Source organism: Elephas maximus, chromosome 8, assembly GCF_024166365.1.
Source record: "Elephas maximus indicus isolate mEleMax1 chromosome 8, mEleMax1 primary haplotype, whole genome shotgun sequence".
Lineage (NCBI taxonomy): Eukaryota > Metazoa > Chordata > Mammalia > Proboscidea > Elephantidae > Elephas > Elephas maximus.
The window spans coordinates 34,784,574-34,928,752 of NC_064826.1; the positions used below are offsets into that span (position 1 = coordinate 34,784,574).

At 39.0% G+C, this 144,179-nt stretch overlaps 1 protein-coding gene and 1 pseudogene across 4 annotated transcripts; one reads left to right on the top strand and one right to left on the bottom strand.

Moving 5' to 3' along the window:
- Window positions 1–5,304: 5,304 nt before the first annotated feature.
- Window positions 5,305–119,897, bottom strand: MDFIC (MyoD family inhibitor domain containing). 4 transcript variants are annotated; one of them, XM_049893225.1, is made up of 5 exons: window positions 119,882–119,897; window positions 118,717–118,893; window positions 88,881–89,003; window positions 37,370–37,645; window positions 5,305–8,716 (listed from the first exon to the last, which is right to left on the bottom strand). In XM_049893225.1, the coding sequence occupies exons 2-5, from the start codon at window positions 118,808–118,810 to the stop codon at window positions 8,469–8,471; spliced, it is 741 nt and encodes a 246-aa protein (XP_049749182.1). In that variant the 5' UTR covers window positions 118,811–118,893; window positions 119,882–119,897; the 3' UTR covers window positions 5,305–8,468. The 4 variants fall into 4 exon arrangements, with proteins under 4 accessions (XP_049749182.1, XP_049749185.1, XP_049749184.1 ...); XM_049893228.1 differs by lacking the exon at window positions 119,882–119,897 and adding an exon at window positions 119,468–119,733; XM_049893227.1 differs by lacking the exon at window positions 119,882–119,897 and adding an exon at window positions 119,166–119,733 and having other exon boundaries at window positions 118,717–118,890.
- Window positions 25,458–25,783, top strand: LOC126082080 (E3 ubiquitin-protein ligase RBX1-like; annotated as a pseudogene).
- Window positions 119,898–144,179: the final 24,282 nt, after the last annotated feature.

Below are 144,179 nucleotides of genomic sequence, written 5' to 3' on the forward strand. Positions count from 1 at the left end.
TGGTCCCTGGGAGTATGCTTGCCAATCATCAAATCCCCTTTTTTCGGCTATCTTTCCTCAACACATGGAGCACTTCACTCAACTCCGACTTAAACATCACATACAAAGGAAAGATAAGCAGTAAGAAAATCCAAATAAGTTGGCAATACCAATGCATGTTAAAAAGAAAGAACTAGAAGCACGTTGAACTCCGTTTTCTTGGAGCATAACTCCCCTTTCCATAGGTCCTATTAACTTCAAAGGGAGCTCCATGCATGTAAATGATTATATTTATTGGATGCGCCAATTCCTTCTTATCCTCCAGGCACAATTAGAAATATCATAGAAAAAAATGTATGTCAGAGACTTGGATCCATATTTGATATTCTGTGGGAAAACTCCCATAGTCACAGATGTTAAAAATTCGGCCCGATGGTCCAGTTACGAATTTTTTCCTCTTCTGTCATCCTTGGACTTCTGTTTTTCTCTGATTTATGAATACCCTTTTTAAATTCAAGGAAAACTATTCTCTGTAACTCCAGATAAACTAGTGACAAAATCCTGGCTAGTTGTACAAGTTGGTGTAGTAATAAAAATTTAGACTGCGTAGCCCATCTGTTTCAAAGAACTGTTAGCGCTTCCCTGAGATGATCTCATTAATACTTATAGCAACCCTGTTCCTACTTCAAGTTCACTCTGGGAGCTGCTGGTAGTGTCAGTGTTTAGGAACTAAAGTTCTAAATGGCCACTTTAATATTGCACCTACTGAACCACACTGTAACTTCAGTGTCCATAGCAAATTCAGGCCATTATCAATATTCTTGTTAGGTACCTATAAACTCAAGTTTCTCCAGTTGAAGTTGCCACAGTCAATGAAAACAGATTATAGGTATATAGAGAGATGCACTTTTCACACTGATTTGTTTTTTCACATTAGATTTGCTAGTCTCATGACTCACGCGTCAGGGTAGAAATGTCTTTAGAACTGACTCTCCAACAAACCAGTTAATATTTCCACTCCTTCTTCTCAGAGAATATAAGGACCTTGCACAAGTGTTACAGGCATGGCTCCTCAAAATACTGTATATATTATACAGCCACTAGAAGCCCTGGTGCCATAGCAGCTAAGCACTCGGCTGCTAACCTAAAGGTTGGTGGTTTGAACCCAGCATCCACTCAGTGGGAAGAAGACGTGGCAATCTGCTTCTATAAAGATTTATAGCCTTGGAAACGCTATGGGGCAGTTCTACTCTGTCCTATAGGGTCACTGAGTTGGAATCCATTTGATGGCAAGGGGTTTGTTTGGTTTTGGTCTTATACATTCCAATAAGGCAGATTAACTTTTTAGCTGTACATTTTTTAAAGGAAAGAACAGGAGGAAAAAAAAAAAAAGAAGAAACCTCTCAAATAATTAAAATTATTGTGAGAGAGAAAATGTACATGGTAAAAAACTTTACTGAAAAGGTACCCCTACTTGATGGGTGGTTTGAAAGATACAAAGATTCTTTTTAATATTTTGATAAGCAATGCCACTTTACAAAAGATTCATTTGAGCTAAGCTTTAAGACATACAAAGAAAACTATATCAAAGTAATTTGGATGCTTTTTGAATTATTTGCAAGAACTAAGAAAGCAAGGATTGTCTAATTTTAGTAAATGTTTACAGAGCAAAACAATCCAAACTATATACAACAATCAAATTTTTAGTGAAAATGTGTGTAAGTAGGTTTATTTTGAAAGGAAAAGTCCTACTCCCAGTGTCATAACCAATTAAATTCTCCAGGTAATGACCCCATTTGCATAGTGAGCGGAACCCACAAGTGGGAATTTTAATGGGCACACCACCTGAGTACAGTAATTGAGAGTGACACAACTTGAACTAGTTTTGTGCTTACCCCACTGAAAATTCTACTCAGATTATTTTTAATGTCAAGCTACAAGTCAAATTTCAAGATGATGGATTTGTTCTTTTTTAAGCACCGAGTTTGAATAAAAGAAATGCTTTCATTCTGCTATGCATTGCCTATCTTTCTTTAACCAATCTGTAGTTCTGATTCTCACCATTGCTTCATTTTCTTCAGTGATTGGAATTTAATTTTATTAATTAATTTGTGAATAATTAGATGAAAAAATAACACTCTCCACAGCTAAATTGCTTTTGAATTCCGATTTGATATACTTTTACCAGAATATATATTATAGTTGAGCCGGCATAATAGTTTACTAAAACGTGATTCTGTAAATATACCCAATTATTCTTTCTGATGATCTAACAAAATCTAATATCCTATGTGTTTCTGACTGTTTCCCTCCTCCTTCACCTCAACACCAATAAAATGAGGTACCTGCAGAGCTGATCACAGGTGCCTTGTCATCTGAAGGTGTTACCTTTAAAAGATATTCTCCTTATCTCTCAGACACTATTCACGTCCTTGAAAGTATTGTGCATTCTGATTTAGGGATCATATGACATCCACATTAAATTATATAATAAAGGTGATTTCAAGACTCTAGGAGTCAGGCACCCATGATGAACTGTGCTTTCTAGGTTTTGAGATGCCATTTTAGAACTTTTGTTTCACCCTAAGATTGCTTTCGATACTGTTTGGAGGTGTTTGACACCACTGTGCCACATCTGTAATTGGCATAGCATCCAGCAGACAGGCTCTGTACATCTTTACACAGCAACCTACCAAGTTAAGAAATGTATTGGTTCAATATAAAACAGCAGGCTGTTTTTAGACATAGTTACTAGTGCACAAGCTTTAATATGGCTTGGCTTCATCCTATAATGAGATCTTTTGGTTCCCTGCTCAACAGGCTTTTATTCCTTTGCAAAAGGCTATGAACTCTGTCAAGTGGATCAGCTGCTTTTGTACACCCTCTTTCTTGGCTTTGGAACATAATTCCTTTGCTTCTACCCCTTTATGCATCAGACAGAACTTAAGAACCTTTCGATTTTTCAAGCTAAACTTAGAATTTGTTTGAATTTGCTTTTCACCATTTTCCTAATAATTATATTCTCAACTAAACCTCACACAAAGACCTGCCTGGAAGTGAACACCTAATTGCAGAGCTATATTTTGTCTTTTCAACACATTTATCTACAACCGGTATTGGTAATGTTTCAAAGAGTGGCTAGCTAAAATGATTTCTTCGCTCTCACCTCACAACTAAATTATGATTTTCTTTTAGCCAGCACTAAGGTGAGGGATTGAGGGTATGAATAACAGACAAACAATGGAACTAGAACAACTATTCACAGCTCACTCAGTCAGGTGGCAGAAAACTTTTGTTGATATGAGCTGCTTAGGAGCTACAGTTGTGGCCCCAGTGGAGAATATGCATTTGGCCCGGCTTGAAGAGTGGATGATGCAGATTTCTGCTTGCCTAGACATCTCGCAGAGCCCTGGTGGTGCAGTGGTTCAGAGCTCGGCTGCTAACCAAAAGGTCTGCAGTTAGAATCCACCAGCTGCTCCTTGGAAATCCTATGGGGCAGTTCTGCTCTCTCCTATAGGGTTGCTATGAGTTGGAATCGACTCGATGGCAACGGGTTTTGAAAGACCCTGCTTTCCATATGGGGCTTGGCTATAGCTTTGTACTAACGGCCACTATCCTTTTTGCCTCCAGATTGCCTATTGATTTCATAGAAATTTGATTACATATACAATATTTTGATTCACAAACCTTAAAAGTAGAGGTAGGAGTCATTGGTCATTGGGAATTTTGCAACGTGAAATATACCTGGTGGATTTAGATACCAATGATAGTTTATGCAAAAACTACCCTTCACATTAGGGCTGCATTGCAATGTGATCCACTCTCCACAACCCCTTCCATTTTATCCAAAACCTCTAAAACCAAAAAAAGCAAACCTGTTGCCATTGAGTTGATTCCGACTCACAGTGACCCTATAGGACAGAGCAGAACTGCCCCATAGGGTTTCCAAGGAGCGACTGGTGGATTCAAACTGCTGACCTTTTGGTTAGCATCCATAGCTCTTAACCACTGTACCACAAGGGCTCCAAAGCCTCTAAAAGTAATGTTAAATCACTGTTGGAACTAACAGCTTTCTCGTGGAGGTTGACAAACTTTTTCCCTGGCTTTAAATTTCTGAGGGTTATGTGAATGCCTTGAGGTGCCTAGTAACAATCTAAGCACAGGGAAGACACTCGGTATTAAATGTATTGGTTACAGGGGACCATGGAAATGAAGGGTTAAAAGGACTCACCTGGAATATACAATCCTCGACTAAAAGATATAAATAATAAGTGTGGAATAAATCCTATCAATATATTAACCACTGTTTAAAGGAAAAACAGTATGCTCTGCCACATCTGTGTGGAAGGAAGAAAAAAATGGGTATTATAATATTTTATGAAATTTCATCTTGCCTGTCAGATTAGATGTAACAATCCAACAGGCTTACAAATCACAAGTAATTGGAAGGCACATAAAGGTCTTGAATAATTTGAAAAATAATCTTATTAATAAATAAACATTCATTAGGCAGTTGGGTAAAATCAAGTATTTAAACTAGAATTCAAGAAGGCAAGCCACTGAGTCTCTTGACTCAAGTCTTATTCATGTTAGGCAGTGACGTTTGACATTTATAACATTAGAATCTAGGGCACTGATAGAGAGGGTATGGATAAAGAATGGGAAGTTATTACATAAGGTTGCCTTGGTTACTCCTTGAACTACTCGGATAACACTGACTACTGCAGGTTAGGAGAATGAAAACAGTCGATATGCTGTAAGAATAGAAAAATAAAATTGTTATTTTACAAAACAGAAAGACTTCTAAAATAAAATCATACTACATTGTTCCAGTTAAACACTAACTGTAAAACATTTCTTACTACTTAAAAATTGTGACCAAAAATCCTGGATGGAAATACTGCTAGTCTTTTACTGTTGTGTGAAATTCATTAAATCTAACACACAATCTCATAGATATTTGAACATTTCTAACACCTTGTTTAATCTCAGTATATATAAAAAACTACCTGAGAGATGATTTCAAAGTAAATGATGAAAACAATTTACTAAAAAAATGCACAAAAATTGTATTTTCACCCACTGTGAATTTTTTCAAGAGCGCACTATGTTCTGAGATCATACATCAACTATGATTTGTAGCCTGAATTGATCTGTATTGTTCATAGTTCATTTCTGAGCATGAATCACGTGATTTCCATAAGACTAGGAGATCTTCAAAAGGGGATGTAACACGATTAAAAAATCTGTAGTTTTATATTACAGCTGAATTCATTCAAATACAAATGAGTTTCTATTTCAATTAGATATGAAAGTATGCGAAGGCACAATAAAGAAGTCTTTTTTATTATTTAAAAATAGTGTATTCAGAATAATACAGGCCCAGTTTAAAAAATGTTTAAGACTGAGTTTCCACATTTAAAAAGAGGCCAAATCTAAAACTGTAAACTACAGCACTTAGTCAAGACAGCCATATAATTCAACAAAACATTGTACAAACAGAAATTCTAAAATACATTGAAACTATTTTCACATTTGCCTACTTTTATTTTTTGCATTAAAAAAAAATCACACAAGGTGCTTTATGGAATGATTGCCTAGATTAGACAAAAGAAGGAAAGTACTGCGAATATAAATATGAAAACAAAATTCTGCTATTCGCTACTGTTCTCTATTATGGAGAAACATTACTTCAAAAGTGTTAATATTTTCATCACAGATAGTAGCAGACTCTATTTAAATATTAGACAAACCACTTGCTTGAAAAATTCTGCAGGTTAGAAAGTAAAATATTCTAGCAATTCCAGGTCATTAGAAAGCTTTATATGCCTGAAAACAGATGGTAACTTACATCCTAATGCATAAGCATAAGTTAGATTTGGGTATAAGTAAATATTCAGATTCTGGCTACTATGAAATAGTACAAAGCCTTCCTTATATCTGATGTAACAAATGAAAGACACTTTAGAAGAGGAAGAAAAAGACAGTTGTTTAATAGAATTCTATTTAAACTCAACAATTTAAAGTTTTTTCTTTTCCTTGTGTAAATAGCACTAAAAAGGGGATTCAACAGTTTCGCCAACCTTTTTTTCCTTTTTTAAGCCCCTTAAATAATGATGTAAGTAGAAACTCGGTTTCATCTCATAGCAAAAACCACAGGTGGCATTCCCATGCTTTAGGTATAAAACCTCTTGTAAAAGCCTAGGTTTGCTAAAGGCTTCCTAAAAGTATGCTTTTCTTTCTAGCTATCAATTTTGATATTCATCAGGAGAACTGAAGATAAATAAATATTAATCTGAAAGTGCACTTTCAAAATTTCTACAAGGAAATATTTTCAGTGACACCAAGCTGCAATTTTGGAGAGATCAAACTCAGCAGGAGAGTGCACAGAATGAAAATTTACTCTCCCATTTGAACCACAGAAAGCCTCTGTAGCTCAAGAACGACATAATTAGTCATGTAATTGACTTATTTCTTTCCACTTAAAATTTTTTATAACTTGCCATACTGGTTTAATTTAACATAACATTGCAATGTTGAAATTTGGTTATAGCAGTAGATATCTAGATTTCTACTGCACTGGAAGGAATGGTTTGAATGTAAATTTAACTGCGTTTAAAAGTATAACATTGGTCAAGAAACAAATCAAAGTGGACAGACAACCAAAAAAAGGGGGAGAAGAGAGGAGAACTGAAAACTCTCCAAAAAAAATAAAAAAGCCTCTGAATAAATCAAAACCAGAATACTGAAATTTTAAAATAAAAAAACAACCTAATTTAAATGCAATTATTGAAAGTACTGCACATTCTTTATAAAATGTAGATACTTTAATAAGGTGTCATGTTTTCAACAAAAACTTTACCATAAACTTAAGATATCTGTAAGAAAATGCATATTTCTAGTTAACCTAAATTTTATAGTTAAAAAAAAAAAGACTGCATTCTTTCAACTAAAAAAAAAAAAAAGTATATTTAGGCATGTTTCTTTTAACCAGTTAATAACAGGCACAGACAGTTCAGGCTGCCTGCCTCAAACTTTGTCCTAAACCTAAATAACTCATTTAAGTAGCAGATGAACTGCCCATCCCACTGTTGTTGCTGTGGAGAAGTTTATGACTCCTAGTGACCCTATAGCTATCCTAATAAAAAAAACAAAAACCAAACAAAACACGTTGTCATCGAGTCGATTCTGACTCATAGCGACCCTATAGGACAGAGTAGAACTGCCCCATAGGGTTTCCAAGGCTGTAAATCTTTATGGAAGCAGACTGTCCCATCGTTCTCCCGTGGTGCAGCTTGTGGGTTCAAATGGCCGACCTTTCAGTTAGCAGCCAAGCGTTTTTAACTAAACACGGTGCCACCAGTGATCCTACTAACCAAACCGGAAAGCCAAACCCAGTGCCGTTGAGTTGATTCCGACTCATAGCGACCCTATAGGACACAGTAGAACTGCCCCATAGAGTTTCCAAGGAGCGCCTGGTGGATTTGAACTGCCAAACCTTTGGTTAGCAGCCGTAGCATTTAACCACTATGCTAACACCCAGAAAACCTCCTCAAATGCCATATCCTTCCTGAAGCTTTCCTGAATGTTCCAGGAGGAATTAACTGCTCTTTATGTTTGTTCCTGTAGCATTTTGAGTTTCTCTTATAATCCTCAATCCATTATGCCTTGTGTCCTCATTCTTTATGGGTTTCTTCCCTCTGCTAGAGAGTCCCTGGGTGGTACAAACGGTTAAAATGCTTGGCTGCTAACCAAAATGTGGGCAGTTGGAACCCACTCGGCAGTGCCACAGAATAAAGACCTGGTGATCTGCTTCCGTAAAGTTTACAGCCAATAAAACCCTATGGAGCTCATTTCTACTCTGTAACACGTGGTTGCCATGAGTCAGAATCGATTTAACAGCAATGGGTTAGGTTATTATTTTTTTTTGGAAACACCATATTTCTGCCTATGGGAGCTGAATGTTTTCCATCTCTGCGTCTCCACAATGGGTTATACACAGCAGGCACTCTGTTGAACAAGTGGGGGAAATGGGTAAATCGCATGGAGATCAACACTGGGTTTGTTTCCAAAGTTTACTCGAAAGCAAAGAATGCTTATTTTTAACTATTAATATATAAACATCAAAAATAAAATATCCTGGCTTAAATATCCAGTGAGAAATAATGTATTTGGAGCAAAGGGCTCCCCAAAATAGTTAGAAGAAATAGAAATATTGATTTAAAAAAAAAAAAAGGAGGAGACATTTAACTTTGTTTTTGGGTAGGGGTCAAAATGTCCCTCAGTCGTTATAACCCATTTAGAAGTTAAAAAGTAGTTAACACTTCACATATGAAACTGGGCAGATTTGGTTAGAGATTATTTAAAATAATGAGTAAACAGTGCAAATACTGGGTTGCTTCATGAGATTCTTACCACATACTTTTTTTTTCTTTAAAGAAAAATTTTAAAATAGTCTCCAGTTTTAACACAAAACAAACGATAAATATTTATGAAGGAAAACAAATTCCACAGCATTCCATACAGATTTCCAAACAGTCTGATGATTCACAACAGGCATCCATGATGCCACAATCCATGTCACAAGGGCAGTTACAGTCATCCCCCATCTCGTCTCCGCAGCAACAGCAGCAGGCCTCCGAAGAGCAGATGCCACATGAAGCCTGGCCCAGCACAATGTTGCAGAGGGTCAGAAATTCACAGAACAAGCATGCCAGGATACAGTGGACACAGCAATCTTTGTTTCCAGTTGTGAGGAGATCACATTGTGAGAAACAGAAGGAACAAAAAAATATAAATATATATATTAGTCATCAATAAACCGAATAATAAAAATTGACTGAAACATTTAAATAATCTACAACCCATATAATATGCAGCCCTAGAGATATTTTGCAAGCTGGAGGCTCAAAAAAAAAAACTTAAATTCTAGGTGAGTGATCTCTAGAAGTTGATCATCCATTCAAAAAAAAAAAAAAATTGTAGGTATATGTACGTGTGTGTACGGGTGTGTTATTATTCTTACATACTATAAAATGGCCCTGGGTCCTAGGTATCTTTTCCCTATGCCTATTATCTGTCATTCAGACGCCTTACTGCTTTCTATAACGTAAATGACTAAAATGATTGCACTGGACTAAAATATTTATTAAAGTCCTTCTAAAATAGAAATTTCTTTCAACTTCTCCACCTACCTGCTCAAAAATTGGAAAGAAAAAAAATTTAAGTGAGCTATGTAGTTGTTAGGTGCCCCTGATTCAACTCTGACTCATAGAGATCTTACGTATGACAGAACAAAACATTGCCTAGTCCTGGGCCACTCCTCATTGTTGCAGCCACTCTGTCAGTCCAGCTCGTTGAGGGTCTCTCTCTTTTCCTCATTCGCTCTTCTTTACCAAGCATGAAGTCCTTCTCCAGCGATTAATCCCTCCTGATGATGTGTCCAGAGTAAGTGAGACAAAGTCTTGCCATCCTCACTTCTAAAGAACGTCTGGCTGTTCATTCTTCTGGCAGTCCATGGTATATTCAATATTCTTTGCCAAAAACACAATTGGAATGTGTCAATTCTTCTTTGGTCTTTTTTGCTGTCCAGCTTTTGCATGCGTATGAGGCAACTGAAAATACCATGGCTTGGGTCAGGCACACCTTAGTCATCAAAGTGACATCTTTGATTTTAAGAATCTAAAGAAGCTTTTGCTGCAGATTTGTGCAATGCGATACGTCGTTTGATTTCGTGACTGTTGTTTCCACTGACGTTGATTGTTGATGCAAGTAAAATGAAATCTTGACAACTTCAATTTCTTCACTATGTATCATGATGTTAGTTGTGGGCCCAGTTGTGAAGATTTTCATTTTCTACACATTCAGGTATAATTCATTCTGAAGGCTTTAACCTTCGTCAGTAAGTGCTTCAAGTCATCTTCATTTTTGGCAAGCAAGGTTGTGTCATCTGCGTACTACAAGTTGTTAATGAGTCTTTCTCCAATCCTGATGCTGTGCTCTTCATATAGTCTAGCTTCTTGTATTATTTGTTCAGCATATAGAGTGAGTAAGTAAGGTGAAAGGATACAACCCTGCTGAACACCTTTTCCAATTTTAAACCACGCAGTAATCCCTTGTTCTCTTTGATCTATGTACAGGTTCAATATGAGCACAATTAAGTATTCTGGAATTCCCATTCTTCACAATGTTATACACAGTTTGTTATAATCCACACTTACTAACTGCCTTTGTGTGGTCAATAAAACACAGGTAAGCATCTTGTGGTATTCACATTGAACTACTAATTCAATAATTAAACTGGGATCCATTACACTGGGGTTAATACAATTTACTTTCTGATAAAAGTGATTGATTTTCATGGTTTCAAATGTTTATTTCACAAGAATTAAATAAAAATTGTGAGACTCTCCGGGTGGGTGCTGACATCATTTTTGGAACAGTTCTGCTTATTTCTAACAAATGGTATCTGTACATTAGCCTATGTGAATAATGACAGAGTAATACTGCTTTTCCACTTCCTTCCGTACCAAAGAGCTTTACTTCGTGAGACACCTCTAATGATATCTCTCTAAACCACATTTTGTTTACTAAACTTTATTAACTATATTAAAAGATGGAAAAATCAAATAGCCTACAATATAGTAAATTCAATATACCATAATATTCTAAAGCTCTTTACCATCATTGAGATCTTAGAAAGAGCTAGGTTTATTACTAATAATAACAAGAAGGAAATAGTGTTTAACTGGCAGCTAGCCAGTTGTATTCAATGTGTCTTCAAAGAAATACCTGTATTAGCTAATTTCAACACCACTTCATCGAGACATTACCTTTCTATTCCACTGTGGAACACTTAGATTTCAAGACTGAGAGAAGGATCCTACAAAAACTCACTCGATGTTGAAGAACCGTTAACTGACTATTCTTATAACCCCAGGAATTGTTACTAAGCACTTAGATTCTTTATGTATTATTCATAAAATCCATCATCATAAAAATATATGTAATGAATCTATCTAGTTTAAAGCGGAAAGAATGGATTATCTTAGCGGGGGAGATGTTTCCATTACTGTTTCATTTTTTTATTTAAGAAATTTATTTTGTATCAAATTCTGTTTTAAGCTCCCCCCAAAACTAATTCATTTAATCCTAATAATAATCACATGAAGTATTACTAGTATTACTCCCATTTAACCAATGAGGACATTAACTTACAGAAAAGTTAGGACATTTGCTCAAGGTAACAGAGGCAGTAGGTAGCAGAGCCAGGACCAGAAAGCAGGCAATTCACCTCAGCAGTCCGTGCTCTAACCCAACAGGGTATGGTATTGCTACAGGAGTGGGTCACTTCTAACACTTGATCTTCCTGGGAGGAGGATCAGTAGTAAATCTAAAACATTCTGCTGATTGTTCACCTATCTGTTTTTAGCCCTCACTCATGTTGTTTCTCCTTTCTAAAGATCATTGCGAATTTCAGTTTTAATGAACTGTTGATAATGTTAACCTTCAACAAATAAGAGCAAAGTCATCACTGAGTTAGAGAACTGATAAATTGTCAATCACACTGTTGAAACAGACATAAGAGGGTCAGCAGCTTAGAGAGAGAGGACATCTCACTCAGAAGAAACAAATCTATAACTCTAAAACGTAAAAAGTAAGGTCCATCGTTAGAGCAACCAGAGCAACGACCGTTGCGATTACATAGGAACTTGAGTGGTAAAACATGGTAATGACAGAAGCCTCCAAAGATTAAGCTCTTTTGATAAACACAAATTAGCAAAAAAAAAAAAAAAAAAGTCACCCTTTTAAAACGTAAGTCCTACATAATTTAATACGAATTAAGTTTGGACTACTCTGAAAAAACAAGCTTATTAAAGGGCACCAAAAAAAGCTACAATCCGAAAAATCATTTTAGCGATCCCAGCTATACTAAACAAGATACATCTACAGAAACACATTCGCTGTGCTTTATAAGAGAAATACACAGAAATAACAACAACGAACAAATTTAAAAAAGGATCCTTAAATTCTTTCAAATCAATTAAAAAATCTGATTTTTTTTTTTCTTTGCCAAATAAAACCTCTTTCCAGCTGTGTTATATAAAGAGGGGTTTCACTGGGACTTGGGGTAATGGGAAGGTTAAAATAAACTACAAAGAAATAGCTGTTAGAGTTTCCAGGCCTCTCCATCCTCCCCAGGAGAATCAAGAATCATAAAAGGCATTGAGATGGTGGTTTTATTTAAAGCGAAAAGAAGATAAGAATTATCACACCCAAGGAGACTTAAATAGAGAAACAAACTTTAAAAAAAGATGAGTCGTCTGCATCCATGTGGTTCACTGTCAGAAAGAATTTTTTTTCCCCCGTTCCCAAGGTTTTCAGTTTTTATGGTTTTATTAGGTCATGTTTACAGTTTTTGCCAAAAGTGTTTAACCTCTGCGAAGCCAACTAGGTTCTGGGAAGAGTGCCTGCCTTAAAGTGGGCCAAGCAAAAATTGCACAATTCAGTGTACTAGGAAGAGAACTCAGCACAAGACTGACAAAAGCTACTGTAAATTTAGACAAACAAAGGAACATTCCAGCAACAAAGGGGCTCAAAAGAAAGCGTAAAAGGAAATCTTTAACACAACATTTGCTCCCAAAACTGTTAGGATTCCTGCAGACATAACCCAAAACAAAATCCTTTGGTCCTATGAAAGGTCCTTAATGTTAAGCCCATGCAGTTGGGAGAGCTGGAGAGCCACTAACTTCCCAACACTAGTAAGGTAACAGCAAAATTCTACTTAAATAGCATCTTAGCTGACTGGTGAAAATACGTGAAGGATCCAAAGAACTTTGTTTTTACTGAAATGAGACCGAAGATTAGTTTTTGTAAAAACAAATTAGTTTAATGAAATTATCCCAAACTGATTTACCAATTAGTATGTGGCCAAAAAAATCTTCAATGAGGGAAATATGAAGAAGGCCCTTTTGTTAAGGGCCGTCAAAAATCTTCGTGTACAATAAACTCTGCTCGACTCTAAATAAGTCTCTTATCTGTCTTAGTTTCCTTCTTTTAAGATGTGGCATGCCAGGTGCTCTGAATTTCTTGGAACAAACACCAAACAGCTGTAAGTGGAGTACAAGGAAGAAGAGAGCGGTGAATTCTGAGAATAACCCACAACCCACTTTTGAGTGAATGCAGATTTGTATGCATCTTATCTTGAGTTAATAATCTCTAATACAGTTTCCTATGACTGAAACGTTTGAAAGTTCTGTCTTCATTTGGTCCCCATGATATAAACTATACACTGAGAAACAAAGGTCCATTAGCACTTAATGGGCCAACAATATGCCAGACAGAGTTGTAGATTAGAACATGGGCAGTCAAAGTTGTGTGTCATTAGTAATTTAGGAGATTGCATCCAGATCAAAGCTGTCTCTACAGCATGACAATCAAAGCACAGGTGTTCCAGATTCCCTGGCTGCTAAAGTCTATACCCGCCCAGTGGTGGTGTGATGTGACTTACTGCACACCGTGAGCCTGACTGGGTTGAGGCGTTTCTCTTCCCAGATATTGCTTTACTGCGACTATTATTTCTCAACACTAAATCAAATAGCAGGCTAGAAGTGGGTTTTGGTTCTCCTGAATCACAGCCGAGATGGCAACGTTATTTAATGAAAATCCAGCTGTGAGGGACAAGACACAGACATCTCCAGGGAGTTCTGCTCTTCAAGTGTGTCCATCGGGGGGGTAGTGGGAAATATCTACTAACACAGCACAGGAGCTCCGCTTTAAGTGGCTCAGTGTCTACACGCCAGAGGACGCAAAGCATTTCTGGCCTACAGCCCTAGACTGACCCGCTGCCTGAATAAATTGGCCTGACGGGCGCCTCCTACACAGAACCCTCTGGAGCAGTGGCGTCCCAAGAGGTCATGCGTCTTAGCCAGAACACAGTCAATATTTTCCTAGTGGGGAAGAAAGCGAGATAGGTCAGGAGGTAAAAAGAAAGTTAGAGAAGAGCTACATTTTCCACTGCAGCACAAGAAGACCACGATTAGGGAAACCGAACAACTTCACTATTATCCTTCCTCTCAAAGTCAAAGGAATCTTGGAAAAAAACAGCAGTTCCCCACCCCCCCGGACTCCTCCATAACTTTCCTAATTTCCAAACTCTGGAATCCATCCTCCTCCTATGGGAGGTGAATTCATATTTTAAATACAGCCAAGTCTTGATGTGATGACACAGGTATTTTTGCTTCTCTTATTTCTTTATGCTGCTGCCTTCTCTGTGGTTGGTTCATTAAATATTCCAAACTCTCAGAGAGCCAGTAATTGTTGATCAAGACTTATCTGTAGCACTGGTTAAAGTAGTCCTTTCTAAAGAATTGTATTTCATCAAGGCCAGGAAAATAACATATATATCAAGAGGCCTTTTGTTTTCCAGGGACTTTACACAGAAATCTGAAGAGGAGTAAAAACCAGTTCAAAGCAGTGTTTGTTTGGAACATTTTACATGTGAAGTTAGGATTTGGGCAGAGAGAAGGGAAAGAAAGGCTATAAAGAAATAAGTAAAAGAAGTGGAGTAACTAACATTTACATCAGTACATTTCCGGGAGCAGTGGTAGTTCCGTGGTAGAATTCTTGCCTTCCCTGCAGGAGACCTGGGTTCAATTCCTGACCAGTGCGTCTCATGCGCAAGCACCAGTTGTCTGTCAGTGGAGGCTTGCACGCTGGTATCTGCTGAATAGGTTTCAGTGGCGCTCCCAGACTAAGACGAACTAGGAAGAAAGGCCGGTGGTCTACTTCCAAAAATCAGCCAATGACAACTCTATGAATCATAACGACCTGATCTGCAACCAATCACTGGGATGGCTCATGACCAGTAACATTTCCTTCTGTTGTGAGTGGGGTTGCCTGGAGTTGGGGAACAAAGTGATGGCAGCTAACAACAACAACTGAATCTCTACAACCTTTTAAGGTCAGAAGTTTTAAAAGCTGGATAATAACAATACTGTCCCCATGGGGTTATGGTGAGGATTGTAAGAGATAATGTACAGAAAGTGCTCAATAAAAGATTTAACATGTAAGTGTTCACTAAATATGATTACAGTTATTCTAGGAAGGCCATACCCCTTTACCTACCTATGCTCCATTTCATCACCCCGATTACTACACCAAAACAGGGCCATTCTGTTTTAACCCCAGGAGGTTTTTAAAAGGCTCTGCTCATAGCTCAAACACCTGAAAAAAAAGAACTAAGAGGGCAACTCTGAGAACAGAATCTGCAGCAGATTAGAGCAGAAATCTGCCTGGGAAGAGTTAGTAATTGTGTTTGGCTACATTACAAGATTTCAAAATAATAATCTATTTTTTTCCGTATTTCCATGATTATCCATTTATTTTCTCATGGAAGAAGCTAAAAGGCAAAAACAGAGTAAGACCATACTTTAACTGAAACTATTAAATGCAGACTTTATTAAGTTGGTCAGTTAAAATATCTCTAATGCAAAGAATTTAATTAATAATAAGGTAAAGTATAATATATGAATAATATCATCTATTTTAAGTTTTAAAAGCATGTTCCTAGACAGATTCAACATTCAATAGTCTGCTAAAGTTGGTAACCATATCGTTTATGGCTGGGACAAAATATATGAAAGCAAATCCTCCAGTTTTAAGGAAAATATGTTGGCATAAAAACAAAACATAAATCCCAAATTTCTCAATTTTATTTTCCTGTGTTTATTTCACAAATTCACATTTTGGCTTCACCCCTTGTTATTTGTCTTTGGAGTAAACACTGTGTAAGGTTTATTATGAAAAGAAACCAGTTGCCTTTTTTTGAAACCATACTGTACCCACTGGGGTGACTCCTTAAAAGGGTACGAGGATGATAATGAAAGCCATGTCTGATGCTTTCAGCCACTGGTCTTAGCCTATCACAAACAGGCTCTAGGGGCTGGTCAGGTCATCTAAGATGCGAGGTCTTCACGGTGGCATCAGAATAAATAAACACACTGAGAAGAGACTGACCTGGTCAGCACTCAAGCTGAAATATTCACAGGTCTTAGAACGTGCACAGCAATTCTCTAGACACTTGACCGCTACACAGCAAGAGTCCAAAGGGCACCTTTGCAATGCAAGCGGCTGAGAGGGCCTTGGGGGCTTGTTTCTGCAGGTCCTGGGAGGCAGGGGCAGCACCCCTGGCAGGAGGTACAGGCCTCACACAAGCAGGAGGAGCCTTGCCTGAAAAAGGCCCATAAAGCTCTCCCCAGCCCCAACAGGAGACAGACCCCAGCCAAAGAGACCCAGCAGTCTAACAGCCTCACCAGGTGAGATGAAGAGGAGCAAGCAGAGGCAAACTTTAAACAGAAACCAGGCACCAAAGCCTGTTTCAAAGCGGCACACGGGGGGTAAATCCTGTTATTTATGGAATTAATTTGCAAATCACTGATGGCATTTTGTTACTCTTTCCACATCCCTCCCGCTCCACTTCTCCACCCATGTTGTCTTTTAATACCATTTTTTTTTTAGACACTATCACAAACCTCAGATGAAAAGGACAGCATGACACTGAAATTATAAGGTATAAATATCTCCACCTTAATTTAGTGCACAATTTCAGAGCCAAGAAAATCTATGAACGTGTTGTTTGCAAGAACTGTAAAATAAACAAAAGTGGCTAAACCTGGTTTTCTCACATAATAACAATTTTGTAGCTGTCTATATTACTTTAAATGGTGGAAAAGAAGATAAAAATAAAAACCCTCTTACTGAGCTACCTCTCACTCCTCTGTACTCCATCCACATTCCCACCACCACCACCATTACATACACCCTAACTGAGTTGTTTCCAGGGTCCCATCTCATTGGCTACTATTACCATTAAAAAAAAAAAAAAGGGTAGTCAAATGCCAGAACTACCAGAAGAAATGCCCTAAGTGTCTGTGGTTCTTGTTGCTGTTTGTATGTTTGGTTTAAGTTAGGCTTAATAACATATTTGGGGGCACAAAACCAAAACTGGTTCAATGCACGATCACACCGCATCTTTATGAGTGGCACCAACAGCCAGGTATTACCCTCTTCATGAGGATTATGATACTGGAGAATTAAGACCTGCTTTCTGGCCCTGGCTGTCACAGCTGACTGAGTGACCTTGCGCAAGTTATTTTACCCTGTGTCCATATACATTCAAAACAAACAAACAAAAAACCCAAAAAACAAACCGATTGCCAACTTATAGCAACCCTATATGACAGAGTAGAACTGCCCCGTAGAATTTCCAAGGAGTACCTGGTGGATTTGAACTGCCAGCCCTTTGGTTAGCAGCTGTAGCACTTAACTACTATGCAACCAGGGTTTATGTACATACATATGTACAAGGAAAGGGAAATGATCTCAAAGTCCTTTTTAAGTACTATGGTTCTATGATGATATATATAATCGACTATTACCTATAACCAGTAGATTTCTAAGTCTAGCTCAGAGGCTTCTCTTGGCCTGGAGTAGAACCATTGCTTGGCTTATTACAATATTCAAAGTATAAGAAAATGAATGCTGACTAGAAGAAGTTGGCTAAGCCCAAGGACAGATAGGCCATGCTGTGCAAGGACTGTGAAGGCACAGGCTCTATTATGGGTTGAATTCTGTACCTCAAATGATAATGCTGAAGTCCTAACCCCCATACCTGTGAATAAGAGCTTGTCTGTAAATAAGAGTATTGGAATATGTAATTAGGTATCAGTTAAGAGATCATATGGGATTTGGATGGTCCGGTATTCTTATGAAAAGAGAAGAGACACAGAGAAATACACAGAAGAAGGACAGCCATGTGGAGAGGGAGGCAGAGACTGAAGTGATGCATCTACAAGCCAAGAAATGCCAAGGATTTCCAGGTACCACCAGACTTCAGGTAGAGACAAGGGAGGATCTTCCCTAAGAGGCTTCGGACAGCATGGCTCTGCCAATACCTTGATTTCAGACTTCTAGCCTCCAGAACTATAAGACAATACATTTCTGTTATTTTAAGCCAGACCTAGTTGTGGTACTTTGTTATGATAGCCCTAGAAAACAAACATGGGCCCTGAGTGCCTTGTTGCAGAGGCTGAATGTGGCCCATAAAGTAGGCTTCATATGAACAAAGGGAAATGGTCAAAGCATAAACTGCACTTGGGTCCAGAGAAGAGCTGGAGTCACATGGCATTAGCCACAGAAGTGGTAATTTTATAGAAGGTGGAAAAAAGTTGAATGAGTAAATATAGCCCTCATTCCTGATCAGCACAGAAACCCAGATAGAGACCTTGGTGGTTAAGAATTCTTTCAACAAACATTCACTGAGCACTCATTACATACCAGATACCTTACTTACAGAGACAAATCTGAAGAAACACAATGTCTAGTTAAACACAGTTACAGTTCACTGTGGTAACTATTGCAATGGAGATGAACCCATAGTATAGGGAGCAAATGATGAGCAGAAAAGCTAACATGGTAAATGACTCAGAGGCATTATCTCTTCATCAGGGATAATCCTTTAAGGTGGGCATTGGGCCATTTTCTACATGAGAAACCAGAGATTCAAAAAGTTTAAATAACAGGCCTGAGGTGCATAACTACTAAGAGGAAATTTCAAGATTCAAATCTTGGTGTGTGTGACTCCAAAGCCTATCTCCTCATTACCAAGATATATTGCCTCCATGTTTTATTATTATTTTATTTAACAACCTGTTACGCAGAGCTTTCTATGTTCCAGGTATTGCTCTAAGCAGTTTGCAGATATTTATTCATTTAATTATCATAACAATTTTATAAGGCAGGTACTGTTATTGGCTCCCTTTTACAGATGAGGTAACTGAGGTACAAATGGAAGGAATATGCAATATTCAGTGCAGACTTTAAGATGGAACTCTGAGGGGTTGGGAAGAGGGTGTGCGAGGTGAAGCAAGGTGTCAGGATGATTTCTGAGTTATGTTTTAAAGATGAAGCATAAGTCACATGAAGAGAAAGCGTAGATGGTTCCAGGCAACGGGAAGGCTAATACAAAAATACAGAGGCAAGGATATGGTAGCTTTAAAGATGGAAGTGGTTCAATACTGTTGGGGTGGGAGAACGAGGCAGAAAGCCTTCAATTTTCCATTTAAGAAATAAGGAGACAGGGGCACCATGCAGTGATAATAATATAGTGTCAGTGGGATCAGGCAGGATGACTTTCAGGAATATAAAGGAGGTAGAAGGAGCACAAGCTGATAAGACACTGGATGAACAGTTATGAAAAGGCAAGAGTCAAGTGTGACTCCCTTATTTCAGGAGTCACTTGCCAAGGGAAGAAATAATAGGAAGATAAAGAGTTTGGTTTTAAAACATATTGAATGTGAGACATGTTAAGTCTGAGGATACTCAGAAAGCGATGTCCAAGAGGCAACTGGAAATACTGGTCTAGAGCTTGGGAGTTACTTAGATCTGGGCTACAGAGTCAGGCAGTAGTTGAAGCTCTAATAATGAGTAAAACTACTAAATTGCCTGAAGAGAATATACAGAGTGAAAAGAGAAGGATCACAAAGGAACACTAATATTTTAGGACTGAGGAAGAGGAGTAGGCACAGGAGACTAATGGGAGTAGAAACTCCAGGAGAAGGGGATGTCGGGGAAGCTAGAGGAAATAGTATTTCAAGGAGAGGCTGTCAGATGCTCAGTTTAGTCAGAGAAATTTCAGTGATGTGATTAGAATGGAAATGATTGGCAGTGGGCTGAGTGATTGCAAAGTGAGGAAGTAAAGACCACAAATGCAGGTATCCTCTCAAGAAATTTATCTGTGAGGGTGTCATGGATTGAATTATGTCCCCCTGAAAATGTGTGTATTAACTTGGTTAGGCCATGGTTCCCAGTATTCTGTGGTTGTCCTCCATTTTGTGGTTGTAATTTTATGTTAAAGAGGATTAGGGTGGGATTGTACCAGGTCACATCCCTGATCCAATGTAAAGCGAGTTTCCCTGGGGTGTGGCCTGTACCACCTTTTATCTCTCAAGAGATAAAAGGGAAACAAGCAGAGAGTTAGGCACTTCACACCACTGAGAAAGAAGCACTAGGAGTAGGGCCCGTCCTTTGGACCCAGGGTTCCTGTACAGAGAAGCTCCTAGTCCTGGGGAAGATTGATGAGAAGGACTTTCCTCCAAAGCTGACAGAGAGAGAAAGCCTTTCCCTGGAGCTGACGCCCTGAATTTGGACTTCTAGCCTTCCAGACTGTGAGAAAATAAATTTCTCTTTGTTAAAGCCATCCACTTGCGGTATTTCCGCTATAGCGGCACCAGATGACTAAGACAGAAGGGAAGAGAAAACCTGAGAGAAAACTCCAAAGGGATACAGAGTCAAAGAGGACATATACACACAGACACACACATACGCAACACATACATTTTTAGAAAGACTTGCATATGTTTATTCATCTTAGGAAAGGGCTAAAACGCAGATGGAAAGGGATATTCCATGGAGTAAATGGATTGCAGGATCCATGTAACAGAGAGAGCTCTTCCTTTGAAAAGGGCAGTAAAAATGGATTGAAGTTTAGGTAAATTTGTGGGTGGGGCTAGGGGTGGATAGACCCTCAGGAGATGCTGGATGGCCTCTGTTCCTGTGGACTGTGAGGGAAAGTTGTGGTGTGCTTCCTTTAAAGAGTAATAACCATATGAAATAGCCCTGTGGAAAATGGGAGAGGGCAGGTCTGTTCATCTGCATTGTCCACTGCTGTATCCCAGTAACAAGAGTGCCTACCACACAGGAAGTGCTCAATAATCATTTGTTGAATGAATCAGGGACATAGGGAAGATTTGCTAAGGGATTTTGACAATCCATTTGAGGCCAGAGAGCACACACGTGTAGTGGCATCAATTTTTATGGTCTTCCTTCCAGTTTTCCTGAGTAGTGTTCAGGTCCTTGGAATAGACAAAAGTTAAAAAGATGAGCTAGGTTTTTGGTTCTGAAAGGAAAGTGTACCAGGATGACAGGGTAACAAGCAAGTTAGGGGTTTCAAGAGACCCAAATCTGGATAAGGAAGAAAATGTATTCCGGAATGGGGCAATATATAATATATGTACTGTTGTTGTTGTTAGTTGCTGTCAAGTCAGCTCTGACTCATAGTGACATTATATATAAAAGAATGAAACATTTTCCTGTCTTGCACCATCTTCATGATAGATGGTGTGTTTGTGTCCATTGCTTCAGTCACTGAGTCAATCCATCTCACCAAGGGCCTCCTTCCCCTTTGCTAATTCTTCACTTTACCAATCATGATGTCCTTTTCTAGCAACTGGTCTTTCCTGATGACATATCCAAAGTAAGCAAGTCAAAGTCTCACCATCCTCACTTCTAAGGAGAATTCTGGCTGTATTTCTACTAAGAATATCTGTGTGTGTTTGTATACTTTTTTTTTGTGGCATGGTCCATCAGGGTTCAGGAGCCAATAGAGATTCATACTTATTTCTGACTTGACTACAAAACAGAAGGAAACTCCCCTACAGAACCTAGCACACAGGGCTGGACACACAGGAGACCCTTAATAAATATCTGTACACTCGATGCAATTCATTTGTATGGTCTGAGGTAAAGATTACTTTTGGTTTTACTCTAACTTTTCCTGTCACTCCACAGAACACATTCTCTAGGAGATATCTACTACAGATGTTGAAATGTTCTCTCTAAAATAACTACTTTTCTGTCATTCCAAAATGAATTTCTGCATCCCTCACTGAGCATAATTATTAGGAGAAAAATAAACTTCAACTTTCAGTGTCAACTTTAAATTATGTTACTTTATAGGGATATTATTCCCCAAGAGGTCCAGTTCCTCCAGTTTGATTTCCCAAGAGCAGTCAGAGTAGAAATTTAAGCAAGTTTAATATGTCTTTGGAAAACTAGTATATTAATCCATTTTGCTCTTTTCTTTCAATAATATTTACATTCTGTACAAGTCCCTGGATTTCTCAATTTTCTAAGAGACAACTACTATTTATTTGTATGAATATTTTTTCTCCTTCAAAATGAAAAACATGGTTAACTTCCCTGAGCAAATTGTTCAGTTCTATTCTTCTAATTGCCTTCTACATTTACTTGAGAGAATGTCCACCACTTTCCATCTTCCCTCTGGTCAAGTATACAAGAAGTAAGGAAGCCGGTACAAATTACCAGTGTCCTGTGCTTGGAAAGGTGGCCTGAGACCACGCTATGATGAATATCAATTAAGATTCTATTGAAAAATTTGCTTGAGAGCCCTGAAAAATATCCTTCACTATGTTGTTAACTTCAAGGCATTTCCTGTTTTCTCCAGTACTTATTTTTAGAGATTTAGATTAAGATACCCCAAATTCTGGCATGTAGAAAACATGAAGTAAATTTTCTTCATTCTCCTGGATCCTGATATTGCTGATTGTATATTGGTAAAAGTATGTCTTTAAAATATCAATATCAAAACAAGAGTTACTTAGGAATATGATTAAAAAAAAAAAAACTCATTGCTATCGAGTTGATTCCGACTCATACCAACCCTACAGGACAGAGTAGGACTGCCCCATAAAGTTTCCAAGGAGCGCCTGGTGGCTTCAAACTGATGACCTTTTGGTTAGCTGCCATAGCTTTTAACTACTATGCCACCAGGGTTTCCAGGAATATGATAGGCTAATAACTTTTAAGGTAGAAATTTCAATACCTACTTTATTCTTATCAGATCAATATGTGTTGTTGGGTTGACTGATTCCAACTCATAGGGAGCCATGTGACAGAACAGAACTGCCCCATAGGTTCTTCTTGGCTGTTCTCTTTTTCCTTCAAAGATTACTTAGGCTACAAAGGGAGCTAGAGGGACTCAGCTTTTACGTGTCATGAACACAAAACAATATTTTTAAATAAATAAAATACATAGGATTTCAAAGCACATGAATTACACTGAAATAGTTATAATATTAAAAATTGAGGTACAATACATATATGTTTCTTAATTAACACATTAATAATAAGATCTAGTGGTAATCTGGTAACTATTGTAATTTTAAAGCAGCGATTAACGTAACAACTTTTCAAGATCTTTGCAATAATCATAATATGGAAATATCAAAGTCACAGGGACTACTAATGCCACGGAAGTCTGCTGCCTACGTTTATAATTGAGCTTAAGCCTAAATTTCATGTAGAGTTTAGAGGTTAGTAAAATTAAAGCTGTATCTTTTTTTTTCCTCATCCAAGTCAGGAACCCTCAAAGCTAAAGCTGGAGGACCAGAGGTGAATCTTTCAAATAGTTTCCTACTGAATTCAACTTAAATCTTAAGTTGAATTTAAGAATATCTCACTTTGTAAGAGTTGTTCATAAATTTAACAAGTGTATAGCATGGACTCCCCTCTATCCTATTTCATATTGTTTTAGCTGAGAGTTATAAATATTAATTATAAAGGTTCTCAAAACTATAATATTTTAATGCTACATGCAGGTATTAAAGTTATTGAAAATACTTCTGAGAGAAACTACTATTTCTATATTACTTCAATTTCATTTGGGAGTCAGGCAGGGTCACTGGGAATGTATTTAACAATAACAACAATAAATAGCTAAGTATATATTCTGAAAAAAATCAATTCAAATATGAGACTCTTATTCAATCTAGGGGAAAAAATCATTGTTGAAAAAGTCTTGGGTCCTATATGGAGATGTTGGAGCTCTTTTTTTCAAAGCTGTGTAGCCACACTCACAGACTTAACAGACTAAGACTAAAACTACCTGAAAAGAGGATAAAACGTTATTGAAAATGTCATGAATCATCACCATCTTTCCTTCCTCTAAATTACAATCTAACTGAAAGATTAGAAGTCATTCTAACTGAAAGAGGGTAAAGAGGGGGGTGGGGAAGAAAGTAAGAAAAAAACCAAAGAAGAGGAGGAAAGAATGAGAAATGAGGGAGAGAGGTGGGAAGAGAAAAAGAGAGAGGGAGACTGACAGACAGAAGGATGTACTATGAAATAACAACCAAGAGGAGACACCAAAACTCTGGACTTGCAGGACAGATCTTTAAAGATGGAAGCGCCTTTGATTAATGAAAAACAGACATAGCCCTAGGCTAGGCGACATCCTTTGGTTCCTGTTCCTACAGAATCTTCTCTTCTTTTTTAAAAAGTCCATGTTCAAGGTTAATTTTCCCAAAATTAAATTTTGGCAACTTATGCCTCAAAAGAATGTAGTAATGAAACACTAAAACCAGTTACTGTCTAGTCGATTCCGACTCATAGCAACCCCATGAGTGTCAGAGTAGAACTGTGCTCTACAGGATTTTATGGCTGATTTCTCAGAAATAGATCACCGGGCCTTTCTTTCGAGGTGCCTCTGATGGACCTGGACTGCCAACCTTTGCAGCTGAGTGCATTAACCGTTTGCCCTACCCAGGGACTCCAACAGTTGCCGTCTAGCCGGTTTAGACCCATGGCAACCCCATGTAGGGAAAAAACAAAACAAAAAAACAATCAGGATATTTAAGATGAAGGCACGAAAGACAACAATAAAAAATAAGAGAACACAGCATCATAAAGTTTTAGTTAAAAATAAACATGAATATAATCCAGCCTGCCTAGGCTTAACATTATACTTTCCCCTTCCTCCAGATTGCCAATAAGCAGACCACACAGCATCCAGATATGAATTAAAGGTATGTAACCAAAAAACGCAAAGCCATTGCTGTCGAGTTAATTCTGACTCACAGTGATCCTATAGGACAGAGTAGAAGTGCCCCATAGAGTTTCGAAGGAGGGCGCCTAGTAGATTTGAGCTGCTGACCTTTTAGTTAGCAGCTGTAGCACTTAACCACTACACCACCAGGGTATGTATCACATCAGTATATTTCTTTAGTTCAACAGCTGATTTAAATACGTTTACTCCACTATCCTCTAAAATGGAACTTAATTCCTAAGGGTGAAATACTTTAGCTAAGGTGGTAAAATTTAGGCTAAAGTGAAATACAAAACATAATGTTTTTATTTGTTGTAAGTATCTAAGATCAACTTTTACTGTATGTGGTTCACTCAAATATTTTAAGATAAAAATTATATTCAATGAAAAACATTCTCATACTATTTTTCTCTCTGTATACTCTTTATAAACTTCAAGAGACTCATGAGTCATGAGCCAGTTTTTGTCAGAAGATTCAAAACATCCTGCCTATTCTGTATCTTTTCCCAAAAACTTCCTCCTTTGAATTGTAGTATTATGCAGTGTCTGTGCTATTATTGTAACTATGAAATAATTTTTTGAAATCCTTTCAAAATGAATGGAAACTTTTAGCACATTTAACATCATTCCAAATGATAAAATATTTTCTTAGATGGAAGGTTTCCAAAGCTATAAATTTACTGTGTCAAATCCTTTAGGTCACTTAAACAATTTCTGCTGAAATAAATAGAAAGTGCCTTTGATGTCTAAGGTACCATACTGAAGCAGACACTGTAAAAGATAATGTTCTCAAAAAATGGTGGCTGCGATAGATATGGATACCCTGAGCTGCACCAACAGCAGTGCAGGCGAGGAGCACTTTGAAGTGAAAAAGTGGAATGCGGTAGCCCTCTGTGCCTGGATGTTGTGGTTGATAACTGTGCCATCTGCAGAGACCACATTATGGATCACTGCATAGAAGGTCAAGCTAACCAGGCATCTGCTACTTCAGAAGAGTGTACCATTGCCTGGGGAGTCAGTAACCATGCTTTTCATTCCCACTGCATCTCTTGCTGGCTCAAAACACGGCAGGTGTGTCCACTGGACAACAGAGAGTGAGAATTTCAAAAGTATGGACAGTAGAAAAAGTGAATTCTTCTACCAAGCTTAACTGTTCTGTTATTCATTTAATGACTTGCCCTTCTGTTACTTAATTATAAATAAGATAGAACCATGTCTTTTCTGCTTTGTATTTTTAGTTTGCTGTTCATGCAGCCATATTGTATTCTATGCCAAATAAAGTCTGGTTGAAGTCTAAAAAAGAGATAATGTTCTCAAAGCATGACCCCTTTCTTGTAATGATCCAAAATCCAGGAGGGAGGTTAAGATGTATATAAATAAGCACATCAAGACAGTTTACAATGGATCCCCTCCCCTCTTGCCCACTTCAGAAAAACTCCTTCAACAGAGTAGCCTAGACTTTCAATCTTCAATTTCTCTCTTCCTATTTTTTTTTATTCTCTCTAGAACCCACTTCAATCAGACTTTTATCCACAGCACCAAAATTAGAAGATTACCAGTGACTTCCACATGACAATTTCAGCAATCACTTTTCACTGATCTTACTTGACTCTCAGTTGTACTTGACACATGATTACTCCTTCTATCTTGAAACACTTCTTTCACTTGGTGAAACACTTTCTTAACAAGCTGCTCCTCTTTACTGGCTCCTTCTCCATCAGCTGCTACTCATCCTCACTGTTCTCATGGTTCCTTTTCATTTTCTGACCTCTACATATTGGGGTGGTCCAAAGCTCAGTTTTTGGAGTACTCCACTCTATCTCCCTCCTGGGTAGTAGATCTTAACCCTGGAAGCCTATCAGGATCACATGGGGAACGTCTAAAGAATGCTGATGCCTTGACCCCACTCAATTCCAAATGATTGAGAATTTCGGGGGGTAAGGCCCAGAATAGTATTTACTTCTTATTTCTTTTGCCCAGAGGTTTTACTCCAAATATCCAGATGCCAGATTGAAGGCCTCTGCCCTAGATGATTGCATTCACTGTACCTTCTGTGTCTCAGACTGCAGATGTTTCCTCTGAACTCCAGGATCCCATATCTAACCACCAGTCTCACAGCACCATTTGGATATATGGGCATCTCAAACCCAACAGGTTCAAAGCCAAACTCTTAATCTTCATCCATAAACCCATTCTTCCCACAATCTCCCCATTTCAGTTACTGGCAACTGCATACTTTCAACTGCTTAGGCCAAAAAAACTTGGAACTGTCCTTAACCCCTATCTTTCTCTCGCACTGCAATCCCACCCATCCATTAGTAAATCCTGCTACTCTACCTTCAAAATACACCCATCTGGAACAACATTTCACTTTCTCCACCTTGACCCAAACCCATCACCTCCCATCTGAATTACTGCAATAGCCACACAGCAGGACTCCCTTCTTTGGCCCTTGCATACCTGTAGTCTACTCTCAGCACAAAAGGCAGGATGATAATTAAACAGGCCAAGTCAGATTGTGTCAGCCACCTGTTCAAAACCTGTCACTGGCTTCCCAGATCACTTGGTGCAAAATCAAAAGCCTTGCAATGCCTCATTAGGCCCTGCATTACTTGCATTACATTCACTGTCCAGTTCATAGAGATGCTGGGTTTCAGAATGAGATGTCTGAAGGAATTCAATACCTTTGGCTACCTCTAGGAATAACACAAGTGCTAACAGGATTCCCTTCCTACTTATCTTAAAAACTTACCTGCCAAGTTCAGGAATAGAGTTCTTGGGCGAAGAGAAACTATAATTTTTGTCAGATTCTCAAAGAAGTCCCTGACACCAAAATGATCAGAATTACTGTGTATGGTACCATCACAATTATCAACCCCCCAGTTTATTATAGGTGAGGTCTTAATTTTCAAGCCTTTTGCTGTGATAGTCATTCAGTGAAGAATAGACCACATTCAAATATAAGTTTGCTTTAAATACACCTTAAAATTAACCTACTTTTTGCCATTTTTCTGGATTATGCAGCAGTTTCCTTTCTCATCTTTCCTACACTCTTTTTCTAATTCTTTAACTGTTTACTTATCTGTGTTTTTCCTTTTTTTATATGAAATACTATGTTTAAAAGGTCCGTAGTTTGAATCTCCAAGCCCCTCTGTGAGAGAAAGATGTGGCAAACTGCTTCAGTAGAGACTACATCCTGGAAAACCCTATGGGGCAGTTCTACTCTGCAACGTAGGGTCGCTATGAATCAGAGTTGACTCTGAAGCGATGAGTTATCAATCTAAAGTATAAGAAGCTATCAACTTGTGGTTCAAAACACAAGTCAGAAATTTGAAACTCAGAACCGTACGTGCCTGCACTGCCAATGCCTTCCGGTCAAAGTGAATGCAATTAGTGCACATGGAATGAGGAGGGAGTGAGAACTTGAGAGAGGCTTTTTAATCACCAAAGAGCACATTTCCTCATACCCAGTTATCCCATAGAGGCTACTCAACAAGCTTGTAGGATTAATCTGTTGACACACACATACAGAGTGGAGTGATCTAGGATAACAATTCAGTAAATGTGTCTCTGGTGGCTCAATTCTCTAGCTTTGATAATGGATGTGCATTCACATGGCTCAGTGTATTGAACTCTAAATTTAAGCTTTAAAGAAACTATATGCTGGCTGGTCAAGAAGGTATCATTATCCCCCTATAGCTTCAAACTTTCCCTCCCTCCTGAATCTTTTCCATCCAAATATAAACATACTCCAGTCTTTCCCATCTCGAAACAAACAAAACCAGATCCCCACATCTACCCTGAACTCTGGCCTTTCCAAGAATGTTACCATCAGTTGTGTTTCATCATATTCCACAACCCACATCTGACTCTTCCAGTCCCTGGGACATCACCTTCTTCAGTTTGTTTCTCCTCTCATTTCTCTTACTGATTTCCTCAGCCAGATAATCTTCCTCTTCCTTCCCTTTGCACTCTGACCTCTTCCCCAGGCTACCGTATCAGTGTCATGGCCTTACTCCAACAATCTGTCTATCTGACACCACCTCTGGAGGGAAGTCTGAACTTTTCCATGGGATTGTCTCCCAAGCACTCAAGCTGAACTCACACACTACTCCATTAAACTGGCCAGCATCCCGTGATCCCTGAGTCACTCAGTTCTCAGCCATCTGACTTGCCTCTTAAATCTCAACTTATGAAAACTTATCCAGATTCATAGTTAAATATTCCTTGTAAGAGAACAAATATAAATGAGTATATCTGGCTTTAACTCCTTCTCCCAAGCTCCAGTTTTATAACTCCAAATGCATTTTGGAACTCTACTTGGATTGTGTTCTCATCATTTGAAACTCGTGATCAGCCCTGTACTACATTCAGCTATTCCTCCTGATCTCCTAATTGTTCATTTTCCCAACTAACTGAATGAGAAAATTAATGACAGTCTTGCCTAGGTTGTATATCTAACTGTGGTCCCAGGTATACCCAGCTTTAGCCCTGTGCCATGGTCCCTTACTCAATCCTGAACCCCTGAAGAAATCCAGATATTCCACAGCCCGCACTTTACACAGCTCTTGGATTGAAAACAAACTTCTATCCTAGAGAGGGCTGGTTACTGTATCTGCTTATTGCCATCTGACCTAATACAAACACTACTTAAATGTTTCATCACTCTATAAAAAAATTAACAACGTGGTAGGGTTATAACATTTATTCAATTCTTCCCATTTAGCTTATTATTTTGAAACGTTTCTAAATAGTCTCACCTCACAACTCCACACCCTAAAGCTTCCTGGCCAATCTATCCATATCTCTATTGTTTCATTTCCTCCCCACCCAACTCCTGAGTGAATGCTAAACTAATTTAAATCGGAAGAGCAGGGCAAGAGATAGCTTGTCTACAAAACCAAAGCAGAGAGGGGGTCCATACAGAGCTGACAGCTTCTATCTACTCAGACAACTTGCAAAAACTTCAGCTATTATCAGAACAGACCTCTGAGATCTGAGGCACATTTTGAGGCATCTCTACCTTTTAAAGGTTAAATTATGTACATATTACAGACCCTTGTAAAATCTCTTCATTGCTTCTCTATCAAATGGATGGGTATGAAAATAATTACTATAGATCACAAATAACAGAGTTAATCTATTCTCTCACTCTCTAAAGAAGTATTTAAATGTCTACTTTTAGTCCTAGAGTAGAGAAGTATCTTCCCTTTACGAGTACTTCTGATAGGCAAATGTCTCCAGTTTTTAACAGCAGCTGATTAAATATTTCAAGTGAACAAAAAGCAATGATTTATATGTGCAAAATGAGTTATTCTTGAACATAGTCATCTCTCATGTTTGCCCTTCTCATTCACTCACACACACATACACACACACGCACACACACATCTCCCTTGTTGTTGCATTTAGTGTGCTGGCTGAGCAGTTAAATTTATTAAAATCCTCTTTTCCAATGGACTGGCAACTATTGCTTTGGAAAGCAGAATTCTAAACCTTTCTCCCACACCATTATTCGGACACGGAACAAGGCTCTGTGCCTGAGAAAACAGAACAGAACAAAACAAAACAAAATATCATCCAAGCAAATTAAGTATTTTGAGGAATGCAGTGAGATATTCTGCCAAACTCACAGGCTCTGATTTGTTTCTGGAAGCTCTGATTATAACACTATAGTTACATCATAAAGTCCTATTATCATTCTTCCACTAAAATACCAGTACTTCTATAATTATAGGCAAAACTAGTTAAGATTTTATGGGAAAAAAATGAATATAAGATTTTATACTACTGAAACTGAGAGTTTCAATTACATCTCTCTAGTTTTTTTTTTTTTTTTTCTGGTTTTAGGATTTTGGAATGTGTATGTCCCGGGGTGGCACAAGAGTTTGCAATCAACTGCTAAACTAAAGGTTGGCAGTTCAAACCCACCCAGAGGCTCTGCAGAAGAAAAGCCCTGGTGAACTACTTCTATAAAAATTACAGCCAAGAAAAAAACCCTATGGAGGAGTTCTATTCTGTAACACATGGGGTTGCCATGAGTCAGAATCGACTTGATGGCAATGGGCATGGTTTTTTGGTTTTAGCTGTCTGAAAACCATATGGAAAAACGAGAAAACTTGAGGTTGGGAGGCAAGAGCTCTGGGTTCCAGTCCTGCTGGGTCTCTTTCAATTTTTCTTAGGCCCCCCCAAAAACAAAAAACCAAACCTGTTGCCATTAAGTCAATTCCAACTCATAGCAACCCTATAGGACAGAGTAGAACTGCCCCATAGTGTTTCCAAGGAGTGGCTGGTAGATTTGAACTGCTGGCCTTTTGGTTAGCAGCCAGACTCTTAACCACTGTGCCACCAGGGCTCCTCTTTTAGCCCAAACATGAGTATTTCCTGAGTTTTAACCATTTGAAATCCTTTTTATCTCTCCATAGTCTCTCCCTTGAGGCTTTTAACCATTCTTGAGGTTTCTACCACAATGTTTATGGAATATTAAAGAACAAGTACCCATGTCCCCCAGTTTATACTCCGTACTCACTTCAACATTTACTGAACTCATATTATAAGCCAGCACTGGGCTGGCTACTGGAAATAAAAAGACAAGTAGACAAGTAAGACAGTCTTTGTCTTTAACAAGATTACATTAGAATGCCAGAAGACAGATGGTAAAACAGATAAACTTCAACATAACTTTGTATGTGGGGGATGCTGTGGGGACCCATAGGAGGAGGAGTAGTTAGCCCAAATTGGAGCATCAGGAAATGAAACTTGATATGAGTGCTGGGAAAATGTGTAGAGGTCAAGAAAGTAAAGAAAGCTATGAGAACATTGGAAGCTGTGGGGAGAAAACATGCAAAGGTATTTAGATGTATTGCATAACCATGTGTGTAGGGACCTCTAAGAATGTAGTAAAACCACAACTTCCAGTGAAAGGAGTTGGGTTAGGCTTTGTAGGTAATGAAGAGGGAGGTGAAGGGGAGGTAACGAGGTCAAGTAAAAATACTTTCACCATTTTACCAGGGTTCTCAAGAAAAAGAGAGGGCAGGGCGTATCTGAATCACCAGTAGGCTTTTCAAACCATCCTTCTCATCCCCTTGAAGGCTGTGCCCCACTTAGACTGTTTCCCAGAGAAGCATAGCTGTGTTCTTCATATTGGTGAGAGTTATGTCCTACTCTCCTGATACGCTGTTGTAAGAGACTGCTATGCTATGAATGCAAGAAAAAACCCACCATGATAGGGAGGAAGGAGGGATCTAAATGGGAGACGGAGAAAGTTCCCAGAGGTAAAAGAATAGTTGAAAGAAGGGGAAGTGGAGAGGACCAGTAAAATAAGTACTTGGCTTAAGTCCATCGACAGGTTCAAATGCCTCTCAGTGAGAGTGTTAGTATCCCAAGCTCAACAAGTCTGAAACCAGTTCATCACTTTATTTTTGATAATAGTTTGTTACTCAGGAGCTGTGGTGGTTCAACAGTTAAGTGCTTGGCTGCTAACTGAAAGGTTGGAGGTTCAAACCCACCCAGTGGCTTCGAGGGAGAAGAGACTTAGCAATCTGCTTCCATAAAGCTTATGGCCAAGAAAATCCTAGGGGGCAGTTCTACTCTGTCTGCTATGAGTCAGAATTGACTCAAAGGCACCAAACAACAACAAAATGCAAGTGTGTAAAGACAATCAGAGCCAGGTGCTTAATATTGCCAGTATTCACGGCAGGTGAGAGGGCACCTGGTTTTATATAACTTTAACTATGATATTTTTCCATTATGGGGAGAAGAGAACATATAATTGTCAAAGTAGTATATACTGTATATAAGATGATGCCCATCAGAGAAACAATATAATCTGGGCCATACCCCAGAAGTGCAGGGCATCCAAGGTGGTCTCTGGATTGGTCCTTTCCTATTCTTCCATTCTCATCTTTCATAATTCAGCTTCTCAGCAAACTGTTAATGGCTCTCTGAACAAAACACATCAATTCACTTGACCCCTTCAGCCTAAAATGCCTCCCTTTACTCTCAACCCCCTAACCTAACTAACTGTTCCTTATCTTTGGGATATCCATCAGGCATTGCCTTCTCCGGGAAGCTAGCATTCCTCACTCTTCAGTGCTCCTTAGTAATGATGATGATAACAGCAGCTAAGATGTAGAGAACACTTCATCTGTGCCAGGCTATGTTATAAGCAGTATGCAGTATCAACTCAACTCATCTTCACAATAATCCTACCAAGTAGGTGCTAATAATATCCCCATTTCACAGATGAAACACTGAGGCACGAAGAGATTAAGTAACTTTCCCAAGGACACAACACTGTTCAGCCAACATTTGTAAAAATGATAAAGCCAGTATTTGAACCCAAGCAGTCTGGCACCAGGGTCTGTGCCCTAATCACTAGTCTATACTGTTTTTATGTGATTAAAAATGAGACTGATTCTTGCTACTGCAAGGTATACAACACTCTTGACTGTCTTGTTAGGCATTTATGCTCAAGGAGATGCTAGGATTGGAAGTGCATTTCTCTATAAATACTAAATCCATAATATCAAATACTTCTGAAAAGTATAAAATATCTTTCAAAAATATCTTGGTTGAAACTTAATTTTTTCAAAAATATGTAACTATAACTGGCACACCTAAAATACATTAGGATTTTTTTTTTTATGATAAGAAAAACGTACTAGAGTTTCATGAAAACCCTTGGCAATTTGAATATTATATGATACTAAATTACACTATAATTATTTCAAAGGTCAAGAATCTTAAACATTTAGTCTTAAAATTCTCTACCTGGGTGATGCGATCAGAAAACTAAAGTATGTATGAAAATATTTAATTATACAAAACAAGTAGAAATCTACTAATTTAATAACCTTTAAATCAAATGTACAACATTTTCCCACATGGGCATTTTCTTCCCTCTATTGCATAAAAGGAACTTTTGGAAAGAGCACTTTTTAATGAATCTGAGCACACTTTTCTTTTCCCACGCTAGTTTCAAGGAAGAAGAGGATAAAGTGGTTTGGAATACAACACGATCATTTATTAACTCACTGGAAATTCTACAAAGCTATTGTGCTGGGAGCCACTGGACATTTAAAAAAAAAAAAAAAAACAAAAAGACGGTGACTCAGACCCTCTAGTCTTTTAAGGAATTTATAGTCTAGCGTGGTAGGATCACTGACACAGAGCACAGGTGTAAAAACTCTTCTTGAAATTTTAGTAGGAAGGGCTTCAAGAAGGGAAATGTATATCGATAGGAAGGTTTCCTGTCTACCTACAGTTGTAACACCATCAGCATCCACTGTGACATCAGACTGGCCAGTAAATTACTGTTTTTCTCAGAGAACTTTAATAAGGCAAAATAGTACAGTGGTTAAGAACATGGATTCTGGAGCCAGACTGTCTGGGCTTGAATCTCAATTGTGACATGTACCAACTGACTTCAGTTGGTTCACTTAACTCTTTGTGCCTCAGTTTCCTCACCTAAAATTAGGTAATTACATAGAGTTAAGAGTTAGGTTTAAGAGAATTACAGTGTTGTTGGGAGGACTGAACGAGTTCACGTGAGTGAGGAGGTAGAACAGTGCCTGGTGCACTGAAGACACTCTCCACGTGCATCAATGTAGCTTCAAAAGAGACTGTGATGATGGTATGACGATTTGCACTCAGGTTTAGACAACCCACAGTGAAACACATGCTAAAACATCTGTCATCCTGCAAACTCAGTCATGTGGCTTGTTCAATCCTTACTTCTACTTAAGCAATGGCCCACGTCTTAGTAGTGTTTCCCAAGCTTGGGCAGCAGAAAGGCCCTTAGCACTCTTAATGGAACAGTATGAAATATTTAAATATTTAATCCCATCATCTGAACCAGAAAAATATCTGTCTAACTTGTCAATATTACTGATGTGCAATATAAAAATCACAAACACAAGCACTGTGTACCCAGAAAAACTATACATCATTCAGCCAGGCAGAGTGAGTTGTTTTTGAGGTTTTTCAGTTAATATTATTTTGTTGTTTGCTCAGTTTGCTGCCAGAAGTCCAGGAATAAATGATGTAGACTTAAGAAAAATATGAAAGAAAAAGAAAAAACTGAGAAGTTAGCCATCAAATCCTCCTATTATTATTGCTTAAAAAAAAAAAAAAGTAACTCCTATCTGTTTTTATTTGTGTAACAAATCATTCTTGTCCAAGACCTACTATTCTCATATATCAACCACGTGCTGTCCAGTGGATTCTGACTCATGGCAACCCTGTGTGTGTCAGAGTACAAATGTACTCCATGGGATTTTCAATGGCTGATTTTTTAGAAGTAGATCGACAGGCCTTCCGAGGTGCCTCTGGGTGGATTTGAAACGCCAGCCTTTCAGTTAGTAGCCGAGCACTTAACCACTGGCGTCACCCAGATGCTATCCTTGTTCACCAAAACCATTTCTAATGTTGACCTGTTCTGCTCAGCAAATTTTAGACTTCTCCTCAACCAGGGATCACATGTTCTGTACAGCGAGAGACCTTTCCTGATAGTGAAGCAGTTTTGCTGTAAAAAGGGAATTGCAGAATCTCGGAGCCAAACCAAACTTTGAAGTTCATCTAATATAAACCCTTCATTTTGCAGAAAGATCAGGCCCAGAGAAACTCAAATCCCCCAGTTAGCTGTCTACCAGCTTAGTGTTTTTTGCTCATTACAGACCGCTGCCAGAAAGTAAACTTCAAAACTAAAAGTCAGAAGAAACAACAAAATTTTATGGCACGACCTTAAATAGCAGCAAAAAAACATGACGCAGTATAATTTTGATAAAATTCTGAGGAAATATGAAATAGGACAACAGAATTTTAAGCAGTAAAAGAAACCTCCATTGGCGAAATTCTATAGCCTAGTAGCAGCACTGTGGATAGGACGTACTTCCCATGTCCCCAGCTGAATTGGGGCAGTTTTTGTGATAGGAGTAGGGCTATGTGGGACTTCCCTCATCAGATCTATGGTCTGTCACAAGTGCAAGTGTATGTGTGTGATTAGAGGGACATGGGGAGGGAGAGAGAATGGGGGGAGAGAAAGAGGAAGAGCGGAGAACTGTATCTCACTGGTGTACTCTTAATTTTTGTCCTCTTTCATGTTATTTATAAAGCTGCACTCAGACATAGCATTAAAGTAAGAAAATAATGGAAATTTTTATAAAGATTCCATAAACTACTTCAAGTTGGATTCATATGCAAATGCTACCATTCTCTAACATTAAAACGAGTAAACATGCAATGGAAAACAAGAGGTTAGGGGTGTAATAAGTAAATTCAAATGTATAAAACAAGTAGATTTCACTTGCATTATTTCACCCAGTCACCTAGAAGCCAAGAGCCTCTAAAGAAAATTGCATTGCCTTCCCAACTCCTTGGAGAGACCGTTTAGTTAAGAGCCTACCTACGCTCCTGAGATGACCATACAGCTTACATGTCAAACTCATTTTAAAGTGTCAATCATGTCCTTTTCAATCTAATTAGTTTGGAAAGTAGTGTCACTGACCTAGAACTATGCAGACTATTTATTAACATATCATTTGATCCAACCTAACGCTTTTACCTCAGTTGAGTTTGAGACACCTGTAGCCGAAATGTAATATCCTTTCCTCTATTCATTACCGGTAACTCTCCACACAATTTCCTATTTACAGCTCAATTTATCTCTATGAATAAGCACGGCCAGCTTCACAGAGGCATCTCACAGAATTTCCCTTATTTAAGACTTCAGGGCAATTAAAATAAGAAGGTAAAGGGATTCAGGAAAAAATTATCTATCTATCTACAGGTATATAGTAGATTTGAGTTTTTAAATACTCAGAATTGTTAAAGGGCAGGGAGAGATAGAGGAGAGGAATATGAATACACTAGTGAAAATCTGGGACCTTAAATATGAGAGGAGGCTTTTAATACAGACAACGAACCATATAAAAGGAAGCTGCAGACTAACTGTCATCACATGGGTATGTTTTATAATAAAGAAGAACTTCGTCAGGTTCATAGCATTTAATCTGGCATCAGCCAGGCCAAGGACAGGATTAGGTTGAACTGGATGAAGTAATAACTAGCTTCCGTGAGCTCAGAGATCACAGCCAAGTGTGTCTAAGGGAGGCGCTAATGGACAGACCATGGAGAGCTTGGAATCTAGAATCCAGCCGTGGACAGGGCTGACGGGGGAGTGGGGGTGGCGGCATAGTGGCTGCAAGATGCTGGTCGGTCAAGCAACAGAGATCACCTGGCCTACTCTCTGGCAAGAGCATGAAAATTTCCAAGTCTTTTTCCAGTTTTAGCTTTGTGTATTTAAGAACCGATTTGCAAGACAAAAATACAAGCCAGTAGTCTTCACTTTGAACCATAGAATAGCATACTGCATCAGGGAAGGAAAAATACTCTCACACAATCATATACGCCAACAAAATGTTGGATTCATATTTTTAAATATGGCATTAAAAAAAGAAGTTACTAGCAGTTATATTTAAAGTAATGACAATTCACTCTAGAAGATGATATCTAAAAGCCGGATGTCAGCAGCCAGCGCTCTTTTCTATCCTATGCTTTCCTTTGGGGAAGGTGAGTTGCATTTTATCAAAATTCCTGTTCATGTAAATATAAGCAAGATTCTTCAATGATGTTTACTTCATCAAATAATTACTAGTAAATATGATTTTACATCAGCTTCAAGAAAATATGCACATATAGCAAACTTACCTTCAGGCGAAGAGCCTGTCTTTTGGGAAAAGACGGCATTTACTTTACTCTTCTTACTGATATCACTGTTCACAGACAAGCTGGACTGAATTTTTCTATGCATTTTTTCAGAAACGGGTGCGGAAAGCTTGTGATTGTCTGCAGATACATGTTTGACCCCATGGTGAATTCCATTCCCATTGCTCAGACTTGTGTGGCCGTTTTTTATCTTGCTTATTTCCTCCTCACTCGACTCCTGTGCTGAAGTTTGAAGCAGGGGCAAGCGCTGAGGTTGGGCTAAATTGAAAAACAGGAAAAATGTATTCAGTTAAATACATTCAGTAAAAGTTTTTTTTTTTTTTTTTTGGATTTTAACCATGATAGTAAAAATGAAGAAGAGAAAAAGAAAATACAGTAAAACCTGTGAAAACCGGAACTTGTGTGTCATGAATTGAATTATATCCCCCCAAAAATGTATGTATCAACTTGGTTAGGCCATGATTCCCAGTGTTGTGTGGTTGTCCTCCATTTTGTGATTGTAATTTTATGTTAAAGAGGATTAGGGTGGGATTGTAACACCCTTACCAGGTCACATTCCTGACCCAATGTAAAGGGAGTTTTTCCTGTGCCACCTTTTACCTCTCAAGAGATAAAAAGGAAAGGGAAGCTAGCAGAGGGACAGGAGACCTCATACCACCAAGAAAGCAGTGCCATGAACAGAGCGCATCCGTGTGCAGAGAAGAAGCTCCTAGTCTGGGAGGGGTCAGAGGGGGGGCTAAGATTGATAAGAAGGCCAACAGAAACAGAAAGCCTGGAGCTGACGCCCTGAATTTGGATTTTTAGCCTACTTTTTTTTACTGTAAAGAAATAAACTTCTCTTTGTCAAAGCCATCCATTTGTGGTATTTCTGTTATGCAGCACTAGATGACTAAGACTGTATAAGGTAGAAACCTGTCAGAGAAGGAAAACGAAAACATTTTCCACTAAAATGAATGCTAGAAAAGTGGTCAGACTACACTCTGTCAAAGGCAGACAACTTGAGAGACCCAGAAAAAGAAGGCAGTCCTGTCAAGTTCCAGGTCTCAAAATGTCACTGTATTACTAGGTGGGTTTTTTCTAACAAATATGGACACTGCTGTTGTTAGGTGCTGTGGAATTGATTTCAATTCATAACAACCCTATAGGAAAGAGCAGAACTGTCCCATAGGGTTTTGTAGGCTGTAATCTTTATGGGAGCAGATCGCCAGTTCTTTCTCCCCAGAAGTCTCCGGGTAGGTTCAAAACACCGACTTTTTAGTTAGCAGCCAAGCACTTAACTGCTGTGCTGCTAGGGCTCCTTAGTATGGACATCAAACCTAGTACGGACATAGAGAAAGCATAATTAATAATTACAAAAGGAAAAAATTGAAGCTGGATTGTCAAAGGTAACTTTGAGTGAGGGATATAACAACAGCAGAGGAATGCTTTTTTTAAAAGAAAATTTAAATTGGAAACCTGAAAAAGTAATTCAACACTCATCCAGCAAGCATTGATGGTTTTCTTTGTGCCAGGCCCCTCTTCTGGGTGCTATAAACACAACAATATTACCTAAATACCCCTGGCAATGAAAAATTACTCAGTTTTTGAAATCTTTCGAGATAAAAAGAAAGGAGCAATGAATTCAGGTATTTGAAGCTCAACAGCATATAGAAGAACACACTTTCAAAAATAATTCCATTTTAAATCCTGGAAAAGAAAATCTTTTCTATGTTTATTCTTTAATACGATTTAAAAATAATCCAATCGTGAAAAGTTGGGACTAGAAGGGAACTTCTTTATGTGGGCATTCTAGTGGCGCAGTGGTTAAGAGCTGCAGCTAGTAACCAAAAGTTCAGCAGTTCAAATCTACCAGGCACTCCTTGGAAACCCTTTAGGGCAGTTCTACTCTGCCATACAGGGTCACTATGAGTCAGGATTGACTCAAAAGCAATGGGTTGATTTTGGTTTCCTTAGTTGGATTAAAAAAAAAAAAAAAGTATCTACCAAAATTAAACATTAATATTTCAGAAGTACCCCGATTTTGGTCAGGACCAAGAAATGAATGCCCACCTTCACCCTTCTTATGCAATGCTACACTATAGGTCCTGGGGAAAACAGTAAACAAGAAAAAGAACAGGTCAGAGTCCTGGAAAGGAAGAGAAAAATTTTTTGAGATGTGCCCATGATTTCAATGGTCTGGAGAAAAATCTAAGAGATTATAATTCTGAAAAACTGTATTAATTCAGCAAGATCAATATACCAGGAAGGTGATCTTCTTAACATGGGCAGTGGAGAAGGCGTTTGCTGGTCTTGGTAGTGGGGTGAAGCTTCCGGTGTCTGCTCCCAAGCAGTGGTGTAGTAGAGGGGCTATCATTAGAGAAGTCCCACTAATGGGGACAATCCTTGGCTGTTGAGATCTGGGGGATTCTATGTGTTGCTAATAAATTTATTTTCTATTTAAATTAGCCAGGAAGGATTCTGGTTTTTTGCAGCTAAGAACCCTGCCCTGCCCCCCTCCCCAAAATTAATCTGTTTACATTGGTTAAGTGATGAGATTATTACTAAAAATCACCCTCTACCTTGCATGTATAGATAAGTAAAGCTATTAATCATACCATCTCAGCAAAAGCAAGAAAAATTTATGATACAAATTTTACTCTATAATTTCTTAGAATTTTTAAATCTAAAACTGCTGTTTCAGTTAGTCTTCCTTTCCGTTTATGGTTTTAAAATATAAATTGAATCTGAATACCAAGAACTCTTCTAACTAAAAAAATATTGCATGCAAAGCTGTCATAGTCATTGATGTATGTCTAAAAGGACTGAATACCTGTGGTCTGGGAACTGGCTAAAACTTGGTTCAGATTTTTGACACAGACAGTTTGCATGTGAGTAAATCTTTGGCACACCGCTGTTTAGTTTTTGTTCACATAAACTATGTATCTTGGGGGAAAAACATTTTAATATATCAAAACATTCTATTCATGAATGTGCATATCATAAGAAAAAGAACAGATGCTTTTTTTTTTTACTTAATAAGCAAAAACATGCTTTCATATTAAAAAAATTCATATTAGGTCTATTAAAATTAATACCTGATTTATAAAACTAATATATGAAATCCTCTCACAATTTTTCAGTTCCACAGTGATAAACAAAGGGGGAACAAGTGCCTAAAAAGTAAGTATTTGGGAATACTATAAAGTAACACTAGTAAAATTTATCAAAATATTTTTATCTTTTCTCCTAATTTCTTACTTAAAAAAAAGGAAAAAAGAAGAAAAGGTTACTTGTCTGTTTAGCAGCTGTGTATGCCCTTCTCATAACTAAAATATGCAATCAAGGCATCTGTAAAAGGAGATCTATTTCTTAAGAATGTGCAACTGTTTGATTTAGAGATTAATTTGCTGTTCCTGTAACCTCTTGTATCAACTAGAATGACATCATAATGACTGCTATTGAGCATAAACCTAGTGATGCATATGTATTTAAAGGGATGCCAAAGAAGCCAGTTAAGCCTAACTTGGTGTTCCTTCCAGGGTGCTTTCCAGTAATCTCACCAAATAAATGAAATGTTCTAGGGCCACTTCTTCTCTGAATAATTCACGCAATCTGAGAGCCTGGTGAAGTCGAAATGTCATTGACCAATGCTCGGAAGATGACTTATCAACTCAAAAATGTCCTGTTGTATAAATTCTGAATTACTACATAACAGTTAAGTATGCTCAATAACTAAAAATAAGGGTGGAAAAAGACAACTGTGTCTTGCCACCAAATTCTAAAATTGACAGATTTGACCTTTCTCTGCTATCAAAATTGACTATTTGCAAATTACTGTATATGGTGGGAGTGATATTCTACCACATCCTTAACAATTTATCTACATTTCAATCTTCAAAATGATATCTATTTCTGGTGGCAGTTAAATGATAGTACATTCATTCTTGTTTCCCTGTTATCTAATTATTTTTACCAACATTTGTATTATGGTCAGGTAACCAAGTATTATCTTTTCACGTCAGTTTTGAACACTAAAACACAACTTCTTAGTTGAATGATTTTGCTAGATGATTTTGCTAGATGTACACAGTACATAAGTCTAATAAAAACTGGATAAACCCTAAATATACTTGTTATCTGAACTGATACTTACATTAACTTTAGGGCTAATTTTTCAAAAGGAAGAGTTGAATCTTACAGTAAAATTACCATTGCAACCACGCAAGAAACATACGATTTTATTCCTGAGTAAGAACAAAAACGTCCAACCAATTAAGCCACAACTACATAGCTTAAAACAGAATTTTTTTCCTTATTGTGTAAAAGTTGTGTATGGCTTTAAAAAAAAAAAAAAAGCACGCTAATAAGAGAGCGACACAATGCTTCTTAAAACACAAGTGACGCCTAGGGACTCTCGCTCTCCCTTTAATGATCCACTGCTCTCATTCAGCTGTCTTTCTTTTTTCAAATCTTTACATATGTGACAGCTCTCCAAAGTAGACCATAGACCATCTGGCATTTTCAGAGGTGTAACTTGTGCAAATTCAGCTCTATTGGGAGCACACTGCTATCTTCCGCCTGCGTTATAAAGGGACAATAGAATGTAGAACTTATGAGTTGTTTTGAATTATTCATTTTTTTGCCTGTATATTCAAGAAATTTTACAAACTCTGCATTTTGTACTACATAATCACATGCGTTAAAGGTACAAAGAAACTTTTTGACACCTCTTTTCTACAGAAAGCTGCCATTTTGTTTGATATGTGAACATTCAGCGTCTGTTATATCATTCTAAACAGGATGGGTGCTGTTACAAAAGACCCCATTTTAAACTTCCTCTATGTGAGCAAAAAAAAAAAAAAGTATTCTTGATATTCAGTAACGAATGCAATACACATCAAAATTTCAAATACCAGTTATATGAACATTCAGCATCCTCCAACCTGGATCACATTGGTCACCGCTTACCATATGTGTAAAGATTTTTTTTTTTAAACCACTGCTCACACAATGCAGCATGATTGTAATTTTAATATCCATGATGAGTAGTTACAAAGGTCTTAAGAAATGCTGTGCTCTCTAGGTTCAAATGTTTTCAATCAGAAAGAAAACCCATAGAATTAGGTCTAGTGATTTTCAATAAGAATAATAAATAAGGGAGTAATGAGTCAATAGCATGAACTTCTTTTGATAAGAAAAAATTTTTTAAACTAGGTGATATTGTAGCCAGTAATTTTTTTTTTTAATAACTATACTCAAAACTGCAGCTGCTGCAGTAGCAATATAAAGCAATATTTTTCTGTGGCATATAATCTATTAGTATGTGCAAATTATCTTCAGTCACTGGTCTCTTTTGCACAAGTAAGATTTAATAAAATTACAAAAGAATTCTCATGCCTTTTACTCAGTTTAAATGCTTGTTGTATACATACTCAGAATCAAATTTAAATGCTTATGATTTTAAATTGCCACTAACAAAATGATCAAAATAGAATATGAAGGGGGTAAAGACTTGGTGTGAATGTGAACTGCTCCTTCCGTAGTTACAATGGGCTCAAACACTGCAGCGTGAGGATGGGCAGGATCGGGCAGTTTTTTGTTCTGTTGTACATAACCAACTCGACGGCACCAAACAAAAACATAGTTATTCCTTCCATAGTTACTGAGTTTTTACCGGGTACCCAGATGGGACACAAATGTGTGTATAGATATATATTTGTATGTATATACATCTACATGGAAACCCTGGTGGCGTAGCAGTTAAGTGCAACGGCTGCTAACCAAAGGGTCAGCAGTTCGAATCTGCCAGGCGCTCCTTGGAAACTCTATGTGGCAGCTCTACTCTGTCCTATAGGGTTGCTATGAGTCGGAATCGACTCAACGGCACTGGGTTGGGTTTGGTTTGATACATCTATACATACACACATGTGAAATAGTTTTTATATGTATATAACATGTATATATTATGCACATGTATATAATAAAGGCTTTAAAAAGGAGGTGAAAGTTTACTTCAAAGCTATATTAGATTATTTATTGCTATACAATTTGAATTTAGGCTAAAATAAACTACGACAAACCTAACAATTGTCCAGCTCTTTTTATCACTTGATTCAAGCCTTTCTCCGTGTGCAGACCCTGGATTGACCTTGCTTCCCAACACTTCTAAAAGTCTGGAAGCTCCTGCCAGTCTCCGCATCTGTTTCCTTAGTTTCCTTCCGAGGACCTTCTGAAGTTTTCTATTTACCTCTTGGGCTTCTACGCTCCCTCATTACACATCTGATTTCCCACCTTCATTTTATTTAATGTACATATTTAACATGTTGAAATGTACTTTGGAATTCTGATATTTTTTGGAATGTTGATAATTTGAGAATCCCAAGCAAATTCTATGATTACATGCCTGGGAACCAAGGTGGAGAGCCCTGTCTTATGATTGTATTATACCTTATAGCATTTTTAACAGTAATTTAGTTTTAATTCTTGCAAAATAAATCATGAGCATGACAGAGGCGGGAGGTATTTTTACCCAAAAGGGTAAATATCTTTAGAAGTTGTTTTTCATTTCATAAGGACAATATGGAAAGTATTTAAACACATTTAAGTAAATTACTGAGGTGGAAACTTCTAGCCTTTCCCCAAATCCATTTTCCCCATTGCCCTGGGCACATGCCTACGGCCCATTCTTCAGCCTTTCCTTACAGGGGAAGGCAAGCGTTCCCTCTCTATACTTTCTTTTCTCATCTTGTGGACTGGGACATGGCAGCAACCCAGCTTTAACCACAGATGAAGAAAACGTCTTAAGGGATGTTGGAGAAACCAGACAGAGGGAATCCGCATGGCAGCAGGGGGCAGAGCCTATCACTGATCTGGAATGCTCTCTGATACTGTTACATGAGGAATAAACTTTTATCCTATTTAAGCTACTAGATTAATGCTGGGTCTCTTGGTTTTAAACCATTAATAGCGTCTATCAATGCCTACTAACAACATCTACATATATAATATACATAAACTGCTCAGTGAGTCTAAAGGTACCAGATTCCATCAGAAAGAAACAGGAATATGTGAGCTGCAGTAGAAAGGCCACTGCCAAATTCACAGCCTCTGACGTGTGTAAGAAAGTAAATAAACTTTACAACATACGATCTGATTGTTACTGACATATAATAAAGGCACCGTGTAGTTTTGGAGGAAAAGTCTATCAGTCTTACTCTGCTATTTGAAGAGAATTACATAATTCATCGAATGTCCATCTTTACCATTGCTGGGGGATATCAAGTAGAATGACTAACCATCCCATTTTGCTCAGGACTGAGGATGTTTCTGGAACGCTGAACTTTTAGTTTTAAACCCCGGAGACTCCCAAGCAAACCGGGACCAGTTGGTCACCTTTTGTATCAGGAGCAATGTGTGCTCAACTGCTATAGCTGTCCTCAACCAAGATACTGACACCAAAAAATAGCGTGAAGCACACACACTCTTGGAGTAAGTCAAACTAGGATTTGATTTAGAAAGTCTTTATTTTCTGGTTCTGTGATCCTGAGAAAGTTCCTTCACCTCCCTGGGTGTAGCGACTTTCGTTTGCAAAATAAGGGCCAATGAAGACCCTCATGGGATTACTGGGAGGCTTAACTCTCAGCCCATACCATTTGTTTTCCTTCCTTCACTCTCTCCTACATAATTTCCCCCATTCTTTTTTTTTTTTTTTAAATCTTGCTTTGTTTGTTTGCATTTCCCTGTCTGGGTTGACTTCTGGTTGTTCTGCCCAGTGTTCTAGTCTTGGGTTGATATCTGATATTATTGATTTTCTAACCAAAGAACTCCCTTTAGTATTTCTTGTAGTTTTCGTTTGGTTTTTATGAATTCCCTCAACTTGTGTTTATCTGGAAATGTCTTAATTTCACCTTCATATTTAAGAGACATAGTTTTGATGGATATATGATTCTTGGCAGGCAATTTTTTTCCTTCAGTTTTTTAAATATGTCATCCCATTGCCTACTTGCCTGCATGGTTTCTGCCGAGTAGTCTGAGCTTATTCTTATTGGATCTCCTTTGTAGGTGACTTTTTGTTTATCCCTCACTGCTCTTACAATTGTCTCTTTATCTTTGGTTTTGGCAAGTTTGATTATAGTATGTCTTGGTGACTTTCTTTTAAGATCTACCTTATGTGGAGTTCAATGAGCATCTAGGATAGATATCTTCTCATCTTTCACAATACCAGGGAAGTTTTCTGCCAACAAATTTTCAATAATTTTCTCTGTATTTTCTGTTATCCCTCCCTGTTCTGGTACTACAATCACTCGTAGGTTATTTCTCTTGATTGAGTCCCACATGATTCTTAAGTTTTCTTCATTCCTTTAAAATTCTTTTAACTGATTTTTCTTCATATATATTAGTGCCAAGTGATTTATCTTTGAGTTCAGAAATTCTAGCTTCTATTTGCTCAATTCTGCTCCTCTGACTTTCTATTGAGTTACCTAACTCTGTAATTTTATTGTTAATCTTCTGAATTTCTGATTGCTGCCTGTCTATGGATTTTTCCAGCTTATTAAACTTTTCATTATGTTCCTAAATAATCTTTCTATTCTCTTCAGTTGCTTTATCTGTGTGTTCTTTGGCTTGTTCTGTGTATTGCCTCATTTCCTTCCTGATGTCTTGAAGGGTTCTGTATATTAAACTTTTGTATTCTGCCTTTGGTAACTCCAGGAATGCACTTTCATCTAGAAGATCCCTGGATTCTTTGTTCTGAGAGCCTGTTGAGGTGATCATGGTCTGCTTCTTTATGTGACTTGATATTGACTATTGTCTCCGAGCCATCTAAGTTATTGTATTAGTTTATGCTTGCTTACTGTGTTGTAGCTGCTTGCTTTGTTTTGTTTTGGTATACCCATATGGGTTACTTGAGTGAGCTATATTGATTATTTTCGCCTTTGGAGCTGTGGTGTCCTGTCCCCAGCTGGCTAGAGCTGTTATCAGATATATCAGTCTAGGAGTCCATTCAGTTTTCTTGTATGAATTCAGCTCAGGTTTCCAGACAGCTGATATCAAGTCTGTGGTATAGATTCTGTCCTACAGTCTTAGAGGTGCAGGGGTGATTGGCGTATATACCCGTTTCTGATTGCAGCAGGGGGTCACGCTCTGAACAAGGTAGGGGGCTGTGAACCAACCCCCAACTGTCTCTGAAGAAAATGTGTCTCTGTCCCCTAGAGTGTGCTGGTGGGTGGGTTCTGCAGAGGGACCGTGGGCACCCAAAGTTTTTGGTTGTAAGGGCTGGGAGGTACCAGTCATCTTTGGAGCCGTCATGGGTGGCTGGGTGACCTGAGTGGAGCTACCAGTCCTTAGGTCCCTGTTGTGGGTAGGTGAGGACCTTGTTTAATAGGCAAAACAATGTCAAACGTCAACACCCACCTCTCCACCTCACAGCTGAAATGGTTGAAGTTTGCCAACAAGGGCCTACTCTCCCGAAATAGGCCCACACAAGTCCATGCAGAAGGGAAAGGTGCTCAAGGTCCACGGACGGTTTATGCCTGGACAGAAGCCACTTCTGTCCTGAGCTCCCCTGGTTAATGGAGCTAGCAAATTATCTTTTCCCCCAGTTGCAAATTTTTTCCTTCCCCAAGGCCGGGAGGATGGCTCTAGGTGCTCACCATGGTCTAACTCAGGCCCAGGGATTCAGCTGCTGAAGCCAGCTTGGGGGTGAGGGGCGGGACGCAGTAAAATATACGCAAGTACTTAGCTTTTGCCAAGAGCGCCATTCTCCTCAGGTTCCGGAGGTGTTAGTGGGCTGTGTGGCTGGCTGCTTCTCCCTGAGGAAACTACGGCTGAACGCTAGTACCAGCCTGTCGCTGCCACTCCGAGAATGGTGCCTGAGGGCTCCCCGCGATTCAGGTTTGGTAACTCCTCTCCACTTCTGAATGGCCTCTTCCTCCCCCGCCCCTCAGTTCGTTGTCTAAGCTTGCCTTTGATGCACAGGGCTCCCAGGTTGTCACAAATACACTTGTTTCACTTGTTTTTTCGGGTCCTGAGTTGTAAAGAGGGCTCGACGGAAGTGTCTGTCTATTCTGCCATCTTGGCTCCGCCTCTCCCCCATTCCTTTTTGATTTACTATTTAGCTTTTATTTTTTTTCTGTGTTATTAAGATGTCTTTTTTCTTATAAACCAATTCAACTTTTTTTTTAAAGTAGATAGGTTTCATGTAAATACATGAACATTATCTTTCGTTTTCAGCAAAATTATGACTTGATAGAAAAATTAATTTAAAAAATAAGGATTTTTAAGAGAATCAATCGGCATTTTCTTTTAAATTTGTACGTATTACTGAAAAGACCCTAGACAGTAAACCAATGAACAGCAAAGGTCTCCTATTAAGTTCTCTCCAGGTATAGCATTTCTTTAATGTTTATTTTTACCCTCAAATGAATGGCAAATTTGGCCTTACTTTATGCCAGCTGTTTTATAATATAGTTTTAAGTCAACCTATCTGGATAACATGAGCCCATTACTTACTCATTTGAGAATAGGAAAATCGCCATTGAGGTTAGCAGGTTTTGCTGTAAATTGCCTCTTGCAAGCATTACTGATACATGAAAAGATGATGCTATCTTCTCATATAATTCCGTAGCATAGGTGGTATTTATATTTGCTCCTTTTGCTCCCTGTCTCTGTATTTCCTTCGCTTGAGTCAACTGCTATTGTAACCTCTGCCTATAATTATTTGTAATGGCATAAAAAATACAGGATCCCTGGTGGCGCAGTGGTTAAGCACTCAGCTGCTAAATGAAAGGTCAGTGGTTTGAACCCAACAGCCGCTCTATGGAAGAAAGATGTGGCACTCTGCTTCCATAAAGACTACAGCCTTGGAAACCCTGTGGGGCAGTTCTACTCTGTCCTATAAGTTCCCTATGAGTCGGAATGGACTCAATGGCAATGGGTTTGGTTTTTTTGGTCACAATAAACACATATAAATAAATAATTCTATAATTTGTATTTAAATATCTTACAGAAAATAAACGACTTAAACTGCATGTTCTATAGGGCAAAAAAAATGTTAATTCAATGAAAAGATAATATGAAGGCATGATCTTTTTAAAATCTATTTTACATACTAAAATTTTTATAATATAGGGTTTCCTTATAAGGAATAATGTCTTCATTTTTTTTTAAAGAATCACCCCTGAAACTTCTAAGAGATAATAATGGGCATATTTTGAACAGATACATTTGTTATTATTATTTTTTTTTAATATTAAAGTCATTCCTTTTGGTTTTAAAATAACCAGTTAATGGGAAAGCAGAAATTGGCAAAGTCCTACTGTTACTATACATGGTCCAACATATAAGCTTTCCACAGAATGCCCAAAACAATAGCATGGCAAAAATTATGGGGTGACTACTACTCATATTTCAATCTCCAGACCATCAATTAAACATATCTTCAACCTTACTGGTGTCCCACCATAAGGTTTATAGGAAAAGAAAAAATACGTATTAGTAGTATTTATTTTTATAAGTAATTATTTCAACAGCAGTTGACAGTCTATCACAGCATAATAGGACATATTCAAATATTTTGTTTTTCAGTAAAATTTCAGAAATATTTCACTTAACCAAGTTCAACACCTTAAAACACTGAGCAACTTACATATACTTTAGGAAAAATTAGGGTAGATAAATAGCAAAGGAAAGCCTACAAAGAAATCTAAGGATTTGAAATACCAGAAGTCACCTAGAGGCTCTACAGTTTGATTACAGCATTCATGGATGGTAAGAAGGTTAAGAGGAAGACCCCCCATGAAGAAGCATGCCCTTCTCGTAGATTTCAACTTAATAAACATGTGACACACTTGCACAGACACAGAGCCGCTTTCTGATATAGGTCCTAGATGAAGTCCTGCCTTTGGGTCCCTTCAGCTCTCCTCTATGTGATATAGGCTTTCTGGTAAGGCGAGCGTACAAGTTCAAAACTTGAAACTGAGGCATATCATCTAATATAAGAACGTGTATCAGGAGTAGGCTGTTGAACCGTGAAACTAGCTGAGTAAAGACCAGAATGGGACAATGAGGATCACTCCATCCTACACAGGGAATCAGCAGTCAGCGTTAATCAACAGCAAAGTAGTGAAAATAAACTGCCATCAATTCTTCGGACTCACATCATGCGTACACTATGGCTGGTGCTTTAGGGTATTTTGGGAAAACTGTTCATATATTAATATATTGGAATTCTTGTGGTCTTCACTAGATGCTATATTAAAAGTATAAACATTTTAACTGGCCAAGGCGAAAGCCAACTAGAAAAAGCTGGTAGCTTTATTAAGGGAGGAGCCCCGGTGGTGCAGTGGCTAAATGGTGGGCTGCTAGCCAAAAGGTTGGCAGTTTGAATTTACCAGCCGCTCCTGGGAAACCTTGTGAGGCAGATCTACTCTGTCCTATAGGGTTGCTATGAGTCGGAACTGACTTGACGGCAACGGGTTTGGTTTTTTTTTTTTGGCTTTATTAAGGAAGTTCTTTTCAGCTGCAGGAAACACAACCACAGTCAGCAATGAGCAAATAAATTTGTTCTTGTGTAAACCCATAAAGGTCTGGATAGACAAATTTCAAAATTTTGTCTGGGTGCAAGAATTGGGAGTACAGGAAGGGCTGGATTTCAGCCCCCTCTTGCCTTTGTAAAGTTCACATTACACAACTAAAAGCAGCAGTCCTGGTAGCCAGTGATCTGGGACTACAGAAGTTCAGATAATCACACACTAGCCGTGTGATTTCAGCAGCCAAATTATTTGTTAGTCTAAATTTAGCCTGCTGATGGGAAAATGTGAAGTGTTAGAAAACAGGATGGAAGATACTAGGAAGGAGCAAGAAGATCTGTGGAAGACCGAAACCCCAGGTTCTCTCAAGTGCCTCCCCCACTCACTGCCCATCAGTAATTCATATAGTTCATTCACAAGGGACATAGCCTGGGAAGGAGCAGCAACCCAGGGCAAGCCTCACCACTCACAGAAGCAGAGCTAGTGACAGGGAGGCCTTAAATCGAGATAAAAGAAGATGGCTAAACAAACGTGGCAAATAACCAGAGTCAAAGATCATTATTTAATACAACTTTTGGTGCAGGTTACCAGAAAATGAAGTCCCCCACCACTGGGGTACTGATAAGCAACCAATGTTAAACAAATTGTATTGCTAGCAAAATACCCAGCCTAGTAAATAAAGGCCTGTGACTATTCCACACTACGACATTCACCGAATCTAAATCCTTGTTACCAACAAGAACTGCTAAGGCCCCTACAAGAGACTCCTCCCCAAAGCCTTTCTCAGGTATGGCCATGAAGAACACCCAACAAGGGAAATCGTAGCAGATAAACCGGGGGTAAGCACATCCACTGGCCACAGAACTCAGGCCAAGGTCAGGGAAGGGACAACAAGATGCTTATGAGAGTCCCTGGCCATAGCATTTTTTGTACCGTTCCTAACCAGGGCAATATGGCATATTCCCTGGATCAGTACTGTACCTCAGAGTCTACACTGTGGCTGTTCTGTACTTCCTTCACCATTACATATAATCAAATATGTTTAAGGCATAAGTTACGGGGTCAAGAGTGGCTACATCCTAATTTCATCTAGATTAGATTTCTCAACCAGATCAGACGAGGAATAAACATCACCCAGAGGCCTGTGGACTAATGAACACAGGACACTGGCTCTAGATGCATCACCTGGATGTGACTTTGATTTGTCTTTCCTTGGGAACACAGAGCCCCAGTGGTACAATGGTTAAAAAGTTTGGCAGCTCAAATCTACCACCCGCTCCATGGAAGAAAACTCGTGGCAATCTGCTCCCATAAAGATTACAGCCTAGAGAACCCCATGGGGCAGTTCTACTCTGTCCTACAGGGTCACTGTGAATCTGAATTGACTTGACAGTGAGCAACAACAACCAGGCAGAGGCAAAGTGCATATATATACGTTTCTGTGAAGAACAAATCGATCTCATTTGATAAGAACATTTTAAACTTATATGTATGAGATCAAAAAATACCTATGTGTATACACCTAAATTGGGTGCTGATCAACCAAGGATTGAACCATAGTGGACGCCATCCTCTTCCTTCTGGTAGCAGCAAAGATATAAATGAAAATGGGACCTTGATTTGCTGACATGAACCTTTCACAAAAATAAAGTATTTTTAGTTGCATACTTTTTGTACAGTGAACTTGACAACACTGGATATTTTCTGACTTGCCTTGTTTACAATAACGAGTTCCTTAAGGACAAGATCCCCATCTTTTTAAGAGTTCCGTCAACCTTATCAGGCACATGCATGCTGACAAAGAGTCTTGTGCAGTGTTCAGCACCCAGTGGACACCCAGTGAAAATTAACGGATGATGATGAATTATATTAGCTTTTAAGCTGTCACTTGATCCCAGTACATAACAACCTTCCTGAACAAATCAAGCAACAGTTTGGTATTCAATACCATTAGAAACTTCATCCTTCACCTTCATGAGTCTAGGGAATTGCTGTAAAAGCAAAATATGAGGATGGGGGAGGTGTAGCAAAGATTCAAGAAATTCTCTCAATTATAACAAGGGAATTAAAGATTCAGTTACAGATATCATGCCATGTGTCGGGAAATGTATCAAACGTATCAAAAATACTAGCTAAAAGTTGATGCCAAATTATATATTTAAAAGGTTTTTTCCCCCTTACCCTGTAATAAAAGTAAACCCGTACTCTATGTACAAGTAAAACCGCAAGGTATCTCCTTGAGTTTTGAGCAATAGAAATGCAAATGAAGTTCCATTTAGGAGGTGTGGAATTAAGAAGAGGAATCTATGGGTTGCTACCTAGATATTTAAAAAAGTAAATTTATTTCTGGTATCTTATCCAAAGAAACTCACAAGAAAAGCAAAATTCCATTATTATGAATTCCCCAGAGCCTTAATAGAACTCATATTCTTCAAAGTTCATTCGTGAGAACTTGTTATTAGTATGACTCTTTACTCTTTAATCAATTCCCTTAAGATATGGCATGAGACAAGGACCTTTGCGTTTTAGTTCCAATAACAGCTCTCATTAGAGATGATGCTCTCTTAGACATCATTTGGACTCTGAACAAAATTCTAAGAACTGACTCAAACACTTGGATTGTCCTAATTATCCTGTCCAATCTTTATATGAAATCCTGGTGAGTTTCTTCCATGAAGAATTAATAAACATGCTCCTTATCCCACATTATAGAGCAATAATATTCAGAAAAAATTGTGCAATATAATTTTCCAAACCTAGAGAGGTAGGTTCACACATAAGGATTTTGAATTCTTCTTTACCTCTGAACAATAGGTTATAATCTAAAAATAACGGAAAGTTCTCAATATGAAAATGAATAAGTAAAAATCACACTATTTTCTCATTATTCTTATCCTGAGACTAAAATCTTTTCCCTTTACAGGGCTGCTTTAAACTACTGGAGTCTTGGTTTGGGAAATGTGAATCAGAGTATGGGGAAAAATTTAACCTCTATGGGATTAAAATGTTACCCAAAATATAAGCACCAGCAAATGTGTAAACACAGGGGGAAAAAAAAAACTCATTAACCACATTTAAAGATTAACTTGATTGATACCATGTTACACAAACATTTCTTCCTCTAATTTTGCCATGAAAACCTACTGAATCCATTCAGGTTATCTTTGGCTGCAAAATAACTTAAGTAATTCATTATAAAATATTCGTTGAACACATACTGTGGTGCCAGGCACTGTTCTAGACATGAAGGCAAATGAACAAAATTTACAAAGCCCCTGATCTCACAGAACTTACACAGCTCATTTCAGGTTAACAAGAGATGTAGAGATAGGAAGGTTCTAGTACTAATTTTGCAGCTTAATATTGTTAATATTGTTAAAGATACAGGTTCTATCTTTTCACTGCTATCCTCAGCATGTCAGCTTTCTCATATTTTTCCCTCAGAGTCATAAGACTGACTGACACAGCTGCGGACACCACATTCAGAGATGACACCAACCCGTGAAAAAAAGAGGACATTCTTTCTTATTCTTTTTAAGACTATAAAACCCTTTCCCAGAATCCCTCCAGCAGGCCTCCCCTTGAGTCTTATTGGCCAGTAATGATCCAGAAACCAATCACTTGGAAGGAGAATAAGGTTACCATGATTGGCTGAGATTAATTAGAATTTGGCCCTGATGTTTTGATAACTGAACAAAATCAGTGCTCTCTTAAGAAAGATGGGGAGTGTTCAGTAGGCAACAGTTTCGACTGCACCCATGCTCTTTTTTTTTTTAAATTAACACAGAAAAGTATTGAGAATAATATATTATGCCTAGATATCTACCAGAAAAAAAAAATTAAAATTTTAGATATTTGCCTCAAGTAGACGAGTGTAATAATTTAAAAAATAAACAACAGATCCTACCCATTTTCTTAAATGGTTGAACACTAGTACCTTCTACCCTCAACTTCACTAACAAGTTAAATTTTGCCCCCTTAACAATCTCCTAGGCCAGTTTATCTTCCAAATTTTCATAACTATTGCTACTGACCCTGCTTCCCAGATATAACTTCTGCATATACTTACATGGCTCTACCCCTACCTTCCAAATCCATTGCCATCAAGTCGATTTCAACTCGTGCAATCTTAAAGGACAGAGCAGAACTACCTCAAAGGGTTTCCAAAGCTGTAATATTTATGGAAGCCAACTGCCACATCTTTTTGCCACAGAGTGGCTCGTGGATTCGAACCACCAACCTTTAGGTTAGCAACGGAGTGCTTAACCACTGGCCACCAGGGCTCCTTCTTGAATCAAAGCTTACCTGGGTAGATTCAAGGATCAGTACCCAAAGAAGTATTTCCAGGTGATCCTGATAGTCAACCAGATGTTAAACCACTGCTCCAAAGCAAGCTGTTACACGATAAACATTCTCTTTTACTGATTTATTACAGTGTTTAGCAACATCAACAATGTGCTATTTTTTTACATGTTGTTTCGTTGGGAACTGGAGTCATATAAATCTGAATTTTAAAATTCCACGTTGATAACTTCATCTAGGGCCCATCAGCCTCACATGCAGCTTGGTACTGCAAAAATATTATCTTGGAGGTTTAGTCCTGGAGATAGGCAAATCAGCCATACTCAAATGACATCACCCAGTTTTGTTTTGTTTTTTTCCAGTAAGAAATCAGAGCGAGGGCAGTGAGAGCTAGTTCTCCCAATCACATAGGCAAAAGTCACTACACTCTTAAAATTTCAACACAACCAAGCCCAAATCATTCCTTAACTTTGGGAATCTCCTTCAGAAACAGAGAACACTGTCATGGATTGAATTGTGTCCCCCCAAAATATCTGTGTCAACTTGGCTAGGCCATGATTCCCAGTATTGTGTAATTGTCCACCGTTTTATTAACTGATGTGATTTTCCTCTGTGTTGTAAATCCTAAGCCTATGATGTTAATGAGGTGGGAGAGGTGGCAGTTGTGTTCATGAGGCAGGACTCAATCTACAAGATTGGATTGTGCCTTCAGCCAATCTCTTTTGAGATATACAATCTTTTGAGAGAAGTGAGCAGAGATAGGGGGACCTCATACTACCAAGAAAGCAGTGCTGGGAGCAGAGCACGTCCTTTGGACCTGGGGTTCCTACCTGGAGAAGCTCCTACTCCCCGGGAAGGCTGATGAAAAGGATCTTCCTCCAGAGCCGACAGAGACAGAAAGCCTTCCCCCGGAGCTGACACTATGAATTTGGACTTCTAGCCTACTAGACTGTGAGAAAATAAATTTCTCTTAGTTAAAGCCATTCACTTGTAGTATTTCTGGTATAGCAGCACTAGGTGACTAAGATAAATACTAACTTTTATCTTTGACATTTTGAAGAGCTAATTTTGTTGTAACAAATGAATAATATTTCCTACTAAAACTGAATTTATTTTCCAAATTTCCTCAAAAGATTGCTTTCCTCTACTAAAATTTTGAAATTTATGTAATCCTTATTTTCAATTACTTCAGAATATCTAGCTAAAATGTGAAACACTACAGAAACTTCAAATAAATCTAAAGACTTTAGTTAAAAAATTTTCTTTAGAAACATCCTTTCAGAGTGTGTATGTAGAACAATTATAAGCTGAAGCATCATTTTATGGAGATGTTTTATTCATTTTTGCATGTTTAGACAGCTTACAAACTATTCTTCTAAAAATAATATTAAGAAAAAATGTCAGAAAACAAGGATAAAATGAAAGAAGAAAAATGAAACAAAGTAGAGAAGAAAATAACTGAGGAAAAAAAAAAAGATGACTCATCCTCATGCAATAAACTTTTATTGAGCACCTAAGAGCAGACAGCAGACTGTGTGTTAGGTGCTAGAGGTCAGAGAGAGATGGAATACATCTGGAAGATAGTCTCAGATTACAAACTCACCCTTCTCTGTTCATCCCCCGCCGCCTGTCACATACTGAGTTATTAGGACCTTTAGTTGTGTGCCTTCCACAGAAATACCTCTCAAACTCATCCTCTACTCTCTATCTTCCTTGTCAGCATCACTGTAAGTCCTTGTCATCTCTTATCTGATTATCTTGGCCTCCTAACCAGAGTTCCCTGCCTCCAGATTTTCCTCTTCTAACCCATCTTCCACATTTCTACTGGAAATACTCTAAAAAAAAGAAAACAAAACCTGTTTATATTAATACTCAAGATAATATTTCACGAGGTCCTTATTATCTGCAGAATAAAAACTCAGTATGATTTACCAAGCCCCTGATAATATTGCCCAACCTCATATCCCATCAATTTCTCTTATTTTTCCATGTTCTAGCTATACTGAATTTCTCATAATTCTCAAACATGTCCTTTTCCTGGAATTCTCTCCACTATCTAGCTTTTTATTTTTTTCCTCAAAACCTAGGTCAAATGTTACCCCCACACGCCTGTTAAATGGTTCCCCTGGGAAGTTTGTAGCTCCCTCCTCTCTGTCCCCAAAGCAAAATTATTTGTTTAAAGTCTGTCCTCTGTTAAGCCGTTAAGCTCCTCCAGAGCAAAGAACACATCATTCATTCACATAATCATTCCACAAGCGTTGACCCATACTGTGCTATTCTTCTGAATATCTGCTCCCTCACGTAGAACAGAGCTCACATAGAAAAATGACACAAAGGAAGGAAGAAAAACAATTTTCACTCTATACCTTCCAATTTCAGTTGTTTAAATAATAAGTACATATTGCTTACCTAGAAAATTAAACAATGAAAACATAAACACAATCAATTTCTCTTGCGCCTCCCTGAGATAATCTGATTTCTTCTATTTAACCCAGATAATATTTAGGACCTACAGCAACTATCTTCTCCCTCTAAACCTTCACAGTCATCCCAGACAGTCTGTAATTTACAAAGTCAATTATTATTTGTAATTCAAATAAATTGGAAAAATGAAAATGGCAAATTTACTCATCACCATATATCTCATATTAATTTCATCAATATTTAGAAGAATCTTGCTCCATTTTCTAACCTATATACTCACTGCCATTGAGTTGATTCTGACTCATGGTGACCTATAGGGCAGAGTAGAACTGTCCCATAGAGTTTTCAAGGAGCACCAACAGGGCTCCCCTGTTTTCCAAAGGCAGGCAAAAACTTATAAATAACAACTGGAGCTAATAAAAAAAAAGATGAAGCTATAAAAAGACCTTAGCTCTTAAAGATGAAGAGTGGGTACAAGACCCATTACATATAAAATTATGTTTCCCTTACATATCACACATTCCATTTATTGAACATCTACTACGTAGCAGACACAGTGCTAAGGCTAGTTAAGTAGATGCAAACAAAAGAGACATGGCCACTGCCCTCATAGACTTAAACCGTAGTTGGAATAATAAATAAATAGTAAGAGAACATACTATTTTAAATTACGATAAATGCTATAAAGCAATAATACTATTATCAAAGAGGATAGTAAGGGAAACTATGATGTGCTAGGAATGGCATTTCAACAGAGATCTGAAGGGGAAAGAGTCTGGTAAAGAGGAGGGGAAAGCAGGTTTCAGGCTGAGATAACAACAAGCACAAAGCTCTGAAGAAGAACAGGGTTTGGCACATTTGCTGAACTGATGGAAGACCACTGTGGCTAGGGAATACACACAGTCCTTTGGACCATATTTATTGCCTAATTCAAATTATAAACACTAACAAAAATGTTAAAAAATCACAGAATGTACTTCCAAAAGTCTTCCTGGCAGTTATCTTCCAGACATTGCACTTCTTCACCATGTAAGCCATTATCATAATAAATTATTCACTTACGAGACCACTCTCAGTAAAAGCGACCAGAAGTTTGCTTAAATACTTACTGAGAATCCAGATACTCCCAGGAAGAGGGTTCTTAGGAACTTACATAAAGGGGCCATCAACAGTATATAAATGTAAAATACAACCACAATTTGGAATATTAGGAAACATTTATAGTAATCGTATCCTTTACTTTTCAAGGAAGAAACACATACATCTATTTCTCTGAAATGTACAAACCTATTTATACTGAAATTGAATGAAAATCATTCTTGAACTAGAGAGAATAATGTGATTTGATATTCTTTAATAGTGAAATGAATCATTGTGAGGAAACAGTACTACTGTTCTTACGAAGCAACATGAATTTTAGATATGAAACTATTTTGATTTGAATTTATCTTCAAAGTTTATCCCAATTTCCTAAATCAGATTTTTGTTTTGTTCTGTTTTTTACTCAATTAAAGCACATAATTTTCTAGCAGTAGTTCTCAATCTCTTGCCAACTCCTCAGGGTTTACGTAAATAACACAAAACCTTTAGTAATATCTTGGGTAATTTGAAAAAACATACTCCTCCAGGGATTCTCACGTGCCCTGCCTTGTCATTCTACCAGAGAATCATAATTCTAATATTCTAACTACCATTTAGTAGAATGCTGGCCAAAGGTGATTTTCAGCTGAAGGTAAACTCTTAAACCCAAAACCCACTTCCATCAAGTCAATTCCAACTCAGTGACCCTATAGGACAGAGTAGAACTGCCCCATAGGGTTTCCAAGGAGTGGCTGGTGAATTTGAACTGCCGACCTCTTGGTTTGCGGTCGAGTTCTTAACCACTGTGCCACTAGGGCACCAAGGTAAGCTCTTAGGGAAGAACAAAATGGGCAACTGGACAGTGAAATAAATAAGCTTATCATTTGGGGCCTTAAAAAATTCTATTAATTTCTTATAATTATTTTCTAATAATAAAGATTTTCAAATCTCTCATTGTGGTTTGCAAATTACAAGTGATTATGACATACTGTCATTGATAATCAGTGACCATTTTCTGGTCCCTAATTCTGCCACTAACTACTAGATATCCCTGAACAAGCTGCTTACTGCTTTGGGCTCAATTTGTCAACTGAGAAACAGAGAGGTTGAACTCCCTGGTCTTTAAGGCACTTTCCCTATGTCTAATATTATAATATGATAGGTTGATTTACATGCATGTAAAAAAACAACAGATATATGACATAATATCTAGAAAACAATCTGGAAAGAATCACTGTTAGGACCTTGTAACCTAGAATCTAAGCCATCTCCATAATATCTATTATAATTATTTACTAACTTTTTTTTATTTTTTCAGTTGAGGGGAGTTGTAAAGTGTGACACTCCTGTCAAAAATGGGCTGGCTGATAAGTAAGCAAGCTGTTAGCTATAATTTCATTTTCACTTTTCCTCCAGATGCTTTATTTATTGTTTATTTTCTTTTTAGAATATGGGAGTCAAGCTAATCAGCTTGCCACATATGTAACCAACCACCAGTGGCTGTCGAGTTGACTCCGATTTATGGCGAATCCATGTATGTCAGAGTAGAACTGCACTTCATAGGGTTTTCAATGACTGATTTTTTAGAAGTAGGTCGCCAGGTCTTTCTCCTGAGGTACCTCTGGGTGAACTTCAACCCCCAACCTTTCCGTTAGCTGCACAGCATGTTGACCCTTTGCACTACTCACCATTTTGTCATCTGATGTGATTTTCCTATGTGTTGTAAATCCTACATTTATGATGTTAATGAGGCAGGATTAGAGGCAGTTATGTTAATGAGCCAGAGCACAATCCACAGGGTGAGGTTGTATTTTGAGTCAATCTCCTTTGAGATATAAAAGAGAGAACTGAGCAGAGACAAGAAACAAGAGCCAGGAGAACAGCGCATTCTGGGGTCCCTGCGCTGAGAAGCTCCTAGACCAGCAAAGACTGAGAACAAGGACCTTCCCCCAGAATCAACAGAGACAGAGAAAGCCTTCCCCAGGAGCTAGCATCCTGAATTCGCACTTCCAGCCTCCTAGACTGGGAGGGAATAAATTTCTCTTTGTTAAAGGGAATACCACTTGTGGTATTTCTGTTATAGCAGTACTAGATGACTAAGACACCATCCACAAGTATTTTCCCATTTGTACTAACAAGCAAAGAAGTAAAAATAATACTGTACTTGCAATTAACAGGGAAAAGAATAAAGCCATCCCCAAATGATTTAACATTATCTTTTGTCTCCACTGCCAAGAAACGCTATTGTAGGGCTATAAACAACCCTTTTCAATTTACTGTAATTTTTTTAGTGTTTCACACACTAAAATTTGTCATTATTACTGACCAGGCTGAGACCACACCTATTCACCCACATGGAGCTCTCAATTCTGACTTTTCGAGCTTAGCTACCCAGTTTTGTTTTTTAGGTCGAAGAAGTAGTGGGTGGGCTTTTGTTTATTTATTTTTAGTAAAAAATTTTAATGCAGAAAACAAACACTCCCACACTCCTGCACTTTTTGCACATTAAGTGTGCACTCTGTGAACTGTACCATTGAAATATTTTTACTTTAACAACTGTCAATATGAACAGAAAAGCAAACTAAATTAGAGAGTTCACTTCCAGTAAGCACCATTATTATATTATAACCAACCCATCATTTTCTTTAAGCTTAATGAGGATAAGGAACAGATCGTGAACTCAGTGTTTATCAAAAGAAGCAAACCTGAGAAAAGATGATAACTTAAGAGCGACGGACCCTTGGCTAAGTAATGGGCTCCATTTTTCAAGAAGCAAAGTTTTGAATGTAATTTAAGAGAACGATGATAAACTGCCCCAGTTTCAGAGTACAGACTTGAAAGAGTTGTGCCAAAGACGAGGAGGTAGAGAATTTTGTTTGTGTGTCTCAAAAAATCAGGAGTAGTTGGTAAACCGTGCTTGGTCTTATACCTGGTGTCCTGTGCATATTGTAGCCTCATTAGTTGCCACGATAAAATGGAAACCTTTCAGAGAACTTCCTCAAGGTGCTAATGATTAGATGTTCTGCTATGCAAGAACAGTATATAGCTTAGAATGTTTCTTCCTGATAGCAACGCAGTTCCTTCCACAGAGGCAGTTTCTTCACTTTTACTTAATAAAAGCAACTTATTCCAAACTCTGTTCCTCCTTGCCTCTCTGAGAATATATTTATTTCACAATTCTAAGTCTTCCTACTCTATGAGTAGTTCTGGAAGAGGACCATTACTCAGTGTTTCGTAAAAGAGTAACCCTTAATAACTAAATGACCAAGACTATGTCCAGCTCTTTTAAATGTTTAAGTATTGTGATATGGATTATTCTTATATAAGCAAATGATTACTATTGGTTTATTGGCTACAAACAATGGTGCCAGAAGTCATACAGAACTAATGTTTTCCCAGCAGGCTTATAAGTATTTGTTATTATCCTTTTTTGAGTAACTCCTACGAAATGAGCAAACATGAACTTTTATACAGTAAGAATGGTTTAAAACTGCCCCTAATAAATCTTCTTAGTCTTATGCTGTATTTCCACACCATTGAAAGAAATAGCTGATACTGCACAGTTGTGAAATACACTGTTCTCTAAAGTATATGCTTCATCAGCAATTTATTTTAACATTCACATCTCCCTCTCAAAGGGAACTGAAACTAATTATGTATTGTCCCAAATGCCTAGATACCACTGATACCATATGAATTCATATATTATTCAAAAAGCTGATCTTTTTCTTTTTTAACTTATTAATATGACTCTTAGGTAAACTGTATCTCTATTATAAGAGACTTTGCTTTACACTCCAAGATTCAACTCTAGCTGTAACAGTGAGGCAGATATTCTTCCCAATATACCTACAGACACTTGGTGGGAAGGCTGCTTATTCCAAATGCTCTTAACTGAAAAAGCGAGCTTATTCTAATTCAGGACAGGATGTCAAAAGAAGAGGAAGGAAGCAGGCATTTGTAGATTTTCAGGAAAATAGGCAAAAGGGCTTTCATCCTTAAAAGCTGTTACATATAAGATAAGCCTTGATTTTGGTTTAATATATCAAGAATTCCTTCATTGTCCAGCTTAAATACATAAGGAAGACCAAAGAAGAACTGACACCTTTGAATTGTGGTGTTGGCGAAGAAGATTGAATATACCATGGACTGCCAAAAGAATGAACAAATCTGTCTTAGTAGAAGTACAGCCAGAATGCTCCTTAGAGGCAAGGATGGCAAAACTGCATCTTACATACTTTGGGCATGTTGTCAGGAGGAATCAGTCCCTGGAGAAGGACATCATGCTTGGCAGAGTACAAGGTCAGTGGAAAAGAGGAAGACCCTCAATGAGGTGGACTGACACGGTGGCTGCAACAATGAGCTCAAGCATAACAATTTTAAGGATGGCTCAGGATGGGGCAGTGTTTCATTCTGTTGTGCACACGGTCGCTATGAGTCAGAACCGACTTGACAGCACCTAACAACAACAACATATCAAGAATACTAAGGTAATCAAATAATTCCTTATGGCTACATCAAGTTTTAGATTTTAAAGTACTTTCACCGCACCATCCAACCACCTTGTGCCATTAAACCAGGCTACAAGTGCAAATTACACAGTTCTTCTCGGTAGTATAAAACCAAAAGTGCTGGGTAGTGAAACTAAAAGCTAGACATGCATTCTGAATAATGTTAATATATTTCTAAGAAAACAACTTCTTCAGAGGGCCAAGGGCTAAACAGGAAACCAACACCTGAGCTTACCTGAATAGGAAGCCGTACCTCTCAGTTCCTATGGGTTATCAATCGTGACCACAAATAACCTCTTTCTAAAAAAAAATCCTTTCAATGTTCAAGTAAATAATTAATTTTTACCGTATTTTACAAGTGCATTTATTCTAGGGTAATATATTCAATAAAAAACACATTGGGTCTCAATCCAAGATGTACATCAGGACCACCAGTTTTTAAAAATTATAGATGCTTATTTGATTCTGATTTAATTGGTCTGGGGTGCACATGGTCATCAGTATTTTTTTAAACTAGTTTATTTTTGTTGCTGTCTAAGCTTTGGCGTTGCTGTTGTCAGTTTGATCCCATAGAGATAGTTCTTTAAAACAGCACAATGCTCAAGGCAGACATTCTTTACTAATTAAGCTAAACTACTGTTTGGTTTAAAGAAGACTTCAGCGGATATTTTTGGTTTAAAGTTTAAAGATTATGTCAGGGCAATAGTTTTGGGGATTCATCCAGCTTTCATGGCTCTATAAAGCCTGGATTCCATGAAAATTTAAAATTGTATTCTGCATTTTCCCCCTTTCATCAGGATACTTCTATGGAATCTTTGATCAAAATGTTCAGTAATGGTAGCTAGGTACTATCCAGTTCTTCTGGTCTCATGGCAAAGGAGGCAGCTGTTCATGGAGACAATTACCCACACATTCCATTACTTCCTTCTATTCTTTACTATCCCTCTGCTGCTCCAGACAAATAGAGACCAATTGTTGTACCTTGGATGGCCACTTGCAAGCTTTTAAGACCCCAGGCACTACGCAAACAACTAGGAGTTAGAACAGAAACACTAAACAGGACATCTGTATTTTTTTAAAGCTAATGTGAAGAGCAGGAAACCATTGCTTTGCACAAAGGGTTATAACTATAGAATCTGCCCCTCTATCTTTAGCTTCAGTTATCAAGATTTCTTTTTGCTGCAAACAGAAAATGCATGTTCTCATACCACAAAAAGAAAGGCAGGTGCCAAGACTCTCTGCCTCTCCCCTGGAATGATACCAAGTTATCATGGAGACAATGAATAAATAGCCATGAAGATTAAAGAAGGATCTTTTCTAGGATGTCAAATACATATTAAGTCTAGAAATTGTGTCGCACTTATCGCAACAAAGATGACATTCTGAAGCAGTATGGTATGTTGAAATTTCACAAATGTCGTTCTAACTCAACACAAAAGGGGACATGACGCCATCATCAGTAATAAGCTTCATCAGTTAACAGTGGCAGAACACAGCATTAATGTTCAATAGGAAAGTAGATCAGAAATTTGGGTATGGAATAAGGTTATAATTTGAAAAAGCCCCACCTTCCCTGTGATTCTGATGCAATCTTTAGGGAGGTCATAAACACCAAGTCCCAACCCTTCCCTCTATGCCACTCCCCATTTAAGAATCTCTGCTAGTGTTAACAGCTGTATGTTGGAAATCAGGATATTAACTGTGCGACCCTAGGCAGGCTACTTAACTTTTCAGAGCCCAGTCTTCTATACAGATAATATGTATCCCACCTGTCTGATAAAGTTGCTGATAGGCCAAATTAGACGATCAATATAAAAAACTTAATTAACTGTAAAAAACTAAAAGAAATAGCACTGTTAGTAAAATTACTAATAAAAAACATCCTTTGATACGCATGAATTATGTAGACTGAGCAAATTAGCTCCTTAAGAGAAGCAAAGATAGTCAATCCACATTTTAAGACAAATTACTACAGCTTAACAAATTCAAAGCTATAAATCTAAATGTAGTCAAAAGATACAGACTTTCATTTATTCAACAATTAATATGTAAGTACTGGGAACAAACTCTGCATGACACTAGGCTAAACGCTGTAAGGTCTACAAAGTTGAATGAGACAACAATCCTGCCATGAAGGAACCTTGAGTTCAGTAATGGAGAAGTAATGTACATAAATTCCCATACAATAATTCAGAAATTAATGAGTCCTTTTGGAGAGCTGAAGATAATCGCTCTGTGAGTCCAGACAAGAGAGAAATCATAAAAGGCCTTGCATGTCGGACTGGAGATGTAGGGAAAGAGGTGACACTAAGTGAAGGCTAAGAGAAGGAAATACTGGACACGTACACAGAAGAGCCAGGAATGTATTTTGACTATGGCACAGTTTTAGCATAAGCATGGCAGATATGGCACAAGGCTTTGGATTTAAGGGGATAATAATAGATCATTTGCAGGTTCCAGCTGGCCGTGAAAATAAGGCAGGTAAAGTCAAGAAGGAGATAAGATACGTGGGGAAAAATGACAAAGTTAGCAGATTACGCATTATTATTACTAAGGTAAAAAGCAAGAAGAAATAAGAAAACAGATTTCTGAACTGAAAATCTTAGAACAGAGCAGATATTAGCGATAACAAGGTCCAAGGTGTGGCCATATTTGTAAGGCACCTAACATGAAATAAAAGGTCTTGAGAGTTAAGGAAGTAAAAAATCAATGTGATTTTAAAGAAATTAAAAAGAAACTCTACATCAAGAAAAGACTGGGAAGCCCTGACTTACGGGACAGATAAGAAACTAGTTAGTGAACACACAGTTTACAGTAGAAGGTAGAGCAGGAAGCTGCATAAATCATCACAGCTATATTACACTCGATACCGCTGCACGCAACGACAGGCTAATGGAAGGTCCCGATATTTGACTTTTAGTGTCACCTGGGGAATTAACATACTCCACCAACATCCCTTCATATCAACTTCCAGGTACCAGATTGGCAACTAGCTTCAGACTGGATATTGAAATACTCAGAAGATTTTGTAGCATGAAATTGTCCAGCCTGACTGGAGTTGGTCCTAGGAAATTGGGATTTTATGGCAAAAGTCATTATTATTCAAATCTTCTTTTAAAAAGAATTTTTATGTTCTCTCTCTCTCTATATATATTTAATTCATTGGAGTATATTCTTTGCAATTTAATAATGAAGCAACTCTTACAAAAAAAATTAAAGGCAAGTTGTGTATATTTAAATAAAAACACTGAATGACTTCTGTTCAGTTTCTTTAAAAATGTAAAGGCAGATCAGAAATCAACCACCATATATTGGCAGAAGTGAAAAATATTTAAAAGCCTAAATATGTAAGGACATGGTTTTAATATCTCCAGTAGTATTTCTATATAGTATTATTTGTATATACAGCTATGCAAATAGATGTCTAAAAACCTACTGGATGTGGGAGAAGTGCCATAATAAGAACCCACCTTCCAGGTAGTAGGAAAATGATACTACGAATAATCACATCCTTCACTGGGTATGCTGCTGCTGCTTCTGTTGCCACATCATCCCTCACCTTAGCAATGCTGGTGGGAAACAGTGAAGACAACCCACAAAGACAGGCCTTCACACAGATGATACATTAATACTTTTTTTTAATATAGACAAGGAATGACGGGCCACACGCAAAGATGAGATGTATGGTCTTATTACGACTGCACTGGCATGAATCAATTATTCATGACAATTTAAGATTGTGGGAATTTTTTTTTTCTCTTCAATTTCCCAATCCAAGTTCTCAAGCACCATAGAAAAATGAATTTAATTACATAATGCTCCAAAGCAGAACAAATTTCTCCTCCCACTCTCTTCTCTGGTTCACTTGATGTGATTTTCACCCTCTAATACCAGCATCTGAGTGTTTTAAAAGAGATCCCCTCTCACTTTTGTGTATCTTACTATAGAACCCACAGGCCTGGAAAGACTCCAACTTCTGGTAGAGAACTGAGGAGCCTGCATTTATCACCAAGTCCTGAAGAACTCACTGAAAGGGACATGGGACATGTTATAGTATTGTCTCTCTCTCACCTGTGCTAAGGAGAAGGAAATGGAGCTATTGAAAGGGCTGGAGGGGGATTTCCACCAACCCCCTCATTCTGACACACCCTTCATTCTCCATATTGAGTCATGGATGTGGGTCTTAGCCCTTATGTGAGCTGTGGCTGGATGACAGCTGGGAATCACTGTCCTACAGAATCTGCAACACAACATTTTTTCCACAGAACTATACAAGCTACTTATGTTTGTGGCTAACATATCAAGCTCAAGTCCAGAAAAATGCCCTGGTTCTGAATTTAAGTGACTTACCGGAAAACAAACAAAAATTTTAAATGAGTGTAAAGGTCCCTGGGAAGCCCTGATGGCCTACTGGTTAAGAGCTACGGCTGCTAACCAAAAGGTCAGCAGTTCGAATCCACCAGGTGCTCCTTGGAAACTCAATGCGGCAGTTCTACTCTGTCCTATAGGGTTGCTATGAGTTGGAATCAACTTGACAGCAGTGGGTTGGGTTTGGTTTTTTTAAAGGTCCCTGGGTGGTACAAGTGGTTAAACATTTGACTAATAGCCAAAAGGTTGGAGGTTCAAATCCACTGAGAGGTGCTTTTGAGGACAGGCCTGATCTGCTTCCGAAAGTTTACAGCCTTGAAGACCCTATAAAGCGGTTCTGCTCTGCACACACGGGGTTGCCATGAGTCAGAATCAACTCCACAGCAACTAACAACAACAGCGTCAAAAAAAGAATGTAAATATCTCATTAATAATAAACGGGTATAAAGTATTCCTTTACGCTTTCCGAAACTGAGTCCCCTGTCCCCAGCGCCTCCACCCCTGTCTGGCTTCATGGGCATGCAACCTGTGTAGCTGCACGGGGCCCCGTGCTCAGAGGGTCCCACACTCAGAAGAACCCATGCTTGGTCTAATGCTCTCCTGTCACCATCCTGAAATTCATAGAATAAGAGATGCTGCATCTTCATACTGCACTGGGCCCCGCAAATTATGTAGCAGGGCCTCTCTCCTGCAGAGCCTGAAGGAGGCTGTAACTGCAGCATCACCTCCAATGTGGCTTTGGGAAATTGGCCCTCATCCTGATATATTTGGCTAGACAGGAGAATTTTCTCTCTAATTTTTATAAAATAAGTCACCTCCTAGGGAAAATTTGAACCAAAGAAATTATACAGAATATTAAGTGAACATCTCTTCACCCTTATTTCCCCCACTCAATTTTATATAACTCCATAAAGGTAACTATTGTGAAGAGAAGGATATGTATCTTGCATAAAGAAAAAAAAAAAACACAAGCAATACACACACATATACCAAAACCCAAAGCTGTTGTCTAGTCAATTCCGACTCATAACGACCCTATAGGACAGAAGCGAACTGCCTCATAGGGTTTCCAAAGAGCGGCTGGTGGATTTCAAGTGCCAACATTTTAGTTAGCAGCCGAGCTCTTAACCAATCTGCCACCAGGGCTCCCGTACACATATAAATCCTTGGATTAAGATTATATATATATATGTATTACACACACATACTGACATACCTTTTTTAAGAAAAGCCTAATTTTGTATGTCTACTTAACCAGATGGAGAAGACCCTTTAGAGTTTTTCAATAATAAATGGCTATAAGCAATCTGTATTATTTTTTCATTCAATTTAAGAGCATTCAGTTTAGAAAATATCAAACTACTACTCCATTCATCTATAACAAGCGACTAAGTTAAAGCAGCAAAATTCCAGAGACAACCAACCAGGTGACTTCTCCTAAACCATTAAAGTCAAAGGGTAGTTCAAGAGATTCAGGCTCAACAGATACAGCTACAGCTTGGCCTTTTATTGGCTATGTGGATTGGAGCAAATGTCTGGGTCTCTGTTTTCCCATCTGTTAAATATGGCAATTTTTAGGAAATTTCCAAAGCTTCTTTTAATCTGTCACTCTGGGTTTTGACGAATGTATTTCAGCCACCCACCCTTATGATCACACCCAGGTCTTATCCTCACCTGGAATTGTTCCAGTTCAAAAATCTTAAATTCCTATTTCCCAATTCTCATAACCCATCCTATCTTTTCAGTTCTCTTATTTAATTACTATATCTATACCTGTTTGTTTGTTTCTTAAATAATAGAAATTTTCAGAGGTAAGACCCCTGATTCTTCTTATTCATAAGACCTTTCTTGTCTGCCTTCCTATCCAGCTGATATCCATATCCCACCACTTCAAATCCTCTTTGGCCAATGTCCTTAAAGCCTTTGAGCTATTACCCTTTCGTTACAGCTATTATTCGTATAAATTAAAAATCTCAATCTTATTCCCAGTATCTGCAAGTTCTTCATCCCATATGCAGTAAGTCACTGATTCTACCTGATAATGCCGAATTTTACCCGAAAACTGTGACACTGGAAAACACCCATGGCTAAAGAAATCCCCCCACTATTTGTGCTTACTGTAAATAACCACCCTTCTCATAAAAAAAAAAAAAAACATATGACTTACATAATACTTACAGGTGCCACCTTGTTTACCTATGACAAGGCCAGACACAGACCCTCCAAATCCCCATTCCCTGCCTCAGGAATGAGTAAATAAATCGCTTGTCCCCACTAATCAATTAAAAACAAAATGCTTATTAATCAAAGTTTGGGTAAGCTTCTCTTATTCCCCTCAAGCCCCTGAAATTTGTCCCACATGGAGTCTGTGCCAGCATACTATCCCTTTTTAAGGGCCCCACCAGGAGAACAGGCTGGCCTCTCAGCCTCTCAGAATAAAACCTCCCGATTTACAATCTAATGACATCTTCCCTTCCTCCCACTTCCCCACCCCTGGGATTTTTCCAGCTTCGTTTACTCTCAGCCTTGATAAAGGAAAACATGCTTTTTCCCTCACTCATTGAGAGACTTTCCGATCTTACGGTCAGAGTGCGCCCCCTATTACAATAGCTCCTCCCCTATTTCAATACAAGTAGGCCCCTGGTTAGGAACGCCCAACTTACTTATGATCTGTAGTTACGAACTAACCCCAGTAAAGCCTAATATATTAAAAATTTGAGGTATATACAATGGTTTGTAATAACAAACAGCACTACTTTGAGAGGTACATCAAAACATTATTATTACTGTATTATTATGTTAAAGATATTTCAGTATATCTGGAAATGTTTCTTTCATGTTTTTATGCATAGAAATGTACACTATATACTACATACTAAGATAAAATTTGACTAACTGATGTTAGATACAAACTGCACCTGTTACAACTACGTACAAATTTGACTTAAAGACAGATTTGGGAAAGGGAACTTACTTGTAATCCAGGGGTTGCCTGTATTCCCTTTCCCCGTTTTCTTCTCTCTACCAAAGTCTGCATTTGTTTTTTATTTGACACAACTCATAAAAGCTGAATCCATCAACTTCTTGTAATCCCACCTGCCACTACTCCAACCCAGGACACTTTCTTTACAAACCTAAGTCACTACCTCCTTCGAAAATAACCCGTTAACAGACTCTTTCCCTGTCATTTTTCACTATTTCTCATTTAACATTTTAAATCCCGGCTGACACAAAACTTCTCCAATTCGTCTCAAGGTGGCCAGATTCTCTTACCTGTAGGACTGTGGACATGCTGCACCTTCGGCCTGGAATACTCTAACCCCATCCCCTTCCATTCCCTGCTTCAAATGGTTAACTCATTTAGGAACTATGATGGTTAAGGTTGTGTATCAGCTTGGCTGGGCCATAAGCCTCAGTGGTTTCGCAGTTCTGATATAGTTTGGCAGTCGTATGATGATGTGATCACCTCCATGACAAGATTTGACACAATGTGACCACCTCCATGATGGGATATGCTGTGAGTAGCCAGTCAGTTGAAAGGGAGTTTTCTTGGGGGTGTGGTCTGCATCCAATATACTTTCTGTCAAGGCTCATGGGCTTTTCTCATTCTGGACCCTGCAGCTGGTTTCTGTTCATGTGACCTCTGGTTCCTGGCTCCTGTTCAACCAACCTCTGGTTCTTGGGACTTGAGCTAGCAGCTTATCTGTTGTCTTGCCTGCCCATCTTGTGATTCGTCGATCTCTGCAACCTTTGAACAAAAGCCCTGCTTTCTGACCTACTAATCCTGGGTTTGCTAGCCCCTGTGGCTATGTGAAACAGAAGCCTCCAGCCTGACCCACAGACTTGGGACGTTACAGCCTCCACAACCACATAAGCCATTTCCTTGATATGAATCTTTCTACATACATATTTATATACTTTACTGGTTTTGCTTCTCTAGAGAACCCAGCCTAAGACAGGTATCATCTTAGATATCACTTCCTCCAGAAGGCTCTCCATGACTCTTCCTCAAAGTGAGGATCTGGGTTCTCCTACATTAACTTTCCATGCCCTGCACTTCCCCATCATAGCACTCACTACACACACTATCACTTCCAGTTTAACTGCCTGTCTCTTCTACTAGATTGTAAACTGTGAAGACAGACACCATCCGTATTGTTCATCACCTTGTCCCCAACAAAACACAGTGTAAGCAAACTGTACACACTCAATCTTTACATAATTCAATTTTTACTCAGTTTTCAAGGTTATGAGTTGATTCCTGATCCTGAAAGTTCCACGTCACAACATGTTCTACAAAAAATAATTAATGTGTAAGTTCACAGAGTGTTCAGGTCCAGGAAGTTTGAGGTTTTAGAACTAAAATTATCTAGACCACATCATTTATGATTTTAATCATTAAGTGTTATTTATTTTCAGGGTGATCTCTATGCTAGTTCCCAGGCTTCAGTTCTTCCCCGAGACTCAAAGGAACTCCCAAATGGTAAAGCAATAAATCTGGTGTCCTTTACCAAAGCTTGTCCACCACTTGCATTTCAATACATCTCCTCTCACACAAAAATGATCAAAACATTTAAGGAATATCAGGAAGAAATGGAAAGCCTCTGACCAAAAAGAAACAGGATACAGATTAGAAAGTGAATGACTCATATAGTGCATGATAAGGGTGAGGGGCAGAGAAATAGAATAATGATGTTAATAGTAATAATAACAACAATATTAACAACTAATATTCATTCTGCTTCACAGCACTTTTAAAATATTCTCATTTAATCTTAACACACACACAAAAATATGGTCACTTTCCCAGGCGTCATGGAAAGGATTTAAGAAAGGACAGAAAAGAATGTATTGTGTTTTTGAGAGTGATAAAAAGGTATACAATGATGAAAAAAATAATGAATCAGGCCTTTAATGAGATGCCATTCCTACCCACCTCCACAGATAATGTTATCCACAGTAGTACCACAAAAAAGTTCACTGAGAATTCTTCAGAACAACCTTAGTGGTGAACAGTAGTCATATTTAGGGCTTGATAGCTTTAACCTCATGGCAGGGGTTGGTGGGGGAGCAGGCACCTTGGAATCGATTCCAATTCATGGCAGCCCCATGTGTGTAAGAGTAGAACAGTGCTCCATACGGTTTTCAACGGCTGGTTTTTTGGAAGTAGACTGCCAGGCTTTTCTTCTAAGGTGCCTCTAGATGGACTCAAATCACCAACCTTTCAGTTAGCTCCCAAGTGCATTCATTGTTTATACCACTCAGGGGATCCAATCTCATTAGCGGTATCTATAAATACTTGCAATTTGACACGAATGAACCATGTATGGCTTGGGAGTAAGAAGGGAGTTAGAAGAAGGAAAGGAGAAATGTGGTGATTTAGAATCTTCATCATTGGACCTTAAAGTCTGAAATATTAGATGTAAGGTAGGTAAAGCATAACTTCCCTCCTCTCATTCATTTAAAACACTTAGTCATTAAGCATTTATTAAGCATAAACAATGTAGCATCCATAAAGACCTGATCTATGTACCTAGAATTGTCTGGATCTATCAAACCAACAGAACCATGGAGGATAGGAAAAATAAAGCCTTAAAACTGATATTTGTGTCCAAGGATAATAATAATAATGAAGACAGATAAATTCATTATGTTTACTCACTTAGCTCTGTGTTAACTAAGCATACAATATGCACTTTCTTACATAATCCTCAAAATTACACAATGGGGCATATAGTATTAGTACTTCCCTCTTAAAACTGAGAAAATATGAGCTCAGAGAGGTTAGGTAACTTACCCAACACCAGTCATAAAAAAAGCAGCTGGGGTGTAAAACCTGCCAGTTGGCTTCCACTGGCCTCTAGCACCTTGGACTCAGATGCTGAAAACCAAAGATGGACAAATGTGCTCCCTAGTTTCTTGGGCAGAACCCAGATGAGCACTGAATAACATACCCTGAGGAAGAAGGGTGTCAGGAAACTTGAGCTACATGCTAGACTTACCTAATTGACTAATAAATATAAGTAGCCTATCAAAACAGCTTATGATTATCCACTGAATCCTACAAACCGCAATCAAATCATCAGTCTGATTTTGGAATAATTGATAGTTAAAGATACCTCTCTAGAGCAATGAGCAAAGCATTTGAACTGCAGCCACATAGCCATCTGATCAGCATATTGAAGAAGAGAGAATTTTTTTGAGAGCCACCTGTAGGAGGAATAGATACTGAGCAAAACAAAAATCACAATGACTTGCTCCCAATATGTGTTTGAAAAAATGAATGACATGACAAAAATGAATGAATGACATTAGGGAAAGAATCCAAGATTACCTAAGAAATGTGAGATAAAAGCTACATCTATCTGTCTTATTTGATGGTACTTTTACACAACTGGACCAATAACCAACATCATGGTAAACAGAGAAAAGATTGAAGTTGTCAAGGATTTCATTTTACTTAAATCCACAATTAACGCCCACTGAAGAAAGTAGTCAAGAAATCAAACAACGTATTGCACTGGGCAAATCTGCTGCAAAAGACCTCTTCCAAGTGTTAAAAAACAAAGATGTCACTTTGAAGACTAAGGTGATCCTGATCCAAGCCATGGCATTTTCATTTGCTTCCAATGAATGCAAAAGCTGGACAATGAATAAGGAAAATCAAAGAAGAACTGATGCATTTGAATTATGGTGTTGACAAAGAATATTGAATATACCATGGACTCCCAGAAGAAGGAACGTATCTGTCTTGGAAGAAGTATAGCCAGAATGCTCCTCAGAAGCGAGGATGGCAACACTTCATCTCATGTACTTTCAACATGTTATCAGGAGGACCCAGTCCCTGGAAATGGACATCATAGTTGGTAAAGTAGAGAGTCAGTGAAAAAGAGGAAGACCCTCCATGAGATGGACTGACATAAAAAAACAAAAATGGGCTCAAACACAGCAAGGATTGTGAGGATGGTATAGGACTGGGCAGTATTTCGTTCTGTTGTACAAAGGGTTGCTATGAGTCAGAGCTGGCTTGAAGGCACCTAACAGCAACTTATATGGGGGCTGTTTAAACCAGTTGCCATTGAGTCAATTCTGACTCACGGTGACCCTATGTGTGTCAGAGTAGAACTGTGCTCCATAGAGTTTTCAATGGCTGCTTTTTTGGAAGTAAATTGACAGGTCTTCCACCCGAGGTGGACTTGAACCTTCAACCTTTTCGTTAACACCTAACTGTGTCAAGTCTCTGCACCAGCCAGGAACTTGTTTATGGCTCCTTTAATACAAAGCGAATTCTAAAGTAAACCAAATAACCGTTACTACAATGTGCACTCAAACAAAAGACCTACTGAAGAAATTTAAATCCAGATCTCTCAATGCACTTTCGCTACCATCAAAGGAAGAAATGTTCTAAATATATAATAGTACTCCTGAGTATCTGGCTTTCTTTCAGTATTTTACATAAAAGTGGCATTCCCTAAACTGATGAAATGGTATTCATTAAGGGGTGATTAGCAGTTAAGTTGGCAAAGGCTAGGAAAAAGAAATAACAGAGTTCCTAATAACAGAACCTGTTGATGTACAGAGGAAACTCAGAGGATGCCAAGAGGAAGGTTTCAAGCAGTAAAATGAGTGAAAAAGCTTGATGCATTGGCTCCATAAAGGAAGCATGTGTGAATTAGAGAAAGGGACTTTGCGTTCTGCTGGCAATTAAGTGCTTACTATTATGAGAGCTAAAAACTCTTCAAAATGAATAAATGGGTTAAATAGAATGGGGATTACCATTTAAGTAGAGCATTCTAACTTTGCTTCAGATCATGGGAATTCTATAAAATCACAAAGGAGAGAATTAGCTGAACAAAATAATTTAATGGGAAATTTATTTTAGAACAGAAGTGAAGGAAATTTCTGGAGTTAAGTAATGACACTTAGAATGAAGAGACATGAATGTGAAAGCAATATCCAAGGATAAAGTTAAGTAATAAGAATTTTCAGAAAGACCTAGAAAAATATGTGGTAGAGACCTGAGGCATTTTATAAAAGGAACAAAGAGAAATGTAAGTGCTCTATAGGAAATAATCAGAATAGCAGAATTTGACCTAAATTAAAGGAAAATATTACATATGCCTATGAGTACAAGCAAAGACACACACACACACACACACACCATCCTTACTACCTAAGAAATCCCCCCAAAGACCGAGATCAAACTGTTACTTCTGTTCCTTTTATAGTCTAATTAAAACATGAAATGTTGCCTATTGCCTGTTATCAGTTTATGCATATTATGGGTTAAATAGAAAAATTAATATTAATTGAGGGTGTCACTTCACTGCAGCATTTATTTTACTAAGTCATAGGAATCGTGATTATTAAAATAAGGCATAGCTCCAAATTATATACTATACCATATATGCTAATCTGGGGGAAAAGCCAAAGGCTTAACCAGCGTTCTCATAAAAAAAAGATGTTCTTATAAACTTCAAAATTTAAGCCCCACTTCAGAAATTAGATTATATACCAAAACATTTTCTCAGAATAGAAAAGCCTTTTAAACTATAAAAAGGATAAAAAATTTTAATATGAAAAAAGAAACTTTCCAATTATAAAATTTCCTCTATTATGTTTTTAATTCTTTACTGATTTGATTTAGATTTTTCTTTAAACAAACTTGAATGTTTAGAATTATCTTTTTAAGTTAAATTTCATAAGAAAGAGAAGCACAACACACATTCCTTGACCAGATTGTGTGTGGCCTATTTATTCAAAATGTAGGATTCCATATGGATTTCTTCTCTTTTATTTATAACTTCCAGAAAGGATCCTCTCTAATAAGTTAGCAACTCAAGGGCAACCAACTTAAAATCCAAGCCCAGGGAGCACTGAGCAGCCAGGGTAGCAGGACCCAGGTCTGCCACCTGAAGTATTTTCTGGAAGGACACGGAAGGCAGACAAAGCACACGCTTCTGAGGGGAGCACGAACTACTGTGAGCTACCAGTGGGTGGTCCACTGAGGTCAGGGTTAAATTTCACAGAATAATTCGGAAAATGCACAGCTTGGATCTCTTTTATGAGGCCCAAGAATACACCCTTTAATTAGAATACAATTTCCAATGCAGCCACTCCCTTGACTTTCCAGAGCTCAGTTATTCACAGAAAAAGAAAGTAAAAGCAGCCTCATCACAGTGACAGCTAACAGTCTCCTATAAATTATGCCTTAAATGTCCGACAAAGACGGCAGCAGACATCTGGGGAAACGGGGACATTAGCTGCCAGCTCTCACTAAGCACTCTCAATAATGGATAGAGAGTAAGAAGGCTTATTCCACAGAGGCATTCTCCTTCATCATTTCTTGCTTATGCAGCTAAGCTGTCCCATGGAAGCTTGGAAAAAGAGTGGGCTGTGCATTTGAAAATGTTCCCACACCCCGGACAGTCCCACTTTTTCTGATGATCTTTCAGTCCAGCCAACCTTGCACTACAGTGGGAACACGAAAATCAGTTCTGTGAGAGCCAGCTGTCTGCATCTTCCAGGGTGCTCAGAGAGCCACACAGGACTCCTGAAACCAGAGCCAGCTCAGTTTGACTCACTACAGATGTTCCCCTTCTCCCCCCGGGCAGCTTTCAGCCAGAGCCTTCTCTCCAGAGCCTATTGTTATTACAAAGATTTACTGGGCCCCAACAATGTGCTAGATGCTCAAGCAAGACAAAACCACGCATCTCACCAACTGCGATGTGGAGTGAAACAGACATTAAATTATACAGCAATGGCCAACAACACTCTGGGGGAGGCCCAGGAAGGAAGGTCAGACAGCTGTGTAGAGTTTAGTATCAGGGAGCTGCTACAGCAGAAGCTATCACAATAACAAACTTTCAAATGTAATCTGCACGTGACTCAGGTTTAGCAAACCAAATCGATTGCTGTCAACTCGATTCTGACTCTTAGCAACCTTACAGGACAGAGTAGAACTGCCCCACAGAGTTTCCAAACAGCGCCTGGTGGATTCGAACTGCTGCCGACCTTTTTGGTTAGTAGCTGTAGCTCTTAACCAGTATGCCACCAGGGTTTCCGACTTAGGTTTAAAGACAACACAAAATGTTCTATTTCTGAAAACCCAGATATCACATTTTTCTTGAAGACCCAACAAAGTAGGTATTGTCTAGGAAAGTGTGACCAGGAAAATAACCAAAATATAGCTTTTGAAATTTATAACCAAAATCCAGAATCACCCACAAATATCTGGGAATTCTTACCAGCTCCTGTTTCAGGCAGGAGCGCCATTGCTTTCTTGGCCATCATCTTTCTTGTCACCATTCATCTGTCAGGTCTCCCAGCAGCTCCCCCAGAGGGTGCCATAAATCTCTTTCTCTCTGCATTCTTTCAGTGTATATTAGTAGGAAACTAGACAGTTGTTCCTAAATACGCCAGTGTTTCATGGCACAGGTGGCATAATTCTCTTAATAAAGAAACTATGTAATTTGTAACATACTTTGACGTTGGCCATTTAACCAGTATAGACAATAAAAAGCACAATGGATTTTAAATCCACTGCCTTTAGAGGTATGACTTCTATGACTGAAATGAGTTTCACCAAATCATACCAAGGTTTTAACATGTTAGCATGACTCTCCATGTGCTAATACACCAGCGTCTGCATTTTGTTTTTTGTTCTATGAATCCTTATTCACATTTTCCCAGTGTGGGCTCTGGGAAGGGAGATTAGGGAAATAAATCAATTAAGTGAAACACACAGAGAAGAGAGAGGCTTACAATTCTGTGAATATGAGAAAAATTGAAAAAAACAATCATCCCCCCACCCGAACTAACTCTGATTATTAAGGAATCACAGACAAAATATGTCAGTACCTCACAAGACCACACATTTCACAATAGTGTGTTAGTATTTAACTAGAAAACAACCCATATATATTTTTGGCATAAACGTTTATTTGAAATAATCCTCATTTCTTTGGAAAAAGCTATATAAATGTTTAATTTTTTTTCCAATGCTCCTCACCAATTTCTGAGTCTCATTTCCTTCCTTCCTATTCCTTCCACAAGACAAAGGTGTAGAAAACCAAAATGGTTCTAAAATTAAATTAAAACACACTCATTGTTAGCGCTTTCGTCTGAAAGCTGGAATTTTTTTCTCAATGGTGTTTTCATTGTTATTGTTTGTCTTCTGTTAAGTTGGTTTGTCCCTTTTTTTTTTTTTTCCTGATTGATTTAATTTGGTTTTCAGCTAGGAACAGGGACTGAGCATTCTAGGGAGGAAAGAAATATTCCAAGTTTCAAAGTAACTGGAATGTGTACCTATGTATTGTGAGTTAACACATACATCAAAAAAAGATCTAAATTACCAAGCTATTTGTTTTGTTTTAAAAAACAAAAAACAAACAAAAAACACCTGTTTTCACAAAGCAATTCTGCTCCTCTTTCCACTCTGGAGCCTGAGAATGAGAAATGGTAAGCTGCCATCAGGTATGGGAGAGAAGACTGCTAAATGAGCCTGGCCATGTTATAACCAAGGTCTATCTTAAGTATTGTAGGACAGTAAGGTAACTGCCTTTCACAGAATCCCAGGATCTTGACTGCAAGGAATCTAAACTTCCTGCTCAAATTCTAACTTCCTACCATTCATAATTTCAATTGCAAAGAGCAGCTGACTATAATAAGAGTCAGATGTCCTATGTTCTAGTCCAATAACACAAAGTAAAGTCCACAGACCAGTGCCAGTCTGCTAATTGTTCCTGTGAGAAGATAAGGGGCGTAATTCGGAATATAACTCAAGGGCATCACTGTTGAGTTCAGCAGATTTTTTTCTTTTTCTTTTTTTTTTTTAAAGCATGACTTTCTCAAGGATGGAAGCAATGACATAATTTACTTTTGCGCATTAGTTCCTAACCTAATCAAGAATTAGTATTGGTTAACAATGATGGAAATACTGGTTGCACAGCCGATTATTGTAGTTACTGTTAATAAGTTGTACACCTATAAAAAGTTCAACTGGCAAAAATTGTGTGATAGATATATTTACAACAATGACAAAAAAAGAAAAAAAAAAGTAGCTGCTGAGGCTGCTTATGTACAACCAAAAATCTCATGGGATTTGGTTTCTCAGCTTGGAAGTTTAGGGTCATGGTTTCATGGGACATCCCAGTTAATTGGCCTAATATGTTTAGTGCTTCTATTCTACCTCCTAGTTTGTTGCATAGTGCCTAGGGTCTTAAAACCTTGCAAGCGGTCATCCAAGGCACAACAATTGGTCTCTATTTCCCTGGAGAAACAGAGGAAGGAGAGTTAGGAATAGAAGGAGGATATGGGATATGTGGTTAATTGCCTCCATGAGTAACAGCCTCTTTTGCCATGAGACCAGAAGAGCTGGATGGCGCCCAGCTACTGTTACTGGACTTTTTGATGAATGATTCTACAGAAGAATCCTGATCAAAAGGAGGAAAATGCAGAACAGAATTTCAAATTCTCATGGACTTCAGAATTCCTGGAACCATGAAGGTGGGATGAACCCCTGAAACTACTGCCCTGAGATAATTTGTAAACCTTAAACCAAAAATATCCCCTGAAGTCTTTTTAAAACCAAACAATAGTTTAGCTTAGCTAGTAAAATATGTTTGCTTTGAGTGAGCATTATGCTTTTTTAAGAACTATCTGTACAGGATCAAATGGACAATAGCAACATAAAAGATGAGATAGGAACCACAGGGGGCAGTGACTATGTTTTTGGGAGAGAAACAACTTGGAAAAGGTGAGAATGGTTATATAACTCAAAGAATGTAATCAATGTCACTAACTGGTACATGTAGAAAATGTCAAACTGGTATATGTTTTGCTATATATATTCTCAACAATGACAAGACAGTAAGTAAAATTAAAAAGAAAAAGAACTAGTATCAAGCAACTAGGGACTAGCTCTTTTGAGAGTAGTGGCTCCAGTCCCAATTCTCCCAGTAATTATGTTGTCTTTTGCAGGTGACTTTATTTCTCTCAGATTCCATTTCCTCATCTGTAAAATGGAACATTTGAAGAATACGGTTTGTAAGTTCTCTTTCAACTATACAATTCAATGATTATACTTAAAATCAAATGTTAAGCATATAGCCTAATCTTTCTAAACCTTATATAACTTGCCACTAAAAGGTGACAAACGGAACCGTGGGGATGGGGAGAATGTTTGTGAAAGCATGGAAGAAGCAAGGATAAAAGAGGGCCACGTCTGAAATTTCAGATAGGTTTAAGTAGCTAACCCTTACCCCTACCCACCTCCATTGTTCAAAACTTCTCTAGCACCACTTCCTGCAGGCCACCAGCAATAGGTTAAAACAGATATAGTTTCCTATTTTTTTTTTTTAATGCACAAGTGTAATGGAGTAGGAGTAGGAGCCCTAGTGGTGCAGTGGTTAAAGCATTTGGCTGCTAACCACAAGGTCAGTGGTTCAAACCGATCAGCTGCTCCATGGGAGAAAGATGTGGCAGTCTGCTTCCGTAAAGATTTACAGGTTTGGAAGCCCTATGGGGCAGTTCTACTCTTTCGTATAGGGTCTCCATGAGTCAGAATTGACTCGACTGTAATGGGTCTCGGAAACTCTGGTGGCATAGTGGTTAAATGCTACAGCTGCTAACCCAAGGGTCGGCAGTTTAAATCTGCCAGGCGCTCCTTGGAAACTCTATGGGGGCAGTTCTACTCTGTCCTATAGGGTCGCTATGAGTCGGAATCGACTCCACAGCACTGGGTTTGGTTTTGATTTTTTTTTTTTTTTTTTATAATAACTTTTATTAAGCTTCAAGTGAACGTTTACAAATCCAATCAGTCTGTCACATATAAGTTTACATACATCTCACTTCCTACTCCCACTTACTCTCCCCGTCTTGAGTCAGCCCTTTCAGTCTCTCCTTTCTTGACAATTTTGCCGGCTTCCCTCTCTCTCTATCCTCCCATCCCCCCTCCAGACAAGAGTTGCCAACACAATCTCAAGTGTACACCTGATATAATTAGCTCACTCTTCATCAGCGTCTCTCTCCCACCCGCTGACCAGTCCCTTTCATGTCTGATGAGTTGTCTTCAGGGATGGTTCCTGACCTGTGTCAACAGAAGGTCTGGAGAGCATGACCGCCGGGATTCCTCCAGTCTCAGTCAGACCATTAAGTTTGGTCTTCTTATGAGAATTTGGGGTCTGCATCCCACTGCTCTCCTGCTCCCTCAGGGGTCCTCTGCTGAGCTCCCTGTCAGGGCAGTCATCGATTGTGGCCGGGCACCAACTAGTTCTTCTGGTCTCAGGATGATGTAGGTCTCTGGTTCATGTGGCCCTTTCTGTCTCTTGGGCTCTTAGTTGTCATGTGGGCTTGGTGTTCTTCATTTTCCTTTGCTCCAGGTGGGTTGAGACCAATTGCTGCATCTTAGATGGCTGCTTGTTAGCATTTAAGACCCCAGACGCCACATTTCAAAGTGGGATGCAGAATGATTTCATAATAGAATTATTTTGCCAATTGACTTAGAAGTCCCCGCAAACCATGTTCCCCAGACCCCCGCGCTTGCTCCGCTGAGCTTTGAAGCATTCATTTTATCCCGGAAACTTCTTTGCTTTTGGTCCAGTCCAATTGAGCTGACCTTCCATGTATTGAGTGTTGTCTTTCCCTTCACCTAAAGCAGTTCTTATCTACTGATTAATCGATAAAAAACCCTCTCCCACCCTCCCTCCCTCCCCCCCTCGTAACCACAAAAGTATGTGTTCTTCTCAGGTTTACTATTTCTCAAGATCTTATAATAGTGGTCTTATACAGTATTTGTCCTTTTGCCTCTGACTCATTTCGCTCAGCATAATGCCTTCCAGGTTCCTCCATGTTATGAAATGTTTCAGAGATTCGTCACTGTTCTTTATCGATGCGTAGTATTCCATTGTGTGAATATACCACAATTTATTTACCCATTCATCCGTTGATGGACACCTTGGTTGCTTCCAACTTTTTGCTATTGTAAACAGAGCTGCAATAAACATGGGTGTGCATATATCTGTTTGTATGAAGGCTCTTGTATCTCTAGGGTATATTCCGAGGAGTGGGATTTCTGGGTTGTATGGTAGTTCTATTTCTAACTGTTTAAGATAACGCCAGATAGATTTCCAAAGTGGTTGTACCATTTTACATTCCCACCAGCAGTGTATGAGAGTTCCAATCTCTCCGCAGCCTCTCCAACATTTATTATTTTGTGTTTTTTGGATTAATGCCAGCCTTGCTGGTGTGAGATGGAATCTCATCGTAGTTTTAATTTGCATTTCTCTAATGGCTAATGATCGAGAGCATTTTCTCATGTATCTGTTGGCTGCCTGAATATCTTCTTTAGAGAAATGTGTGTTCATATCCTTTGCCCACTTCTTGATTGGGTTGTTTGTCTTTTTGTGGTTGAGTTTTGACAGAATCATGTAGATTTTAGAGATCAGGCGCTGGTCGGAGATGTCATAGCTGAAAATTCTTTCCCAATCTGTAGGTGGTCTTTTTACTCTTTTGGTGAAGTCTTTAGATGAGCATAGGTGTTTGATTTTTAGGAGCTCCCAGTTATCGGGTTTCTCTTCATCATTTTTGGTAATGTTTTGTATTCTGTTTATACCTTGTATTAGGGCTCCTAGGGTTGTCCCAATTTTTTCTTCCATGATCTTTATCGTTTTAGTCTTTATGTTTAGGTCTTTGATCCACTTGGAGTTAGTTTTTGTGCATGGTGTGAGGTATGGGTCCTGTTTCATTTTTTTGCAAATGGATATCCAGTTATGCCAGCACCATTTGTTAAAAAGGCTGTCTTTTCCCCAGTTAATTGACACTGGTCCTTTGTCAAATATCAGCTGCTCATACGTGGATGGATCTATGTCTGGGTTCTCAATTCTGTTCCATTGGTCTATGTGTCTGTTGTTGTACCAATACCAGGCTGTTTTGACTACTGTGGCTGTATAATAGGTTCTGAAGTCAGGTAAGGTGAGGCCTCCCACTTTCTTCTTCTTTTTCAGTAGTGCTTTGCTTATCCGGGGCTTTTTTCCCTTCCATATGAAATTGGTGATTTGTTTCTCTATCCCCTTAAAATATGACATTGGAATTTGGATCGGAAGTGCGTTGAATGTATAGATGGCTTTTGGTAGAATAGACATTTTTACTATGTTAAGTCTTCCTATCCATGAGCAAGGTATGTTTTTCCACTTAAGTATGTCCTTTTGAATTTCTTGTAGTAGATCTTTGTAGTTTTCTTTGTATAGGTCTTTTACATCCTTGGTAAGATTTATTCCTAAGTATCTTATCTTCTTGGGGGCTACCGTGAATGGTATTGATTTGGTTATTTCCTCTTCGGTGTTCTTTTTGTTGATGTAGAGGAATCCAAGTGATTTTTGTATGTTTATTTTATAACCTGAGACTCTGCCAAACTCTTCTATTAGTTTCAGTAGTTTTCTGGAGGATTCCTTAGGGTTTTCTGTGTATATAATCATGTCATCTGCAAATAGTGATAACTTTACTTCTTCCTTGCCAATCCGGATACCTTTTATTTCTTTGTCTAGCCTGATTGCCCTGGCTAAGACTTCCAACACGATGTTGAATAAGAGCGGTGATAAAGGGCATCCTTGTCTGGTTCCCGTTCTCAAGGGAAATGCTTTCAGGTTCTCTCCATTTAGAGTGATATTGGCTGTTGGCTTTGCATAGATGCCCTTTATTATGTTGAGGAATTTTCCTTCAATTCCTATTTTGGTAAGAGTTTTTATCATAAATGGGTGTTGGACTTTGTCAAATGCCTTTTCTGCATCAATTGATAAGATCATGTGGTTTTTGTCTTTTGTTTTATTTATGTGATGGATTACATTAATGGTTTTTCTGATATTAAACCAGCCTTGCATACCTGGTATAAATCCCACTTGATCAGGGTGAATTATTTTTTTGATGTGTTGTTGGATTCTATTGGCTAGAATTTTGTTGAGGATTTTTGCATCAATGTTCATGAGGGATATAGGTCTATAATTTTCTTTTTTTGTAATGTCTTTACCTGGTTTTGGTATCAGGGAGATGGTGGCTTCATAGAATGAGTTGGGTAGTATTCCGTCATTTTCTATGCTTTGGAATACCTTTAGTAGTAGTGGTGTTAACTCTTCTCTGAAAATTTGGTAGAACTCTGCAGTGAAGCCGTCCGGGCCAGGACTTTTTTTTGTTGGGAGTTTTTTGATTACCGTTTCAATCTCTTTTTTTGTTATGGGTCTATTTAGTTGTTCTGCTTCTGAATGTGTTAGTTTAGGTAGGTAGTATTTTTCAAGGAATTCATCCATTTCTTCTAGGTTTTCAAATTTGTTAGAGTACAATTTTTCATAATAATCTGAAATGATTCTTTTAATTTCATTTGGTTCTGTTGTGATGTGGTCCTTCTCATTTCTTATTCGGGTTATTTGTTTCCTTTCCTGTATTTCTTTAGTCAGTCTAGCCAATGGTTTATCAATTTTGTTAATTTTTTCAAAGAACCAGCTTTTGGCTTTGTTAATTCTTTCAATTGTTTTTCTGTTCTCTAATTCATTTAGTTCAGCTCTAATTTTTATTATTTGTTTTCTTCTGGTGCCTGATGGATTCTTTTGTTGCTCACTTTCTATTTGTTCAAGTTGTAGGGACAGTTCTCTGATTTTGGCTCTTTCTTCTTTTTGTATGTGTGCATTTATTGATATAAATTGACCTCTGAGCACTGCTTTTGCTGTGTCCCAGAGGTTTTGATAGGAAGTATTTTCATTCTCGTTGCTGTCTATGAATTTCCTTATTCCCTCCTTGATGTCTTCTATAACCCAGTCTTTTTTCAGGAGGGTATTGTTCATTTTCCAAGTATTTGATTTCTTTTCCCTCGTTCTTCTGTTATTGATCTCTAGTTTTATTGCCTTGTGGTCTGAGAAGATGCTTTGTAATATTTCGATGTTTTGGACTCTGCAAAGGTTTGTTTTATGACCTAATATGTGGTCTATTCTAGAGAATGTTCCATGTGCGCTAGAAAAAAAAGTATATTTTGCAGCAGTTGGGTGGAGAGTTCTGTATAAGTCAATGAGGTCAAGTTGGTTGATTGTTGTAATTAGATCTTCCGTGTCTCTGTTGAGCTTCTTACTGGATGTCCTGTCCTTCTCCGAAAGGGGTGTGTTGAAGTCTCCTACTATAATTGTGGAGGTATCTATCTCGCTTTTCAGTTCTGTTAAAATTTGATTTATATATCTTGCAGCCCTGTCATTGGGTGCGTAAATATTTAATATGGTTATGTCTTCCTGATCAATTGTCCCTTTTATCATTATATAGTGTCCTTCTTTATCCTTTGTGGTGGATTTAAGTCTAAAGTCTATTTTGTCAGAAATTAATATTGCTACTCCTCTTCTTTTTTGCTTATTGTTTGCTTGATATACTTTTTTCCATCCTTTGAGTTTTAGTTTGTTTGTGTCTCTAAGTCTAAGGTGTGTCTCTTGTAGGCAGCATATAGATGGATCGTGTTTCTTTATCCAGTCTGTGACTCTCTGTCTCTTTATTGGTGCATTTAGTCCATTTACATTCAGGGTAATTATAGATAAATAAGTTTTTAGTGCTGTCATTTTGATGCCTTTTTATGTGTGTTGTTGACAATTTCATTTTTCCACATACTTTTTTGTGCTGAGGCGTTTTTCTTAGTAAATTGTGAGATCCTCACTTTCATAGTGTTTGACTTTATGTTAGTTGAGTCGTTACGTTTTTCTTGGTTTTTGTCTTGAGTTATGGAGTTGTAATACCTTTTTGTGGTTATCTTATTATTTACCCCTATTTTTCTAAGTAAAAACCTAACTTGTATTGTTCTATATCGCCTTGTATCACTCTCCATATGGCAGTTCAATGCCTCCTGTATTTAGTCCCTCTTTTTGATTATTGTGATCTTTTACCTATTGACTTCCATGATTCCCTGTTATGTGTATTTTTTTTTAATTAATCTTAATTTGTTTGTTTTTGTGATTTCCCTATTTGAGTTGATATCAGGACGTTCTGTTTTGTGACCTTGTGTTGTGCTGATATCTGATATTATTGGTTCTCTGACCAAACAATATCCTTTAGTATTTCTTGTAGCTTTGGTTTGGTTTTTGCAAATTCTCTAAACTTGTGTTTGTCTGTAAATATCTTAATTTCGCCTTCATATTTCAGAGAGAGTTTTGCTGGATATATGATCCTTGGTTGGCAGTTCTTCTCCTTCAGTGTTCTGTATATGTCGTCCCATTCCCTTCTTGCCTGCATGGTTTCTGCTGAGTAGTCAGAACATATTCTTATTGATTCTCCCTTGAAGGAAACCTTTCTTTTCTCCCTGGCTGCTTTTAAAATTTTCTGTTTATTTTTGGTTTTGGTGAGTTTGATGATAATATGTCTTGGTGTTTTTCTTTTTGGATCAATCTTAAATGGGGTTCGATGAGCATCTTGGATAGATATCCTTTCGTCTTTCATGATGTCAGGGAAGTTTTCTGTCAGAAGTTCTTCAACTATTTTCTCTGTGTTTTCTGTCCCCCCTCCCTGTTCTGGGACTCCAATCACCCGCAGGTTATCCTTCTTGATAGAGTCCCACATAATTCTTAGGGTTTCTTCATTTTTTTTAATTCTTTTATCTGATTTTTTTTCAGCTATGTTGGTGTTGATTCCCTGGTCCTCCAGATGTCCCAGTCTGCATTCTAATTGCTCGAGTCTGCTCCTCTGACTTCCTAGTGTGTTGTCTAATTCTGTTATTTTATTGTTAATCTTTTGGATTTCTACATGTTGTCTCTCTATGGATTCTTGCAACTTATTAATTTTTCCAGTATGTTCTTGAATAATCTTTTTGAGTTCTTCAACAGTTTTATCAGTGTGTTCCTTGGCTTTTTCTGCAGATATCCTAATTTCATTTGTGATATCATTAAGCATTCTGTAAATTAGTTTTTTATATTCTGTATCTGATAATTCCAAAATTGTATCTTCATTTGGGAAAGATTTTGATTCTTTTGTTTGGGGAGTTGGAGAAGCTGTCACGGTCTGCTTCTTTAAGTGGTTTGATATGGATTGTTGTCTCCGAGCCATCACTGGGAAACTAGTTTTTCCAGAAAATCCGCTAAAAAAAAACTGCAGTCAGATCCCTATCAGAGTTCTCCCTCTGGCTCAGGCTATTCAGATGTTAATGAAGCCGCCTGGGGAGGGTGGGGGAGGGAACAGAGAGATAGGAGAGTAGCACCTCAGAATATAGCCAGAGTTGCTTGTCTTGCTTGGAAAGACTATTATATCTGAGATTCCCGCGGGCGCGTCGCCTATGTGTGCTGTCTGTGTGGAGATTGCCCCCGGGGGGTCTGGCCCGCTGGAGTCACGGTCAGATCCTCCGCTTCCAGCCCCACGCCCAGCGTCAAGGCTCCCCTACTGGGACGGTGCACTCTCGACTCCAAAATCAGTCGCTGCCTCCCGGGGACTTCTCGTCCCTCCAGCCGCGTGGCCGTGCCGCCCCCGTGAACCAGGTGGGCCCCCTCCCGGGGTTAGTTCATATGGGTGGAGTAGCTCCCCGTGCTTGTGCCGCGACCGAGTGTCCCGGCTGGAACGCTGTTCTCCCCGCTCCAATACCAGTCGCTGCCTCCCGGGGACTTCTCCTACCGGCTGTGTCCCACGCCGCCCGCGCGACCCGGATGGTCACCTTCCCGGGGTTAGTTCAGGGGGTGGAGCAACTCTCCGTGTTTATGGCGTACCTGCGTGCAGTCCAAATCCCTGTGGGACGGTTCCCCGGCTCGGGTGCTGCTCTTTCTGCTCCAAGATCAGTCACTGCCTCCCGGGGACTTCTCCTAACGGCTGCGTCCCACGCCGCCCATGGAACCGGCTAGTCCCCCTCCCGGGGTTAGTTCAGGGGGGTGGAGCAGGTCTCTGTGCTTGTGCCGTACCTGACTGGTATGCTGGCTCCAGGCTCTGGAAACAATCGCTGCTTCCCCGTATTAGTTCGTTCTCCGTCTCTAAATCTGTGTTTGTTGTTCAGGGTTCGTAGATTGTTATGTATGTGATCGATTCACTTGTTTTTCCGTGTCTTTGTTGTAAGAGGGATCCGAGGTAGCGTCTGCCTAGTCCGCCATCTTGGCTCCGCCTCCGGTTTTGATTTTTTGATAATGGGTCTGGTTTTGGTTGGGTCATAGAGTAGTTGACTATCTCCACTAGCTAAAACTAACCTATTTTCCCAACTGGAGATTCCTAAACCCTGGTAGCATAGTGGTTAAAGGCTATGGCTGCTAACCAAAAGGTAGACAGTTTGAATCCAACAACCGCTCCTTGGAAACCCTATATGGCAGTTCTACTCTGTCCTATAGGGTCACTCTGAGTCGGAATCGACTTGATGGCAACAAGTTTTTTTTTTAATTACATGAAGTAGTATTGTCTACATACTTACTTTAAACAAACTTAACACATAAATCAAAAAATGCCTTGTCAACTATAGGTAGCATCTTGCTCAAAACTCTCCCGAGTCTAAAAATTCTCAATAGTCAACATGTCAAAATTACAACAAAACCACATTTACAGTATAGGTGTCCAATTACATAAAAACTCATTAAAATGAGTGGAAATACCTGGCAGAGAGGATTCTGATACTCCCCTCTCCATAAGCTATGAACTACCTAACAGTCAAAAGGATTTAAAAACAATACAGTTGGGATCTTAGAAGAAGAAAAAAGAAAAAAAAAAACAATGAGTATAACTTACTGAAAATGGTGAACGAACATTAAATCAAATTGATCTTATATTTGCAAAATTTGAAAAGATTTTATGGAGAATATAACATATGAAATAATACAAAGAGAAATTCTCTAAGTTCACGTTCATTTAGATCATGCATTCTCAACAGGGTAAGGGGCAGGGAAACCAAAACCAAACCTGCTGCCGTCAAGTCAATTCCAGCTCATGGCAACCCTACAGGACAGAGCTGAACTACTCCACAGAGTTTCCAAGGAGTGGCTGGTTGATTTGAACTGCCAACCTTTTGGTTAGCAGCCAAGCTCTTAATCACTGAGCCACCAGGGGCTCAAGGGGGAAAAAGGGGGAGAAAATAAGTTATTGGGTGGATAAAAAAAGACTTAGAAATTTATAAGTCAGTTCATCCTTTCTAAAGAAAAGATGAAAGCTGACACACAGCATTATTTATATCCTAGTTTTAGCTTTATATTTTAAAACGATAAAAAAATTTCAGATAAATAAACTTGATTTATAGAATTGCAGCAGAATTACATGTTATGATTAACTGACAGCATATTATTATTGTCATATCCCTAAATCATTCCAATTTTTTCTAAAAATACTTACTTCTGATGAGTTCATTATCTGAGTGATCTTCCCAAATGGACTGGTCTTGCATCTCTCCATGTGTGATGCAACTACTGGTAGCTTGGCTTATCTCTTTCTCAGTATCTTCCTTTTCACATTTTTCTGAATTAAAAAAAAATACATATGTTTATTTGCTGTCATTAAATGTATGTATTTTCTCAATTTGTTTACGGATTTTTCTACACGCTTCTAAGTCTGCCATCACTTAAGGAAATGGGAAAAGGTACTGCTACGGACTATTGCAAACCTTAATGACTTAATAACAGAGATTTATTGAGCACCTATTATGTGCCAGGTATTGAAGAAACAGAGATAATGACACTAAAAAATAATCTGTGAAAATTACTGTATGTGTCATGATAGAAAGATGTGCAAAAGTTTCATCAAGGATGAAAGTGATGGATTTCATAAATATAAGGGATGGTGGAGGCAAGGAAAGCACAAAAGGAGCAGAACTCCAATGAATGGCAGAGATGAAAATTAGACTGCAGCTGAATGAGAACTCACTGGCTAGTGCGGAAGTACAGAAAACAAGTACATGGTTCTCTCTATAGAAACTTGGGAAAGAGGGAGGGTTATGAGTTCTCAGGGGAAATCCCAGAACGTAAGAAAATATAAGGTCCTATAGGGAACATAAGTCAAACAAAATGCAAACTGTAACAGAGGTTATGAGAGGTCCAGAGTACTAAAGAGGTTCAAATGAAAAAAAAAAAAACAAACAGATAACAGGAAAAACAACAAACTGATCAGGATTCAGAGATCAAGAAAACCACTATAGAAAAAAGTGTATGTTCAATGGTCTTTGAAAGATTAGTAGGATTTCAAAAAGTAGAGGTGGAAGGAAGGTCACTCTGGGTAGAAGAACAGCATGGACAAACCCCAGTGAAGAAACCTGGCCAGAGGTTCAACTCTTGGGACTACGAACTACTTCACAGGGGACATTAGGAGATAAGACTGTAAAAGTTTGATCTGGGACAAAGTGTGGATATGTAAATGCCAAGGTGGGAAATCGGACCTAACTCAAAAGCAAGATAAAAAAAGCCAAGATAGCCACTGAAGCTTTATGAACCATGAAGTCAGAGTCATGCATTAGGTAAATCAAGAAACAGAGTGCACACCAAGGTTCTTAACCCCAGTAGCATGTTAAGTCACCTGGAGAGTTTTTTTTAAAAAATAAATAAGATTCCTGGGATTCACCACCAGAAGTTTGATTTTAATTGGCAGGGAATGGGAGAGAAGGAGGGAAGGGTTGACTCAGGTGATTCTACGGTACTTACATCGTTAAAAATCACTAGAGTATAGATCGATCTAAGAGAGAGAACAGAATAAGGAAAACTAAAAGGGAGACTTGCTATAGTCCAGATCAAAGCTGATGAAAGCTTAACCAACTAGATAACAAGATGAAAAGGGGGGAGGGTGGGTGGTAATGTGGTAAAGGTGAGAAACTAACTAGAGGTTTACACAGATAATCAGAGAGGAAGCAATTGAAGATGACTGAGTTTAGTCCGGATTTGACTGGGAACACCTGGAGATCAGGATCATCACCATTCGTTTAAAATACCCAAATTTGTACACAGTAGATGTTCAAGCACTGTGCTGTATGTGATGGGAACATAGTGAATTACGACATCCAGCCAAGGCCTTCATGAAGTTTACAGTCTAGCGGATGAGTTTAGTCTAGTGGATGAGGTCAGACATTTGAATCTGCAAGTCTAAAAAAAAGTCATAGCTAAAAACCGTCATCTACTTGCCTAAAGTTGATGGCTGAAGGGGTCCAAATGAACGAGTTCACCAAAAAAGTGAATATATTAAAAGAAGAGCACCAAGAAGAGTCCATACAAGTAGAAAGGAATCAGAAGAGCAATTGAAGCTCGATGATGTCAGGCCATGGAAGCAAGGAAAGGGAAGAGAGTCAAACAGAAGTAGTCAATCAACTGTGTTAACATTTCCAGTGGAAGGAAAAAATCTCTGCACATGCAAAAACTTCTCATGTACCATGGGGATTTCACAACAATTGAAAAACTTTGCCATAAAACAGATTTCAACACATGAAAATAGATGGACACCCACTTAGGAGTAGGTATAGCAGCTATATTTGGTCTCTGAAAACAAATAGGGTCTTCAATTCTATTTTTAGAAAGCCAAATTAGATTAGCAATAAAATATAAACTAGAAGCATGCTAAATAAATAGATTCTAGTTTTTGGAACATTTACTCAGCATCATCATAGAGAAAATACAATCTTCACAGAATGTGTTAGTTTCCATTAAAATCTCTCTTTTTTAAAACAACTCCAGAAATTTTTCTGGGAGTCCATGCCTGGCCTTTCTGAGGTTATCAATAGAAGAAATTTTTATACAAAGTCTCTGGTACACATAAGCTAGATCATCAGCAGAGTCCCGCGTACTGTGTTATGTAGCTCACTGCCGCCAGGTGTCATGCTAATAGACTTGATTCAGTTAGTCACTTTAATTGAAGCTGAATGAAATTAATTATATAATTTTGAGCTGTTCAGGTTTAATTCCATTAAATTAATTCACGAAACAAGGGCATTATGAAGCATTGCTGACTAAAAGAAAATAGGTAAGAATAAAGGCTCTAGACACATTTGACTCACATTTGAATTGTGTCTAATACTTGAGTGCTAAACAAAGACCCTCTCAACTCTCCAATGAATAAATGAAAATGTCACGTGGTTCAGGTACACATGCATTTATAATCACGTGACTCACTACTGGGTGGGAAAATAATGAATTTCCTGCTCTAAATTTTGTTGAAGAGGTAGTATATTATGTTTTGTTTTGTTGTCAAAGCTTCCTTATCTGTAAAATTCTACAATTCAGATGATCCCTCATGTCCTGGTAACTAGTAAAGGATTGGACTACTAACCAAAAGGTTGGTGGTTCAAAGTCACCAGTCACTCCTTGGGAGACAAGACCCAGCGATCTGCTCCCATAAAGGTTCAAAACCAAAAAAACAAACCCAGTGTTGCCGAGTCGATTCCAACTCATAGTGACCCTATAGGACAAAGCAGAACTGCCCCACAGAGTTTCCAAGGAGCACCTGGTGGATTCTAACTGCCGGCCCTTTGGTTAGCAGCCGCAACACTTAACCACTATACCACCAGGGTTCCCATAAAGGTTACAGCCTAGGAAGCCCTATGGGGCAATTTTACTCTGTCGTATACGGTTGCTTATGAGTTGGAATCGACTCCATGGTACACAACAACAATGTCCTTTCTAGGTTTAAAAAACAAACAGACTATCATTCTCTGTCTCACTATATTCAAGAGACAATAAATAATATGTAATTACTATTAAACCACAATTCTCATGTATCCGAACTTGCCTCCTTTAATAACTAAATACCTTGCCTCAAAAGCTAGCCTCAGGCTTTTGGTATGACCCATGGTTCTCAGCCCAAAGCGAGGCTCAGAAAAAGTTTCAATAAAAAAGTTAACTTAGAGGCAAGGTCAAGATGGCAGAGTAGTCAGACGCTTCCTGCGGCCCCTCTTACAACAAAGACCAAAAAAAGCAAGTGAATCAATTATGTATGACAATCTAGGAGCCCTGAACATCAAAGGCAAAGTTGAGGAATCAGACTGAGTGGCAGGGGGTGGAAGAGATGGTTCAGAAGCAGTGATGACTTGCCAGACCTGACCCCGCAAGCCGGATCTCTGGCGCAAGCGTGGTGAGATAAGCAGTGGTGTTTGGGACACGTTTTCTACATCAGGAGAGACTGAGCAGCAGAGAATCCACTCACACCTCCAGAATCAGTGAAAAGCGGCACTCGATAGGCAAAAGATAAGTACTTACATCCAGTTTACCACATGGAGCAAAAAACATCCCTTTGGGAAAAAACTCTCTCCCATTTACCTGACCCCTCCCCACTCTGCACCTGGTCCTGAGCCAGCTTCGGTGATAGCCGCTTTCCCTGGACCAGAAGTAGGGCCTGTCACATGTCCTGAGCCATTCTCCTAGCCTTGGAGAAGGAACAAAACAACAAGCAGGGAAAAAATAATCTGCTGGCTTCCCTGAGACGGGAACTCAGGGCAGAAACAGCTCCTTTGCCTAGGCAGAGGCATATGGGGTACACAGACTTTGAATTCCTTTCACCCCTGCATAGACCTGTGTGAGCCCATTTCAGTGGCGCAGGCCCTCATTATCACAGTACAAGATAGTATACACCTGAAGTCTAACTTCAACTGTTTCAGCTATATGGTGGAGAGGCAGGTTTGTGATGTTTGACACCGCTCTGCCTATTAAGCAGGGTCCTTACCTACCCACATCAGGGTGGTGGCTCCACCCACGACACCTAGCGAACCACGGCAGGATAAGTAGTTCCTCCCAGTCCTCACAGCCAACAGCACTGAGTGCTCATAGTCTAGCTACAAACCCCACCCATCTATGTACTCTAAGGAACAGGGACACGCTTTCCCCAAGGACTCTCAGGGGCAGTTGTAAGCCCCCTGCCTTGCTTAACATGTGACCCCCTATTACAGCCAGATACCTGTGCCCGCACCAATCGCCCCTGCTCGTCTAAGACTGTAGGTGAGAACCTGCACCATACACTTGGTGACTGACTACCTGGACACCTGAGCTGAATCCATACAAGAAAAGTAAATGGACTCCTGGGCTAATATACCTAGTAAGAGCTCTAACGACCTGGTGACAGGACATTAGAGCTTCACAGTGTCCAATAATCAAACTAGCTCACTCAAGTAGCCTATTTGGGCACACAAAAACAAGAAGTGAGGGCACAGTAAGCAAACATAAAATGAATAAATACTATAACTTACTGATAGCTCGGAGACAACAGTCAATATCAAATCACATAAACAGGCAGACCCTGATGGCGTCAGCATGTTCCCAAAACAAAGAGTCAAGAAATCTTCCAGATGAAGAGAATTTCCTGGAATTACCAGAGGTAGAATACAAAAGATTAATGTACAGAACTCTTCAAGAGATCAGAAAGGAGATCAGGCAAAACACAGAGCAAGCCAAGGAAAGACAAAGCATTAGAGGAACTTAAGAACATTAGAGAAGAGCATAATGACAAATTTAATAGGCTTCAAGAATCCATAGACAGCAAATAGAAATTCAGAAGATTAACAATAAGATTTCAAAATTACACAAATCAATAGAAAGTCCTAAGGAAACACAAGTCAGAATTAGTGAGACTGAAGACAAAGCAATCAACACCAACATATTTGAGGAAAAATCAGGTAAAAGAATTAAAAAAATGAAGAATTATGTGGTGGGAATCTATCAAGAGGGATAATGTACAAATGATTGGAGTACCAGAACAGGGCAGAATAACAGAAAATACAGAGAGAGTTGTTGAAGATTTGTTGGCAGAAAACTTCCCTAATATCGTGAAAGATGAGAAGATATCAATCCTAGATGCTCATTGTACCCTATACAAGGTAGATCCCAAAAGAAAGTCACCAAGACATATTATAATCAAACTTGCCAAAACCAAAGATAAAGAGAGAATTTTAAGATCATCTAGGGATAAACAAAGTCACCCACAAAGGAGAGTCAATAAGACTAAACTCAGACTACTCAGCAGAAACCATGCAGGCAAGAAGGCAATGGGATGACATATATAAAGCCCTGAAGGAAAAAAATTGCCAGCCAAGAATTGTATATCCAGAAAAACTGTCTCTCAAATATGAAGGTGAAATTAGGACATTTCCAGATAAACAGAAGTTTAGGGAATTTGTAAAAACCAAACCAAAATTACAAAAAATATGAAAGAGTCCTCTGGTTAGAAAATCAGCAACATCAGATAACAACCCAAGACCAGAACACAAGACAGAGCAATCAGATATCAACCCAGATAGGAGAATCACAAAAATAAATCAAAGCTAAAATGCTCAAAACAGGGAAACAGAGATGTCATTATGTAAAAAGATGACAACATTAAAACAAAAAAGAGGGACTAAAAAATGTAGTCATACATCTTTCATATGGAGAGGAAGTCGAGGCAATATAAAGAAATAAAAGATTGAGAGGGATGCTGGTAAGGAGTGAGGTTCTTGGATCAGGTGGACACTTGAGACTATGCTGGCATCTCCTGCCTGGAGCAGAAATGAGAGGTGGAGGGGGTTAGAAGCTGGTGAAATGGACATGAAAAGAGAGAGTGGAGGGAGAGAGCGGGCTGTCTCATTAGGGGGAGAGTAATTGGGAGTGTGTAGCAAGGTGTATATGGGTTTTTGTGTGAGAGACTGACTTGATTTGTAAACTTTTACTTAAAGTAAAATTAAAATTATAAAAAAAAAAAAGAAATAAAATATTGATTTAAACTTAGAAAAATAAGGGTAAATATCAAGGTAACCATGAAAGAAACTAACAATCCTACACATCAAAATAAAAAGCAAGAAAAACATAAAGACTCAGCAAACACAAAAGCAACAACAATGAAAAAGAAAATATATAAAGAAAAATGGCTCAGCACAGAAAATTAAGTGGAAAAAAGAAACTGAAAAACACAAAAAAAGACATCTAAAGGACACCACTAAACTCATACCTATCAATAACTACACTGAATGTAAATGCATTAAATGCACCAATAAAGAGACAGAGAGTGGCAGAATGGACTAAAAAAAAAAAAACACAATCCATATATATGCTGCCTACAAGAGACACACCTTAGACTTAAAGACACAAACAAACTAAAACTCGAAGGATGGAAAAAACATATCAAGCAAAAAATAACCAAAGAAGACCAGGAGTGGCAATATTAGTTTCTGACAAAACAGACTTTAAGGTAAAATCCACCACAAAGGATAAGCAAGGACACTATACAATGATTAAAGGGTCAATCTTCCTGCAGGATATAACCATAATAAAAATTTATGCAGTCAACAACAGAGGCTCCAAAATACATAAAACTTTAGCAGTGTTGAAAAGAGAGATAGACAGCTCTACAGTAATAGTAGAAGACTCCAACACACCACTTTTGGTGAAGGGCAGAACATTCAGAAAGAAGCTCAATAAAGACACAGAAGATCTAAATGCCATGATCAACCAACTTGACCTCATAGACATATACAGAACACTTCACCCAACAGCAACCAAGCATACGCTCTTTTCTAGTGCACATGGAACATTCTCCAGAATAGACCATGTATTAGGCCATAAACCAAGCCTTACCAGAATCCAAAACATCAAAATATTACAAAGCATCTTTTCTGACCATAAAGCCATAAAAGTAGAAATCAGTAACAGAAAAAGCAAGGAAAAAAAAATCAAACATGTGGAAACTGAACAACACCTTGCTCAAAAACTACTGGGTTATAAAAGAAATTGTGGATGGAATAAAGAAATTCATAGAATCAAAGGAGAATGAAAACACTTCCTACCAGAACCTTTGGACACACCAAAAGCAGTGCTCAGAGGTTAACTTATAGCAGTAAATGCACACATCCAAAAAGAAGAAAGGGCCAAAATCAAAGAATTATCCCTACAACTCAAACAATAGAAAGTGAGCAGCAGAAGAAGCCTTCAGGCACCAGAAAAAAAAGCAAATAATAAAACATTAGAGTAGAATTAAATGAAATAGAGAACAGAAAAACAATTAAAAGAGTTAACATGACCAAAAGCTGGTTCTTTGAAAAGATCAACAAAATTGATAAACCATTGGCTAAACCGACAAAAGAAAAACAGGAAAGGAAGCAAATAACCCAACTAAGACATGAGATGGGCGATATCACAAAAGACTCAGCTGAAATTAGAAGAATCATTAACAGAATACTGTAAAAAATTATACTCCAGCAAATTTGAAAACCTAGAGGAAATGGACAATTTCTAGAAACACACTACCTACCTAAGCTAACACAAACAACTAAATAAACCTATAACAAAAGAAGAGATTGAAAAAGGTAATTAAAAAACTCCCAACAACAACAAAAAACTCCTGGCTCTGACGGCTTCACTGGAGAATTCTACAAAACTTTCAGAGAAGAGTTAACAGCACTACTACTAAAGGTATTTCAGAGAATAGAAAAGGATGGAATACTCCCACACTTGTTCTATGAAGCCAGCATAACCATGATACCAAGACATTAAAAAAAAAAAATTAAAGACCAACATCCCTTATGAACTTAGATGCAAAAATCCTCAAAATTCTAGCCGATAGAATTCAACAACATATCAAAAAAATAATTCACCATGACCAAGTGGAATTCATACCAGGTATCCAGGGATGGTTTAACATTAGAAAAACAATCAATGTAATCCATCACATAAATAAAACAAAAGACAAGAACCACATGATTTTATCAATTAATACAGAAAAGGCATCTAACAAAGTCCAGTACCCATTCATTATAAAAACTCTCAGCAAAGTAGGAATGGAAGGGAAATTCCTCAACATAATAAACGGCATTTGTACAAAGCCAACAGCCAACATCATCCTAAATGGAGAGAGCCTGAAAGCATTCCTCTTGAGAACGGGAACCAGAAAAGGATGTCAATGTGGATGCCCTTTGTCATCATTCTTATTCAACACTGTGCTAGAGGTCCTAGCCAGAGCAATTAGGCTAGAAAAAGAAATAAAGGGCATCCAAATTGGTAACAAAGAAGTAAAAAATCTCTATTTGCAGATATGATCTTATACACAGAAGACCCTAAAGAATCCACAAGAAAACTACTGGAACTAATAGAAGAGTATCAGAATACAAAAATAAGCATACAAAAATCAGCTGGATTCCTCTACACCAACAAAGAGAATGTTCAAGAGGAAATCATCAAATCAATACCATCCATTTAAAATAGCCTCCAATAAGATAAAACATTTACAAATAAATCTAACCAGAGACACAAAAGACCTATATAAAGGAAACTACAAGACACTACTGCAAGAAACCAAAAGAGACCGACATAAATGGAAAAACGTACCTTGCTCCTGGATAGAAGACTCAACATTGTGAAAATGTCTATTCTGCCCAGAGCAATCTATAGATACAATGCAATTCCAATGGCATTTTTTAATGAGAGGGAGAAACAAATCACCAACTTCATATGGAAAGGGATGAGGCGCCAGATAAGCATTACTGAAAAAGAACAAAGTTGGGGGCCTCACACTACCTGATTTAGGGCCTATTATACCACCACGGTAGTCAAAACAGTCTGGTACTGGTACAACAACAGATGCATAGATCAATGGAACAGAATTAAGAATTCAGACATAAATCCATCCACATATGAGCAGCTGATATTTGACAAAGGCCCAAAGTCAGTTAAACGGGGAAAAGACAGCCTCTTTAACAAATGGTGCTGGCATAACTGGATATCCATTTGCAAAAAAATGAAACAAGACCCATACCTCACACCATGCACAAAAGCTAACTCAAAATGGATCAAAGGCCTAAGTATAAAATCTAAAATGATAAAGATAAAGGAAGAAAAAATAGGGACAATGCTAGGAGGCCTAATACATGGCATAAGCAGTATACAAAACATTACTAACAATGCACAAACACCAGAAGAGAAACTAGATAACTGGGAGCTCCTAGAAATAAAACACTTATGCTCATCCAAAGACTTTGCCAAATGAGTGAAAAAGACAAACCTATAGACAGAAAAAAAAAAAAAAAAAATTTGGCTACGGCAAATCTCATCAGCATCTAATCTCTAAAATAAGATACATAAGAAATTGCTCAGGATCATCAGCCATTAGAGAAACGCAAATCAAAACTACCATGAGACACCATCTCACCCCAACAATGCTACCGTTAATCCAAAAAACACAAAATAATAAATGTTAGAGAGGCTGTGGAGAGACTGGAATACTTATACACTGCTGGTGGGAATGTAAAATGGTACAACCACTTTGGAAATCGATTTAGTGCTTTCTTGAAAATCTAGAAATAGAACTACCATGATTCATCAATCCCACTCCTTGGAATATATCCTGGAGAAGTGACAGCCGTCACGTTAATAGATATATGCACACCCATGTTCACTGCAGCACTGTTTACAGTAGCAAAATGATGGAAACAACCAAGGTGCCCATCAACGGATGAATGGATAAACAAATGATGGTACATACACACAATGGAACACTATGCAAAAACAAAGAACAATGATGAAACATCTCATAACACCAATGAATCTGGAAGGTATTATGCTGGGTGAAATTTGTCAGTCGCAAAAGGACAAATATTGTTTGAGACCACTATTATAAGAACTCAAGAAAAGGTTTAAACACAGAAGAAAACATTCTTTGATGGTTACAAGGGTGGGAAAGGAGGGAGAGGGGTATTCACTAACAAGATAAAAAAAAAAAATTTTTTTTTTTTTTTTAAGATAGTGGACAAGAATTATTTTAGGGGAAGGGAAGATCAATACACAATACAGGGGAAGTCAGTACAACTGGACTAAACCAAAAGCTAAGAAATTTCCTGAATACAACCAAACACTTCGAGGGACAGAGTAGCAATGCCAGGGGTCTGGGGATCATGGTTTCAGGGGACATCTAGGTTAACTGGCATAACAAAGTGTATTAAGAAAAAGTTCTGCATCCCACTTTGGTAAGTGGTGTCTGGCGTCTTAAAAGCTAGCAAGTGGCCATCTAAGATGTATCAATTGCCCTCAACCCACCTAGAGAAAAGGAGAATGAGGAACACCAAAGGTAAAAGGAAAATATGAAGTCAAGAGACAGAAAGGGCCTCATAAACCAGAGACTCCATTAGCCTGAGACTGGAAGAACTAGATGGTGCCCGGCTACCACCAATGACTGCCCTGACAAGGAACACAACAGCGAATCCCTGATGGAGCAGGAGAAAAGAGATGCAGAACTCAACTTCCAGGAAAAAGACCAGACTTAATGGTCCTACTGAGACTGAAGGGACCCTAGAGGATATGGCCCCCATATCCTGTTAGCCCAAACCTAAAACCATTCCTGAAGCCAAGTCCTCAGACAAAGATTAGACTGGGCTCTAAGACATAAAATGATACTGGTAGGGAATGTCCTTCTTAGCTCAAGTAGATACATGAGGCCATGTGGGCAGCTCCTGTCTGGAGATGAGATGAGAAGGCAGAGGGGGACATGAGCAGGTTGGATGGACAGGTGAAACACAGGTGGAGAGGAGGAGTGTGCTGTCACATTATAGGGAGAGCAACTAGGGTCGCATAACCACGTGTGTATAAGCTTTTGTATGAGAAACTGACTTGAATTGTAAACTTTCACTTAAAACACAATAAAGAAAAAAAAACAAAAGCAACCCAGAGAAAGGGCATCCTCCTGCCAGTTCACTAAGGAGTGCCAATGAGCTGACCAAATATTAAGGAACCGACACACCCCTCCCTGTATATTACCTCTCTCCTCTGCTTGGCGCTGCTGTCCTGTTCTGGAGCCAGCAAGATGCAGACTGCTGCTGGCTCAGAGGGACTGGAAATAAGTGTTAGCTGGGTCCCTGCACCGAAATGCTGCTGGGAGTCAATGCTACAGGCGACAGGATGGTCTCTCCGCCTCCCCTAGCTTTAACTGAAACTCCTGACACTGCAAGATGCCAGCTCCTATGAAGACTCACCTCCAAAGAGCCTCAGACTCCGCGTTCCTCCCCAGCAGGTCCAAGCTTTTCTCCCAGACCTCCCAGGCTTGTTCACCTGAAGATGCTTTTCTTGGGAAAAAAAAAAAAAGACGACGACTCTGAGGAATCCTTAATTTCTTCCTTTCAGGGACCACATTTTGGAGAAGGTAGAACTTGTTCAGAAGTTTGAGAATTGCAACCTGGTACTCAGAAAGCAGCAGACGGAATGAGCCACCGTCTGCTTTGCTTTAGACACATTAACACCATCACTTTACTAAAAAAGGACTGAGGCAGACCGGGGGTAAAAAAGAAGAGAAAAATTCCTCCCAGTCTGCTGGCCAATTTTCCACAGTTTGGGGGAAATCTCTAATTTTACTTCCCTTTAAGAAAAATCCCATTTTAAAATTTGCACACATGTGAAACTGAGAAGATGGCCACAAAGTGTAAATTTTTGTTCTGATGTGTCTGTGATTCTTAAAGTTTTGGCTCCTGCTTCTGTGCAAGCTAATCTCTTTTAAGACTGAGACATGGATTTAATGGGGAAAACTTCAGAAGGGAGGAGCACTTTTAGAGCAGATATGGTTAAAATAGCCTGTTGTGATATAATTCGCAAGGGATAATACAGAAGAGAGAAACCAAGAGGTAGGAGAAGGTGACAGAAGTAAACATTCCCAGGTTTTGAATTTATTGCAAACTGGAAGTCAAGGAAAGGATGATAAAGGGGGGTGGACCAAGACACCCCTTCTAAATAAATGGTTCACAAGGGTCAAAAAAAAAAAAAAAAGTTAACTTTTACCAATTCTCCACTGCTATAAACTCAATTTTTGGAACCACTTGACTGTTCCATGGCTTTCTAATGTACACATTTTATTTTATTAACATCTGTTTACTATGTACTTAGTTTAATGGAATACCCATATGGTAGTCTCATAAACAGTAAGCAGTTACATATAATGCTGAAGGAATGCACTGAAGAGTGAACAGAATTTATTTGATAGACATTTGTAAGATGGGCATTATGAAGTCCACCCACAGAACCAATCTTACTACAATGCTCAATTAATTGGTTGGGTCAGCCACCATTCATTAAGATGACAAAACACCAGTTTCTAATTTCGGATATCTGTTGTCATGTAGGCTTGCTGTCACTTCTGAATTACAGAAGTAGAGGCCACAGTATTGGTTTAATCAATTCCATTCTGGATTTATGGAAGTTTGTGTGGCCCAAAACAATTTGTACTGGACTAACTGAAAGGTTGGTGGTTCAAACCCACCCAGTAGCACCATGGAAGAAAACCCTGGCAATCTGCTTCTATAAAGGTTACAGCCAAGAAAACCCTACGGGGAAGTTGTACTCCATAACACATGGCGTTGCCGCGAGTTGGAATCAACTCAACAACAACAGATTTGGGGTTTTCTGGAAGTTGCAATTCAACTACTATGCAAGCTTGAAAGACTTATCCCATGGGTAATCAAGTTACTCACAATCAAGTCATATGAATGATGCATGAAATCAGTCTGTATTTTTCTACAGAATTTCTACATGCACGTCCAACAGGCACTCCTCACCAACTTAGAAATTTCTTCTTAAAAGGGGGCCTTTGTCATCTCAATGATAACTGTTCCTCTAATCCAAAAGTTCTCCAATTTTACTCTGGATCAGAATCACCTGTAGAGCTCTTTAAACACAAAGACGTTCAAAGGTCCCAATTCAGGCCATCTGGCGGGGGGGGGGGGGGCGGGGAGGGAAGGGGCATGTCATCCTGAGGTATGTCCAGGGCTAAAAGCCACTGTTCTAGGTAAGCAACTATTTAGAGGAAATATAGGAAATATAGAAAAGCATATTAAATGCTGAGAAACAGCCTTTGCTACTCATTACTCTGTAACAGTATTCCAAGTAAGAAGAAAATAAAATTTTATCTAATTATCTATTTAATATAAAGGTATTTAGTTCTATATCCATGTCAGGACAACTATAAGAATACAAAAACTCTATTAAATATAACGCTAATTAGTTCTACTAATTGTTGTTGTGTGCCGTCAAGTCGACTGCAACTCATAGAGACCCTATAGGACAGGGTAGAACTGCCCCATAGGGTTTCCCAGGCTGTAATTTTTACAGGAGCAGATCCCCAGGTCTTTACTCCTGGGGAGCTGCTTTTAAACAGCCAGCCTTTTGGTTAGAAGCCAAGTGCTTTAACCACCGCATCACCAGGGTTCCTTAGTTCTACTAATAGATGGGATAAAACAAATACGTTTTAGATATTAAATAATAAACTGAAGATACCTGAAAAATAGTACTATACCAAAACATAGTCATATACTGCTGTCATCTACTGACAGAAGGCTAGCTCACAAGCATTCTAGTGTGTCTACGCTGGACACAGAAGAACAGAAAAATCTTTGGAAGAGGAAAAAAAGGTTCAGCCCTTGACAACAAATCCTCTGCTTGGGGAGGCCAAAAAATACACACGAAACAATCAAACAACTATAAAACAGAAGGTAATGAAAACAGTCCTGGGTCATGGTTCTGGCTGAAAGGCTGACCAGCTGTGTGACCTTGGCTGGGCCTCATTCCCTTCATCGGGAAATGAGGGGGTTGAGCTGGATGACTGCAGAGGCCTCAAATTCTGACTCTGACTCTGCACAAGGGCTAAACAATAGAGCCAAAGCCTCATGCCCACAATGAGGGGTGTTGAGAAAGGAAGAGAGGAAATCATAGACAAGCCTTTGTAAAGCCCAGAATTTGAGTTAATTCTCAAAGTGATGAGCATGAACTCAGCAAAAGGAAGAGTCAAAGGAAATAAACATGGGTTCTACATGATCCATTTAAACACAATATGGCCTACTCAAAAATGACCATCTATCTCAGAGGATCAATACTCTTTGTTTGTGCTATTTTTCTAAAGGGGGGCATGAATAGGGAGAAGCAATCTCTGTCCAACCACACCTGTTCCTGCTGACTGAGAATGGGAAAGATTCAGGTAAAGAACATTTCCATCTAACTTAAAATTCCATCTTTAATATTTTACCTAGTTGGTATGCTCTAGAACTTTAAGACTGTCACTTCTCCCACACAGTTGGGGAATAAAATAATCGAATGGTGATTAACAAGAAAGAAAAATCTAAAAGCTTTAAAAATAGACAAACTGGATAATAATAATAAAACCAAACCCACTGCCGTTCAGTTGATCCCGACTCACTGCGAGCCTATAGGACAGGGTAGAACTGCCTCATAGGGTTTCCAAGGCTGTGATCTTTACGGAAGCAGGCTGCCACATCTTTCCGCCACAGAGCAGCTGGTGGGTTCAAACTGCCAATCTTTCGGTTAGCAGCCCAGTGCTTTAACCATTGCACTACCAGGGCTCCCAACTGGATAATAATATTATATATTATTATTAAATATTATATACGTCATATAGCAGCTGCTTAGCTGGTATGTGGATGTTAAATAAGTAAAAAAATGAAAACACATCTCACTGTTGAAAGAATAAATTAATGAATTTTTGCAATTACAGTATCAGCAGTTTTCAAAGCCTTTTTAATAATAATAGTTGTTTAATCTCCAGAACTGTGAATGATGGAATAAGGAAGAAAACATAAGCTCAATTTAACTGATGATAAAACAGTGAGTCTCAGAGATAGATATTCAGTTGGAAATAGTGATAAAATCTGAAGTTGGAAAGGATCTCACAACTTAGTTAATTCCATGTCACACCCACTGTAGAAATCCCCACTACAATGCTCAAGTTTTCTCCAAAATTTCAAGGAGTAGTACCTCAAAAGAATATATTCTACTCTTGGTCAATTTGGTTCATTACTAAGTTATCCTTTGTTTTGAAAGTAAATTTTCCATCAGGTAGTCTCTAACAACTAGTGCTAGTTCTGCCCTTTAAGGATCATTTTTTGCTCATCTTTTTGTAGTTAAGTACGTTATCTCAGTAACTGAAGCTTTTAACAAATAATAGTAACAGAAGAACCTCAGAATGTTGCTTCACAATGAATTGAATTGAGCTTACCAAAGCTCCTATAGATACAGGGAAGTTTGATTAACCTTTTAAACTTAGAAAGTTCTGTATACACCACCGTTTTCCAAGAAACAGGGACGATATTGCTTGCCTTCTTTATCCATCTAAAGATCCAGGTATTTGAGTCCTTCCTGATGAATAAAAAGACTCTCATGAGGGTCTTCCCAACAGAAATGATATCCCTAAATTGACTTTGCACTAGAGAAGTGAGCAGTGGTTAAGAGCTCAGGATCAGGGCGACTGGGTCCACCACTTACTATGCAGATCCTGAGCAAGCTAATTAATCTCTGTTGGATTCTTTCTCAAATAGGAAAAATAAACAGTACCTACCTCATAAGGTAGATGTGCAAATCAGTGAAACCATGCCTAGAAAGCACAGTATCTGGTATATAATAAGAGCTCATCAATACCAGCTATTATTATTACATTAAGGGTTATTACATCAAGAACCTTTTAAAAGCCCACTATTAAGCTTATTATAGGGAGACTGTCGAGGGCAGAATCCATTCAGTAATCCCTATGTGGAAAACCATGAAAGAAATCTGTTTCTGTACCAATGCAGAAAGTATTATTATTTCCCCTAAAAAGCTGGGTGTTATTATTCTTTTCCTTATAGACAATGAAAATCGTTTTACAGAAAATGTTTTCTTTTTGATTCAAATTTACAGATAAAATTGAATAACTGGTTTTGACCCGAGAGTCTATGTCTGTACATTTCAATTTTCCCCAGATTTGGATCTCTTAGGCTACCTGTATTTTCCATTATTCTTCTTTAATTTGTTTTTCTTAATATACTCTTATGAGCCAACTCAAATATTCTACTAAACTGGGCAGAGGTGTGTTTAAATGTACAAACCAATCTTCAAATACATTTTCTATTTTTTTATCCGTACTTTATTTGCTTACTTCTTGGAAGACTAGTATAAATGATGGCACTTGGCAGAAAATCTTTATAAAATCTCAGCAAAATCAACATAAAATATATTTGTACTCTTATAGGAAGGAGTATAAGTAGCTCTCTTTGTACTTAAATTTTGGGACTTTTCCATATTTGGCCCTCGACATTTCAATTAAATATTCAATGACAATCTATGATCGATCATTAATAATAGGCTTAATATGTCTATTCTTACTGCTGTGCAGTATATATTCATATCTACTTTATCTATAAAGGAAAACGCTTTAAACAATTTCATTTTTAATCTTCCATTCAAATACCAGCAGCATCATAGACGATCTACATGCATTCAGGTTTACAAACTGATGAAATCTCAAGTAATCTGAGACTAAACTCTCTGGAAAAAGTAAAAAATCTGCGGCTGTATTTTCCCAGAGGCTCAGAATACTGTGGACAGTCTACAAATGCTTTCCAAATGTAACCTTTAAAAACCTAAAGACAAGGCAGATTTTCAGGAAGACGTGAAGCTCTGAAATTTTACTTCTTCACTGATCAAAAAAAAAAAAAAAAATCTCTCAAGCCTAATGACCTTTAAGGAGCATTGCAAAACCTACCTGCTTTGCCTAACATTCTAAAATGGATTAAAATCTCACTGTCAGAAAAACATGCTAAGATTGCCAAAGCAGTCTTGACAGATGAATGAGCATAAACATAAAATTTTGTAATTTTGTCAATACAAGGAAGGTATTATATAATTGCAGGTATGGTATGTTCGCTGAATGGATTGGATGAGTAAATAAATGTCATTTAATAAATAAATGTTATATAAATAAATATTTAAATGTTATTTAATTCACTGACATTATCAGTATTTTGAAAAATAATAAAACTTTTGAGCAAAATCTCAAATGTATTCCTTCAATGGGCTTCTTGTGCATTTAGAAGCTTGTGGTGTGTTTAGATTGAAAAGAGATGTTAGAAAATGACATGGACCACCCCTGAGGCACAGAAAACTCCTTCTTCCACAAATACAAGTGCAATCATGTTCACCCCATCAAGTGTAAGCATGATGAAGACAGGCATCCATAGGCTCACAGAATTCGGAGTTACACGAGCTCTTAGAGGTCTCTTAGTCCAAACTGTTAACATAAATTCACATGAAAACATTCAACATCCCCAAGAAAAGGCCAAGAAACATAGGCATGAACACTTTCGGGAAAAGAGAAACAGCTTCAAAAAGCTAGCTAGTCTGGGACTGCTTTAATTACCCAAAGACCTTCCTCACATTTGACTAAAACCTACTTCCCTGTAATTTTCACTGATTTCATCTTATTTTGCTCTTTGCAACCAAATAGCAAAGTCTTATCCTCCCTCTGTGTGACAATCCTGTGTTAGAAAATCTTTTTTTTTTGTCTTTCTCTTCTCTGTGCTAAACACCTTCAATTCATTCAATGGTTTTTCACACTCTTTGCATTTTATTCACTTCTATGGGTACAAGGATCTTCTTAGTCCTGTCTAGAAAGCTATTGTGAAAGAATATGTCGTATCAACTGCTGAAATCCAAACACACCATATCTAAGCAGTTCCCTTACTAGTTTGCTAACCCTATTATAAAAAGGAATTGAGGACTCTACCATTTTCTTGTGTTTAAAAATAACAATATCCATTCATCTTTAGTCTTTCAGCATGACCACTGCTCTCCATAAGTGCCACCGTTCTAAAGACTTTCTGTTAACCCTCAATTACACAGAATATCATTTACCCGGAATACTTTCTTTCTCAAGCTCGCTGGTTACTGTACGAACCTGTGGTGTGTTGGGCACTATTCAAACAATGAAGGCAAATGGAAATCAAAGTGAACCAAAGGGGGTTGTTTTATCAGTAAGGGCATTTCAGAGTTATGACTTGAGTCTGACCCTGAAGTAAATAAAAGAGAAAGGATGGGGAAGAACACTTCAAACGGCTGTGAACCCAGGAATAAGAAAACGATAAGAGAAATAGAAACGTAATAAAATTGGTTTCTTGGACTTCAGAATAACAGATACAGATTATAAATCAGGAGGGGTGTCCTCTCTACTAATTCTCCTATCGACTATCCACAGCCTTTCATCTTTTGGGCCCTCTCCTCTGTGACATTGCCTTTTTTGGATTCTCCTTTAGGCCGACCAACCTGTTCTCTCTGGCTCTACCACCTTTACAATCTCATTGCCTTCCAGGGTTTGAGTCTCCTCTATGAGGATAACGTGTAGTTCTATCACCCTGGCCCTGATCTCTGCCCTGACAGCTCAACTTTACATGGATCTTAGCAACTCAAACTCAGTACTTCCCCAAATTCATCACCACTTACTTCTCTTTTGGCCTTGCCTGCTTTTCCAACTGCGGTCTTTATCTTGGTCAACGGCAGGCAGTAGGGGAATCAACTTCAACTCCCACTTGATCTCCCCCTACTTCGCCTGTCCAACATAACCAGTCAATTACCAAATCCTACTAGTTACAACTAACTACCTACTTTCCCCCAAATCTATACTTTCTTTTCCATGCTCGCAATTAGTGCCTCCAGTCTCCCTTCCATCTAGAAATACTTTCCTAAAACAAAGATTGAGCATGCTATTCTCAAGTTCAAGTAAGAACAAAATTAAATTCATTTAAAAATTGATGAAAAAAGATATAGTTATTTTCATGTATTTAATGTCATAATCTAAACCTTTTCCATGCTCAATAATTTCAACTTGTATTCCAGTGAGAAGCAAACAGAAATTTTTACTAAATTTTGCTTGGGTAAGAGAAGAAATAAGATAATGGGCCTAAGTTCACAGAGATCCAAAACATCAGGGGCTGGTCCACTCTGAAAAAGACTAGGAAGACTATGTCTTGGAGTAGAGAAAGTAAAGACAGGAAGCTGGTTCCTTTGTACCCTGCCACCTGGCTTCAGAGTACCTGCCATCTGCTCGACCACAAGTTGCTTTATTTTTAGTGCTCAATTCTGCATAATTCAAATGAAAAAACCCAGCAAACTGTGTATTCTTCAGCTGGGGCCACTAGCAGCCCAACCTAAACAAAACTGACTCCTTCTTGCCATCCTGAGATTCTATCTCAAATTCAATACTTATATACCCCAGGAATGCACCAATCAGTTGGCAACAGCCCATAAACTGATTTGTCACACAATTTTTGCCATAATCTTGAATTGATATTTAGATGAGGAATCATAATTTAACTGGCTACCCATTTTTATTCCATCTTCTCCTATTGCGTTTACAAGTTTCTTCAGGGCAAAACCATGCATTATATATTTTATATCTTCATAAGACCTTGTACACAGTCAACACACACAAAATATTTGTTGACTGAGGTTCTTCCCTTCAAATGTCTCAATAATAAAATATACGCATAGGACAAAAATTAATTTCAGACTTTATTCCTGACACTACTAAAAAAGCAGATATAACGGCACATGTATATGAATCATGACTTCAGATCACGTGGGTGTGAATCTGAAAACAGAAGTAGGCTGCAAGGAGAAACCACAAATGAAATTAAATTCATCTCAAAATAACTCTTTTCATAGTTCCTATTTAGTGAACTCTAAGTGATTAGAAGAAGAATCTATAAAATATAACTTGATTTCAAAAACTTATGGTTAAAAGCTATCCTCCTCCAGGACACGTATGCTAATGTAAAAAGAAGATATTAATAGTTAAAGTAACGTCAGTAAAACGTCATAGGCAAGACAGAGAGTGAGGGAAGGGGACAGGGAAAAGAGAGAGAGGTGGAATGGAGGCCATCCAAAATACTGATACGTGTACATACAGTGATTACGGTAACAGGAAGGGCCACAGCATCTTGGATCTACTCCCATGCAAAAACAAAGTTAGACTAACCAAAATCTAGAAATTTGCCAGTCTAGAAGCAGTCTTCCCTTAATAAAAACTGAATAAAGACTATTAGAAGTAGAAACATAGAAATCACTTGATTACCCCCTGCCTTTTGGAAGTCACCTGATTTATTCCCTGTATTTATACAGTAGAATACATCTCAGAAAGACAACTCCATTGAATTTTTCCCTCTTTTGTTTGTTGTTGTTCTCAACAGTTTTCCATATGTGAATGGCATAACTTGCAGATTGTATCCATTTATTTTTCCTTATTTTCCCCAAATCTTTTATTATAAAAATATACTGGTAAAATAATTGCATATTGTTACTAGAATTCTTTCCATGAAATCACCTCAGCAAGATCCAGGAAATAAGGTTCAAAGAAACAGGAAAAACTTTTACACACTCAAAAATTCCAGAGGTTCTCCGGTGGCACTGTGAAGGTCACACAATCATATATATTAAGTCCTCCTACATGAACTGACCAAACACGGCAAACAGGCAAAATCTTTGCCAGAAGTCTCAGTCAGCCAAATGCACTTCTGGTCTCTCTGGCTCCCCTAGTCAAGCCTGGAATGCAAGACCAATCAGTAAGAACACACTCTCCCATACATGGGCGATCTTCTTCCCTTGTCCCCCATTTGCGCCCTGCCAACCTCCAACCCTACGCTAATTTCAAAATCCATTCTATCTGCTTCTGTTCCCAAGCTCCTGCATGCTCTCTGCTGAGAAAGGCAATCAACCATGCTTACTAGGTCTGTGAAAAATTCATGCCATTCATTCTTAGTTAAGCCCTCAGCGCTACTCAGTAGCCCTTTTATTTGCCCTGGATTGACTCGCCTTTTTAATTCTGGATTCTTCCACATCTTTTCCATACATCTCAAATTCCTTGATGCAGCCTAACTACTGCCCACCCCGTCCCCCAGCTTTCAGCAAACATTACTGTCTACTTTACACAGATCTAGCCTTCAATATCCTTTTCATATCAAATTTTCTCTAAATTATCACCCACCCTTTTCCCTCACCCCCATCTTAAAGGGAAACATGCTCAATTTTCCTTTCTAAGATTTCATCACATTCCTTCCCAGAATTTTATTCTTTCAATTCCAAATACCCACCATACCACCACTCCATCCCAACCCTTTCATCTGTAATTTCTATCCTGTGGCTTTCTTCCCATTAGCATGTATTGTTGTTGTTGGTGGTGGTAGTGTTAGGTGTCATTGAGTTGATTTTCAGCTCATGGCGACCCTTATGTGAGAGAGTAGAACCGCCCCACTGGGTTTTCTAGGATATAATCTTTAGAGGAGCAGATCACCAGGTCTTTCTCCTACAGAGCTTTTAGGTGGGTTTCAACCACCAACCTTTTGGTTAGCAGCTGAGCGCTTAACTGTTGCATCACTAGGGCTCCTTTCAAAATTAGTCCTTTGTACATCTTTTCCTCCCTTAACTCACCATGCCTCATCAAACATTCAACACTTCTGTAACCAAGCCTTAGGGTCTCTTTTTGTATCCTTTACCTCTTCCTCCCTTAAGTGTAGCAGTTCTCCCAGATTTGATCCTCAGCCCTCTTCTCCAATCTCATGTCCACACATCAGCTCCCTGAAGGTGGGTTCTTAGCCTGTGAGCCGGACCCTCACTACTCTCCTGGGCTGCAATTTCTTTTTCAGCTGCCTACTGGGCATCACTGCTAGAGAGAAATTCCCTAAAATCAACATGATCAATAATAAGATTCTACAGTACCTCCTTTGTTTCCATTCAGGCTACAAAGCAAACTATGGATTGCCTTAAATTTCTCCCTTTCCACCACCTCCTACATTAAATAATTAGCATAACGATGTCAATTCAACAAAATTTTGTGCCTAGCACTTTGCTCAGTCTTACGTGATTCAAAGAAGAATAAAGAAAAATCAAGGCGTTCTCACAGCTAGGTAGGGCACTATCGTTCTTTTGCCATTGTTCTTAAATCCATTTCCTCCATTCCACTCCCACTGGTGTGGCCATATGCCCTTTAATCTTTTGCCAGCCTGCTGCAGTAGCTTCCTGGATAATCACTGCCTCCAATCTTCCCTCTCCCTCCAAAATTATCCTTTGAATTGTCAGCAGATTTATTTTTCGAAAAATACCAATTTGGTTCTGTTCTTCCTCTTCTCAAGAACCTTCAAAGGCTAACCACTGCCTACAAAAAAAAAAAAAAAAAAAATACACAAACTCCTCAGCAGGAGAATCAGGGCCCTTCGCCAACAGACCTTAGCCTACCTTTTCACCTTTACTTCCTTCTCTGCTCCTTCATGCAGCCTGTTCAATGGTCTTATTGAAATACCCAATTTCCCCCAATAATCCCCTCCAAACCTTCATTCTTGTTCTTCCCTCTGGGAATGCCTTCCACCATCCATCTCCACAGCCCTGAATCCTAAGGCCATACTTCCTGGTCCAATTTAAACCAAAACTTTTCTTGAGGTTTTCCCAAATCCCCCGGCTAGAGATGCTTTCTCTCGCCCATGTTCTGCCATCACTCTTTATGCCTCTATTACAGCACCTTTCGGTCTTCCTTGTGTTATAAGTATGTGTGACTGTATGTGTTTCCTCACCATCCTGTGAGCCCCAAGGTTCACTCATCTATCTGTCTCCCTTAGTACCTGACATATGGCGGGGTTCAACAAATATGTGTAGAACTGAAGATTTATAGAGCATCTGAGTAATGCACGTATAGGCAATGTGGAGAGCAACAGAAAGGCTATGGTAGAGATGACAATCAGTAATAAACCAAAACCTCTATACAAGTGCCCTGAGTTGTAAATACAAACATTTTCCCTTCTCACCCTCCACCCTTACCCCAAAACTATTCCTTCTCATTGCCATTTGGAGCCCTGACTCATACCTGTCCTGGACAACAGTAAGTCCTCTGTTTATACAATCATTTCTTTCACAAATATATATTAAAAGCTTACTTCTTGATCAGCAGTGCTGCCTGCCTAACTCAACATTTTCCCTATTCCTGACTTCCTTAGTATGCCTCTACCATCACTCAGCTCACACCATGTCAGCCCTCAGAATACATCTGTACTGCAGTACATGGGAGCCCTAGTGGCATAGTGGTTATGAGGTATGGCTGCTAATCACCTTCCTTCACAGTCCTCAGCTCAAATCAGTTCAATGTCTTCAATCACCTTCTTAAATTTATAGACATATCTTTTTTATCCACTGCCTTCCTTCCTCCCTCATCAACTTTTCCCCCATTTCATCTTTCTCTTACCCATTTGATTCTTTCTGTAAGTAAAAGGAAGATGAATATGGCCAATTGATAAGCCTTACATTTCTGTACCTAAACTTATAAAATGAACATTAATTACTCTAGACGTAAAAATGAATTAGAAGCATCAGTTCTGAGGTACTTGAAAATGCCCTCAAATCTCCTTCCAAATCTGGATAAGTCTCCCTATGTTTTTCTAATTAAGCCCACACTTCCTTAAGCACCTATATTCAAAGAGTGGCTTAAACCACTTGATTTGATTTTTTTCTTGGTGGTTACCAGTATTTATATATTCTGTATGAGTTATTGCTATAAATATAAAAATTTTATAGAATTTAATTGTAATAATCTTTTGAGATTTATTTTGAAGCTAAATATAATTTATCGTTCTGCTTCTCTGAGAAAGTATAATCCAGATTCCAATCATCAAGCTTACAAGTGAACTTCTGGAACACAACTCATGTGCAAGTTGGGGACCTCTTTCCTTGTTATACCATAATGCTGGAGTCTTCAAAAAGAGGGGTAGGGTGGCAGGACAAGAATATCTGAGGCTGCAGAAAAAAGTATGAAAACTTCTATTAATTTTTATTTCATTCTTCTTAATTTTTATTTTGGTATTTCCTTTGTAATTGTCATAATATATTTTACCACAGTATATAGGAGGCCTAGCAGTAGAGCGGTTAAGAGCTATGGCTGCTAACCAAAGGGTCAGGAGTTCGAATCCACCAGGTACTCCTTGGAAGCCCTATGGGGGCAGTTCTACTCTGTCGTATAGGGTAGCTATAAGATGGAATCAACTTGATGGCAACGGGTTTGGATTTTTTCGTGAGTGGCGCACTTACTGATGAAGATCAAAGACCACAGCCTTCAGTATGGATTATACCTCAACATAAAGAAAACAAAAATCCTCACAACTGGACCAATAAGCAATATCACAGTAAATGGAGAAAAGACTGAAGTTGTCAAGGATTTCATTTTACTTGGATCCACAATCAACAGCCATGGAAGCAGCAGTCAGGAATTCAAAAGACGCATTGCATCAGGCAAATCTGCTGCAAAGGGCCTCTTTAAAAGTGTCAAGAAGCAAAGATGTCACCTTGAAGACTAAAGTGCACCTGACCCAAGCCATGGTATGTTCAATCACATTATATACACGTGAAAGCTGGACAATGAATAAGGAAGACAGAAGAAGAACTGACGCCTTTGAATTGTGGTGTTGGCGAAGAATACTGAATATACCGTGGACTGCCAAAAGAACAAACAAATCTGTCTTGGAAGAGTACAACGAGAAAGCTCCTTAGAAGCAAGGATGGCAAGACTACATCCCGCATACTTTGGATATGTTATCAGGAGGGATCAGTCCCTGGAGAAGGATCATGCTTGGTAAAGTAGTGGGTCAGCAAAAAAGAGGAAGGCCCTCAAAGAGATGGACTGACACAGTTACTGCCACAATGGGCTTATGCGTAACAACGACTGTGAGGATGGTGCAGGACCAGGCAGTGTTTTGTTCTGTTGTACACAGGGTTGCTATGAGTTGAAACTGACTCCACAGCACGTCTGGCACCTAACAACAACAAAGTGGTGCAGTAGTTAAGAGGCTGGCTGCTAATCAAAAAGTTGGCAGTTCGAATCCAAAAGCCACCCCTTGGAAAACCTATGGGGCAGTTCTACTCTGTCAAGAGGGTTGCTATAAGTCGGAATCGCCTTGACGGCAAAGGGTTTGGTTTATTTTTGGTTTCTGAAGACTAATGCTCATTCCTATATATATTAATTGGGGTATATGATAAAAATTCTGGAGAGCACTAGTTGCAAGTACAAAGTAATATAATTTGAATTTTGAGTTTGAAATATTGCGAACTAAACCCATTGTGTCAAGTCAATTCCGAATCATAGCGACCCTATAGGACAGAGTAGAAATGCCCCAGAGGGTTAAGAAGATGATTTTTGAAGCCTTCCCCCTTCATTTAAGACTGGTTTAAAAAAAAAAAAAAAAAAAACCTATCAATATAACACATGTCTTCTACAGACAAAAAGCTTCTAAAAGAGTGTTTTCAACAAAACTCAAGGAGCATCTTGAGCTTGTTAAAAATGGAGGCCCCTGGATCTTACATCAAGAGATGCTGATTCCACAGGTCTGAGGTGGGGCAAAAATCATCAGTTTCCTCAAGAGACTAGGATAGCAGAGCTTTTCCATCTCAACATTATTGCTATGTTGGGCCAGATAACTCTTGGTTCGAAAGGGCTGTCTTGCCCCATGCATTATAGCATGGTTGACAGCATCCCTGGCTTCTACATACTAGATACCAGTGACACCCACCACGCTCCCAGCTGTGGCCACAGAACAGGTCTCCAGACATTACCAAATGTCTCATAGAGAACACCATTGCCCTTGGTTGAGAACCAGGAATAGAAGCTGTCCAGAGATGGCACACCTTAAGAAACGCCATTCTTAATCAAAAGGATGAAACAATATGATAGAAGTAAAACAACATAGATATGTACACACGCATACATTACCCACTGAAATAAACAAGCTTCCAAAAGGAAATCTGATTAACCACTATAACTCCTGACAACTCAGCTAAGCTTTTAAGTCAAAGCTCTTATGTAATTTCAACTTCAAGATTCTCTCCCTGGCTTCTAGTTTAGATTATTTTTAATTAACTTCACTGGCATTTTGCATCCTGCTATGAAAAATCAGCCTAATAGTCTCAGAGGACTCTCCCAAGAGGGAAGAGTGCATTAAATCACACATTATCACATTAAAGTAGATTCCAGCACTCAGAGTCCAACAGTCTAAGCCTTGGCAAACGCAATGGGGGGAGCGAGGCAGTGCAGGGACTGGAACAGGCTCAAGTGATTCACAATATCCAAAGCCTATTATCTTTGATGCATCCATCCGCACCAAAAAAAAAAAAAAAGTTGTATTGATTCTCTACTTCAACCACATTCATCACAACAACTTACAATACATTTTACTATCTGTGCTTCCACCCTGATTTCCTGCCAGTGACATATGTGAGACCTTGGACAAGTCTGTTCAATTCTTTGGACCTTCTTTCCCTTATCCAAAAAGTGAGGAGGTTGGGCTAAATTATTTCTAAAGATCCCTCCAACTACAAGTTGCAAAACTCATGAATGATACATTTAACTAAAAGCCTATTTCAAATAAACAGTTTACAGTTAACTATTACACCAAAAAGCAGACACCTACCTTTTTTTTTCTTGCCTGATAACCCAAAATTTTAAGATGTTCACTCCAAAAAGGAAAAGACGACAATTAGAGATACCACATATACAAGATGCATTCTCTCTTAAAACAAAAATAAGTGTGGCCCAAATTGTCCTTCGCCTATGAAAAACACTTACATAGGTACTTGACTTGGGAAGGCAAAGCAATCTTTCAGAAGTTCGTCATAAACAGGGGAATCATTTTAATCACACATTTACGTTCTAATTTCTGTAGCAGAGATCACAAATCAGCGGCTCAGAGGCCACATCCGGCATGTAGGTGTGCTTTTGTTTGGCCTGGAGAATAGTTGTCTTTAATTAGTTGCCAACTTTAAAAAATGGGGAGATGATACATAAAAAATCTAGTTTCTCTTGAAATACTGAGAGATATTAACCCACATGGCAACAATTAGCTGGAGCTGAGGAGTGTTGCCTTCTGACCCTGCAGCTCTCCTGCCCCTGCAATCCCCACTGCTCCCTGTTTTATACCACTCTACACAGCTCCCTCTTACAGCCTGGTCTCTTGTATCATGTGAGCTTATGACCCTGCTCTGTAATTGTCAAAATATATAAAAACAAACTTTAAAGTTTCAGAAGTAATGGGAAAGCTTGTAGAATTACAGAAAATGAGTAGAGGTTTTTTAGGGAGGCAGAACTATTCTCTAAATAGGGAAAATCTTCCTAACTCTGAATGCTGAGAAGTAGAAGGGGCTACACTGTAGTTTTCTAAGGATGTAGAACAGAATCTTAGATTTGCTGGGGAATTGGGACTAGAAAATCTCTAAAATTAGTTTCAACTTGAAGGTTCTGTGCTTTTGGTTAGCCCAATGGATAGTTCATCACAATACATATTTAACTTTGTTTGCAGGGAAAGGCTTAATTTTACCCTTCCTCTTCATAAAAAGATATTTCGTTAACTTCCATAAAACACCGTTTTTCTCGCTGATTTTCTTATATAGAATTTTAACATTAAGTTTCAATTAACCAAACATCCACATCCTACCAAAGATTAAGCTATTCTTCAGAAAGAATGTCAAAGATTCTAATGACAGAAGGGAGATGATAAAAGAAATAGAGGAAAGGCTTAAGGGTAGAGTGAACTGTTAGCAAAGCTTCTTTTGCAAGGTCATTTTTTTAAACCACTGTTGAATAAAATCAACCTAACCATGGGAACCAGCATCTTGAAGCTTCTTCCCTTCCTACCTGATTCTCTCCAAAATGTTTTCTCTAAATACACCTTACGAAACCTGCCTGTTTGAGATAAAATATTTTAACAGGAGTCTGAGGATTTTCTGTTTAAAAACTCAATTTTATGTTACTTTTACAATAGGTGCTTATTTAAAGAATGTTTTGAGTCAAAGTTAAACTAATAAAAAAGTAATGTTTAACAATGTTGCTGGAGCTAAACCAATTTTCAGATAAAATATAACCCCAGAGTTTCCACACTGATAATGCCTGTGTTTTTCAATGCAAACATTCTACTTCGGACCATTCCAGATGCCCTGCTTCTCAAGGTCAGATCACGTGATGCCATTCAGCACTGCACTGCACAGGTGCATCAAGTGCCTCTGCCAATTCCTCCCACTGATTTTAAAAAAGCATAGGATTAAAATAAAGACGGACAGTGTAGACATCAACTATTTCCAAATCAAATACTTTTTCCGGCATGTGACACTGATTTCTGACATAAGCATTGTTTCACAATGGTGATTAACAACTCACGTGTGAGCCTAAACAGCACATCAATGAGTCCATATGACTACTGAGGGCATGCCGAACGACAGGAAAATGATTGTGTTGACAATACAGTATGTACAACATGGGCTGCTTCTGGGAAAACATATGTTTATTATTCTACTTCTCAGGTTCTCTGTAGCTAATCATTTTTATTTTCTCTGTTTAGAAAGCATGAGTCACTCCTAAGATGTGAAAAATGAAGATAAACGTAATTCAATTTAACAGCCCCTGAATGCCAGAACATTTTAATTTACCCATGGATGTTTTCTGCTTTTACCTAGTGTGAGTTCAACATCAAATTCACGTCTTTTCCACCTTTTTTTGCCTTAAAAAAAAAAAAAAATCACAAGAAGCTCACTATGTATTATTGTTAAAGGGGGAAAAAAGCTATCAGATATGCTTAAAATCAAGAGTATAAAGTGGATTTTTGAGCCCTGAAAAATTATTTCTTTTGTATCAGTGTCACAACTCTTTAAATCAGAACTGTGGGGGGTGGGGGCGGGGGGAGGGCGGGATGCATCAGAAGAGTAAAGGCCCTAGCTTTTCATCACCAATGCAAACCTGAAGGATGTTACCTCCAAGAGGAGAATGTCTTGTCTAATTTGTTTACAAGCTTGCTACGGAAGTTTCCCAGAAACAAAAGTATTTTCTTTTATAGACTGCATGTGTTTACACTCCTGGAAGAACACAAAGGAGCTAATTCATTCTTGTAAAGTGTTTCTTTTTAAAGCATGTTTATTTCAAAACAAAACAGTTATTGAAAGCCTATGCTTGCGCCATTCCAAAGAAATTGGTCACAGAAATCTGGATTACCAGCCGGGTTGCAGACTAGCCCACAAGATATAGAAAGATGAAACGGAGACTGCATGCTTGTTCAGCGAGCACATGCCCTCCTGGATCTGCTGAGGACGCAAGAGTCCAAGAGATCTAGGGGAGAAGAGTTTTAGAACCCACACATTTGAGTCCTGGGCCCAGAAATGCATAGGCTAAAGAAAGAAGCCATCCTGTCCTCCTGTTTCTCTGCAGCCGAAGGAAGGGGGAGTGGAGGGACCAGCGGATGCCGCCCTCTTATCCGGTTGTTGATCTAGGGCAGGAATCCTGGAGAACTTGCTGGAGTAACGCGAACTGTGCAAAAGTTCTGAACTACCAGGTGAGACTCCTCCTCACTGCTCCCTCTCCCCAATCAGAAGTGTGTCGACCGATTGAAAAATGCAACAATGACAAAGAAGCTTGCTACTTGCAAGCTCACACTCACCCTGGGCCAGGGCGCCGGGCCGGCCGCCGCCCGCCTCGGCCGCGCGCTGCGGCCCCGCGGGCCCGGGAGCGAGGGCTTCGACCGCGCCGGACATGGGCCGCCGCCGCCTAGCTGGCCGCCCCGCGGGGCGGACGCACGAAGGGCCGGGAGGTGCTGGATGCAGGGAACGGACTGCTTCTGGCGGAAAAAAAAGAAGTGTTTTTATTGACGAGCACACCACCCATGCAGGACATTCCCTCCCCCTCCGCGTCCCTCCCCCAAACCCCACCCCGGGGAAGTTTTGATTTGAACCCGGGGAGGAAAACTATTACACGGCTAGTTGACAGCGCCGCAGTCCCAGGGCTCAGAGGGGCGAAGTGGGGGGGCGGGGGGGCTGGAAACAGAGGTTGGAGAAGCGCGGGGGTGGGGACCCCAGCCGCTCCTCCCCCAGCAGAGCGACCACCACCTACCTCGGCATCCCCCCACCTCGCTCCGAGCCCCTTCCTCCTCCTCCTCTTCCGCCCAGAAAGTTAGCGAGGCTCTGGCAGCCGCGCCACCTCGTCCCGGTGGCCTGGCGGGGCCGCCCTGTGCGCGCCCTCCCGCCTCGCCTCCCTCCGGCGCAGCTCAGACGCCGCAGTGGCAGCAAAGGCGACAGCGGCTGCTCCTGTGGCTCCGCGCACTCCGCCCCTCGCCACAGCCGGCTCACTCCGGCCACTGCCCTCCAAAGAGGACTTCCCCCTCGGCCTCTCTTTCCCCCTTCCACCACTCCTACACTTCTGCAACACTTCGCCCTCTGTTGCTCCTTTTCATCACATCCGGATCGCAGAGGCCTCGAACTCCCGGCGGGCGGCTCCCTAGGCTGGGGGCGGCGCGACCCGGGCTCTGCCGCTTGCTCCTCGCTTCCGCGCTGTCTGGGTCAGGAGGCCAAAGCCAGAGAGGGCTGGTGCGGGTTCCCCGCCTGGTCGCTCCACTTCGGGGCCCAGGAGCCGGGAAAAGGCAGAAAGCAGCTGGTCCTTCGCCACCCAGGCTCCCCCCTAACCGGAGAGTCACCCCGTCCCCTCTCTCCCAACCCCTTTGTCCCAATCCCCCCCCCCCCGCCCCGCCCCCGGCCTACTGACGCTCTGGGAATGTCCTGAAGAAAGTAGAAACCTTTAGGGTGGACAAGGGAAAACTACAAAGTACTCACCTATTGCACTCGCCAAGTGAAATAAAATGTGTATTTGAAACGACCTCCAGCTGGGCATCTAATCTCTTAATCTCTGGCTCCGAAATTATTTTTATTCTATTTTTTTTAGTTATGTGTTTCTTTTGGAACAACAGGTTCCTTGACCAGGTAAAACCAGTCTCGTGGATTCGCTGGAGGCATCCAGGCACGCAAAGGTGACACCCCTGATGGCGACCTGGCCAGAACCAGAGCCCAGCCTGTTACAGGCGAAATGCATGACTTTACTGATAGCTTCTTTCGGGAGATAAACCTGGAATCAGAAGTGAAAAGCTGATCAACTCTCCGTTTGTAAATGAGTCGCTCTGATTGAAGTTGAATCTGATGAACCAAGAATAAGTGTAATTGGCAGACATAAAGTACTTTAGTAATACATTATTGTAACTTTTGCTCTTCCTTTCATTGTGAGTGAAATGCAGAATTTGCTTGTAGAAAGCTAGCATTAATTCATTCTTTGAATTTCTACAAGAGCAGGATCACAGTAAATATCAAAACTGAAGAAAATGTATGTTGGATACACCTTGTCTCCAGACATACCACTAAGGAAATCCCAGGCATTTCGTTTCTTCAAAAAGCCAATTAGAGTTGAGTCTAATTGACTGAGAGATCCATTTCATACCTTTAAAGAGTCAGTGCACCCAAACTTGCTTTCAATTAACCTCAGAAACACTGCTTTCGAAGTTTCTGACCACAGCCATGCAGAGCATATTCCCCAAAAGACAAATGACATTTTGCCCTATGAACTTTAACAAATGCCTTTTTTTTTAAATAACAGTTTCAGAAATGGTGTGTATAAAAGTGCCTTGACTCTCTTGAAAAATTGCCTAGGGAGTTGGACTATTTGGAACTTGCTTGATGGGAACAGATCAATTCTGAGATTGATTGTCTTACCATTAGAGAACAAACGTTTAGGAAGCATCACTGTCTAAAAAATCAAAACCAAACCCGTTGCCTGTTGAATCAATTCCAACTCATAGTGACCCTGTAGAACAGAGTAGAACTGCCCCATAGGGTTTCTAAGGATCCACTGGTGGATTCGAACTGCCAACGTTTTGGTTAGCAGCCAAGCCCTTAACCACTGTGCCACACACGGTCCAAAAAAAGCCCACTGCTGTTGAGTCGATTCCGACTCATAGTGGGTAGGTGGAATGAGATTTAAATGCCTTACCCTTTAATGGGGAAGAAATAAGGTTCAAATAAAAACATTAGGAACAAATGAGAGGCTGAGCCTTGTAATCACCAAGATAGCCAAACTCTGTGTCCTGCTCAGTCACTTATTGGCCATGTGACTTTGGGCAAGTTAGTCTGTCTGTGCCCTGGTTTTCTCATAAAGTGAAAAGGATTATAGAAACTCTCCATAGGGCTCCTAAAAGAATAAGGAAATTCTTTTATAGCACTTGGAAGAATGGCAGATACGGGGAAAGGGCTCAAAATTTAATTACTATCATTATACAACAGAAGCATTTGCTTCATAAAGTTGGCCATGACATAATATATGACTATACCACAGGGCTTCATCAAAATATGTAGGCCTTGTGGCACAATGGTTAAGACCTGGGCTGCTAACCAAAAGGTCGGCAGTTCAAATCCACCCACCAGTCGCTCCTTGGAAACCCTACAGGGCAGTTCTGCTCTGTCCTATAGGGTCACTATGAGCCAGAAACAACTTGATGGCACATAACAACAACATCAAAATACAGCCAATGGTTTGGTTAGGTTTTTGGTATGCCACACACTTTACACAAATTATCTTACTGAGTTCTTACAGCAGCCCTATAAGCAATTGCCAGGATTACACTACTAGTAAGCAGTCAAAGCAGGATTTGAGCTCAGGTCCATCTGACTGTAAAACACTGGGAAGACCTAGAAGTGGTCTTAATGTCATAGGCAGGGCTTAGTGTGTCTTAGTTACCTAGTGATGCAGCAACAAAAATACCACAAGTGGGATGTTTAAAAGACCAGGAAATTTATTGTCTCTCAGTTTTGGAGGCTGGAAGTTCAAATTCTTTTAGCTTCTGGCACCCTGGGTGTCCTTAAGCTATACATTTTCCCCTTCCCTTGCTGTATTTGCTCAGTCTGTATAACTGATCACTTAGGCTTGGTTTCTGGTAAGCGCTCCAAAACTTTCATCCTTTCCTTCAACAAATATTTATAGGTGTGGAGGGCACCGTCTTGGGTGCTGGGGTTCAGCAGTGAAGATGACAGGGGCAACGCCCTCAAGAAGCTCATAGTTGGGAAGGAAATATGGACACACAACTACTTACAATGATAACTGCTGAGTGGGTTGGCAAGGGAAGTTCTGAGCGCTACAATAATACCTCGAAGGGCAAATGATTGTCATGGCAGAAGCAGCAGTGTGACTAATAGCCCAGAGGTTTGAGAAGAGCTTAGCATCTTCGAAGAGCTGAAAGAAGTTTAATATGAGAAAATGACCAAATGCAAGGGGGACAGTGACGGGAGATGAAGCGAAGGAGATGAGCAGGGGCCTTACTGTGACAAGCCTGAAGTCTTGAGGCCAGAAATCTCAACTTCAAACAGGGGAATACATTATCCAAATTACTACTTATGAAAGCCACTCTGGTATAATGTGTAAAATGATTTGGTGGGGAATGAGATTGGAGCTAGGGAGTCTAATTAAGAGGCAGGCGATGATACTGGCAGTAGGAATTGAACAAAACAGACAGATATACAGGATGTAAAGTTCAAGGGTGACTTCTAGGTTTCTGCATCCAGATGGCTGGTGGTAGTACTACCTACAGAGATGGAAACATTCAGGAGAAGCAGGTTTGGGTGAAAGTTGCTGAGTCAGTCATGTGGAAGAAGTAGTGTCTGAGGTACCTGTAAGACAGCTAAGTGGAATATGTATGTCTGGAATGCAGGAACATAGATGGTAATTTATTAGCTAGGAGGTTATAAGAGTGTGTGAGGTTAGTGTGTAGAGTAAGAGCAGAAGACCTAAGACACAGCTGTGCCCTGAAACTTAATCCCAATAAGTCCTTACTGACCCCTCTCCCTTTTTCCCCACCCTTCCCGAGTATCATCACACCGTTATTTGCCTGGCTTTAAAAATCACCACTATTTAGGTGCTACCACCGTCAGTACCTCACACACTATCCCAGATGCCCCTAGATAGCATGGTGGTGTTTATGACGCCACATTTGGCCGAGTATCATATTGCAGCAGTCTGGGTGGATGGAAGCCTTCCATGGGGACCGGCCCTCCAGTGAAGTTGAATGTTCCAGCCCTGGATCTGTTCCCTTCCCATGCCCCTGCCTTTGAAATCCCAGTGGGCCTTACAACCATTCTTGCCGAGTGATGTACATGAGGATGATAATGATGATATAATAATACATGAACACATTTTGTAAGAAGTCTGACATGAGCTAAGCAAATAAAATAAAGAACTAGCTAAAAGGCTTTATGAAGTTAAGGATCTTTATGGACTACCTAATCTTCATCATTCATTCATTAAATGCCCATCAGACATTCATTGGGCACCTACTATATGCTAAGCCACATGTTAGGCTCTGGAGATATATGTGATCTGATGTCTTGAAAAGAAGTTAAATTATTTTCACTTGGGCAGAGGTTAATATCTTTAGACAAATGTCTAAACCAAAGGTCTACAGGTGGGGTGTGTAATTGGGTATGCATCTCAGGGGGTCACAAGAGAATCCTGTGGAATGTGGAAAGAAGCTGCAAAAATGACTTTATATCTTTGTTTTTATGTTGTTCTTTTTAATTTCTGTTTTTGAGTATGTTTTATAGTGTATATAACATATTTGTACAAAAGCATCTATGTATAATTTATAAATAAGCAGAAACATATTAGGGTTACATGCTCAAAAACTATTTTATAAAGTTTGCTTTGTTAAAAAAAAAAAAAAAAGGTCTAAAGGCTTTAGACCACATAAGGTACATAGCATAGGTACATTCAGTCATTCCTAGATTGTATCAAGGGTAGTTTTCTAGAAAAGGTACTGTCATGGATTGAATTGTGTTCCCCCAAAATATCTGTCAACATGGCTGGGCCATGATTTTCAGTATTGTGTGATTGTCCACTGTTTTATGTAGTGGTCCACCATTTTATGTGATTTTTCTATATGCTGTAAATCCTATCACTATGATGTAATAAAATGGATTAGCGGCAATTATGATGAAGTTTACAAGATTAGGTAGTGTCTTAAGCCAATCTCTTTGAGATATAAGACAGAAGCGAGCGCAGACACAGAGGGACCTCATACCACCAAGAAAGCAGTGCCGGGAGCAAAGCATGCCCTTTGAACCTGAGGTTCCTGCACTGAGATGCTCCCCAGACCAAGGAAAGACCGAAGACAAGGACCTTCCTCCAGAGAGAGAAAGCCTTCTCTGGAGCCGGCGCCCTGAGTTTGGACTTCTAGCCTACTGGACTATGAGAGAGTAAAATTCTCTTTGTTAAAGCTATCCACTTGTGATACTTCTGTTACAGCAGCACTAGATGACTAAGACAGGTACATACCTCATTTGTGTAGAAGCCTGACTTTAGTAATCCTCAAACCCAAAGACCTAAAAAAAAAAAAAAAAAAATTTTTTTTTTTTTTTAGACCAGGAAATAACCACAAATTTCTAAATACCTAAAATATCTTTTATAACATTCACAAAGCTCTATCACAAAGCCATGGACTTTCTTGAATCCTACTCACTCTTTTGTGAACCTACAACTCTAGACAAACTTTATTTTCTACTGTTTTATCTCAGAGTGTCACAGAAGAAGAAAATTTAGGAGGTAGAGGCTTTGAGCAGAAGAGATTAGCTAAGGGAGCTATTAGGTCAGAAAAAATGACAGCAGTAGAAATGATAGCTGACAGACAAGGAAGATACAGGAAAATAAACACATCATAACAGCACCTTTGTGAATGCAGCTCAGCAAAACAGAATGTTCCTAATGAGGCCTGAGTCATTAAGGAAAGACTCAGTTGCATTGGTGCTGTACTCTGTTTTTTAGGGAGGCAGGTCAGTCTATTTTACATTTTAGGATAAATTCCATCAAAAAATGTTCAAATACAAAAATGTGGCTGCTTGAAAGAGTAAGTTTCACAGAATCACAATTTTATAGCTGCAAGAAAAATTAGCAATCGTGATTGCCCTCCAATGTTTTCTAACTGTATGTCTCTACCACTTATCATTCTCTTCCATGAGAAGAGCTCAAGTGGGCAAGTTCCTCTAATCCCATTCTTACTTCAAATAGATTACTTCCTCCTTTGTCTCCATAATGTATCGGTCCTCCTCCTCAATTTCAGACTGAGAAAACTGGTTCTTCCACTCCATAAAAATTTGAAAGCCACCAATCTTGACCAGCTCCTTCACTTGGCATTCATTAGCTTCAACGAACATATATTGAGTGTTTACTATATGTCAAATCATATGCTGGGCACTAGGATTTCAAAAATAGATGTAATTCTGTTTTCAGTTTGGGGAGCTCAAAGTGTATAAGGAGGAAGGGGGGCGTAAACTGGGAGGGAACCATTCACATAGCTACTTACATTATTACAGGAGCACAAAGGAAGTAGCACCTAACTCTGCTCAGACGTAGGTGGGGAGAGTTGGGGGAATGTTTCAGAGAGAAGATGATAACCAAGCTGAGTACTGACTAAAAGTTTGCCTGTCAAAGAGGTTAGGGAATTCCAGACAGAAGAGAGAATACCTGCAAAGGCAAAGAAGTGTAAAAACCCCAGAGAAGCTAAATGACTTGGCAAAGGTCACTTAGTGAGTTAATTACTGAGCCAGCACTAGGAGCCTCCGTTTCTTGACACCCAGGCTTCTTGCTCCAGTTATCTGGATAATGCATGCATATGAATCCCTAATTTCTAAGCCCTGGTGCTGCAAGGGCAGACCTGGTGTTATATTCAGAAGTTCCAATGATTTTTTTGCTGTGGCTGTATGGCCAGAGAGTTGGGCACAAAATCTCCTGTTGATGAATTAGTTGGACTTTCCTTCCCCTCCAAGCTCTGTTAGTGTCTCTTTCAGTTGACTGATTCCTCTGGCCTGGGGCACTGGCCTTCGGGGTCTTTCCTTGCTGTCACTGTACTTTTCTGCTTGTGTTTTGAAGGAAGGGAGGGATACGTTAAGATATACAATGGCACATGTCAGACAGGAACAGCATGAGTGAAGACAAACCAAAATGCACATAACATACGCAATAGACAATAAGCAGACTTTTTCTTGCTGCATAGAAAGGGAACCTAGGTACACCAGAAGAACAAGTGGACGGAAAAGTAGTAAATACAAGAGGTTCTTGAGAATGATGATTAATCTGCTGAAACTGCAATTTGAAATACTCAGCATGATGAATATGAGAAAGGCATGTGTAAAACAATGTAGAAGATGAGGTTTCTTTTGTCACTGTGATTCCCTGTCGTAGTCATCTAGTGCTGCTATAATAGAAATACCACAAGTGTATGGCTTTAACAAAGAGAAGTTTATTCTCTCACAGTCCAGTGGGCTAGAAGTCCAGGGGAAGGCTTTCTCTCACTGTCAGCTCTGGAGGAATGTCTTTGTCATCAGACCTCCCTTGGTCTGGGAGCATCTCAGCGCAGGAACCTTAGATCCAAAAGACACGCTCTTCTCCCAGCACTGCTTTCTTGGTGGTATGAGGTCCCCCACTCTCTGCTTGTTTCCCTTTCATCTCTTGTAAGGTAAAAGGTGGTGCAGGCCCACGAACAGACATATGCATACCCATATTCACTGCAGCACTGTTTACAATAGCAAAAAGATGGATACTACCAAGGTGCCTATCAACAGATGAGTGGATAAATAACTTATGGTATATTCACATAATAGAATACTACACAACGATTAAGAACAACATTGAATCTGTAAAACATCTCATAACAGGGAGGAATCTGGAAGGCATTATGCTGAGTGAAATTAGTCAGTTGCAAAAGGACAAATATTGTACGAGACCACTATTACAAGAACTCTAGAAAAAGTTTAAACACAATAAAAAATTCTTTGAAGGTTATGAGGGTGGGGAGGAAGGGACACGGATATTCACTGATTAGACAGCAGAGTAGAACTATTTTAGGTAAAGGGAGAGACAACACACAATACAGGAGAGGTCAGCCCAACTGGACTAAACCAAAAGTAAAGAAGTTTCCTGAATACAACCAAACTCTTTGAAGGCCAGAGTAGCAGGGACAGGGGTTTGGGGACCATGGTTTCAGGGGACATCTAGGTCAACTGGCATAACAAAATGTATTAAGAAAACATTTTCCATCCCACTTTGATGAGAGGCATCTAGGATCTTAAACACTAGCAAGCGGCCATGTAAGATGCATCAATTTGTCTCAACCCACCTGGAACAAAGGAGAATGAAGAACACCAAAGACATATGGTAAAGATGAGTCCAAGAGACAGAAAGGGCCACATAAACCAGAGACTGCATCAGCCTGAGACTGGAAGAACTACCACCGATCACTGCCCTGACAGGGAACACAACAGAGAATCCCTGATGGAGCAGAAGAACGGTGGGATGCCGATCTCAAATTCTCATAAAAAGACAAGGCTTAATGGTCTGACTAAGACTAGAGGGACTCTGGAGGTCATAGTCCCCGGACCCTTTGTTAGCCCAAGACTGGAACCATTCCTGAAGTCAACTCTTCAGACAGAGATTGGACTGGACTATAAGATAGATAATGATACTGGTGAGGAGTGAGCTTCTTGGCTCAAGTAGACACATGAGTCGATGTGGGCAACTCCTGTCTGGAGGCAAGATGAGAAGGCAGAAGAGGACGGAAGCTGGTTGAATGGACATGGGTAATACAGAGAGGAGAGGAGGAATGTACTGTCTTATTAGGGGGAGAGCAGCAAAGAGTACATAGCAAGGTGTGTATAACTCTTTGTATGAGAGACCGACTTTATTTGTAAACTTTCACCTAAAGCACAATAAATAAATTAATTCATTAAAAAAAAAAAAAAAGGTGTGCAGGCCACACCCCAGGGAAACTCCCTTTACATGGGATCAGGGATGTGACCTGGGTAAGGGTAGTATTAAAATCCCACCCTAATCCTCTTTAATATAAAATTACAATCACAAAATGGAGGACAACCATACAATACCGGGAATCATGGCCCAATCAAATTGATACACACATTTTTGGGGGACATAATCCATAAAGGCCGTATAAAAGCAGTTCATTGCACTATATGCCTATATTTCTCCAAATTTTGTATTAAGAAATAGACACAAAGTTAAAAAAATGTTGGGTTGTATCTATCCTATAGTGTTTACCCCATCTTGGGAACTTTACTAACTTGAGTCTTCTAGATTCTCAGACAAAAATTGTTCTCAACTTTGACATTTAAACCAACACCTTGTAAGGGTCTGTCTGTCTGCATTGCACATCCAGACAGGCAGTGCCTCGAACTTCCAGGCAGCCATAAGACTGCTAGGAGTGTGGCATTTACCTACTGGCATAAAAAATTCCATGGGTGCTATGTTCATCTGTGAACAAGCCAGACACATGAGTCACTTACACAGTATTGGCAAAGTGAAACCCATTATTAGTCTTATTATAGAAAGCAAAGAGTAAACGGTGACAACAGATTCTTAAACAGGAACTGTTTACCCTTCCCCCAATTATTCATGTCCATTCAGACATCACTGGACAGGCACGCTGTAGCTCTGTTCAGATGCCGTGTTCATATCACCTCTGCCTCCAGCTACCACTACACTGCCTAGGATATTGCACAGCTGCCAAGGCTTCTGCACTGCTGCCGGCCCTCACAGGGCCTCACTGCCAGCTAGAAGACCCCCCCTCACCATCTCCTGAGCCTCTGCTGCTGGACCCTTGCAGGATTTTGCCACTGGCTTCTGCCACGCTGCTTAGACCCGCATGATTCTCTCTTTTGCCACCACATCACCCAGTCTGCACTGCCCAAGGCCCACATGGCTCCCACGATGCTGCCCAGAAGCGGAGGTGTATTGCACAGGCACACTCAAGTCTCTGTCCTGCACAGGCAAACAGTTCTTTAGCAGCAGGCAAACCTGCACAGAGGCGCCCAGCTCTCTCCTTGGGCTACCTGCCCCATCGTCTCTCCCTCTTCAGTGTTACAGCTCTCTCTTCTGGTTCTAGGAGGTTCTCAGTGAAGGGACCTGGGTCCAAAGGACATGCTCAGCTCCAGACTCCTGTTGATGTCAGTGAAGTCCCCCGAACCTCTGTGGGATTGACCCTTATGTAAGTTTAGAACCTATTGATCAAACCCATTGCTATCGAGTCGATTCCTACTCATAACGACCCTACATGACAGAGTAGACAGGGTTTCTAAGGAGCGGCTGGTAGATTCCAACTGCCGACCTTTTGGTTAGCAGCTGAGCTCTTAACCACTGCACCACCAGGGTTCCATAAGCCTAGAAGGATGGTAAAATTGACCAATCCCCTAGCTAGACCACAAGGGGCTCAATACCAGTGGGTGTGTTTTCAAGTCCCTATTTGCATAATGAATCGACCAATCCCTTGCAAGATTGTGGCCTACCCAAACATTTTGTGGGAGTTACGAGACCATGGCTATAAAGGCTGTATAAAAGCAGTTCATTGCACTATTTGCCGATATTTCTCCAAATTCTGTATTAAGAAATAGATACAAAGTTAAAAAAAATGTTGGGTTGTATCTATCCTATAATGTGTACCCCACCCTGGGAACTTTACTAACTTGGGAAGAAAACAAAATTTGCTTGACTATCTTCCCACATTCCATTATTCCCTCCTGCTTTGAACAATCCCTGTCGCCAGCTACCTGTAGCCACATACTTCTCTCTTGCTAGCCCAGATTCTCTTTTTAGACTCCATGCAAATCTGTACAAATACAATCCACCCTGAATCCCTGAAGAGACTCCACTCTTTTATCAAAGGCCTTTTCCAGGCTGATGTATGCTCATTGCAAAACCTGTATAGATATGGCTCATCTCTTAGCATTAATAATAATGATTACCACACACAAAGCCCATTTAGAAATTACACATTCTCTACCATTTATCCCTCAATATGATCCTTCAGATAAATCTGTGTGATAGGTATTGAACGTGTTATAATTCCTACTCTATAAATGAAAAAACTGGCTTTGAGAGTAGTAAAGTGAAGAACACATAAATATGAAGTTAAAAAACTAGGAATCTAACTGAAACCTCTACCACCCATTTGTCAGTTTGTTGTACTGTGGTGGCTTGCATGTTGCTATAATGCTGGAAGCTTTGTTACCAGCATTTCAAATGCCAACAGGCTCACCTTTGGTGGACAGGTTTTAGCAGAGCTTCCAGATTAAAATAAACTAGGAAGAAAGGCCTGGCGATCTACTTGTAAAAATTAACTGATAGAAACACTATGGATATAACAGAATATTGTCTGAGATAATGCTAGAAGATGAGTCCTCTAGGTTGGAAGGCACTCAAAATATACAATTGCTGCAACAATGGACTGGCACACACCAACCATCATGAAGATGGCACAGGACCAGGCAACAGTTTGCTCTGTTGTGCATGGAATCACCATGAGTCAGAACCAATTTGATAGCAACCAAAAACAACAGCATCTGAAACCTGCCTCTAATTATTTATCAGGCATTTACTGAGTGCATACTCTACATTCGTCTACCAGTTACATCCTGGCAATACAGAACCCATTTGTTCACTACAAGGTGTCAGGCCCTCTGCTGGACAATGGAATAAAATGGAAATCAAAGCAGATGTGTTCTGATCCACATACAATTTAGAGTCTTGGGGGAGACAAACATTAGTCCAATCATTGCACACGTAAACGTGTAAGTACAAACAGTGGTGACTGGTGAAAAATGAGGGAGTGCTACGGGAGCTTGCAAGAGGGATACAGAATAAGAGACAAATCCCTACTCTAAAGGATCTTGCCATACAGCAGGGAAAGGGTCAAGCAGAGAAAAAATATAATGTAATGTCTATCATTAGGTAAGAATAGGGTCCAATGAGAGCAAAAAAGAGATGGCACCAAGCCCAATTTGAAGAGAGAAGAACCTGACAAGTGAAATAGTTTGGAGAAGACACCCTGAATGAGAAGGATTTAACCATAGGAAGAAGGAGAGGAAGGACAAAGAAAGCAGCAAGTGCAAAGATATGGAGAAGGCAGAAGGAGGTACATTCAGAGAAATCCAAACCGCATACCTGTTCTATTGTATTTCTCAAAACGTATATGCCTATATCAAAATAGGACCTCATGTATTCATTCCAGGAGCTTTTAATTCATCTCAGAATTTTATTAGAGAGTTTTCTATACTAAAATTTTATACTCTAACAATGAGACTGTTCATTCAATTTCTGCCAAATGGTCAGTAAGAAAACCCATTTGAAGTATGCCCAAGGTGCTATTGGCTATATAACCCAATCAAAACCAAACCCACTGCCGTCAGGTTGGTTCCAACTCATAGAAACCCTATAAAACAGAGTAGAACAGCCCCATAGAGTTACCAAGGAGTGCCTGGTGGATTTGAACTGCCGACCTCTTGTTTAGCAGCTGTAGCACTTAACCACTATGCCACCAGGGTTTCCATTGGCTGTATGGTGGGGGCAAAAATCCACCTGAGTGTAGCCCAAAGAACGAACATGCTCAGAAGGCTCACATGTATTTACACTATATGTTGCACCAGGAGCATTAGAATAATATCCCACTTCATAGGTCCCTTAGTGTTGCTGAGTGTGACATTGGCTACAGTCCCTTCGTGTCATCTGTCTCTTTCTATCCTACACTTTTTACCTTTAGGCGCCCAAGGGCAGAGAATCTCTCCTGGGTCTTTCTGTGATCAAGAAGCTGGTATCTGGAAAGCCAGTAATGAGGAAAAGATAATTTATTAAGCAAAAGAGTAAGAATGGTTCTTATAAATGTATGATTATTAAGTTATATGAAAATAGTTGATAATATCCAAACCATAGAATACATAAACATTAATGGCAAAGATGATAAGAAAGACAAAGTTGAAAGAGTGTTACAGAATGAAATTATGCCATTTAAAATTGCTGGAATCTCTTTTGAGTGTTCCATTTGGTCTGCACTAATGCCCAGAGTGCTCTTCTCTTAGAGACTAGATGACAGACATTGGGAAATTATCTCTGATCACTCAGCATTACAAACACTAAAACTCTTCACTCAAGGGTATAGATACCTTTAAAACCAGAAAGAAGCAATTTTTCAGGACCACCAAAATTTTATTTTTCTGATAAACTAATCCTTGTAGGAGTTTTTCTTAGCATCATTAAAAAAAAACAAAACCTGATATAAAAATTGAGTATAATTTCCAAAGTAGGCATGTTGTTGTTGTTGGGTGCCATCAAATCAGTTCTGACTCATAGCAACCCTGTGTGCAACAGATCAAAACACTGCCTGGCCCTGCACCATCCTCACAATCATTGTTATGCTTGAGCCCATTGTTGCAGCCACTGTGTCAATCCATCTCATTGAAGGTCTTCCTCTTTTTTGCTGATCCTCTACTTTACCAAGCATGATATCCGCCAGGGATTGGTCCTTCCTGATAACATGTCCAAAGTATGTGAGACGAAGTCTTGCCATTCTTGCTTCTAAGGAACATTCTGGCTGTACTTCTTTCAAGACAAATTTGTTTGTTCTTCTGGTACCCAAAAAACCCAGTGCTTCTGGTGGTGCATGGTATATTCAATATTCTTCACCAGCACCACAATCCAAAGGCAGCAATTCTTCGGTCTTCCTTATTCATTGTCCAGCTTTTGTGTGCACATGAGGTGACTGAAAATACCATGGCTCGGGTCAGGTGCACCTTAGTCCTCAAAGTGACATCTTTGCATTTTAACACTTTAAAAAGGTCTTTTGCAGCAGATTTGTCCAATGCATGTGTAGTCTGATTTCTTGACTGCTGCTTCCATAGGCATTGATTGTGGATCCAAGTCAAATGAAATCCTTGACAAGGTCAATCTTTTCTCTATTTATTATGATGTTGCTTATTGGTACAGTTGTGAGGATTTTTGTTTTCCTCATGTTAATGTGTAATCCATACTGAAGGCTGTAGTCTTTGATCTTCTTCAGTAAGTGCTTCAAGTATTCTTCACTTTCAGCAAGCAGGGCAGGGTCATCTGCATAATGCAGGTTCTTAATGAGTCTTCCTCCAATCCCGATGCCATGTTCTTCATATAGTCAGCTTCTCAGATTATTTGCTCAGCATACAGATTGAATAAGTACAGTGAAAGGATACAACCCTGACACACACTTCTCCTGATTTTAAACCACGCTGCATCCCATTGTTCTGTTTGAACAACTGCTTCTTGGTCTATGTACAGGTTCTGCATGAGCACAATTCAGTGCTCTGGAATTCCCATTCTTCATAATGTTATTTTTGTGGATCATAACTTGTTATGATCCACACAGTCAAATGCCTTTGCATAGTCAATAAAACACTGTTAAACATCTTTCTGGTATACTCTACTTTCAGCCAAGATCCATCTGTCATCAGTAATGATAACCTTCAAAGTAGGCATAACTAACTTAAACAAGGCTATGGAGAATTCTGGAGCTCTGGCGGTGCAGTAGTTAAGAACTCAGCTGCTAACTAACAGGCTAGCAGTTCAAATCTACCAGCTGTTCCTTGGAAACATATGGGGCCGTTCTACTCTGTCCTGTAGGGTCACTACGAGTTGGAATGGACTCAATGGCAACAGGTTTGTTTTTTTTTTTAAATGGAGTTCTCTTATAGAACTCAAATTATTGATTCCGATTTTCAGTTCAGCATAAGGAACCTAAATCACTCCCTCTCTGGCTTTGCTGAAGTCATGTGTCCTAGTCACCTAGCGCTGCCATAACAGAAATAGCACAAGTAGATGACTTAAAAAAATAGAAATTTATTTTCTTACTATCTAGTAGGTTACAAGCCCAAATTCAGGGGAAGGCTTTCTCTCTCTGCCAGCTCTTGAAGGAGGTCCTTGTCTGCAATCTTCCCACGGCTGAGGAGCTTCTCAGGTGCAGGGACCCCAGGTCCAAAGGACGCGCTCTGCTGCTGGTGCTGCTTTCTTGGTGATATGAGGTCCCCAACTCTCTGCTTGCTTCCCTTTCCTTTTATATCTTGAGAGGTAAAAGGTGGTGCAGGCCACACCCCAGGGAAAATTCGTTTACATTGGATCAGGAATGTGGCCTAAACAAGGGTGCTACATCCCACCCTAATCCTTTTTAACCACAGGCAGAGATTATGACTTATAATACATTAAAAAATCACAAAATGGAGGACAACCACACATGGCCTAACCAAGTTGACACATATTTTTGGGGAACACAATTCAATCCATGACATCACGCTTTCTAGTAGTCAGGGGTTCTTAAATCAAGGGACCACATTCTTCCCTCAGTCCCTATCTCCTATCAGGGTAGACAGAGGACTTTTGATTGACTAGAGTATCCTAAACTTTGATTCAAGAGAAAGCTGAAATGCTGTAGGAAAGCAATGATCAGTTTGTAAGGTTTCCCTAGTGGCCTTTGGCCCAAGGCAACAGATATAAAAAAATTGCACATTTCAAATGATACGAAATGAAGGAAATTCAATTTTTAGGTCTCTGATCAGTCTAATACCATTCTTTTGGTTTGTTAAAAGTCTTCCCAAAGCAAAAACCTTTACTTATACAAATGCTGCTTCCAGGATTATGGATGCTGTAGAATTTTGATTATTATTAATATATTAATAAAAATGTTTGCTTGTCTATGTGCAAGTGGCTTATCATATTCAGTAGAAACTCAATGGTAATTTTAGAATACTGAATAACAGAGATATAGTTTCTTATAATATTAGAAATATTTCCAAACTATTTTGTTTTCCTGGATATTTTATGTGCATAATTATCATTTGAAGAGTAATATACTTAATAAATAAAAAAAAAAATCAGTAGTTTTTAAAAATCAACTTTAAAGTTAAATGACTGTTTCGGTGTTTTGAGATGATTTCTTTCATTGAAATATCAAGCCAATAAGTAATCAATTGTTCATACAATCAAGTTATATTTGCTATTATATTCAAACTATTATACATCACAGATAAATTTATACTTCTGAAAATGATCTAGTCAGTTAAGGAAACTGAATTAAAATAACTTATTTAGATCATATTCCTCTAGTAGTTAACTTATAAATTGTAATGCAGACTTAATAATTCATAATTTTGAAGGATTACTTTTTGCTGTTATCAGGCAATGTTTATGTTATGAACATACAACTACACACTTTGAAGGTATATATAAAAGAGAATGTATTAAGGTATATTTAACAGAAGAAACGAACAAGACTTGTGGGTCAGAGACAAAAGACAGCTTATTTACAGCATTAGCAGTAGCCAGAAAATCAGCTTTTGTGCTACTTAGTCCAGTCCTAATTTGCTCAGGGTGATGCAAAGAAGGCTGAGCCTTCACAAACTTAGAGACAGAAAAATTTTATAATGAACAGTAAGCATGACTGCTCTTTTTGCTCTAGGGAGACATTATCTCTATCTTCCAATGTTTTTGTTAGATAATCCTTCAAGAGATAGCCTAGAACAGAGGCAGTCAGTGCCTCTACTTGTAAAAACATGCAGAAAAATAAGAGATGCCTAGAGAATTGTCTTTCAGCAGTCTTAAGTGTTTTGATGCAATTATAAAGAAAAGTATTTTAATATTTCAATTTTCAGTTGCTTGTTACTACTATATATAATTGATTTACGGTATATTGGGAAACCCTGGTGGCGTAGTGGTTAAGTGCTACCACTGCTAACCAAAAGGTCAGCAGTTCAAATCCACCAAGCGCTCCCTGGAAACTTTGTGAGGCAGTTCTATTCTGTCCTACAGGGTCACTATGAGTCGGAATCAACTCGATGGCAACAGGTTTGTTTTTTTGGTTTTTTGGTACAGTATATTTAAAAAGTAATAAAATGATCAAAATTACCTGATCTACTTTAAAATTAAGAAACATACTCCTTGAAAACCACTAGATAAAACAGGAAATTAAGAGGTAGATTATAAACACACTAAAAAAAAAAAAAAAAGGAGTCGTCTCCGGGTGGTACAAACAGTTAAGCACTTGGCTACTAACCAAAAGGTTGGTAGTATGAGTTTACCCAGAACTGTCTGCGAAGAAAGACTTAGTAATCTACTTTCAAAAAATCAGCCATTGAAAATCCTATGGAGTACAAATCTACTCTGACATATATGGGGTTGCCTGGTACTTTGAATGTCAAGTAATTTTGGATTGTGTCCTGGATATTGTGAATGTTATGTTGTGGAGACACTAAAAACCAAACCCAAACTCAGTGCCATCGAGTCGATTCTGACTCACAGCAACCCTGTAGGACAGAGTAGAACTGCCCCATAGAGTTTCCAAGGAGCACCTGGTGGATTTGAACTTCCAACCCTTTGGTTAGAAGCCTAGCACTTAACTACTATGCTACCAGAGTTTCCTGTGGAGACACTAGATTCCATTAAATTCCTTTGAAGAGTGTTGATATTTTTGCTTTGGCAAGTAAGTAACTTGATTCGATTTTTATACTAACACTGCCTCACATGTGGCATCCCAAATCTCAGGTTTATTTATTTATTTTTTGTCTGTTTTGTCCTTATCCTTGTGTGAATTTACACTTAGTACCTGGAGTTCATATTCGCTGGCTCTTTCATTTTCAGTGCTACTCCCTCACTTTCCTAAGGCCATGATCACTTTGTGCTGCCTTCTGATTCCTTGAGCCAGAAATATCATAGGTTTTCTACTGAAGCTTTAACTTCCTGCCCTTAGTTCAAAGCCTATAAGAAACTTCCTTTATTCAAATTTTGATTTTCTCCAAAATCTATCAGCCTCTGTCCATAACCTTTATCCATAGACTTTGGGTAGCTGTTTTTTTTAAATATTTTCTCCAAAATTTACAGTTATAATATGGGAGGGTCAGTCACTTAGGAGTTTATGTCTGCATTAGAGATGCAGAACTCTTCAAGTCTATGCTATGATCAATAGGTCACAGGTCCAAATATCTTCCAAGCATCTCATTTTATTAAAATGAGAGCTATATTATCCGATCTAAATCATTCTCTATGTTTATAGACTGGCTAATGTTCTGTAACAAAATACTACTCATCACATTTACTATGCAGTATCAATGGACTCATAAAAGCTTGCTAAGTGTGTGGTATATATTTGATATATATTCAGGCTTACACCATAACACATCTCTTTTTGTTGCTTCAGTATTTTCAGTGAATGAGTATTGGCAAAACCATGTATTCTGCCTTTTGGACCCTTAATATACATTGAACCCCTAACATGTATCTATTACTCTTCATACATATTCAGTGCATATCTTATAACAGTTCCTTTGGAACCATTGTCCATGTATGCTGTGAAATGCATATTAACAGTAGAATACATTTGCATATTATGAGTTCATCATATTGAATGCACAGTAAAATCTTTATAAAAATACAGTTATAATACTCAAAAGCTATTTACTTAAACACCTTACTTATTATTCTCCCGTTCATTAAATATTATTCCTAAATTATGTATCTAAAATTCACAGAAAACCCTAGTCTCCAGAGGACTACATTGTCAAATCAAAAATATTTTTTTTACAAGACTCTTTCTGCTCATATCTTCAACAGCATACTGTCCATACAAGTAAAATAATTAACAACTTCAGTTGTAATGAACACATACTGACTATGAATAGGTTGATGAGCTCGTATTTTCAAAGGCCCTATAACAGATGTGAAATTTTGGATAGAAGGTCCACAAATTCACAAGAGAGAAATTAAGTTACATTTACAGCCAACAAAGCACATGGTATCATAGCTAGCTGGTTGTTGATAAACTTAAAAAATCACCCAATCTCGTAAAGTGAACCCAACATAACCTTTAGTTTCCTGAGGAATCTTTGAAGGTCAGCTAGTCACAGAAGAAATAAATGCAACAAGAAAGAGCTGTGAGTTTTTGTGTGGTTTTAAATACTTTCGGTAGTGTTATAGGGCGATAGGCTAAAGTCTGATTGCCTTTAAGTAGCTGAGAAATGGAGAACGAATAAAATCAAATTTCACAATAGTACAAAAAGAGACAGATTCTACTTTTGGGAAACATTAATAGCATGAGTTTGAAATGTAAGACATCTAGTCAGAAGGCTCTAGGTGTACACAGTGTTCTAAAGTAACTTCATAATCGCGGTAATACCGTTTCAGCCAGTAGCCACTGTGTTCAGTAATGCATGCTCGTGTGGTTGATGCAAAAGGCCCAGTAGCAAACGTTTAACTATGTAAGTAAATGGAATAATGTATCCACTGCAGAATAAAACTGTCATGCACTCTCTAAAATGCCACATGTCTGTCGGTTTGTCATACTGTAGTGGCTTGTGTGTTGCTGTGATGCTGGAAGCTATGCCATCGGTATTTCAAATACCAGCAGGGTCACCCATAGTGGACAGGTTTCAGCTGAGCTTCCAGACTAAGAAAGACTACGAAGAAGGACCTGGAAGTCCAATTCTGAAAGAGTTATCGAGCAAAAACCTTATGAATCGCGGCAGAACATTGTCTGATATAGTTCCAGAAGATGAGCCCCTCAGGTTGGAAGGCATTCGAAACACAACGGAAACAGCTGCCTCCTCAAAGTAGAGTCAACCTTAATGAGGTGGATGGAGTTAAGCTTTTGGGACCTTCATTTGCTGATGTGGCATGACTCAAAATAAGAAGCAACAGCTGGATGTTTACCCATTAATAATTGGAATGAGGAATGTACGAAGTATGAATCTAGGAAAATCAGAAATTGTCAAAAATGAAATGGAATGCATAAAGATTGATATCCTAGGTATTAATGAGTGGAAATGGACTGGTATCAGTCATTTTGAATTGGACAATCATATAGTATAATATGTGAGAACGACAAATTAAAGAGGAATGGCATTGCATTCATTGTCAAAAAGAACATTCCAAGATCTATCCTGAAGTATAAGGCCATCAGTGACAGAATAATACCCATACACCTACATGGAAGACCAGTTAATACAACCATTATTAAAATTTGCACACTAACCACTAATGCCAAAGATAAGGAAACTGAAGATTTTTACCAACTTCTCAAGTCTGAAATTGTACAAACATGCAATCAAGATACATTGATAATTACTGGTGATTGGAATGCGAAAGTTGGAAACAAAGAAGAAGGAACGGTAATTGGAAAATATGGCCTTGGTGATAGAAATGACGCTAGAAATCGTATCACAGAATTTTGCAAGACCAATGACTTATTTTGGGGTCCTGGTGGTGCAATGGGTAAGCATTTGGCTGCTAACCAAAAGGCTGGCAGTTCGAATCCACCAGCAGCTCCTTGGGAGGCAGCTCTACTCTGTCCTATAGCGTTGCTATGAGTCGGAATCAACTTGACAGCGATGAGTTTTTGTTTTTGTTTTTTAATAACTTCTTTATTGCAAATACTTTTTGCACCAACATTAATGGTGAGTATACACGTGGACCTTGCCAGAGGGAATACACACAAATCAAATTAACTACATCTGTGGAAAGAGACAATGGAAAAGCTCAATATCATGAGTCAGGAAAAGGCCAGGGGCCGACTGTAGAACAGAACGTCAATTGCTCATTTGCAAAGCTGAAGTTGAAGAAAAGTAGAGCAAGTTTATGAGACCGAAAGTACAACCTTGAGTGTATCCTACCTGAATTTAGAGACTATCTCAAGAATAGATTTGACTCATTAAACACTAATGACTGAAGACCAGACGAGTCATGGAATGGTATCAAGGACATCAAACATGATGAAAGAAAGAGTTCATTAAAAAGACAGGAAAAAAAGAAAGACCAATATCAATGTCAGAAGACACTATGAAACTTGTTGTTGAACACAGAGTAGCTAAAGTGAAAGGAAGAAATGATGAAGCAAAAGAGCTGAGCAGAAGATTTCAAAGGTGGCTCGAGAAGACAAAGTAAAGTGTTATAATGAAATGTGCAAAAATCTAGAGTTATAAAACCAAAAGGGAAGAACACACTCAGCATTTCTCAAGCTGAAAGAACTGAAGAGAAAATTCAAGCCTCGAGCTGCAATGTTGAAGGATTCTACCGGGAAATTAATTAAACAACACAGGAAACATCAAAAGCAGATGGAAGGAATACACAGAGTCACTGTACCAAAAAGACCAGTTGACGTTCAACCATTTCAGGAGGTAGTATGATCAAGAGCTGATGATACTGAAGGAAGAAGTCCAAGCTGCAGTGAAGGCATTGGCAAAAAAAAAAAAAAGGCTCCAGGAATTGATGGAATAACAATTCAGATGTTTCAAAAAACACATGCAGTGCTGGAGGCACCCACTCATATGTACCAAGAAATTTGGAGACAGTTACCCAGCCAAAGAAAGGTGATCCAACAGAATGCTGAAATTATCAAACAATATCATTAATATCCCACACAACTAATACTTTGCTGAAGGTCATTCAAAAGCAGACACAGCCATACATTGACAGGGGACTGCCATAAATTCAAGGTGGGTTCAGAAGAGAATGTAGATCGAGAAATATCTTGCTGATGTCAGATGGATCATGGCTGAAAACAGAATACCAGAAAGATGTATACCTGTGTTTTATTGACTATGTAAAGGCATTGGCCTCTGTGGATCATAACAAATTATGGACAACACTACAAAGAATGGGAATTCCAGAACACATAATTCTGCTCCTCTGGAACCTGTATATAGGCCAAGAGGCAGTTGTTCAAACAGAACAAAGAGATACAGTGTGGTTTAAAATCAGGAAAGGTGTGTGTCAGTGCTGTATCCTTTCACCATACTTATTCAATCTGTATCCTGAGCAAATAATCCGAGAAGCTAGGCTATTTGAGGAAGAACATGGTATCAGGGTTGGAGAAAGGATCATTAATAACTTGGAATATGCAGATGACACAACTTTGCTTGCTGAAATGTGAAGAGGACATGAAGCACTTTTTTTTTTTTGATGACTATCAAAGACTATGGCTTTCAGCATGGATTTTTTGATGAAGATCAAAGACTATGGCTTTCAGCATGGATTACAGCTCAACATAAAACAAAAATCCTCACAACTGGACCAATAAACAACATCATGATAAACAGAGAATAGATTGAAGTTGTGAAAGATTTCACAGCAGTCAAGAAATCAAACGACATATTACATTGGGAAATATGCTCCAAAAGACCTCTTTTAAGTGTTATAAGGCAAAGATATCACTTTGAGGACTAAAGTGCACCTGACCCAAGCCATGGTGTTTTCAGTCACCTCACATGTATAAGAAAGCTGGCCAATGAGTAAGGAAGATGGAGGAAGAATTGATACCTTCGAATTATGGTGTTGGTGAAGAATATTTAATATATTGTGGACTGCCAGAAGAACAAACAAATCTGTTTTGGAAGAAGTACAGTTCCTTAGAAGCAAGGATGGCAACACTTGGTCTCACATACTTTGGACATGTTATCAGGAGGGACCTGTCCCTGGAGGACATCATGCTTGGTAAAGTAGAGGATCAGCAAAAAAGAGGAAGACCTTCAATGAGATGGATTGACACAGTGGCTGCGACAATGGGTTCAAGCATAACAATGATTGTGAGGATGGTGCTGGACCAGTCAGTGTTTTGTTCTGTTATACACAGGGTTGCTATGAGTCAGAACTGACCTGAGGGCACCTAACAACAACAACAAAATATATTTTGTTTACATTTATAGGAAAGTAGCTTTTTCTATAACATGATTGTTTTGGATTAAACTGTGTCCCCCCAAAATATGTGTTGTAAATCCTAACCCCTATACTGACGGCAATGGGTTATACTTTTGGTTAAGCAGCTCTGGTGGCACAGTGGTTAAAGCTCTCAGCTGCTAACCAAAAGCTGGCGGTTCAAACCCACCAGCTACTCTGAGGGAGAAAGATGTAGCAGTCTGCTTCTGTAAAGATTACAGCCGTGGAAACTCTATGGGGCAGTTCTACTCTGTCCTGTAGAGTTGCTGTGAATTGGAATTGACTCTATAGCAATGGATTTGTTTGTTTGTTTAAACACTGTTGGTTATAATCCCATTTGGGAATGGATTTTTTTTGTATGTTAATGTGATAGTATTAACGTAGGGTGTGCTTTAAATCAATCTCTTTTGAGATAGGAAAGAGCAGATTAAGCAAGCTGAGATGGAGGAAGATAGATCCAGAGGCATGCAAGATAACCAAGGAACCAAGAAACAGAAGCTGAAAAGAGACAAGGATCTTCCCCCAGAGCCGAGAGAGAGAGAGAGAGAGAGAGAGAGAGAGAGAGAGAGAGAGAGAGAGAGCCTCTCCTAGTGCCAGCATCCTGAAATTGGACTTCTAGCCTCCTAAACTGTGAGAAAATGAATTTATGTTTGTTAAAACCACCTATTAGTGGCATTTCAGTTATAGCAGTAGTAGATAACTAAAACAATGATGTTTAGGTTAATATCAGACTAATCAAAATTAAGTTGAATATCTGTGGGAGCAATTGAAAACAGGAACAGATAAGAGAAAGAAATTAGAAACGTTTTTATAATGCATTTACATTTTAGAGAAAACAGTGTCTATTATTATGGATGCGTGGTGACATATTCTCCTTTTATTCTAAGTACAGTTCATCTGTTTTCTGTGAGCTAGCAGATTCCACTGGACTAGAGTTAGAACTCTTCTTCAAGTGATACCCTCCTGCAAATCACACGCAAAATGAATAAATATCAGTGTATAGGTTGATTTTAAATTTTTTGTTGTTTTGTGGAAATTTCTTCAGTTCTTGGCCTAGTCCTTGTACTTTCATTAGCTACAGGCCTATCTAATACCTGGGGGGAATTTTTTGCATCTTTCAAGATGCTTGGCCCACAGTAGATACTCTTAATAGTTTTTTTTTTTTTTAAATTTTTATTGTGCTTTAAGTGAAAGTTTACAAATCATCAGTCTCTCATACAAAAATTTACATACACCTAGCTATATACTCCTAATTGCTCTCCCTCTAATGAGACAGCACACTCTATTTTCATGTCTATTCGGCCACCTTCTGAAGCCCTCTGCCTTCTGCCCTCTCATCTCCTCTCCAGACAGGAGCTACCCACATAGTCTCATGTGTCTACTTGATCCAAGAAGCTCATTCTTCACCAGTATCATTGTCTATCCCATAGTCCAGTCCAATCCCTGTCTGAAGAGTTGGTTTTGGGAACAGTTCCTGTCCTGAGCAAACAGAAGGTCTGGGGACCATGACCTCCGGGGTTCTTCTAGTCTCAGTCAGACCATTAAGTCTGGTCTTTTTATGAGAATTTGAGGTCTGCATCCCACTGCTCTCCTGCTCCCTCAGGGGTTCTCTGTTGTGTTCCCTGTCAGGGCAGTCATCAGTTGTAGCCAGGCACCATCTAGTTCTTTTGGTCTCAGGCTAATGTAGTCTCTGGTTTATGTGGCCCTTTCTGTCTCTTGGGCTCATAATCACCTTGTGTCTTTGGTGTTCTTCATTCTCCTTTGCTCCAGATGGGTTGAGACCAATTGATGCAACTTAGATGGCCACTTGCTAGTGTTTAAGACCCCAGATGCCATTCTCCAAAGTGGGATGCAGAATGTTTTCTTAATAGATCTTATTATGCCAATTGACTTAGATGCCCGTGAAACCATTGTCCCCAAGCCCCCGCCCCTGCTATGCTGTCCTTCCTTCGAAGCATTCAGTTTATTCAGGAAACGTCTTTGCTTTCAGCTTAGTCCAGTTGTGCTGACCTCTCCTGTATTGTGTGTTGTCTTTCCCTTCACCTAAAATAGTTCTTATTTACTATCTAATTAGTGAAAACCCCTCTCCCTCCCTCCTTCCCCACTCTCGAAACCATCAAAAAATATTTTCTTCTCTGTTTCTTAATGGTTTTGAATGAATGAAATAAACGAGCAGTTCAAAATGTCCTTTTTGGCAATCTCACCTAGTGTCATGTAGACAAAGCCTTGTATATCCAATTGTGTTGGAACTGTTATGACAATAAAGACATATGTGGCATGTAAAACGGAATAGCAAAAATATTACTCGGTATTTTTTCAGAAACATCCAAAAAAAAAAAAAAAACAAATCCACTGCCATCGAGTCAATTCTGACTCATAGCGACCCTATAGGACAGAGTAGAACTGCCCCATAGAGTTTCCAAGGAGCACCTGGCAGATTTGAACTGCCGACCTGTTGGTTAGCAGCCGTAGCACTTAACCACTACACTACCAGGGTTTCCTTTAGAAACATAGTATAAGCAAAACAAAGATCCCTGACTAGAT

Excerpts from the sequence above, each read along its gene's own strand:
- MDFIC (XM_049893225.1), bottom strand. The coding sequence starts at position 118,810 with ATGTCCGGCGCGGTCGAAGCCCTCGCTCCCGGGCCCGCGGGGCCGCAG. Across the intron at positions 89,004-118,716 it reads GCCCGGCGCCCTGGCCCAGG|AAAAATGTGAAAAGGAAGAT; the intron begins GTGAGTGTGAGC and ends TTTTTAATTCAG. Across the intron at positions 8,717-37,369 it reads GACAGGCTCTTCGCCTGAAG|ATTGCTGTGTCCACTGTATC; the intron begins GTAAGTTTGCTA and ends CTGGAAACAAAG.